Source organism: Salvelinus alpinus, chromosome 24 (assembly GCF_045679555.1).
Source record: "Salvelinus alpinus chromosome 24, SLU_Salpinus.1, whole genome shotgun sequence".
Classification (NCBI taxonomy): domain Eukaryota; kingdom Metazoa; phylum Chordata; class Actinopteri; order Salmoniformes; family Salmonidae; genus Salvelinus; species Salvelinus alpinus.
This window is the reverse complement of record NC_092109.1, coordinates 45,278,526-45,421,025: the sequence shown is the minus strand read 5'-3', so window position 1 is coordinate 45,421,025 and position 142,500 is coordinate 45,278,526. Positions and strand designations below refer to the sequence as shown.

Here is a 142,500-nt window from a genome sequence, read left to right as displayed (position 1 = left end):
TTGTCTGGTATGTCATCAGATCAGATTATTATCTGGTATGTCATCAGATCAGATTATTGTCTGGTATGTCATCAGATCAGATTATTGTCTGGTATGTCATCAAATCAGATTATTGTCTGGTATGTCATCAGATCAGATTATTGTCTGGTATGTCATCAGATTATTGTCTGGTATGTCATCAGACCAGATTGTGTTTCTCACTCTTTTCTCGTTCACTCTTTCTTCCTCAAATCCATTTCTCTTCACAACACTGACAGTCTGTCTCTCCTCTAAAGTCAGCCAGTATCCCCGCTGAGAGACTCTGGGTCAGCCAGTATCCCCTCTGAGAGACTCCTTCTATCTCTCTCTCCTTCTCTCTCTCTCTGTCTCTCTCGCTCTCTCCCCTTCTCTCCTTCTCTCTCTCTCTCTCTCTCTCCCTTTCTCTCCTTCTCTCTCACTTCTCTCTCTCGCTCTCTCTCCTTCTCGCTCTCTTTCCTTCTCTCTCCTTCTCTCTCTCTCTCTTCTCTCTCTCTCTCTCTCTCCTTCTCTCTCTCTCCGCTCTCTGTCCATCTCTCTCTCTCTCTCTCAATTTCAATTTAAAAAGCTTGATTGGCATGGGAAACATATGTTAACATTGCCAAACCAAGTGAAGTAGATAATAAACAAAAGTGAAATGAACAATACAAAACTAACAGTAAACATTACACTTATAGAAGTTACAGAAGAACAGAGACAATTAAAACGTCATGTTATTATTATATACAGTGTTGTAATGATGTGAAAAAGTGCAAATGGGAAAATAAATCAACAAAAATATAGGTTGTATTTACAATGGTGTTTGTTCTTCACTGGTTGCCCTTTCCTTGTGGCAACAGGTCACACATCTTCCTGCTGTGATGCACACTGTGGTATTTCACCCAGTAGATATGGGAGTTTATCAAAATTGGATTTGTTTTCTAATTCTTTGTGTGTCTGTGTAATCTGAGGGAAATATGTCTCTCTAATATGGTCACACATTGGGCAGGAGGTTAGGAAGTGCAGCTTAGTTTCCACCTCATTTTGTGGGCAGTGTGCACATAGCCTGTCTTCTCTTGAGAGCCAGGTCTGCCTTCGGCAACCTTTCTCAATAGCAAGGCTATAATCACTGAGTCTGAACATAGTCAAAGATTTCCTTAATTTTTGGTCAGTCACAGTGGTCAGGTATTCTGCCACTGTGTACTCTCTGTTAAGGGTCAAATAACATTCTAGTTTGCTCAGATTTTTGTTAATTCTTTCCAATGTGTCAAGTAATTATCTTTTTGTTTTCTCATGATTTGGTTGGAACTAATTGTGTTTGTCACGTTCCTGACCTGTTTTCCTTGTTTTTGTATGTGTTTAGTTGGTCAGGGCGTGAGTTGGGGTGGGCATTCTATGTATTGTGTTTCTATGTTGGGTTTAATGTGTTGCCTGATATGGTTCTCAATTAGAGGCAGGTGTTTGACGTTTCCTCTGATTGAGAACCATATTAAGGTAGGCTGTTCTCACTGTTTGTTTGTGGGTGATTGTTGCTGTTGCTGTGTCTGTGCACCACACGGTACTGTCTCGTTCGTTCACGTCGTTTATTTGTTTTGTATTTTGTCAGTGTTCTGTTTGGTTGGATCTTCATTAAATTTCATTATGTATTCATCACCCGCTGCGCCTTGGTCCGCTCAATCACCTATAGACGATCGTTACAGTGTTGCTGTCTTGGGGCTCTGTGGGGTCTGTTTGTGTTTGTGAACAGAGCCCCAGGACCAGCTTGCTTAGGGGACTCTTCTCCAGGTTAATTTCTCTATAGGTGATGGCTTTGTTATGGAAGGTTTGGGAATCGCCTAATTCTGCTCTGCATGCATTATTTGGTGTTTTACGTTATACACTGCGAATATTTTTGCAGAATTCTGCATGCAGAGTCTCAATTTGGTGTTTGTCCCATTTTGTGAATTATTGGTTGTTGAGCGGACCCCAGACCTCACAACCATAAAGGGCATTCTATAACTGATTCAAGGATTTTTTTTGCCAGATCTTAATTGGTATGTTGAATTTTATGTTCCTTTTGATGGCATAAAGCTGGTTCTAAATTCGGGTAAAACAAAATGCATGGTATTTTCAAGTGCCACGCATGTTACTAATCATGTCATTGCAAGTTAAAGTGTACAAATATTTGGGTGTGTGTGTTGATGACAAGCTGAGCTTCACTGTGCATATAGAGAACTTGATAAGGAAGCTCAAGCTGAGAATAGGTTTTTATTATCGGCATAAGGCTTGTTTTTCTTTTGAGGCCAGGAAGGAGCTGGTACGATGTACATTACTGTCGGTTTTAGATTGTAGTGATGTTATATATATATGCAGACCTCAACCACTACCCTGAGAGCACTTGATTCAGTCTATCATGCAGCCCTCAGGTTCATTACAAATCAAAAACACATCATTGTGATCTCTACATCGATGTTGGCTGGTTGTCATTGACCTTGTGTAGGTTTAAACACTGGTATAAACAGATTTATAAGGCCATATTGGGAAAAATGCCATTTATCTCTGTTCTTTTTTAATCAGGTCAGTAAATAAATATCAATTACGGACCCATTCTCATTTGCTTCTAACAGAACCAAAAATTAGAACAGGTCATGGTAGAAATAGTTTTAGTTACTCAGCTCCGTGGTCCTGGAATTCTTTCCTGAACATTTTAAAATGTGATGATCTAGTTTCATTGGTGGAGTTTAAACACTTGATCGATGTATATATCATAGAAGAGTGTAATTGTCTTTAGGAGGGCTGTTTTTTAGTCAAGACTTTCGTGTTTTTTCACATAATATGTCATTGTTGTACTGTATGTGTGTCTATAGTTTTGTTTAACCTCTCTGGGGTAGGGGGCAGTATTTTGACATCCGGATGAAAAGTGTGCCCAAAGTAAACTGCCTGTTACTCAGGTCCAGAAGCTAGAAAATGCATATAATTGGTAGATTTGGATAGAAAACACTCTAAAGTTTCTAAAACTGTTAAAATAATGTCTGTGAAAATAACAGAACTGATTTGGCAGGCAAAACCCCGAGGACAAACTATCCAGGGGAGAAATAAAATTGAGGTCATAGGATTTTCCAATGGATTTCTATGGGATACCCTTATTATTAGGAAACTGGTTGCAGTTCCTATGGCTTCCACTAGATGTCAACCGTCTTTAGAAATTGTTTGATGTTTTTCTTTTGAGAAATGAAGAAGTAGTTCTATTCATTGTAAGTGTCACTCCAGGTGGACTCTACTGTTTTGCGTGAACTGGAACGCGCTTCACGTTGTTTTTATCCGGTATTAGAAACAGTTTATTTCGTCTTAAATTTGATCAATTATTTACGTTTTAGGCTACCTGAGGTTGGATTAGGAACGTTGTTTGAAATGTTTGGACCAAGTTTATAGGTAACTTATTAGATACTTTGTAGGCATGTTGGGCGAGTTGAAACCGGTGTATTTCTGAATCAAACGCGCCAAATAAATGGACATTTTTGGGACATAAAGAAGGACATTATCAAACAAAAGGACCATTTGTGATGTTTCTGGGACATTTTGGAGTGCCAACAGAAGAAGATCTTCAAAGGTAAGGCATGAATTATATCGCTATTTCTGACTATTGTGGCGCACCTGCCTGGTTGAAATATGTTTTGCAGGCTTTTGTATGCGGGGCGCTGTCCTCAGATAATCGCATGGTGTGCTTTTGCAGTAAAGCCTTTTTGAAATCTGACACAGCGGATGGATTAAGAAGAAGTTAAGCTTTATTTTGTATAACACATACAGTGGGGAGAACAAGTATTTGATACACTGCCGATTTTGCAGGTTTTCCTACTTACAAAGCATGTAGAGGTCTGTAATTTTTATCATAGGTACACTTCAACTGTGAGAGACGGAATCTAAAACAAAAATCCAGAAAATCACATTGTATGATTTTTAAATAATTAATTTGCATTTTATTGCATGACATAAGTATTTGATCACCTACCAACCAGTAAGAATTCCGGCTCTCACAGACCTGTTAGTTTTTCTTTAAGAAGCCCTCCTGTTCTCCACTCATTACCTGTATTAACTGCACCTGTTTGAACTCGTTACCTGTATGAAAGACACCTGTCCACACACTCAATCAAACAGATTCCAACCTCTCCACAATGGCCAAGACCAGAGAGCTGTGTAAGGACATCAGGGATAAAATTGTAGACCTGCACAAGGCTGGGATGGGCTACAGGACAATAGGCAAGCAGCTTGGTGAGAAGGAAACAACTGTTGGCGCAATTATTAGAAAATGGAAGAAGTTCAAGATGACGGTCAATCACCCTCGGTCTGGGGCTCCATGCAAGATTTCACCTCGTGGGGCATCAATGATCATGAGGAAGGTGAGGGATCAGCCCAGAACTACACGGCAGGACCTGGTCAATGACCTGAAGAGAGCTGGGACCACAGTCTCAAAGAAAACCATTAGTAACACACTACGCCGTCATGGATTAAAATCCTGCAGCGCACGCAAGGTCCCCCTGCTTAAGCCAGTGCATGTCCAGGCCTGTCTGAAGTTTGCCAATGACCATCTGGATGATCCAGAGGAGGAATGGGAGAAGGTCATGTGGTCTGATGAGACAAAAATATAGCTTTTTGGTCTAACTCCACTCGCCGTGTTTGGAGGAAGAAGAAGTATGAGTACAACCCCAAGAACACCATCCCAACCGTGAAGCATGGAGGTGGAAACATCATTCTTTGGGGATGCTTTTCTGCAAAGGGGACAGGACGACTGCACCGTATTGAGGGGAGGATGGATGGGGCCATGTATCGCGAGATCTTGGCCAACAACCTCCTTCCCTCAGTAAGAGCATTGAAGATGGGTCGTGGCTGGGTCTTCCAGCATGACAACGACACGAAGCACACAGCCATGGCAACTAAGGAGTGGCTCCGTAAGAAGCATCTCAAGGTCCTGGAGTGGCCTAGCCAGTCTCCAGACCTGAACCCAATAGAAAATCTTTGGAAGGAGCTGAAAGTCCGTATTGCCCAGCGACAGCCCCGAAACCTGAAGGATCTGGAGAAGATCTGTAGGGAGGAGTGGGCCAAAATCCCTGCTGCAGTGTGTGCAAAACTAGTCAAGAACTACAGGAAACGTATGATCTCTGTAATTGCAAACAAAGGTTTCTGTACCAAATATTAAGTTCTGCTTTTCTGATGTATCAAATACTTATGTCATGCAATAAAATGCAAATGAATTACTTAAAAATCATACAATGTGATTTTCTGGATTTTTGTTTTAGATTCCGTCTCTCATAGTTGAAGTGTACCTATGATAAAAATTACAGACCTCTACATGCTTTGTAAGTAGGAAAGCCTGCAAAATCGGCAGTGTATCAAATACTTGTTCTCCCCACTGTATATCTTCAAGAATGTTAAATATTTAAATTTTGTATTTTTTTTATTTTTTTTTGCTGAAAGGTGTATAACATCAAGCACACAGCCATGCAATCTCCATAGACAAAGATTGGCAGTAGAATGGCCTTACTGAAGAGCTCAATGACTTTCAACGTGGCACCGTTATAGGATGCTACCATTCCAACAAGTCAGTTCGTCAAGTTTCTGCCCCGCTAGAGCAGCCTTGGTCGACTGTAAGTCAAAGTGAAGTGGAAACGTCTAGGAGGCGCAACACCGGCTCAGCCACAAAGTGCCGCACAAACTCACAGAACGGGACCGGCGAGTGCTGAAGAGCGTAGTGCGTAAAAATGATCTGTTCTCGGTTGTATATATACCAATACCAAGTTCCAAACTGCCACTGGAGGCAACGTCAGCACAAGAACTGTTCGTCGGGAGTCTTCATGAAATGGCAGAGCAGCCGTACACAAGCCTAAGATCACCATGTGCCAAGCGTCAGCTGGAGTGGTTTAAATCCCTATAACTAAAACAGATTTTTTTGCCAGATCCTAATTGGGATGCCGAGTTTAATGTTCTTTTTTTTTCTTTTGATGGCATGTCCCTTTATCTCTCTTCTCCCTCTCCTCCCCCTCCTCTACCCCCTTCCCTCTTCTTCCTTTTCCCCCTCACCTCCCCCTCCCCCTCTCCTCCCCCCCACCTCACCTCCCCCTCCCCATCTCCTCCACTCCCCCTCTCCCACTCTCTCCCTCCTCCACTCCCCCCCTCCTCCACCCCCTCTCCCTCCCACTCCTTCCTCCACCCCCCCCCCTCCACTCCCCCCCTACTCCACTCTCCCTACTCCACTCTCCCTCCTCCACTCCGCCCCTACTCCACTCTCCCTCCTCCACTCCCCCCCTCCTCCACTCTCCCTCCTCCACTCCCCCCCTCCACTCTCCCTCCTCCACTCTCCCTCCTCCACTCTCCCTCCTCCACTCTCCCCCCTCCTCCACTCTCCCTCCTCCACTCCCCCCCTCCTCCACTCTCCCTCCTCCACTCCCCCCCTCCTCCACTCTCCCTCCTCCACTCCCCCCCTCCTCCACTCTCCCTCCTCCACTCCCCCCCTCCTTCACTCTCCCTCCTCCACTCCCCCCCTCCTCCACTCTCCCTCCTCCACTCCCCCCCTCCTCCACTCTCCCTCCTCCACTCCCCCCCTCCTCCACTCTCCCTCCTCCACTCTCTCCCTCCTCCAATCCCCCCCCCTCCACTCCCCCCCTCCTCCACTCCCCCCCTCCTCCACTCCCCCCCTCCTCCACTCTCCCTCCTCCACTCTCCCTCCTCCACTCCCCCCCTCCTCCACTCTCCCTCCTCCACTCTCCCTCCTCCACTCTCCCTCCCCACTCTCCCTCCTCCACTCCCCATCTCCTCCACTCCCCCTCTCCTCCACTCCCCCTCTCCCACTCTCTCCCTCCTCCACTCTCCCTCTCCCCCCTCCTCCACTCCCCATCTCCTCCACTCCCCCTCTCCTCCACTCTCCCTCCTCCACTCTCCCTCCTCCACTCTCCCTCCTCCACTCTCCCTCCTCCACTCTCCCTCCTCCACTCCCACCTACTCCACTCTCCCTCCTCCACTCCCCCCCTCCTCCACTCCCCCTCCTCCACTCCCCCCCTCCTCCACTCTCCCTCCTCCACTCCCCCCCTCCTCCACTCTCCCTCCTCCACTCCCCCCCTCCTCCACTCTCCCTCCTCCACTCTCCCTCCTCCACTCCCCCCCTCCTCCACTCTCCCTCCTCCACTCCCCCCCTCCTCCACTCTCCCTCCTCCACTCTCCCTCCTCCACTCCCCCCCTCCTCCACTGGACATAGACTAGGTACTAGTACTTCCTGTATATAGCCATGTTATTACCTGGTACTTCCTGTATATAGCCATGTTATTACCTGGTACTTCCTGTATATAGCCATGTTATTACCTGGTACTTCCTGTATATAGCCATGTTATTACCTGGTACTTCCTGTATATAGCCATGTTATTACCTGGTACTTCCTGTATATAGCCATGTTATTACCTGGTACTTCCTGTATATAGCCATGTTATTACCTGGTACTTCCTGTATATAGCCATGTTATTACCTGGTACTTCCTGTATATAGCCATGTTATTACCTGGTACTTCCTGTATATAGCCATGTTATTACCTGGTACTTCCTGTATATAGCCATGTTATTACCTGGTACTTCCTGTATATAGCCATGTTATTACCTGGCACTTCCTGTATATAGCCATGTTATTACCTGGTACTTCCTGTATATAGCCATGTTATTACCTGGTACTTCCTGTATATAGCCATGTTATTACCTAGTACTTCCTGTATATAGCCATGTTATTACCTGGTACTTCCTGTATATAGCCATGTTATTACCTGGTACTTCCTGTATATAGCCAGGTTATTACCTAGTACTTCCTGTATATAGCCATGTTATTACCTGGTACTTCCTGTATATAGCCATGTTATTACCTGGTACTTCCTGTATATAGCCATGTTATTACCTAGTACTTCCTGTATATAGCCATGTTATTACCTGGTACTTCCTGTATATAGCCATGTTATTACCTGGTACTTCCTGTATGTAGCCATGTTATTACCTGGTACTTCCTGTATGTAGCCATGTTATTACCTGGTACTCCCTGTATATAGCCATGTTATTACCTGGTACTCCCTGTATATAGCCATGTTATTACCTGGTACTCCCTGTATGTAGCCATGTTATTACCTGGTACTCCCTGTATGTAGCCATGTTATTACCTGGTACTTCCTGTATATAGCCATGTTATTACCTGGTACTTCCTGTATATAGCCATGTTATTACCTGGTACTTCCTGTATATAGCCATGTTATTACCTGGTACTTCCTGTATATAGCCATGTTATTACCTGGTACTTCCTGTATGTAGCCATGTTATTACCTGGTACTTCCTGTATATAGAAATGTTATTACCTGGTACTCCCTGTATGTAGCCATGTTATTACCTGGTACTTCCTGTATGTAGCCATGTTATTACCTGGTACTTCCTGTATATAGCCATGTTATTACCTGGTACTCCCTGTATATAGCCATGTTATTACCTGGTACTTCCTGTATGTAGCTATGTTATTACCTGGTACTCCCTGTATATAGTCATGTTATTACCTGGTACTCCCTGTATATAGCCATGTTATTACCTGGTACTTCCTGTATATTGCTATGTTATTACCTGGTACTTCCTGTATATAGCCATGTTATTACCTGGTACTTCCTGTATATAGCCATGTTATTACCTGGTACTTCCTGTATATAGCCATGTTATTACCTGGTACTTCCTGTATATAGCCATGTTATTACCTGGTACTTCCTGTATATAGCCATGTTATTACCTGGTACTTCCTGTATATAGCCATGTTATTACCTGGTACTTCCTGTATATAGCCATGTTATTACCTGGTACTTCCTGTATATAGCCATGTTATTACCTGGTACTTCCTGTATATAGCCATGTTATTACCTGGTACTTCCTGTATATAGCCATGTTATTACCTGGTACTTCCTGTATATAGCCATGTTATTACCTGGTACTTCCTGTATATAGCCATGTTATTACCTGGTACTTCCTGTATATAGCCATGTTATTACCTGGTACTTCCTGTATATAGCCATGTTATTACCTGGTACTTCCTGTATATAGCCATGTTATTACCTGGTACTTCCTGTATATAGCCATGTTATTACCTGGTACTTCCTGTATATAGCCATGTTATTACCTGGTACTTCCTGTATATAGCCATGTTATTACCTGGTACTTCCTGTATATAGCCATGTTATTACCTAGTACTTCCTGTATATAGCCATGTTATTACCTGGTACTTCCTGTATATAGCCATGTTATTACCTGGTACTTCCTGTATATAGCCATGTTATTACCTGGTACTTCCTGTATATAGCCATGTTATTACCTGGTACTTCCTGTATATAGCCATGTTATTACCTGGTACTTCCTGTATATAGCCATGTTATTACCTGGTACTTCCTGTATATAGCCATGTTATTACCTGGTACTTCCTGTATATAGCCATGTTATTACCTGGTACTTCCTGTATATAGCCATGTTATTACCTAGTACTTCCTGTATATAGCCATGTTATTACCTGGTACTTCCTGTATGTAGCCATGTTATTACCTGGTACTCCCTGTATGTAGCCATGTTATTACCTGGTACTTCCTGTATGTAGCCATGTTATTACCTGGTACTTCCTGTATGTAGCCATGTTATTACCTGGTACTCCTGTATATAGTCATGTTATTACCTGGTACTTCCTGTATATAGCCATGTTATTACCTGGTACTTCCTGTATATAGCCATGTTATTACCTGGTACTTCCGGTATATAGCCATGTTATTACCTGGTAGTCCCTGTATATAGCCATGTTATTACCTGGAACTTCCTGTATATAGCCATGTTATTACCTGGTACTTCCGGTATATAGCCATGTTATTTCCTGCTACTTCCGGTATATAGCCATGTTATTACCTGGTACTTCCTGTATATAGCCATGTTATTACCTGGTACTTCCTGTATATAGCCATGTTATTACCTGGTACTTCCTGTATATAGCCATGTTATTACCTGGTACTTCCTGTATATAGCCATGTTATTACCTGGTACTTCCTGTATATAACCATGTTATTACCTGGTACTTCCTGTATATAGCCATGTTATTACCTGGTACTTCCTGTATATAGCCATGTTATTACCTGGTACTTCCTGTATATAGCCATGTTATTACCTGGTACTTCCTGTATATAGCCATGTTATTACCTGGTACTTCCTGTATATAGCCATGTTATTACCTGGTACTTCCTGTATATAGCCATGTTATTACCTGGTACTTCCTGTATATAGCCATGTTATTACCTGGTACTTCCTGTATATAGCCATGTTATTACCTGGTACTCCCTGTATATAGCCATGTTATTACCTGGTACTTCCTGTATATAGCCATGTTATTACCTGGTACTTCCTGTATATAGCCATGTTATTACCTGGTACTTCCTGTATATAGCCATGTTATTACCTAGTACTTCCTGTATATAGCCATGTTATTACCTGGTACTTCCTGTATGTAGCCATGTTATTACCTGGTACTCCCTGTATGTAGCCATGTTATTACCTGGTACTCCCTGTATGTAGCCATGTTATTACCTGGTACTTCCTGTATATAGCCATGTTATTACCTGGTACTTCCTGTATGTAGCCATGTTATTACCTGGTACTCCTGTATATAGTCATGTTATTACCTGGTACTTCCTGTATATAGCCATGTTATTACCTGGTACTTCCTGTATATAGCCATGTTATTACCTGGTACTTCCGGTATATAGCCATGTTATTACCTGGTAGTCCCTGTATATAGCCATGTTATTACCTGGAACTTCCTGTATATAGCCATGTTATTACCTGGTACTTCCGGTATATAGCCATGTTATTTCCTGCTACTTCCGGTATATAGCCATGTTATTACCTGGTACTTCCTGTATATAGCCATGTTATTACCTGGTACTTCCTGTATATAGCCATGTTATTACCTGGTACTTCCTGTATATAGCCATGTTATTACCTGGTACTTCCTGTATATAACCATGTTATTACCTGGTACTTCCTGTATATAGCCATGTTATTACCTGGTACTTCCTGTATATAGCCATGTTATTACCTGGTACTCCTGTATATAGCCATGTTATTACCTGCTACTTCCTGTATATAGCCATGTTATTACCTGGTACTCCTGTATATAATCATGTTATTACCTGGTACTTCCTGTATATAGCCATGTTATTACCTGGTACTCCTGTATATAGCCATGTTATTACCTGGTACTTCCTGTATATAGCCATGTTATTACCTGGTACTTCCTGTATATAGTCATGTTATTACCTGGTACTTCCGGTATATAGCCATGTTATTACCTGCTACTTCCTGTATATAGCCATGTTATTACCTGCTACTTCCCGTATATAGCCATGTTATTACCTGGTACTTCCCGTATATAGCCATGTTATTACCTGCTACTTCCCGTATATAGCCATGTTATTACCTGCTACTTCCCGTATATAGCCATGTTATTACCCGGTAGTCCCTGTATATAGTCATGTTATTACCCGGTACTCCCTGTATATAGACATGTTATTACCCGGTACTCCCTGTATATAGCCATGTTATTACCTGGTTCTCCCTGTATATAGCCATGTTATTACCTGGTACTCCCTGTATATAGCCATGTTATTACCTCATACCCCTGGACATTGACTAGATACTGGTTGTCTTGACTACACATGAGGATCCAAGGGCTCAGATCAGCTTGACAATGGTTGACAATGGCCAGACCTTCTTTCACCCACTGGGCCACTTTTTGACACCTCACACCTGGTCGTACGTTTAAGCAGGAGAGAACTAGCATTGCCTTTGTCTCCAGAAGACTTTTGCCGGCAAAAAAATTTGAACGTCCAAAAGTGAACACTGGAACAATATTCCTAACATTCGAATGTGATGAGAGATTGTCTACGGAAAACGAATGTCTATTTTGCTATGTCATTAAAAATGGTATAAAAATGTTATGACGAAAATATTGATAACTTGAAGAGTATATACACTGTACATGTCAGGTTTTCATCCTTTACGTTGCGTAGGAAATATCAAAGAAGATGATAATATTTTTTGTTAAGATAGGAATGTGATTTACATTTTCTAACGAGATCATAGTTTTGATGATACTTTGCCCCAGTAAGTAGCCACGCCTGAGGGAGCTCAGAGAGCGTGTCAGCATGAAGGAACGCCCCCTTTTTACCAGAGTGTATAAAGGATGAGTTGAGAATGAACATAGCAGACGAGAAGGACTCAAGCTGCAGCTTAGGTCTCCATTGGTTATGATCCTGAAAATCAACACGAGGTGAAGACGACAAAGTAGCCTAAGTAGCCTAAGTTTCTAATCAATAATCTATACCGTGTGTGTGTGTGTGTATCCTGTGTTATCATTTAGTTAGTAAATAAATAGTTCTGAAGAAGGTAATTCGCTAAACAAATTCTTCTGTTGGGCCCCAAATTCCTTAGATACATAACAGTCATCAGATTAATGAAAGTCACATCACGACATGTATATAGATATGTTATTACCTCGGAGGGAGGGAGAAAAAGAGAGAAAAAGAGACAGAGAGAGAGAGACAGCGAGAGAGAGAGAAAGAGGGAGAGAGAGAGAGAGAGACAGACAGAGAGAGAGAGAGAGAGAGAAGAGAGAGCGAGAGAGAGAGAGAGAGAGACAGAGAGAGACAGCGAGAGAGAGAGACAGCGAGAGAGAGAGAGAGAAAGGGAGAGAGAGAGAGACAGAGAGAGAGAGAGAGAGAGGGAGAGAGAGAGAGAGAGACAGACAGAGAGAGAGAGAGAGAGAGAAGGACAGAGAGCGAGAGAGAGAGAGAGAGAGAGAGAGAGAGAGAGACAGCGAGAGAGAGAGACAGAGAGAGAGAGAGAGAGAAAGGGAGAGAGAGAGAGACAGAGAGAGAGAGAGAGAGAGAGAGACAGAGAGAGAGACAGAGAGAGAGACAGAGAGACAGAGAGAGAGACAGAGAGACAGAGAGAGAGAAAGGGAGAAAATGACAATCATATAGTCATGGAACCAGAAGCCGTCTTTAACAAGATTACCCAGGGAGCGAAATGAGTCCCTTTTATAGTAAGTTAATGACAGGAGGGCAGGACGATCAATCCTATTGACTTTTTCAGAGTGATCTTCAGGGGTGACTAAACCAATGAAACTAAATTACACACACTCGTGTGTGTGCATGCAAAACGAACCCTTCCATTATAAAACATCAGCTGAAACTAGAAAACTGTAACGCTCGTCTTTCTCCTCATCTGAAGAGGAGCAAGGATCGGACCAATATGCAGCGTAGTTTAAAGACATAATCACGTTTATTTAAACGAAGACGGAAAAAACACTTGAACAAACTACAAAATAACAAACGACGTGAACAGACCTGAACTTGAGAACAAAACACATGAACGCGCGAACAGGACGGAACACACGAACGAACGAAACGAAACAGTCCCGTGTGGTACAAACACTGACACAGGAACAATCACCCACAAACAAACAGTGAGAACAGCCTACCTAAATATGGTTCTCAATCAGAGGAAACGTAAAACACCTGCCACTAATTGAGAACCATATCAGGCTAGTTGACAACCCTAAACCAAACATAGAAACACATAACATAGAATGCCCACCCCAACTCACGCCCTGACCATACTAAACAAAGACAAAATAAAGGAAATAAGGTCAGGAACGTGACAAAAACGAACCCTTCCATTATAAAACATGGATCAGCTGAAACTACAAAACCTGTCTTGTTTCACAGCGCCTCAGAACGGAACTTGAATGGAAGCCCAAGACAGGAGCGGACGAAACAACCGTTGGTTTTAATTGGCTGATCTCTCTGTCCATCACCATCTAGCCTAACCCTTACAACCTCCCCTTACATTGTGGACTTCAAAACACGAGCAGCGCAGGTGATTTAAACAAGGAAGTGAGTTCGGAAAATCTGAACGTACGCAGCTTAGAAATAGTTTTCAGATAGTTTTCTGCCTGAACTCAGAATCAATTGTGCTTCCCAAAAATAATAACAACAAACCTGACTGATACGAGCGTTTCTGTATCTCACAGGTAGAAACGGGGCAGATACATTTCCTGGTTGAAAGAAAACTACAATATCCAGAATTCACAGTGATTTCAGTACGCAGTACTACCCCGTGGAGATGTATTCAACTGATGTGAGAAATATAAAAATGTCAACCCCTCTTTGTCCCCATCAATACACACTCAAACAACATCCTATATCAGCCCCTCTTTGTCCCCATCAATACACACTCAAACAACATCCTATATCAACCCCTCTTTGTCCACATCAATACACACTCAAACAACATCCTATATCAGCCCCTCTTTGTCCCCATCAATACCTATTCTTCTCTAATTTAGACTTCAAGCCTTGCATGAACCATCAACTAAGCCTCCTTAACACAGAGAACTACAGTAGAAGTTGTAGTCTACTTGTTAACACACCATCTATGTCATCAAGTCACAGACCATGTTGAGGCCTAACTCCAGTATATTTATTTACTCATCATGGAGTAATGTGATTTCCACTAGTTCTTGGTGCTGAGGTGACAAATGGGGGACAAAGAGGGGTTGAAAATAGCTGTGCAGCAACGCCCCCCCCCCCCATCCAACCTAACAGAGCTTGAGAGGATCTGCAGAGAAGAACGGCAGAAACACCCCAAATAGTGTCTAGCAGTGAAGTTTCTCTTTAACCAGGTATTTCTACACTCCCCCTGCAGTCACGCACTGAGCTCACAGGCTCACACACACACACACACACACACACACACACACACACACACACACACACACACACACACACACACACACACACACACACACACACACACACACACACACACATAAATATACACAAGACTCACACCAGGGTCCCACCAAGAAGGCAATATGAAAGACCCCGTCACATTGGTGCCTCTTTCTGCAAAATAAATACACTCCCTAAGGACACCCTGCATCTGCACAGGCACACACACACACACACACACACACACACACACACACACACACACACACACACACACACACACACACACACACACACACACACACACACACACACACACACACACACACACACACACACACACACACACACACACACACACACACACACACACACACAGACACACCACACACACACACACACCTCTCACCGGTGCATATCTAAACAGGCACACTAATTAATCCTACCATCAGTACACAGGACAGGCTCTCTCTCTCCTTTCCTCCCCCTCTCTCATTTATTTTTCTTTCTCCTCTCTCTCTCGTTCTCTCTCTCTCTGTCTCTCTCTCTCTCTCTTCCCTCTCTCTGTCTCTCTTTCTGTCTCTCTTTCTGTGTTCTCTCCAAGGAATTCATGTAAGATTACTAAAATCATAACCCTGCCAAACCCCCTACACCCACAACTCATGCCCCTCCCCCATCTCTCTCTCTCTCTCTCTCTCTCTCTCTCTCTCTCTCTCTCTCTCTCTCTCTCTCTCTCTCTCTCTCTCTCTCTCCCCCATCCCTCTCTCCCTCCCCCTCTATCTCTCCCTCTATCTCTCCCTCTTCCTCTCTCCCTCTCCAACTCCCCCTCTATCTCTCCCTCTTCCTCTCTCCCTCTCCAACTCCCCCTCTCTCCCTCTGATTAACCCCTCTGTCTCTATCCCCACTACCTCTCTCTCTCTCGTTCCCTCTCTCCGTATCCCTCTTCCTCCTCTCCCTCTATGACCCACTCCCTCGTTCCCCTCTCTCCCTCTCCCTGTCTCCCATGGCCTCTCTCTCTCCGTCCCTCTCTCCGTATCCCCCTTCCTCCTCTCCCTCTACGACCCACTCCCTCGTTCCCTCTCTCTCCATATCCCCCTTCCTCCTCTCCCTCTACGACCCACTCCCTCGTTCCCTCTCTCTCCATATCCCCCTTCCTCCTCTCCCTCTACGACCCACTCCCTCGTTCCCTCTCTCTCCGTATCCCCCTTCCTCCTCTCCCTCTACAACCCACTCCCTCGTTCCCTCTCTCTCCATATCCCCCTTCCTCCTCTCCCTCTACAACCCACTCCCTCGTTCCCTCTCTCTCCGTATCCCCCTTCCTCCTCTCCCTCTACAACCCACTCCCTCGTTCCCTCTCTCTCCATATCCCCCTTCCTCCTCTCCCTCTACGACCCACTCCCTCGTTCCCTCTCTCCCCCTCTCCCCCTCTCCCATGGCCTCTCTCTCACCTTGCTTTGTTTGCAGAGCGACGCTGCTTTCCTCTGGTTATCTCTGTAAAGCACCCTATTCCCTATTTGGTGCATTACCCCATAGGGCTCTGGTCTAAAGTAGTGCACTATATAGGGAATAGGGTGCCTTATGGCCCTGGTCTAAAGTAGTGCACTATATAGGGAATAGGGTGCCTTATGGCCCTGGTCTAAAGTAGTGCACTATATAGGGAATAGGGTGCCTTATGGCCCTGGTCTAAAGTAGTGCACTATATAGGGAATAGGGTGCCTTATGGCCCTGGTCTAAAGTAGTGCACTATATAGGGAATAGGGTTCTATACGAGTTACATAGGGTGAAACTCAACACAGGAGACAGACAGAGATGACTGAACCTCAGCCCTGCTCTGCGGGAAACACACAGACAGAACTATCCTGAACCTCAGCCCTGCTCTGCGGGAAACACACAGACAGAACTATCCTGAACCTCAGCCCTGCTCTACGGGAAACACACAGACAGAACTATCCTGAACCTCAGCCCTGCTCTACGGGAAACACACAGACAGAGATGACTATCCTGAACCTCAGCCCTGCTCTACGGGAAACACACAGACAGAACTATCCTGAACCTCAGCCCTGCTCTACGGGAAACACACAGACAGAACTATCCTGAACCTCAGCCCTGCTCTACGGGAAACACACAGACAGAGATGACTATCCTGAACCTCAGCCCTGCTCTACGGGAAACACACAGACAGAACTATCCTGAACCTCAGCCCTGCTCTACGGGAAACACACAGACAGAGATGACTATCCTGAACCTCAGCCCTGCTCTACGGGAAACACACAGACAGAACTATCCTGAACCTCAGCCCTGCTCTACGGGAAACACACAGACAGAGATGACTATCCTGAACCTCAGCCCTGCTCTACGGGAAACACACAGACAGAACTATCCTGAACCTCAGCCCTGCTCTACGGGAAACACACAGACAGAGATGACTATCCTGAACCTCAGCCCTGCTCTACGGGGAAACACACAGACAGAACTATCCTGAACCTCAGCCCTGCTCTACGGGAAACACACAGACAGAGATGACTATCCTGAACCTCAGCCCTGCTCTACGGGGAAACACACAGACAGAACTATCCTGAACCTCAGCCCTGCTCTACGGGAAACACACAGACAGAACTATCCTGAACCTCAGCCCTGCTCTACGGGAAACACACAGACAGAACTATCCTGAACCTCAGCCCTGCTCTACGGGGAAACACACAGACAGAACTATCCTGAACCTCAGCCCTGCTCTACGGGAAACACACAGACAGAACTATCCTGAACCTCAGCCCTGCTCTACGGGGAAACACACAGACAGAACTATCCTGAACCTCAGCCCTGCTCTACGGGAAACACACAGACAGAGATGACTATCCTGAACCTCAGCCCTGCTCTACGGGAAACACACAGACAGAACTATCCTGAACCTCAGCCCTGCTCTACGGGAAACACACAGACAGAACTATCCTGAACCTCAGCCCTGCTCTACGGGAAACACACAGACAGAACTATCCTGAACCTCAGCCCTGCTCTACGGGAAACACACAGACAGAGATGACTGAACCTCAGCCCTGCTCTACGGGAAACACACAGACAGAACTATCCTGAACCTCAGCCCTGCTCTACGGGAAACACACAGACAGAACTATCCTGAACCTCAGCCCTGCTCTACGGGAAACACACAGACAGAACTATCCTGAACCTCAGCCCTGCTCTACGGGAAACACACAGACAGAACTATCCTGAACCTCAGCCCTGCTCTACGGGAAACACACAGACAGAGATGACTATCCTGAACCTCAGCCCTGCTCTACGGGAAACACACAGACAGAGATGACTATCCTGAACCTCAGCCCTGCTCTACGGGGAAACACACAGACAGAGATGACTATCCTGAACCTCAGCCCTGCTCTACGGGAAACACACAGACAGAGATGACTGAACCTCAGCCCTGCTCTACGGGAAACACACAGACAGAGATGACTATCCTGAACCTCAGCCCTGCTCTACGGGGAAACACACAGACAGAGATGACTATCCTGAACCTCAGCCCTGCTCTACGGGAAACACACAGACAGAGATGACTGAACCTCAGCCCTGCTCTACGGGAAACACACAGACAGAGCTGACTATCCTGAACCTCAGCCCTGCTCTACGGGAAACACACAGACAGAGATGACTATCCTGAACCTCAGCCCTGCTCTACGGGAAACACACAGACAGAACTATCCTGAACCTCAGCCCTGCTCTACGGGGAAACACACAGACAGAACTATCCTGAACCTCAGCCCTGCTCTACGGGAAACACACAGACAGAACTATCCTGAACCTCAGCCCTGCTCTACGGGAAACACACAGACAGAACTATCCTGAACCTCAGCCCTGCTCTACGGGAAACACACAGACAGAACTATCCTGAACCTCAGCCCTGCTCTACGGGAAACACACAGACAGAACTATCCTGAACCTCAGCCCTGCTCTACGGGAAACACACAGACAGAGATGACTGAACCTCAGCCCTGCTCTACGGGAAACACACAGACAAGAACTATCCTGAACCTCAGCCCTGCTCTACGGGAAACACACAGACAGAACTATCCTGAACCTCAGCCCTGCTCTACGGGAAACACACAGACAGAACTATCCTGAACCTCAGCCCTGCTCTACGGGAAACACACAGACAGAACTATCCTGAACCTCAGCCCTGCTCTACGGGAAACACACAGACAGAACTATCCTGAACCTCAGCCCTGCTCTACGGGAAACACACAGACAGAACTATCCTGAACCTCAGCCCTGCTCTACGGGAAACACACAGACAGAACTATCCTGAACCTCAGCCCTGCTCTACGGGAAACACACAGACAGAACTATCCTGAACCTCAGCCCTGCTCTACGGGAAACACACAGACAGAGATGACTATCCTGAACCTCAGCCCTGCTCTACGGGAAACACACAGACAGAACTATCCTGAACCTCAGCCCTGCTCTACGGGAAACACACAGACAGAGATGACTATCCTGAACCTCAGCCCTGCTCTACGGGAAACACACAGACAGAACTATCCTGAACCTCAGCCCTGCTCTACGGGGAAACACACAGACAGAACTATCCTGAACCTCAGCCCTGCTCTACGGGAAACACACAGACAGAACTATCCTGAACCTCAGCCCTGCTCTACGGGAAACACACAGACAGAGATGACTATCCTGAACCTCAGCCCTGCTCTACGGGAAACACACAGACAGAACTATCCTGAACCTCAGCCCTGCTCTACGGGGAAACACACAGACAGAACTATCCTGAACCTCAGCCCTGCTCTACGGGAAACACACAGACAGAACTGTCCTGAACCTCAGCCCTGCTCTACGGGGAAACACACAGACAGAGATGACTATCCTGAACCTCAGCCCTGCTCTACGGGAAACACACAGACAGAACTATCCTGAACCTCAGCCCTGCTCTACGGGGAAACACACAGACAGAGATGACTATCCTGAACCTCAGCCCTGCTCTACGGGAAACACACAGACAGAGCTATCCTGAACCTCAGCCCTGCTCTACGGGGAAACACACAGACAGAGATGACTATCCTGAACCTCAGCCCTGCTCTGCGGGAAACACACAGACAGAGATGACTATCCTGAACCTCAGCCCTGCTCTACGGGAAACACACAGACAGGGCTATCCTGAACCTCAGCCCTGCTCTATGGGAAACACACAGACAGAGCTATCCTGAACCTCAGCCCTGCTCTATGGGAAACACACAGACAGAGCTGACTATCCTGAACCTCAGCCCTGCTCTACGGGAAACACACAGACAAGGCTATCCTGAACCTCAGCCCTGCTCTATGGGAAACACACAGACAAAGCTATCCTGAACCTCAGCCCTGCTCTATGGGAAACACACAGACAGAGCTATCCTGAACCTCAGCCCTGCTCTACGGGAAACACACAGACAGAGCTGACTATCCTGAACCTCAGCCCTGCTCTACGGGAAACACACAGACAGAGCTGACTATCCTGAACCTCAGCCCTGCTCTACGGGAAACACACAGACAGAGCTGACTATCCTGAACCTCAGCCCTGCTCTACGGGGAAACACACAGACAGAGCTGACTATCCTGAACCTCAGCCCTGCTCTACGGGAAACACACAGACAGAGCTATCCTGAACCTCAGCCCTGCTCTACGGGAAACACACAGACAGAGCTATCCTGAACCTCAGCCCTGCTCTACGGGAAACACACAGACAGAGCTGACTATCCTGAACCTCAGCCCTGCTCTACGGGAAACACACAGACAGAGCTGACTATCCTGAACCTCAGCCCTGCTCTACGGGAAACACACAGACAGAGCTGACTATCCTGAACCTCAGCCCTGCTCTACGGGAAACACACAGACAGAGCTATCCTGAACCTCAGCCCTGCTCTACGGGAAACACACAGACAGAGCTGACTATCCTGAACCTCAGCCCTGCTCTACGGGAAACACACAGCTATCTCCTCTTTTTCATCTATCTGTCATTTCATCATTTTTTTCATCCAAATACCCTCCTCTCTTTCTTATCTCCCTCCCTCCCTCCTGCATACTACTTCATCTGCATGCCCCCTCCCCATACGCTTCCTCTCTCTCTCTCTCTCTCTCTCTCTCTCTCTCTCTCTCTCTCTCTCTCTCTCTCTCTCTCTCTCTCTCTCTCTCTCTCTCTCTCTCTCTCTCTCTCTCTCTCTCTCTCTCTCTCTCTCTCTCTCAGACACACACATGCTCCCTCTTTGTCCCCTCTCCCCACGTGTCTGTCGTGTAAATGAAATAGTAAACCCTGTCACTGCTGGGACGGGGGTGGAGGAGGCTCAACCGATTACATATAATACAGTACTCACACCAACATTCATATCTCTTTCTTTCTTCCTCCCTATCTCCATCCTTCCTCTCCCTCTTTTTCATTTTCTTCCCACCATCTCCCTCTCTCCTCTCCCTCTCTCCTCTCCTAACCCCCCCCTCTCTCCTCTCCCTTTCTCCTCTCCTAACCCCTCCCCTCCCCTTCTCTCCTCTCCCTCTCTCCTCTCCTAACCCTTCCCCCTCTCTCCTCTCCCTCTCTCCTCTCCTAACCCCTCCCCCTCTCTCCTCTCCCTCTCTCCTCTCCTAACCCCTCTCCCTCTATCCTCTCCTCACCCCTCCCCCTCTCTCCTCTCCTAATTCCCACCATTTCTAACTCTTCTCCTAATCTCTAACTATACCCTAGCCATTCCATCACAGACACACACACATACACACAGAATACACACCTCTCAGTCTTTAAGAAATCCATTAAATCATTACTGTATCACATGATTGCACTACCTCTAGTATAGTGGTTACCATGGACTACTGCGGAGAGGGAGGAGCCTAAGAGGTTCTACTTCAGCGCCCCAGGAGATGTGAAGGGTGTCATGAGGAGTCACAGAGACAAAGAAACAATGAACACACGCACGTATTCACACACACACACACACACACACACACACACACACACACACACACACACACACACACACACACACACACACACACACACACACACACACACACACACACACACACACACACACACACACACACACACACACACACTGTCTTTACACCTCCCTCTCTCTCTCTCTCTCGCAGTACTCTCTCTCTTGTAGTACTCTCTCTCTCTTGCAGTACTCTCTCTCTCTTGCAGTACTCTCTCTCCCTTGCAGTACTCTCTCTCTTGCAGTACTTTCTCTTGCAGTACTCTCTCTCTCTTGCAGTACTCTCTCTCCCTTGCAGTACTCTCTCTTTTGCAGTACTTTCTCTTGCAGTACTCTCTCTCTCCCTTGCAGTATTCTCTCTCTCTTGCAGTACTCTCTCTCTTTCTCTTGCAGTACTCTCTCTCTCTCTCTTGCAGTACTCTCTCTCCCTTGCAGTACTCTCTTTCTCTCTCTCTTGCAGTACTCTCTCTCTCTTGCAGTACTCTCTCTCCCTTGCAGTACTCTCTCTCTTGCAGTACTTTCTCTTGCAGTACTCTCTCTCTCTCTTGCAGTACTCTCTCTCCCTTGCAGTACTCTCTCTCTCTCTCTTGCAGTACTCTCTCTCTTTCTCTTGCAGTACTCTCTCCCTTGCAGTACTTTCTCTTGCAGTACTCTCTCTCTCTCCCTTGCAGTACTCTCTCTCTCTTGCAGTACTCTCTCTCTCTTGCAGTACTCTCTCTCTCTCTCTTGCAGTACTCTCTCTCTCTCTCTTGCAGTACTCTCTTTCTCTTGCAGTACTCTCTCTCTCTCTTGCAGTACTCTCTCTCTCTCTTGCAGTACTCTCTCTCTCTCGCAGTACTCTCTCTCTTTCAGTACTCTCTCTCTCTTTCGCAGTACTCTCTCTCTGTGTGTGTGTGTGTGTGTGTGTGTGTGTGTGTGTGTGTGTGTGTGTGTGTGTGTACTCTCTCTCTCTTGCAGTACTCTCTCTCTCGTGCAGTACTCTCTCTCTCTTTCGCAGTACTCTCTCTCTCTTGCAGTACTCTCTCTCTCTCTCTTGCAGTACTCTCTCTCTCTCTCTTGCAGTACTCTCTCTCTCTCTTGCAGTACTCTCTCTCTCTTTCGAAGTAGTCTCTCTCTCTTGCAGTACTCTCTCTCTTTCTCTTGCAGTACTCTCTCTCTCTTGCAGTACTCTCTCTCTCTTGCAGTACTCTCTCTCTCTCTTGCAGTACTCTCTCTCTCTCTCGCAGTACTCTCTCTCTCTTGCAGTACTTTCTTACTCTCTCATTTTTTAAAAGTTTTTATTTATTTAACTAGGCAAGTCAGTTAAGAACAAATTCTTATTTACAATGACGGTCTACCCCGGCCAAACCCGGACGATGTTGGACCAATTGTGCGCCCAGGACATTTAAGAAATTTACCGGACCCACCTGACCACACCCCCACCCCATATGCATTGGTTGCATGACCTGATTAGGGCTTCCACCCACAGCGCTCAGAATGACAGAAATCACATTTTAGTTTATAATAATTCATCTTAACAGAACATTTTAGTTCAACTTAATCTTATTGGCACCAGTGGAGAACATGCGGCATATCCCTGGTCAGTGTGCATATTCACTGTCTTTATTATTGTCGGGTCAGGGACATGTCCCTGGTCAGTGTGCATATTCACTGTCTTTATTATTGTCGGGTCAGGGACATGTCCCTGGTCAGTGTGCATATTCACTGTCTTTATTATTGTCGGGTCAGGGACATGTCCCTGGTCAGTGTGCATATTCACTGTCTTTATTATTGTCGGGTCAGGGACATGTCCCTGGTCAGTGTGCATATTCACTGTCTTTATTATTGTCGGGTCAGGGACATATCCCTGGTCAGTGTGCATATTCACTGTCTTTATTATTGTCGGGTCAGGCCCATATCCCTGGTCAGTGTGCATATTCACTGTCTTTATTATTGTCGGGTCAGGGACATGTCCCTGGTCAGTGTGCATATTCACTGTCTTTATTATTGACGGGTCAGGGACATGTCCCTGGTCAGTGTGCATATTCACTGTCTTTATTATTGTCGGGTCAGGGACATGTCCCTGGTCAGTGTGCATATTCACTGTCTTTATTATTGTCAGGTCAGGGACATGTCCCTGGTCAGTGTGCATATTCACTGTCTTTATTATTGTCGGGTCAGGGACATGTCACTGGTCAGTGTGCATATTCACTGTCTTTATTATTGACGGGTCAGGGACATGTCCCTGGTCAGTGTGCATATTCACTGTCTTTATTATTGTCGGGTCAGGCCCATATCCCTGGTCAGTATGCATATTCACTGTCTTTATTATTGTCGGGTCAGGGACATGTCACTGGTCAGTGTGCATATTCACTGTCTTCATTATTGTCGGGTCAGGGACATGTCCCTGGTCAGTGTGCATATTCACTGTCTTTATTATTGTCGGGTCAGGGACATGTCCCTGGTCAGTGTGCATATTCACTGTCTTTATTATTGTCGGATCAGGGACATGTCCCTGGTCAGTGTGCATATTCACTGTCTTTATTATTGTCGGGTCAGGGACATGTCCCTGGTCAGTGTGCATATTCACTGTCTTCATTATTGTCGGGTCAGGGACATGTCCACGTGCAATCTTTGGAAGATAAAATTGATGACCTACGCGGAAGATTAAACTACCATCGGGACATTCAAAACTGTAGCATCTTATGCTTCACGGAGTCGTGGCTGAACGACGACAGTATCAACATACAGATGGATGGATATACCGGCAGGATAGGACAGGGGCGGTGCACTATATCTAAGGAAGGCTTGAGGTTTTGCTTGCCTGAGGTAGAGTATCTCATGATAAGCTGAAGACCACACAATCTACCTAGAGAGTTTTCATCTGTATTTTTCATAGCTGTCTACATACCACCACAGACCGATGCTGGAACTAAGACTGGGCTGTATTCCGCCATAAGCAAACAAGAAAACGCTTACCCAGAGGCGGTGCTCCTAGTAGCCGGGGACTTTAATGCAGAGAAACTTAAATCTGTTTTACCAAATTTATATCAGCATGTTAAATGTACAACCAGAGGGGAAAGAAACTCTAGACCACCTTTACTCCACACACAGAGATGCGTACAAAGCTCTCCCTCGCCCTCCATTTGGCAAATCTGACCATAATTCTATCCTCCTGATTCCTGCTTACAAGCAAAAATTTAAGCAGGAAGAAAAAGTGACTCGGTCAATAAAAAAAGTGGTAAGATGAAGCAGATGCTAAGCTACAGGACTGTTTTGCTAGCACAGACTGGAATATGTTCCGGGATTCTTCCTATGGAATTGAGGAGTACACCACATCAGTCATTGGCTTCATCAATAAGTGCATCGATGAGTGAGTGTACGTACACACCCCAATCAGAAGCCATGGATTACAGGCAACATCCGCACTGAGCTAAAGGCTAGAGCTGCCGCTTTCAGGGAGCGGAAGCTTATAAGAATCTCGCTATGCCCTCCGACGAACCATCAAACAGGCAAAGTGTCAATACAGGACTAAGTTCAGATCGTACTACGCCGGTTCCGACGCTTGTCGGATGTGGCAGGGCCTGCAAACCGTTACAGACTACAAAGGGAAGCACAGCCGAGAGCTGCCCAGTGACACGAGACTACCAGACGAGCTAAACTACTTCTATGCTCGCTTCGAGGCAAATAACACTGAAACATGCATGAGAGCACCAGCTGTTCCGGACGACTGTGTGATCATGCTCTCCACAGCCGATGTGAGTAAGACCATTATAAACAGGTCAACATTCACAAGGCCGCAGAGCCAGACGGATTACCAGGACGTGTACTCCGAGCATGCGCTGACGAACTGGCAAGTGTCTTCACTGACATTTTCGTCACTCTCCCTGTCGGAGTCTGTAATACCAACATGTTTCAAGCAGACCACCATAGTCCCTGTGCCCAAGAACACCAAGGTAACCTGCCTAAATGACTACTGACCCATAGCACTCACATCAGTAGCCATGAATTGCTTTGAAAGGCTGGTCATGACTCACATCAACACCATTATCCCAGAAACCATAGACCCACTCCAAGTTTGCATACCGCCCCAACAGATCCACAGATGATGCTCTATTGCACTCCACACTGCCCTTTCCCACCTGGACAAAAGGAACACCTATGGGAGAATGCTATTCATTGACTACAGCTCAGCGTTCAACACCATTGTGCCCTCAAAGCTCATCAATAAGCTGAGGACCCTGGGACTAAACATCTCCCTCTGCAACTGGATCCTGGACTTCTTGATGGGCCACCCCCAGGTGGTAAGGGTAGGTAACAACACATCCACCACGCTGATCCACAACACGGGGGCCCCTCAGGAGTGCGTGCTCAGTCCCCTCCTGTTCTACCTGTTCACTCATGACTACACGGCCAGGCACGACTCCAGCACCATCATTATGGCCAATGACACAACAGTGGTCGGTCTGATCACCGACAATGACGAGACAGGCTATAGGGAGGAGGTCAGAGACCTGGTCGGGTGGTGCCAGGACAACAACCTCTCCCTCAACGTGATCAAGACAAAGGAAATGATTGTGGACTACAGGAAAAAGAGGACAGAGCACGCCCCCATTCTCATCGACAGGGCTGTAGTGGAGCAGGTTTAGAGCTTCAAGTTCCTTGGTGTCCACATCACCAACAAACTACCATGGTCCAAACACACCAAGAGAGTCATGAAGAAGGTACGACAAAACCTATTCCCCCTCAGGAGACTGAAAAGATTTGGCATGGGTCCTCAGATCCTCAGAAGGTTTTACAGCTCAACCATCAAGAGCATCCTGACTAGTTGTATTACTGCCTGGTACGGCAACTGCTCAGACTCCGACCACAAGGCACTACAGAGGGTAGTGCGAATGGCCCAGTACATCACTGGGGTCAAGCTTCCTGCCATCCAGGACCTCTATACCAGGCGGTGTCAGAGGAAGGCTCTAAGAATTGTCAAAGACTCCAGCCACCCTAGTCATAGACTGTTCTCTCTGCTACCACACGACAAGCGGTACCGGAGTACCAAGTCTAGGTCCAAGAGGCTTCTAAACAGCTTCTACCCCCCCAAGCCATAAGCCTCCTGAACAGCTAATCAAATGGCCACCCATCTATTTGCATTGCTCCCCCCCTCTTTACACCGCTGCTACTCTCTGTTGTTATCATCTATGCTTAGACACTTTAATAACTCTACCTACATGTACGTATTACCTCAACTAACCCGGTGCCCCCGCACATTGAATCTGTACCGATACACCCCTATATATAGACTCGCTATTGTTATTTTACTGCTGTTTTTAAATGACTTTTTACTTATATAAGCACGGTAAGACATGCATCATAACATGAAGAAAAACATTCAGGTTTCAAACTATTTATTATTTGTTTTTACCTCATTGCAAAGTGGTATGTGATGAAGCCTGCCTAGTTGTCTATATTCACTTGAATGGCGACTGGGAAGCTCTCTCTGTCTCTCTGTCTCTCTCTCTCTCTGTCTCTCTGTCTCTCTGTCTCTCTCTCTCTCTGTCTCTCTCTCTGTCTCTCTCTCTCTCTGTGTCTCTCTGTCTCTCTCTCTCTCTGTCTCTCTCTCTCTCTCTCTCTCTCTCTCTGTCTCTCTGTCTCTCTCTCTCTGTCTCTCTGTCTCTCTGTCTCTCTGTCTCTCTCTCTCTCTGTCTCTGTCTCTCTCTGTCTCTGTCTCTCTCTCTCTGTCTCTCTCTGTCTCTGTCTCTGTCTCTGTCTCTCGCTCTCTCTCTCTCTCTCTCTCTCTCTGTCTCTCTGTCTCTCTCTCTCTCTTCCTCTCTCTCTCTCTCTCTCTCTCTGTCAGAGGAGTGGATCAGGGTCGAGTCAGGTCTAACCCCTGATAATCTACCTCTGATCATTAACACATTCATTCTATCGCTCCATGTATCTTTCTATATCCTTTCCTCTCCTCCGGGTTTGGCCAGGGTGTAGGCCGTCATTGTAAATAAGAATTTGTTCTTAACTGACTTGCCTAGTTAAAAAAAGGTTAAATAAATACAATTAAAATAAATTAAATTAGGCTATATATATACCTAATATTAATATATATACAGTGGGCAAAAAAGTATTTACTACTTATTTTCCACCATAATTTGCAAATAAATTCATTAAAAATCCTACAATGTGATTTTCTGGATTTTTTTTTCTCCTTTTGTCTGTCATAGTTGAAGTGTACCTATGATGAAAATTACAGGCCTCTCTCATCTTTTTAAGTGGGAGAACTTGCACAATTGGTGGCTGACTAAATACTTTTTTGCCCCACTGTATAGGCTACATGAGCACCGAAGTAGTTTACACACACACACACACACACACACACACACACACACACACACACACACACACACACACACACACACACACACACACACACACACACACACACACACACACACACACACACACACACACACACACACACACACACACACACACACACACACACACACACACACACACACACCGCTATTCCCCCTCTCTCTAGGTCATGTGCAGGTTGAGGCAGTAGTATGTCTGAGGCTCTCTACTCTCTAAACCCCGGGAGGGTGTCTTTCTCACTAAGTTGTAGTTCAAAGCTACATTTAAACCAAAGTATAACTTTCCATATTATTATGGAGACACACTTAACTGAGAGCTTTAAGTGGGGAATCACCAGAGGAAATCTCACTTCATATTCAGAACTCCTGAAGACTGAATACGCTCACACACACACACACACACACACACACACACACACACACACACACACACACACACACACACACACACACACACACACACACGCTCTCACACACACACACACACACACACACACACACACACACACACACACGCTCTCACACACACACACACACACACACACACACACACACACACACACACACACACACACACACACACACACACACGCTCTCACACACACACACACACACACACACACACACACACACACGCTCACACTACAAATGCTCACACACAAAACACACACACACACACTACACACACACACACACACACACACACACACACACATACCACACACGCTCACACTACATACAGTATGCTCACACACACACACACACACACACACACACACACACACACACACACACACACACACACACACACACACACACACACACACACACACACACACACACACTACATATGCTCACACACACACACACACACACACACACACACACACACACACACACACACACACACACACACACACACACACACACACACACGCTCACACTGCATATGCTCACACACACACACACACACACGCTCACACTACATTATTACCTGGTACTCCCTGTATATAGCCATGTTATTACCTGGTACTTCCTGTATATAGCCATGTTATTACCTGGTACTCCCTGTATATAGCCATGTTATTACCTGGTACTTCCTGTATATAGCCATGTTATTACCTGGTACTTCCAGTATATAACCATGTTATTACCTGGTACTCCCTGTATATAGCCATGTTATTACCTGGTACTCCCTGTATATAGCCATGTTATTACCTAGTACTTCCTGTATATAGCCATGTTATAACCTGGTAGTTCCTGTATATAGTCATGTTATTACCTGGTACTCCCTGTATATAGCCATGTTATTACCTAGTACTTCCTGTATATAGCCATGTTATTACCTGGTAGTTCCTGTATATAGTCATGTTATTACCTGGTACTCCCTGTATATAGCCATGTTATTACCTAGTACTTCCTGTATATAGCCATGTTATTACCTGGTAGTTCCTGTATATAGCCATGTTATTACCTGGTACTCCCTGTATATAGCCATGTTATTACCTGGTACTCCCTGTATATAACCATGTTATTACCTGGTACTCCCTGTATATAACCATGTTATTACCTGGTACTCCCTGTATATAGCCATGTTATTACCTGGTACTCCCTGTATATAACCATGTTAATACCTGGTACTCCCTGTATATAGCCATGTTATTACCTGGTACTTCCAGTATATAACCATGTTATTACCTGGTACTCCCTGTATATAACCATGTTATTACCTGGTACTCCCTGTATATAACCATGTTATTACCTAGTACTTCCTGTATATAGCCATGTTATTACCTGGTACTTCCTGTATATAGCCATGTTATTACCTGGTACTCCCTGTATATAGCCATGTTATTACCTAGTACTTCCTGTATATAGCCATGTTATTACCTGGTAGTTCCTGTATATAGCCATGTTATTACCTGGTACTCCCTGTATATAACCATGTTATTACCTGGTACTCCCTGTATATAGCCATGTTATTACCTAGTACTTCCTGTATATAGCCATGTTATTACCTAGTACTTCCTGTATATAGTCATGTTATTACCTGGTACTTCCTGTATATAGCCATGTTATTACCTGGTACTTCCAGTATATAACCATGTTATTACCTGGTACTCCCTGTATATAGCCATGTTATTACCTGGTACTCCCTGTATATAGCCATGTTATTACCTAGTACTTCCTGTATATAGCCATGTTATAACCTGGTAGTTCCTGTATATAGTCATGTTATTACCTGGTACTCCCTGTATATAGCCATGTTATTACCTAGTACTTCCTGTATATAGCCATGTTATTACCTAGTACTTCCTGTATATAGCCATGTTATTACCTGGTAGTTCCTGTATATAGTCATGTTATTACCTGGTACTCCCTGTATATAGCCATGTTATTACCTAGTACTTCCTGTATATAGCCATGTTATTACCTGGTAGTTCCTGTATATAGCCATGTTATTACCTGGTACTCCCTGTATATAGCCATGTTATTACCTGGTACTCCCTGTATATAACCATGTTATTACCTGGTACTCCCTGTATATAACCATGTTATTACCTGGTACTCCCTGTATATAGCCATGTTATTACCTGGTACTCCCTGTATATAACCATGTTATTACCTGGTACTCCCTGTATATAGCCATGTTATTACCTGGTACTTCCAGTATATAACCATGTTATTACCTGGTACTCCCTGTATATAACCATGTTATTACCTGGTACTCCCTGTATATAACCATGTTATTACCTAGTACTTCCTGTATATAGCCATGTTATTACCTGGTACTTCTTGTATATAGCCATGTTATTACCTGGTACTCCCTGTATATAGCCATGTTATTACCTAGTACTTCCTGTATATAGCCATGTTATTACCTGGTAGTTCCTGTATATAGCCATGTTATTACCTGGTACTCCCTGTATATAACCATGTTATTACCTGGTACTCCCTGTATATAGCCATGTTATTACCTAGTACTCCCTGTATATAGCCATGTTATTACCTAGTACTTCCTGTATATAGCCATGTTATTACCTAGTACTTCCTGTATATAGTCATGTTATTACCTGGTACTTCCTGTATATAGCCATGTTATTACCTGGTACTTCCTGTATATAGCCATGTTATTACCTGGTACTCCTGCACATTGACTATTGTGTTACTATTTTCAATTTTTATTTGCAGGCATGAACACACACACACACACACACACACACACACACACACACACACACACACACACACACACACACACACACACACACACACACACACACACACACACACACACACACACACTTTAGGCCTATATAAAATGTCATAATTTATCTGTGTCAATCTGATGATTTTAATTTAAACATCTTCATGCCAGAGAGGTAAGCTGAGATATAGAGCCTCGTAGCCTATAGCCCAGAGACCTTCTTAAAGTAGCCGAATACCGCTAGTAAACACAAAACGCATTATTTTAAACAAAACGCATTATTTAAAACAATTACTAATATCTCTGATTAGCCTGAGAAAGGCTGCCGTCATGCCATTATTAGAGCTCAAAACTAGCCTACATGTTGTTATGTGGACTAACTAGTCTCTTTCCTGCGCGGTATCACCATGCTGTTCTCTACGCACCTGCCCGGTAGGAAGCATGTGGATCTCACCGCTAGACAACAACCATCAAGTCACATTGTCACAATAACACACAAAGACATTTTCAGCTAATTAGGCGACTCAATAATAATGACTGTATAGTAAAAAAGACTATTACCGTTTTGCTTTAGTTGGCTTCAGGAGACTGCCGTCTTGCCCGTTCCTGGGCAGGGTAACCGATTCTGTCGCTGTTGAACAATACCTTTATCCGTGTGGATGGAGAGAAATGCGATGCAGAGAAGAGAACAGGAGAGTGGGACGGAAGCTGCGGAGAGAGAGTGGAGGTGAGAGAGACGGGGGGCGGGGGGTTAGAGAGAGATGGGGGGGGGGGGCTAGAGAGAGACGGGGGACGGGGGGCTAGAGAGACGGGGGTGGGGGGGCTAGAGAGAGACGGGGGGTGGGGGGGCTAGAGAGAGACGGGGGGGTGGGGGGGTAGAGAGAGACGGGGGGGGGGGGGCTAGAGAGAGACGGGGGTGGGGGTAGAGAGAGACGGGGGGGGGGGCTAGAGAGAGACGGGGGGGTGGGGGGGCTAGAGAGAGACGGGGGGGTGGGGGGGCTAGAGAGAGACGGGAGGGGGGGGGCTAGAGAGAGACGGGGGGGTGGGGGGGCTAGAGAGAGACAGGGGGGTGGGGGGGCTAGAGAGAGACGGGGGGATGTGGGGGGGCTAGAGAGAGACGGGGGGGGTGGGGGGGCTAGAGAGAGACGGGAGGGGGGGCTAGAGAGAGACGGGGGGTGGGGGGGCTAGAGAGAGACGGGGGGGTGGGGGGGCTAGAGAGAGACGAGGGGGGGGGGCTAGAGAGAGACGGGGGGTGGGGGGGCTAGAGAGAGACGGGGGGGTGGGGGGGCTAGAGAGAGACGGGGGTGGGGGGGCTAGAGAGAGACGTGGGTGGGGGGGCTAGAGAGAGACGGGGGGGTGGGGGGGCTAGAGAGAGACGGGGGGGTGGGGGGGCTAGAGAGAGACGGGGGGGGGGGGCTAGAGAGAGACGGGGGGGTGGGAGCTGGGGGGGCTAGAGAGAGACGGGGGTGAGTGGGGGGGCTAGAGAGAGACGGGGGGGTGGGGGGGCTAGAGAGAGAGACGGGGGGGTGGGGGGGCTAGAGAGAGATGCTACCGTTCTAGTTGGGGGGGTAGAGAGAGATGCTACCGTTCTAGTTGGGGGGCTAGAGAGAGATGCTACCGTTCTAGTTGGGGGGGCTAGAGAGAGATGCTACCGTTCTAGTTGGGGGGGGGGGGGGCTAGAGAGAGATGCTACCGTTCTAGTTGGGGGGGGGCTAGAGAGAGATGCTACCATTCTAGTTGGGGGGCTAGAGAGAGATGCTACCGTTCTAGTTGGGGGCTAGAGAGAGATGCTACCGTTCTAGTTGGGGGGGGGGGGCTAGAGAGAGATGCTACCGTTCTAGTTGGGGGGGGGGCTAGACAGAGATGCTACCGTTCTAGTTGGGGGGGGGCTAGAGAGAGATGCTACCGTTCTAGTTGGGGGGGGGGGGGCTAGACAGAGATGCTACCGTTCTAGTTGGGCTGAGGGGGGGGGGGGCTAGAGAGAGATGCTACCGTTCTAGTTGGGGGGGGGGCTAGAGAGAGATGCTACCGTTCTAGTTGGGGGGGGGGGGGGGCTGGCTAGAGAGAGATGCTACCGTTCTAGTTGGGGGGGCTAGAGAGAGATGCTACCGTTCTAGTTGGGGGGGCTAGAGAGAGATGCTACCGTTCTAGTTGGGGGCTAGAGAGATGCTACCGTTCTAGTTGGGGGGGGCTAGAGAGATGCTACCGTTCTAGTTGGGGGGGGGCTAGAGAGAGATGCTACCGTTCTAGTTGGGGGGGCTAGAGAGAGATGCTACCGTTCTAGTTGGGGGGGGGGGGACTAGAGAGAGATGCTACCGTTCTAGTTGGGGGGGGATAGAGAGAGATGCTACCGTTCTAGTTGGGGGGGCTAGAGAGAGATGCTACCGTTCTAGTTGGGGGGGGGGGGCTAGAGAGAGATGCTACCGTTCTAGTTGGGGGGGGGGGGGGGCTAGAGAGAGATGCTACCGTTCTAGTTGGGGGGGGGGGGGGGCTAGAGAGAGATGCTACCGTTCTAGTTGGGGGGGGGGGGGGGGGCTAGAGAGAGATGCTACCGTTCTAGTTGGGGGGGGGGGGGGGGGCTAGAGAGAGATGCTACCGTTCTAGTTGGGGGGGGGGAGCTAGAGAGAGATGCTACCGTTCTAGTTGGGGGGGCTAGAGAGAGATGATACCGTTCTAGTTGGGGGGGGCTAGAGAGAGATGCTACCGTTCTAGTTGGGGGGGGGGGGGGGGCTAGAGAGAGATGCTACCGTTCTAGTTGGGGGGGATAGAGAGAGATGCTACCGTTCTAGTTGGGGGGGGCTAGAGAGAGATGCTACCGTTCTAGTTGGGGGGGCTAGAGAGAGATGCTACCGTTCTAGTTGGGGGGTGGCTAGAGAGAGATGCTACCGTTCTAGTTGGGGGGGGGGGGGGGGCTAGAGAGAGATGCTACCGTTCTAGTTGGGGGGGGGCTAGAGAGAGATGCTACCGTTCTAGTTGGGGGGGGGGGCTAGAGAGAGATGCTACCGTTCTAGTTTGGGGGGGGGCGTCCTCTGCTGGTGTAACAGCCTAACAGCCCTGCTACTTTCAAAGCTGGTTTCCTGGACCCAGACTGAGCACAGTTCTAGATTTTCTTAAACGCATTAGAAGCTCAGGAGAGATACAGTAAATCTAGCATTATTCCCTACTCCCAGGCATTGTTCAGTAGCCTAGTAGATGTAATAACTATACACAATTCCCTTTGAATATCTAATTTAAGTGTTGTGACGTACTGCGAGGCCTGGTGACAAATGGAGTCTACATCACGGGAGCAGGTGGCTCCCTCTGCTGGACGTGCCGGGTCACGATGGGTCTTCCGGCAAAGACTAATTGGGTCTGAATGCTCACCAGCCGTATGGGGCCCCATAAAGCGGCCAGGAGGGAAGCACACGGTCGGGTTAGAGATAGTTAGAGGTTGGAGATAGTTAGAGGTTGGAGATAGTTAGAGGCTGGAGATAGTTAGAGATTAGAGATAGTTAGAGGTTGGAGATAGTTAGAGGTTGGAGATAGTTAGAGGTTGGAGATAGTTAGAGGTTGGAGATAGTTAGAGGTTGGAGATAGTTAGAGGTTGGAGATAGTTAGAGATTGGAGATAGTTAGAGGTTGGAGATAGTTAGAGATTAGAGATAGTTAGAGGTTGGAGATAGTTAGAGATTAGAGATAGTTAGAGGTTGGAGATAGTTAGAGGTTAAAGATAGTTAGAGGTTGGAGATAGTTAGAGGTTAAAGATAGTTAGAGGTTGGAGATAGTTAGAGGTTGGCGATAGTTAGAGGTTGGCGATAGTTAGAGGTTGGCGATAGTTAGAGGTTGGAGATAGTTAGAGGATGGAGATAGTTAGAGATTAGAGATAGTTAGAGGATGGAGATAGTTAGAGGTTGGAGATAGTTAGAGGTTGGAGATAGTTAGAGGATGGAGATAGTTGGAGGTTGGAGATAGTTAGAGGTTGGAGATAGTTAGAGGATGGAGATAGTTAGAGGTAGTTAGAGGTTGGAGATAGTTAGAGGTTGGAGATAGTTAGAGGTTGGAGATAGTTAGAGGTGGTTACTGGATAGACATCCTCACGGTCTGTTAGAACCGAGGGGCTTGGCGTTCTACCCCGGAGGAGACAGCATTTCCGGAAGACGGTAACATGGAAGACGGTAACCCGGAAGACGGTAACCCGGAAGACGGTAACCCGGAAGACGGTAACCCGGAAGACGGTAACCCGGAAGAAGTCTCCTGGAAGAGACCTGTTTCTTTTCTTCTTTATTGTTTTTAAATAAACACCCTTGGAACTGAGGTATCACACTTGTGTCTGATCTGTGTGAACGTCTAGATCAAACCCACCTGGTCTGCCGCAGTGTGTGAAAGCCTGGCCTATACTCTTCCAGTGGCAGCAGAGATGGCACGTAATGATGGATGAAATGAATGGAGAGTCAATGGAGATTTCCCTTAAACAATATGATATAACAGATGTGTTTATGTTAGCAGTCGGACACTGTTACAATGTTTTATTTGGTCAGAGTCGTAAAGAGGAAAAACATAATGTTAGATACAGTACACGCTCTGCAGTGATCGGGCCGGCCAATCACGTGACTTCAAATGTGGATGTGGAGAGATGGCGTGAGGTGATTCCGAGTTTGAATCCAAGATGAAAGTCCTGAATGTGTCAAAACGTAACAAACAGGAAGGATACGTGCATGTCAGATTATGAATCGCTTCTTGTTGGGATGTATTTGTTGAGAAGGGATGAATATTTGGGAGACCAGTTTTGACATGTCAAAAATAGTGAGGTATGCACGTGGAAAAGTGGAGTGTGTCAGAGTGACCAGGAGTGTGTCAGAGTGACCAGGAGTGTGTCAGAGTGATCAGGAGTGTGTCAGAGTGATCAGGAGTGTGTCAGAGTGACCAGGAGTGTGTCAGAGTGACCAGGAGTGTGTCAGAGTGACCAGGAGTGTGTCAGAGTGATCAGGAGTGTGTCAGAGTGACCAGGAGTGTGTCAGAGTGATCAGGAGTGTGTCAGAGTGATCAGGAGTGTGTCAGAGTGACCAGGAGTGTGTCAGAGTGATCAGGAGTGTGTCAGAGTGACCAGGAGTGTGTCAGAGTGATCAGGAGTGTGTCAGAGTGACCAGGAGTGTGTCAGAGTGATCAGGAGTGTGTCAGAGTGACCAGGAGTGTGTCAGAGTGATCAGGAGTGTGTCAGAGTGACCGGGAGTGTGTCAGAGTGATCAGGAGTGTGTCAGAGTGATCAGGATTGTGTCAGAGTGACCAGGAGTGTGTCAGAGTGACCAGGAGTGTGTCAGAGTGACCAGGAGTCTGTCAGAGTGATCAGGAGTGTGTCAGAGTGATCAGGAGTGTGTCAGAGTGATCAGGAGTGTGTCAGAGTGATCAGGAGTGTGTCAGAGTGACCAGGAGTGTGTCAGAGTGATCAGGAGTGTGTCAGAGTGACCAGGAGTGTGTCAGAGTGATCAGGAGTGTGTCAGAGTGACCCTGAGTGTGTCAGAGTGACCCTGAGTGTGTCAGAGTGATCAGGAGTGTGTCAGAGTGACCAGGAGTGTGTCAGAGTGACCAGGACTTTATTCTGATTCATTGTATTTCTGAAGAACAGAGGAAGAGTGCAGTGGGTCTCAAAATAATCAGTTTTGAACTTCAGAGCAAAGGAGTCATCTCAGGGGTGACGGCAGATGGTCAGGTTGAATACCTGTTTGTTGTAAAAGTCACCTACCTGCATGTAAATGTCTTCATCCTCCTGAGGTTGGTGTTGCGCCTTCTTCTTCTTCACTGTCTGTGTGGATGGACCATTTCAGATTGTCTGTGATGTGTGTACGCCGAGGAACTTTGAGCTTTTTTTACCTTCTCCACTGCGGCCCTGTCGATGAGGATGGGGGCGTGTTCCCTCTGTCGATGAGGATGGGGGCGTGTTCCCTCTGTCGATGAGGATGGGGGCGTGTTCCCTCTGTCGATGAGGATGGGGGCGTGTTCCCTCTGCTGTCTCCTGAAGTCCACGATCAGCTCCTTCATTTTTGTTGAGGGAGAGGTTATGAGTTGAAGACGTTCGTGACCACGCGGTCATGACAACAGGGAGTACAGGAGGATCAGTCGAGTGGAGATGTTGTTTCCTACTTTCACCACCTGGGGGGCGGCCCGTCAGGAAGTCCAGGACCCAGTTGCACAGGGCGGGGTCGAGACCCAGGGTCTCGAGCTTAATGATGAGTTTGGAGGGTACTATGGTGTTAAATGCTGAGCTGTAGTCGATGTACAGCATTCTTACACAGGTATTCCTCTTGTCCAGATGGGATAGGGCAGTGTGCAGTGCAATGGCAATTGCATCATCTGTGGATCCATTAAGACTGTAGGCAAATTGAAGTGGGTCAAGGGTGTCAGGTAAAGTGGAGGTGATGTGAATTCAGCTTGGCCCCTAAAGCTTAGTCCCTGTCACTAGCAGGCCTCCATCCAGTACCCAGCCCTGAACGTAGTCCCTGTCACTAGCAGACCTCCATCCAGTATCCAGCCCTGAACGTAGTCCCTGTCACTAGCAGACCTCCATCCAGTACCCAGCCCTGAACGTAGTCCCTGTCACTAGCAGGCCTCCATCCAGTACCCAGCCCTGAACGTAGTCCCTGTCACTAGCCGGCCTCCATCCAGTACCCAGCCCTGAACGTAGTCCCTGTCACTAGCAGACCTCCATCCAGTACCCAGCCCGGACTTGAACCCAATCAAACATCTCTGGAGAGAACTGAAAATAGCTATGCAGCAACACTCCCCATCCAACCTGACAGAGCTTGAGAGGATCAGCAGAGAAGAACGGGAGAAACTCCCCAAATACAGATGTGCCATGCTTGTAGCATCATACCCAAGAAGACTTGAGGATGTAATTGCTGCCAAAGGTGCGTCAACAAAGTACGGAGTAAAGGGTCTGAATACTTATGTAAATGTGATATTTCTAAAAACATGTTTTTGCTTTGTCAGTATGGGGTATTGTGAGTAGATTGATGAGGGGGAGATTTGTTTTTAAATCGAGTTTAGAAAGAAGGCTGTAACGTAACACAATGTGGGAAAAAGTGTCCGATAACTTCCCGAATGCACTTTATTTAAATGGATAAAAGGTGAGCCACTTTATTATAACCTGAGTTGAACTCAGAGTCGACAAAAGTTACCTCACTATCTCCTTGTAGCTATCAGCTCTGGTCTACCTGAATACACACTGAAGAAGGCGAAAGTAAAACGTAAAAATGTCATTCTCCTAATGAAATAATATAATACTTTATTTTATTTTATTAAGTAGTAAGCTCTACGTGACATCTATCTCTCTTTTTAACAAATGTGGTCATTTTTCAGGTGCTCATAGTTACAATTTCAATAGTGTTCAGTGTTATAGGGAAGAAAGAAAAAAAGATTCAAGCTGCTGTTCTAATATGATTATCAGGGGTTATAAGCTGACATATGGAATTGTTTTAAGATGGCCCTACTAAGATAGCATATGGAATTGTTTTAAGATGGCCCTACTAAGATAGCATATGGAATTGTTTTAAGATGGCCCTACTAAGATAGCATATGGAATTGTTTTAAGATGGCCCTACTAAGATAGCATATGGAATTGTTTTAAGATGGCCCTACTAAGATAGCATATGGAATTGTTTTAAGATGGCCCTACTAAGATAGCATATGGAATTGTTTTAAGATGGCCCTACTAAGATAGCATATGGAATTGTTTTAAGATGGTCATACCATGGATCATTTAGCTATTTAATTTTGGAATTTTAGGACCCCTTTAGGTATATAAAAATATATATATATATTTATATGTACATATATATATATGTACAGTAGCAGCCAAAAGTTTGAGATTCTTGAAAGTAGCCAACCTTTGCCTTGATGACAGCTTTGCACACTCTTGGCATTCTCTCAACCAGTTTCATGAGGTAGTCACCTGGAATGCATTTCAATTAACAGGTGTGCCTTGTTAAAAGTTCATTTGTGGAATTTCTTTCCTTCTTAATGCCTTTGAGCCAACCAGTTGTGTTGTGACAAGGTAGGGGTGGTATACAGAAGATAGCCCTATTTGGTAAAAGACCAAGTCCATATTATGGCAAGAACAGCTCAAATAAGCAAAGAGGAACAACAGTACATCATTACTTTAAGACATGAAGGTCAGTCAATCCATAAAATGTCAAGAACTTTGAAAGTTTCTTCAAGTGCAGTCGCAAAAACCAATTAGCGCTATGATGAAACGGGCTCTCATGAGGACCGCCACAGGAAAGGAAGACCCAGAGTTACCTCTGCTGCAGAGGATAAGTTCATTAGAGTTACCAGCCTCAGAAATTGCAGCCCAAATAAATGCTTCACGGAGTTCAAGTAACAGACACATCTCAACATCAACTGTTCAGAGGAGACTGCGTGAATCAGGCCTTCATGGTCGATTGCTGCAAAGAAACCACTACTAAAGGACACCAATATGAAGAAGAGACTTGCTTGGGTCAAGAAACACGAGCAATGGACATTACACCGGTGGAAATCTGTCCTTTGGTCTGAGTTCAAATTTGAGATTTTTTGTTCCAACCGCCGTGTCTTTGTGAAACGCAGAGTAGGTGAATGGATGATCTCTGCATGTGTGGTTCCCACCGTGAAGCATGGAGGAGGAGGTGTGATGGTGTGGGGGTTCTTTGCTGGTGAAATTGTCTGTGATTTATTTAGAATTCAAGGCACACTTAACCAGAATAGCTACCACAGCATTCTGCAATGATACGCCATCCCATCTGGTTTGCACTTAGAGGGATTATCATTTATTTTTGAACAGGACAATGACCCAACAAACCTCCAGGCTGTGTAAGGGCTATTTGACCAAGAAGGTGAGGGATGGAGTGCTGCATCAGATGACCTGGCCTCCACAATCACCCGACCTCAACCCAATTGAGATGGTTTTGGTAATGTTTTCATCAAAGATAATGGTAATGTAAACTAGTTTTTTTCATGTCAGACATCATCTAATTTGGGCCTCCTGAGTGGCGCAGTGGTCTAAGGCAGTGGTCTAAGGTTTCCCAGACACAGACTAAGCTAGTCCTGAACTAAAAAGCAAGATAAATGGAAAATCACCAGTCAAAACTCCTGATCTAAGAGCTTGGTCATTTCTTTAATCCGGTCTATTTAATCAATCATTTTGTGAGTAAAAACAGTGTCCTCAGTGTCCTCAATGTCCTCGGTGTCCCTGGTGTCCTCAATGTCCTCAATGTCCTCAATGTCCTCAGTGTCCTCAGTGTCCTCGGTGTCCTCGGTGTCCTCAATGTCCTCAATGTCCTCAATGTCCTCGGTGTCCTCAATGTCCTCAGTGTCCTCAATATCCTCGGTATCCTCAATGTCCTCAGTGTCCTCAGTGTCCTCAATGTCCTCAGTGTCCTCGGTGTCCTCAATGTCCTGTGTCCTCAATGTCCTCGGTGTCCTCGGTGTCCTCAATGTCCTCAATGTCCTCTGTGTCCTCTGTGTCCTCTGTGTCCTCTGTGTCCTCTGTGTCCTCAATGTCCTCAATGTCCTCAGTGTCCTCAGTGTCCTCAATATCCTCAATATCCTCAGTGTCCTCGGTGTCCTCAGTGTCCTCGGTGTCCTCAATGTCCTCGGTGTCCTCAATGTCCTCAATGTCCTCGGTGTCCTCAACGTCCTCGGTGTCCTCAATGTCCTCGGTGTCCTCAATGTCCTCGGTGTCCTCGGTGTCCTCAATGTCCTCGGTGTCCTCGGTGGGCATCTGTCTTGTGATGGTCTAAGGGTGGCAGGCGGTCAGATGATGTTAAAACATCTGAAAGACGACAGGGAACGACAGGTTTAACAATTCTGGTTCGAGTCTATAGCTTCACACGTATGCGATGGTGCCTTGAGAGCAGGCCAGCAGTGGAGAATACCCTCTCTGCTGCTTGCAAAGCCACTGGGGATGCTAAACATCCTTCGGGCCACTCTTGCCAGAGATGCAGAGTTATTATAGTTTTTTCTATAGATAGGCCTGAATGATTTTAGGGTACATAACCCTATCAAAATGGAAAGCTTCTTGAAAGAGGAAATATGTCAGGCCTATTGGGCCAAAATCAATGATAGCCTACTGTATAGATCAGGGGTAGTGAACAGTTTCTATATGAAAATATTTAGCGGACGCCATGACAGTAGCTAAAGCAAAGAAATAGCACAGAAGTAGCCTACAAATGCATGCTGGGCCGGGCGTGCTGGTGAAGTGAGAGCTACTGGAGCGAAGTGGGGCGAGAAGGATAAAGCTGTACTGGATCTGTACTGGATCTGTACTGGATCTGTACTGGATCTGTACTGGATCTGTACTGGATCTGTACTGGAGTGGGGCGAGAAGGATAAAGCTCCAGCCTTTGGGAAATCCACTCTGCTCTCTAGAGCGCACAGTCCCACTGCCACTCTCTCATTTAGCTGTTTGCGCCTTGCGGATTGTGGTTGTTGTTGGATGGCTGTTCACAAATGTAGGATTAACGGTGTATTTTAATCCAATAGGCTAATGTTTGAATTGAGGAAGTTTAATGTGACATGTAGCCTATTTGAAATGATGAGTGCTTATTTAGTCACCTTTCTTTGAATGTTTTTTTTTCTTTCTTAATAAAATTGTTTTTATTCAAATCATATGGGTTGGGTTTCAATACTTCACACCCAAATGTTAGCTCCAGGTAGTCTGAAAAATAGATGGGTGTTGGTTCAATTGTGATTTTAATGAATGGATTGAATTTTTTTAGGGGCATTATTATTTTTTTCCTTTGAGCAAGGAGCATTTTTAGCAGAGTGGTTGGAAAGGACTGGAGCTTGTGAGCGATGAACGGACGAGCAGGAATTTCGACCCTCACATATTCTGAATCGCACTATCAGTAGACATAGCTTGGATTGTGGCCTACAAAAACATATTCCTGATATTTTTCTGCTCCCTCAAACACAAATTTTTAAAACCTTTATTTAACTAGGCAAGTCAGTTAAGAAGAAATTCTTATGCAAAAGGCCTCCTGCGGGGACTGGAGCTGGCATTAAAAATATAAATATAGGACAAAACACACATCACGACAAGAGAGACACCACAACACTACATAATGAGAGACCAAAGACCAGTGGTCTAAAGTACTTTAGTAAAAATATTTTAAAGTACTGCTTAAGTAGTTTTTTGGAGTATCTGTACTTTACTATTTATAATTTGGGCAACTTTTACTTTTACTCCACTACATTCCTAAAGAAAATTATTAACTTTTTACTCCATACATTTTCTATGACACCCAGAAGTACTCGTTACATTTTGAATGCTTAACAGAACAGGAAAATGGTCCAATTCACACACTTATCAAGAGAACATCCCTGGTCATCCCTACTGCATCTGATCTGGAGGACTCACTAACCAGAGAACATCCCTGGTCATCCCTACTGCCTCTGATCTGGAGGACTCACTAAACAGAGAACATCCCTGGTCATCCCTACTGCCTCTGATCTAGAGGACTCACTAAACAGAGAACATCCCTGGTCATCCCTACTGCCTCTGATCTAGAGGACTCACTAAACAGAGAACATCCCTGGTCATCCCTACTGCCTCTGATCTGGAGGACTCACTAAACAGAGAACATCCCTGGTCATCCCTACTGCCTCTGATCTGGAGGACTCACCAAAGTGGAGTGTCAGAGTGTCTGAGTGTCAGAGTGTCAGAGTGTCTGAATGTGCCCCTGGCTAACCATACATTTTATAAACAAGAAAATGGTGCTGTGTGCTTAGTAATCTAGTTTTTCCAAAAGTATCTGTAATCTGAATACACTATTTTTGCTGTAACATAACGGATTACAGTTCGTTTTTCGTTGTTGTAATCAACCCTGGTAATGATGATGATAAAGATTACAATAAATATCACTGCTGAGCTTTGAGATGGATAGGAACAGTAGCAATGGTGACCCTGTTTTGCACGTTATTTTGGCATTAATACGTGTCACATCAGTTTGTAAACAATGTAAAGAAAAGAAAAAATATATATATATAGTTGAGTTAATAAAGCCGCATACAAACATGGTCTCTTTTTTTGTTTTCTAGAGTAAAGCAGCTCCAAAATGCAGGTGTTTCAAGCTAGCTCAGTGCTTTCTGTGGTGGTGGGGCAGGCCAGCAGAAAATCTGGATCGTTGCGCCGTGATTGGCTCAGTGTTCTGTCAATCATGGGGAAACTACATCACCAGTCCTTAGTAAAGGTAGACATCAACAACAATTCTAGCCCTCTGGGCCCTGCCATAGAGTTACATTAGTAGTGCCCTTCCAAGAAGGCTCAAGGTCATTGGCCACAGATAAAATGATGTCAAATCACGTTATATCTACAGTAGCTTTGATTGGACTGATCATGTCAACATCATACTTTCAAAATCTTAGCTAGCGGTCATCATGATGAATCAAGTTGACAATTTACTGGCTAATCTTTTTTAATCATTGTCATATGAAGAAAAATAATGAAGATAAATTACAGATAAAACGTATCAATGCTCATCGGCCATTGGACATAAACATTTCACAACGAGTTGGAAATCGCAAATTCAACAATGAGTGGTTCGGAAGGAATCGGTGGTTAACTGCAAGCATTGGGAAGTCAGGAATAAACGAGTTCAGACTGGGAAAATACGTTTTGAATGGTCATCCAACTAGGAATTGTAAATCTTTCTCTTTCGCTTTCTTTGGTGACAAAATTTTCCTGCGGAGGACCGCCGCGCCACCTTCCTGTTCAAGTGAGCACTTGAATGCTACTGAGCCAGATGTCTGTGTGTCAGGGGAGAAGCTCCAGCTGGTATCTGATGCTACTGAGCCAGATGTCTGTGTGTCAGGGGAGAAGCTCCAGCTGGTATCTGATGCTACTGAGCCAGATGTCTGTGTGTCAGGGGAGAAGCTCCAGCTGGTATCTGATGCTACTGAGCCAGATGTCTGTGTGTCAGGGGAGAAGCTCCAGCTGGTATCTGATGCTACTGAGCCAGATGTCTGTGTGTCAGGGGAGAAGCTCCAGGTGGTATCTGATGCTACTGAGACAGATGTCTGTGTGTCAGGGGAGAAGCTCCAGCTGGTATCTGATGCTACTGAGCCAGATGTCTGTGTGTCAGGGGAGAAGCTCCAGGTGGTATCTGATGCTACTGAGACAGATGTCTGTGTATCAGAGGAGAAGCTCCAGGTGGTATCTGATGCTACTGAGCCAGATGTCTGTGTGTCAGGGGAGAAGCTCCAGCTGGTATCTGATGCTACTGAGCCAGATGTCTGTGTGTCAGGGAGAAGCTCCAGCTGGTATCTGATGCTACTGAGCCAGATGTCTGTGTGTCAGGGGAAAAGCTCCAGCTGGTATCTGATGCTACTGAGCCAGATGTCTGTGTGTCAGGGGAGAAGCTCCAGCTGGTATCTGATGCTACTGAGCCAGATGTCTGTGTGTCAGGGGAGAAGCTCCAGCTGGTATCTGATGCTACTGAGCCAGATGTCTGTGTGTCAGGGAGAAGCTCCAGCTGGTATCTGATGCTACTGAGCCAGATGTCTGTGTATCAGGGAGAAGCTCCAGGTGGTATCTGATGCTACTGAGCCAGATGTCTGTGTGTCAGAGGAGAAGCTCCAGCTGGTATCTGATGCTACTGAGCCAGATGTCTGTGTGTCAGGGGAGAAGCTCCAGGTGGTATCTGATGTTACTGAGCCAGATGTCTGTGTGTCAGGGAGAAGCTCCAGGTGGTATCTGATGCTACTGAGCCAGATGTCTGTGTGTCAGGGGAGAAGCTCCAGCTGGTATCTGATGCTACTGAGCCAGATGTCTGTGTGTCAGGGGAGAAGCTCCAGGTGGTATCTGATGCTACTGAGCCAGATGTCTGTGTGTCAGGGGAGAAGCTCCAGCTGGTATCTGATGCTACTGAGCCAGATGTCTGTGTGTCAGGGGAGAAGCTCCAGGTGGTATCTGATGCTACTGAGCCAGATGTCTGTGTGTCAGGGAGAAGCTCCAGGTGGTATCTGATGCTACTGAGCCAGATGTCTGTGTGTCAGGGAGAAGCTCCAGGTGGTATCTGATGCTACTGAGCCAGATGTCTGTGTGTCAGGGGAGAAGCTCCAGATGGTATCTGATGCTACTGAGCCAGATGTCTGTGTGTCAGGGGAGAAGCTCCAGCTGGTATCTGATGCTACTGAGCCAGATGTCTGTGTGTTAGGGGAGAAGCTTCAGGTGGTATCTGATGCTACTAAGCCAGATGTCTGTGTGTCAGGGGAGAAGCTCCAGCTGGTATCTGATGCTACTGAGCCAGATGTCTGTGTGTCAGGGAGAAGCTCCAGCTGGTATCTGATGCTACTGAGCCAGATGTCTGTGTGTCAGGGGAGAAGCTCCAGGTGGTATCTGATGCTACTGAGCCAGATGTCTGTGTGTCAGGGAGAAGCTCCAGCTGGTATCTGATGCTACTGAGCCAGATGTCTGTGTGTCAGGGGAGAAGCTCCAGGTGGTATCTGATGCTACTGAGCCAGATGTCTGTGTGTCAGAGGAGAAGCTCCAGCTGGTATCTGATGCTACTGAGCCAGATGTCTGTGTGTCAGGGGAGAAGCTCCAGCTGGTATCTGATGCTACTGAGAGAGATGTCTGTGTGTCAGGGGAGAAGCTCCAGGTGGTATCTGATGCTACTGAGCCAGATGTCTGTGTGTCAGAGGAGAAGCTCCAGCTGGTATCTGATGCTACTGAGCCAGATGTCTGTGTGTCAGGGGAGAAGCTCCAGGTGGTATCTGATGCTACTGAGCCAGATGTCTGTGTGTCAGGGGAGAAGCTCCAGGTGGTATCTGATGCTACTGAGCCAGATGTCTGTGTGTCAGGGAGAAGCTCCAGGTGGTATCTGATGCTACTGAGCCAGATGTCTGTGTGTCAGGGGAGAAGCTCCAGGTGGTATCTGATGCTACTGAGCCAGATGTCTGTGTGTCAGGGGAGAAGCTCCAGGTGGTATCTGATGCTACTGAGCCAGATGTCTGTGTGTCAGAGGAGAAGCTCCAGCTGGTATCTGATGTTACTGAGCCAGATGTCTGTGTGTCAGGGGAGAAGCTCCAGCTGGTATCTGATGCTACTGAGCCAGATGTCTGTGTGTCAGGGGAGAAGCTCCAGGTGGTATCTGATGCTACTGAGCCAGATGTCTGTGTGTTAGGGGAGAAGCTCCAGGTGGTATCTGATGCTACTGAGCCAGATGTCTGTGTGTCAGGGGAGAAGCTCCAGCTGGTATCTGATGCTACTGAGCCAGATGTCTGTGTGTCAGGGAGAAGCTCCAGCTGGTGTCTGATGCTACTGAGCCAGATGTCTGTGTGTCAGGGGAGAAGCTCCAGGTGGTATCTGATGCTACTGAGACAGATGTCTGTGTGTCAGGGGAGAAGCTCCAGGTGGTATCTGATGCTACTGAGCCAGATGTCTGTGTGTCAGGGAGAAGCTCCAGGTGGTATCTGATGCTACTGAGCCAGATGTCTGTGTGCCAGGGGAGAAGCTCCAGCTGGTATCTGATGTTACTGAGCCAGATGTCTGTGTGTCAGGGGAGAAGCTCCAGGTGGTATCTGATGCTACTGAGCCAGATGTCTGTGTGTCAGGGGAGAAGCTCCAGGTGGTATCTGATGCTACTGAGCCAGATGTATGTGTGTCAGGGGAGAAGCTCCAGGTGGTATCTGATGCTACTGAGCCAGATGTCTGTGTGTTAGGGGAGAAGCTCCAGCTGGTATCTGATGCTACTGAGCCAGATGTCTGTGTGTCAGGGGAGAAGCTCCAGGTGGTATCTGATGCTACTGAGCCAGATGTCTGTGTCAGGGGAGAAGCTCCAGGTGGTATCTGATGCTACTGAGCCAGATGTCTGTGTGTCAGGGGAGATGCTCCAGGTGGTATCTGATGCTACTGAGCCAGATGTCTGTGTGTCAGGGAGAAGCTCCAGGTGGTGTCTGATGCTACTGAGCCAGATGTCTGTGTGTCAGGGGAGAAGCTCCAGCTGGTATCTGATGCTACTGAGCCAGATGTCTGTGTGTCAGGGAGAAGCTCCAGGTGGTATCTGATGCTACTGAGCCAGATGTCTGTGTGTCAGGGGAGAAGCTCCAGGTGGTATCTGATGCTACTGAGCCAGATGTCTGTGTGTCAGGGGAGAAGCTCCAGCTGGTATCTGATGCTACTGAGCCAGATGTCTGTGTGTCAGGGAGAAGCTCCAGCTGGTATCTGATGCTACTGAGACAGATGTCTGTGTATCAGAGGAGAAGCTCCAGGTGGTATCTGATGCTACTGAGCCAGATGTCTGTGTGTCAGGGGAGAAGCTCCAGGTGGTATCTGATGCTACTGAGCCAGATGTCTGTGTGTCAGGGAGAAGCTCCAGCTGGTATCTGATGCTACTGAGACATATGTCTGTGTATCAGAGGAGAAGCTCCAGGTGGTATCTGATGCTACTGAGCCAGATGTCTGTGTGTCAGGGGAGAAGCTCCAGCTGGTATCTGATGCTACTGAGCCAGATGTCTGTGTGTCAGGGGAGAAGCTCCAGGTGGTATCTGATGCTACTGAGCCAGATGTCTGTGTGTCAGGGGAGAAGCTCCAGCTGGTATCTGATGCTACTGAGCCAGATGTCTGTGTGTCAGGGAGAAGCTCCAGGTGGTATCTGATGCTACTGAGCCAGATGTCTGTGTGTCAGGGGAGAAGCTCCAGGTGGTATCTGATTTTAAGTACCTTGGCATCATACTTGATTCCAACCTCTCTTTTAAAAAGCAGGTGAAAAAGGTAATTCAAATAACCAAATTGAACCTAGCTCATTTCCGATTTATACGAAATTGTTTGACTACAGAGGTAGTAAAACTGTACTTCAAATCTATGATAATCCCCCACTTAACATATTGCTTGACTAGTTGGGCCCAAGCTTGCTTTACAACATTAAGATCCATTCAGTCTGTCTACAAACAGGCTCTCAAAGTGCTTGATAGGAAGCCCAATAGCCATCATCACTGTTACATCCTCAGAAAGCATGAGCTCCTGAGTTGGGAAAATCTTGTGCAATACACTGACGCATGTCTTGTATTCAAGATCCTAAATGGCCTGGCTCCCCCTCCACTCAGTATTTTTGTTAAACAGAAAACCCAAACATATGGCAGCAGATCCACAAGGTCTGCCATGAGAGGTGACTGTATAGTTCCCTTAAGGAAAAGCACCTTTAGTAAATCCGCTTTCTCTGTGAGAGCTTCCCATGTCTGGAATACACTGCCATCAGACACACATAACTGCACCACCTATCACACTTTCACAAAACACATGAAGACATGGCTAAAGGTCAATCAGATTTGTGAACATAATCCCTAGCTGTGTATTGCCGCTTTCCATGTTGTCTGTTGTCTGTAGCTTGTGAGGTGTGGAAACACTTTGTTGCATTTATGGGTTTTGTCTTGTTGCTTTTTGTGCTATGTTGCTCTGTCTGCATGCTATGTCTTGCTTGTCCCATCAATCAATCAATCAAATTAATTTATAAAGCCCTTCTTACATCAGCTGATGTCACAAAGTGCTGTACAGAAACGCAGCCTAAAACCCCCAAACAGCAAGCAAAGCAGGTGTAGAAGCACAGTGGCTAAGAAAAACTCCCTAGAAAGGTCAGAACCTAGGAATAAACCTAGAGAGGTACCAGGCTATGAGGGGTGGCCAGTCCTCTTCTGGCTGTGCCGGGTGGAGATTATAACAGAACATGGCCAAGATGTTCAAATGTTCATAGATGACCAGCAGGGTCAAATAATAATAATCACAGTGGTTGTTGAGGGTGCAACAGGTCAGCACCTCAGGAGTAAATGTCAGTTGGCTTTTCATAGCCGATCATTCAGAGTATCTCTACCGCTCCTGCTGTCTCTAGAGAGTTGAAAACAACAGGTCAGGGTTCCATAGCCGCAGGCAGAACAGTTGAAACTGGAGCAGCAGCACAGCCAGGTGGACTGGGGACAGCAAGGAGTCATCAGGCCAGGTAGTCCTGAGGCATGGTTCTATGTTGCTCTGCGTGTGCTCACTGCTCATTGATTGTCTGTATTGTAATTGTTTTTAAAAACCTGCCCAGGGACTGCGGTTGAAAATTAGCCGGTTGGCTAAAACCGGCACTTTTACTGAAACGTTGATTAATGTGCACTGTCCCTGTAAAAATAAACTCAAACTCTCTACTATTATTCTGACATTTCACATTCTTAAAATAAAGTGGTGATCCTAACTGACCTAAGACAGGGAATTGTTACTACGATTAAATGTCAGGAATTGTGAAAAAACTGAGTTTAAATGTATTTGGCAAAGGTGTATGTAAACTTCCGACTTCAACTGTATATGCCCCCTTTATTTATCCTACCGTTCTGACTTGGTGTACAGGGAAAATACTGTAAGAGCAGCCCATGTTCTGCATTCTGTCGCTGTACATTCCAAAAGTGCTGAACACATAGTTATATTGACTACGTCCGTCTTAGCTCGCTCATTAATGTCTTAATCGAAATGACGGATTGCCTCTTATCCGCTCATCATTCCCTTATGCCATAGTTTGTACATCTCAATTGTCAGTAGAAACCACATCTGATTAAGCAAGTCAGCCATATTAGCTATGCTTTTTTTAAGGCAGTAAATGAGGCTGAATGAACTGTTTCGCTGCCAGACAAGGTTCCGCTGATAGCCAGGTGTAGAAGTTGTAAGGTGTTGGGACTCTGCTGTTGGGACAGCTTTATGTAGGCCCTAACAGTTTGTGGGCACCGTTTGTCAACATTATAGTGCAACTAATGTATTGTTTAGTGTTGTGTAGTGGCTTTGCTAAAATCGCCACTGCTTAAATGAAGTAGTTGTAAAATGTGGCGCAGCATCTCACTACAGACACCCTAGTTCGAATCCAGGCTGGCGCAGCGTTGTCTGGGTGTGGCTGGTGTAGGCCGTCATTGTAAATAAGAATTTGTTCTTAACTGACCTGCCTAGTTAAACAAAGGTTAAGTAAAACAATGTAAATCCCCCACGGAAAAAGTAATTGTGGAAAAACGATTGGAACCATTTACGGGTGGGCCGCGTTCAAAACAACTGGGAACTCGGGAAATCTCAACTTCCGGACGTCCTAAATAACTGGATACTCGAGAAAAAAACGAGCTCCGATTGGGAAAAATCGATTTGAAGGGTCATCTAACTCGAATTCCAACTTGGGAACTCGGACTTATTTCTAGAGCTCCGACCTGAAGATCACTGACGTCAGGATTTTACCTGTATTTTCCCGACTTCCCAGTTGTTATGAATGCGGCATCAATAGAGCTCGCCAGCTTGTAGTCCTAAAACACGGAAATGAGTTACCTCTGGGTCGTTCAGCCATCCCCACGGGAAACATTTATGTGGAAAGAATTGGGTCTTGGAATAAATGGCGAAAGAAAGATCTGAGGAGATCTTTATATGTTTTGTTCTATGAGATAGTAGCATTCTGTTAACATTACATTCATGAAATATTAATCATTTGCTTTTATTTTATAATATAATTCACAAAAAGTGACGTTAGCTGATGGAAGATGTATTCAATTCAAATGGCTTTATTGGTATGGGACACAAAGATAATCTTACTGAACAAAACGTATAAGATATCCCAAACCTGTGTTTACCACAGACCTTATTGTCGGCGTTTATTTTAAAACAACCTTAATTTCCCCAATAGGCATTGTCCAACGAACCATGATGCAGTTAGTGCCTACAAAAAGACGCCATTGCTATTTCTCGTTTGTCTGAAATATTTGATAGAATAAATATAAAAAAATACGGGTACTTCCGTTGGCTGAAACGAAATGGCTGCCTTCCACTGCAGAGCATATTTTGCGCGCTTCGTAGCATTTTATTGATATGCTGTCGTGTGTTTACAGATATAGTCTAATTTGTTTCGGATAAGGAGCAAACATGTTTAAAAAAGCAAAGAGATCAAATTTAAGACGGAGAAATGAGTCGGACGAGGACGAGAAAGAGGAAAGTCAGCCAGCCCAGCCGCCATGCGGGCCTTTCGCCGAGGATAACCCGATGCTCGATGCCCCCAGCACAGACACCTTCTCCGGGGTTAGCATGGACGTGCACCACGGCAACGGGTTTCAGTCAAAGGCCATAAAGAAGGAAAAGAAAACCCGGGATGCAGGGGGAGCCCCGAAAGCCAGTTTGCTGAGCTTTGACGACGATGAAGGTAAAGTTAACGTTGGCTAGTTAGTTAGCTCGAACTGATTACCGGTAAGGTGAGCTAGCTAATCTAGCTAGCTAGTTAACTTTGGCTAACTTTAGCTAGCTAACTAACCCGTTAGCTAACTATTTCAGCGGATATTTAACTACCTAACGTTAATAAGTGGCCTCTTGATTCAATACTGTGCTTCCGAGCTGACGTATTGAAGTGTTGACAATTTGACATTGTCGAAACATTGTCAAAGTTTCTACATAGTGCGGGTTGGCCAAGTTAACTAATGTCAGTCAGCTAACGTTACAGTAACTAGAAGATTCAAGGTTGTAAACAACATAGTTAGCGAAGTTAAAACTAGTTAACAGCCATTGGTTGCATCCAATCTTCTCAGAATGGTTGTTTGTTTGCTTCATCGTTTACGCGGACGTTATCTAACCTCTCTCTCTCTCGTGTAGACGAGGCGGAGGTATTCAGAGTAAAGAAATCTAACCACAGCAAGAAGATCGTCAAGCAGCTGAAGAAAGAATACAAGGAAGATCTGGAGAAGGTGTGCTATGTTAAACAAGAGTCCAACACCGGTAAGACATCACACCTGTACTTTTGTGTATGTGCGCGTCCATCGTATGTGGTTGCTCATCGTGTGTGTTAGGGATATAACATTCACCTGTACACACCAGTCTGTTCAAATCTAGCATGCATCTGTCAGGAAATCCACTCAAAACAATTTTGTTGTTGCTCAAATTATTTTCTTTAACTTCTGAAAATACCAGCGTTTTATTAGTTGTATATAGGCGATACACATGGTAAGAATATATTTATTAACTAGGCAAGTCAGTTAAGAACAAATTCTTATTTCTTATTTACAATGACGGCCTACCGGGGAACAACTGCCTTGTTCAGGGGCAGAACGACAGATTTTTGTCCTTGGGGATTCGATCCAGCAACATTTCGGTTACTGGCCCAACGCTCTAACCACTAGTTTACCTGCCGCCCCTCCACTCTAACCACTAGTTTACCTGCCGCCCCTCCACTCTAACCACTAGGCTACCTGCCGCCCCTCCACTCTAACCACTAGTTTACCTGCCGCCCCTCCACTCTAACCACTAGGCTACCTGCCGCCCCTCCACTCTAACCACTAGGCTACCTGCCGCCCCTCCACTCTAACCACTAGGCTACCTGCCGCCCCTCCACTCTAACCACTAGGCTACCTGCCGCCCCTCCACTCTAACCACTAGGCTACCTGCCTCCCCTCCACTCTAACCACTAGTCTACCTGCCGCCCGTCCACTCTAACCACTAGGCTACCTGCCGCCCCTCCACTCTAACCACTAGGCTACCTGCCGCCCCTCCACTCTAACCACTAGGCTACCTGCCGCCCCTCCACTCTAACCACTAGGCTACCTGCCGCCCCAGGTTCCTTCTGGACAATTCAACATTAAGAAAAGATAAGAATACAAACATAAAGTAAATGGCAGTAGAAAAAAAACATTTTAGCCTAAGTATAATACAGTAAGGCACAATTCATGGTCCGGTATTTACACGTGTATTAGGGAAGGGAGAGATGGGGGCAACTGTATGAATTGAACAGTATACTACGAGTCTGCTAACAGCAGTTGTGATGTTTGTGTGTACCTATTACCGCCACAACGACGGTCACGAGTCATAAAGGCAGTCAAATTCCATGTGACCGTTTAGTCACGGTGATTAGGCTTCTCCAAGATCTGATGCTGCTGCCGGTCATTTGGCTCCCAAGTGGCGCAGCGTTCTAAGGCACTGCATCTCAGTGTAAGAGGCGCCACTACAGTCCCTGGTTCGAATCTAGGCCTGAATCACAGCCCGGCCGTGATTGGGAGTCCCATACCATGGCGCATAATTGGCCTAGCGTCGTCCAGGTTTAGCCGGGGTAGGCCGTCATCGTAAATAAGAATTTGTTCTTAACGGACTTGCCTAGTAAAATAAAAAATTGAAGAATTAGTAGCCTACCAAACTTGCTAACTGCCTGGTACTCGGCGCTCTTATTGTTCCTCAAATCACTCTGACATCAATGCAAATGAGTTTGAAAATCTAGTCAAACACTTCATGAGAGCTCATGTTGCGCAACATTTCTAAAGGCTATGCAATTGTGTGAGAAAACAGAGTGATGGCCTCTACTAAAAAGAGGATCGCATCAGCTTTCTATAGGCTAGGCATACTATTTATTTCTCCACTTTCCTAATATTAAGCACATTGCTTGTATTTACAACAGGAGTATAGGCTACCTGGCTGGCATGAAAATAAACCACAGGTAAAAGCGTCCCCTATTTAAGGGCATAGATGACATGTATTTTTCCCGTTGCCCCTGTTTCGATACAGGTGCGTGATAATGGTCCATTCTAATTCAAAACAAATGCCACATACATTATTTAGTACATGACGAAATCGAGAATAGTCCCGATGGGTAACAATATTAGCGTTTCACTTGTGAATGATGCTCAGCATAAGAAACGATGCCGTTTTTAGCGACTAGTTCGAATCATAGTCGCACACCTCATGTAGCCTAGCCCATAGGCCTATATGTTTTAATAAGGTCAGTATCACACCTCATGTAGCCTAGCCCATAGTCCTATATGTTTTAATAAGGTTAGTATCACACCTCATGTAGCCTAGCCCATAGGCCTATATGTTTTAATAAGGTTAGTATCACACCTCATGTAGCCTAGCCCATAGTCCTATATTTTTTAATAAGGTTAGTATCACACCTCATGTAGCCTAGCCCATAGGCCTATATGTTTTAATAAGGTCAGTATCACACCTCATGTAGCCTAGCCCATAGTCCTATATGTTTTAATAAGGTTAGTATCACACCTCATGTAGCCTAGCCCATAGTCCTATATGTTTTAATAAGGTTAGTATCACACCTCATGTAGCCTAGTCCTATATGTTTTAATAAGGTTAGTATCACACCTCATGTAGCCTAGTCCATAGTCCTATATGTTTTAATAAGGTTAGTATCACACCTCATGTAGCCTAGCCCATAGTCCTATATGTTTTAATAAGGTTAGTATCACACCTCATGTAGCCTAGTCCATAGTCCTATATGTTTTAATAAGGTTAGTATCACACCTCATGTAGCCTAGTCCTATATGTTTTAATAAGGTTAGTATCACACCTCATGTAGCCTAGCCCATAGTCCTATATGTTTTAATAAGGTTAGTATCACACCTCATGTAGCCTAGCCCACAGTCCTATATGTTTTAATAAGGTTAGTATCACACCTCATGTAGCCTAGCCCATAGTCCTATATGTTTTAATAAGGTTAGTATCACACCTCATGTAGCCTAGCCCATAGGCCTATATGTTTTAATAAGGTTAGTATCACACCTCATGTAGCCTAGCCCATAGTCCTATATGTATTAATAAGGTTAGTATCACACCTCATGTAGCCAAATCATTTCTAAAAATGAAGCACATTAATCCCCTTTACAAGGGTTGTAGAGCCTAACCGGCATATATAAGCAATGTGTGAGTTTCAAGTTTGGGGAAGATAATTCCCCATAAAAATTCCCATTTATAATAAAAGCATTACATGCATAATCACATTTGCGGTCACTTTTGATAATGGTGTTTTAACGCTAATCAAACATTCGTGCTTGTATCCTACTATCATGTACACATCGCTGCGCTTATAATGTGAATAAATAGCCTAACAGTTTATCAACATTTTAAGCTAAACGTTCTGATCTGTTGTCAGTCACATTGCATAAAAAAGTTTTATAGTGGTTGTATTAATTTGGGATCTATCGCATCCCACAACTGTCCCAGACTATGTTTGGAATATTTATTTATCGTGCAGAATAGGTCGACTTTTGAACTATGGGGGGATAGGAACTGTTTGTACTATTGACATAGGCTAGTGAGTTTGTTGTTCGTTAGGCCTGATCATCTTGTTGGATGAGAGGCTAGTGAGTTTGCTGTTCGTTAGGCCTGATCACCTTGTTGGATGAGAGGCTAGTGAGTTTGTTGTTCGTTAGGCCTGATCATCTTGTTGGATGATAGGCTAGTGAGTTTGTTGTTCGTTAGGCCTGATCACCTTGTTGGATGAGAGGCTAGTGAGTTTGTTGTTCGTTAGGCCTGATCATCTTGTTGGATGAGAGGCTAGTGAGTTTGTTGTTCGTTAGGCCTGATCATCTTGTTGGATGAGAGGCTAGTGAGTTTGTTGTTCGTTAGGCCTGATCATCTTGTTGGATGAGAGGCTAGTGAGTTTGTTGTTCGTTAGGCCTGATCACCTTGTTGTTCGTTAGGCCTGATCATCTTGTTGGATGAAAGGCTAGTGAGTTTGTTGTTCGTTAGGCCTGATCATCTTGTTGGATGAAAGGCTAGTGAGTTTGTTGTTCGTTAGGCCTGATCATCTTGTTGGATGAAAGGCTAGTGAGTTTGTTGTTCGTTAGGCCTGATCATCTTGTTGGATGAAAGGCTAGTGAGTTTGTTGTTCGTTAGGCCTGATCATCTTGTTGGATGATAGGCTAGTGAGTTTGTTGTTCGTTAGGCCTGATCACCTTGTTGGATGAGAGGCTAGTGAGTTTGTTGTTCGTTAGGCCTGATCATCTTGTTGGATGAGAGGCTAGTGAGTTTGTTGTTCGTTAGGCCTGATCATCTTGTTGGATGAGAGGCTAGTGAGTTTGTTGTTCGTTAGGCCTGATCATCTTGTTGGATGAGAGGCTAGTGAGTTTGTTGTTCGTTAGGCCTGATCACCTTGTTGTTCGTTAGGCCTGATCATCTTGTTGGATGAAAGGCTAGTGAGTTTGTTGTTCGTTAGGCCTGATCATCTTGTTGGATGAAAGGCTAGTGAGTTTGTTGTTCGTTAGGCCTGATCATCTTGTTGGATGAAAGGCTAGTGAGTTTGTTGTTCGTTAGGCCTGATCATCTTGTTGGATGAAAGGCTAGTGAGTTTGTTGTTCGTTAGGCCTGATCATCTTGTTGGATGAAAGGCTAGTGAGTTTGTTGTTCGTTAGGCCTGATCACCTTGTTGGATGACGAAAAGTAAAAAGGCATGGATTTTTTTTTGGGTGCATTACGGCCACAAAGGGGATACAGCCGTGAAATTCGAGGCATTATCAAGTGCTTGTCAAATTGTGAATGAGAGACTGATGAAGTGTGTACAGCCTGCGCATAAAAACAAAGCAGAGCTCATGCCTTTCAGCTACTTTTTTCAAATCATCATTAGTCTCTCATCATGCAGCCTTAGAATGCATTAAAAATCAAAACATATAGCCCAACGTTTGTAGAACAACTAAAATTACATTAATGACTCTAAATTAAGCATTTAGGAAGACCTGTTTCTTTGTTAACCACTCAACACAGAATAGCCGTCTGTCCTCCCTCAAATCGCTTGGAGAAAATATCCTGTCTATTTTATTTAGCTTTGTTCAATTGTATTCTTCATACTATAAAATAATGCCACGGAATTATAAGCAAATCTGTGTGTTAACATGCACTGTGTATTAACGTGTGTGTGTTTGTATTAACATGCTTTGTGTACCCCCCTCCCTCTCCAGACGTGTGGTCCCAGCCCCTGGCCTCCATTAAAGAGGAGCCAGCCAGCAGGGCAGGCAGTGAGCAGGGAGAGGAGGAGATGGAAGTGGACAGTACTGATGAACAGGAGCCTAAGACACACAGCCAGAGCCTCACCTCCAAGACTCCCACTACAACTGCAGCAGGAGCCTTCTCAAACACCAGCACATTGTCCACGCTCAGCAACCTACGTCCAGGTAATGGTGGAAATGGTGGTTTCCTGAATGACACTCTATTCGCTTTGGCCTCTGGTCAACAGGTGACTGCAGTACGTCAACAGTTGTAATAGTCTGAGGCAAGACGAGCCTTTTCCAAACACCTGCACCCTACTACCAGGTGATGGTGGAGAGTCCCAAATTAAATCATGTTCCCTGTATAAAGGGAAAGGGGGATACCTAGTCAGTTGTACAACTGAATGGCTTCGACTGAAATGTGTCTATCGCGTTTACCCCTCTGAATCAGAGAGGTGCGTGGTGGGGGGGGGGGGGGGGGCTGCCTTAATCAACATCCACGGCGCCCAGGGAACAGTGGGTTAACTGCCTTGTTCCGGAGCAGCTGACCTTGTCACCTCGGAGATTCGATTTCGGTTACTGGCCCAACGCTCTAACCACCAAGCTACCTGGCGATAGTGGTGCACTATCAGGCTACATTAACGCGTTCAGGTAGAGAAGTGTTTCTCAGCCTTAGTAGAGACTGACACGTTGAGTTATGGTCAATTTTTCCTTGACGGACTGCTTACTTTCAACTGTCCGACTGTGGGGAGAACCGACGGTATAATGTCTTATCTCATCGCTGACTTTTAAAGATGAAGTGAAAGGCTCAAATCAACCAACGACGTTGTTTAACATGTCGATGTTAGGTCGCCTTGTAGTGCTGAGCGATTAGAGCTTTTTGAGGTCGGTTTTGGTTCGAATTAATTAACAGAAATTCTCACCGTTTTTCCATAAGCCATGTGGCAAGTGTTTCTTAAAAAAATAAAATATAATCCCCCTCCCCACGAATTGGTAGTTACAGTCTTGTCTCATCGCTGCCTCTCCCGTACGGTCTCGAGAGAGGCGAAGGTCGAGAGCCATGCGTCCTCCAAAAACCCAACCAAGCCGCACTGCTTCTTGACACAACGCCCACTTAACCCGGAAGCCAGCCGCACCAATGTGTCGTACACCTGGCGACCGTGTCAGCGTGCACTGCGCCCCGTCCGCCACAGGAGTCGCTACTGCGCGATGGGACAAGGACATCCCTGCCTGGCCAAACCCTCGCCTAACCCAGACGACTGGGCCAATTGTGGCACGTGTTTCTTACGTTGCCGATGGCTGTCTTAGAGTGATGGAATGTTCCATCCCGCAGTATTTAAAAAAATATCAGTCGACCAATCGACTAAATGCAGTCAGCCCTACCGTGTTGAACTTTACAGTAGTTTTGACATTGTACTTTGTTAGCCAACAAGCATTCAATATGGTTTATAGAGAGGGAATTCAGATGTGCCAAACCAAGGAAGCTGGGCTAGACACAGCCAGGCTTGGCTAGACACAGCTGGCGAGGAAAAACGACATAGTACACACACAATTTACATTTGTTTCGCTTAAGTTTTCATGTACTCAATAACAATCTGAAGTTCATTGTTTCCATCGCATTTTCAATTCTACCGATTTTTAGTTTTGTCACAAACTGTTGCGTTAAATAGGAAATATGCCAACTTCTGGTCTTGTCACGGCCACGTGCGCTCTCTAGCCAACAGCTCACAGATACAGTGTGGGTAGGTAGGGTTAGCAGTCAGTAGTTACTGGGACCAGGTTAGAACTAGGTAGGGTTAATAGTTACTGGGACCACTAGTCTACATACCCGCATTTTGGTGGGTGTTTAATGTCCCACCCTGGTAAACCCCAACTGCCATTATGTCAACTCCTTGACATGTCTTAACATGTTTGGCCCGACAATAAGTGACAAGCAGGTGACATGATGGCACAAACAGATCTGAGACCATGCTAGAACCCTTCACCTTTTAATCTTACTGACCTCTGACCTGTCCAGGTGAGATCCCGGACGCGGCCTTCATCCACGCGGCAAGGAAGCGTCGTCAGATGGCGAGGGAGCTAGGCGGCGACGCCCCCCTGGTGGAGACGGACACGCCCAAGAAGCGTCTGGTCCGAGAGGAGGAAGAGGAGGGAGACGGGAGCGACGATGAAGACGAAGATGAGAAGAGGATCAGCTTCAGTGGAGTCAAGAACAAGAGCCAGAGGACCAGGATAGCAGAAGAGATAGGTTAGTTACATTTACACTGACTATACCAAACATTACTACTACCAATATACTACTTATACTACTACTACCAATATACTACTTATACTACTACTACCAATATATTACTTATAGTACTACTACCAATATACTACAGAGGAGATAGGTTAGTTACATTTACACTGACTATACCAAACATTAGGGCACCTAACCCTAACCAATATCGAGTTGCACCTTCCCTTTTGTCCTCAGAACAGCCTCAATTCGTCAGGTTGTGGACTCTACAAGGGGTCAAAAGCGTTCCACACGGACTACTACACTACTACTACTACACTACCAATATACTACTACCAATCTACTACTTATACTAATACTACCAATATACTACTACTACAAATATACTACTACTACTACCAATATACTACTACTACTACTACCAATATACTACTACTACTACTACCAATATACTACTACTACTACTACCAATATACTACTACTACTACTACCAATATACTACTACTACTACCAATATACTACTACTACTACTACCAATATACTACTACTACTACCAATATACTACTACTACTACCAATATACTACTACTACTACTACCAATATACTACTACTACTACTACCAATATACTACTACTACTACCAATATACTACTACTACTACCAATATACTACTACTACCAATATACTACTACTTCCAATATACTACTTATACTACTACTACTACCAATATGCTACTTATACTACTACTACTACCGATATACTACTTATACTACTACTACTACCAATATACTACTTATACTACTACTACCAATATACTACTTATACTACTACTACCAATATACTACTTATACTACTACTACCGATATACTACTTATACTACTACCAATATACTACTTATACTACTACTACTACCAATATACTACTTATACTACTACTACCAATATACTACTACTACTACTACCAATATACTACTACTACTACTACCAATATACTACTACTACTACTACCAATATACTACTACTACTACTACCAATATACTACTACCACTACCAATATACTACTACCACTACCAATATACTACTACCACTACCAATATACTACTACCACTACCAATATACTACTACCACTACCAATATACTACTACCACTACCAATATACTACTACCACTACCAATATACTACTACCACTACCAATATACTACTACTACCAATATACTACTACTACCAATATACTACTACTACCAATATACTACTACTACCAATATACTACTACTACACTACCAATATACTACTACTACTACTACTACCAATATACTACTACTACTACTACCAATATACTACTACTACTACTACCAATATACTACTACTACTACTACCAATATACTACTACCAATATACTACTACTACTACTACCAATATACTACTACTACTACTACCAATATACTACTACTACTACTACTACTACCAATATACTACTACTACTACTACTACTACCAATATACTACTACTACTACTACTACTACTACCACTACTACTACTACCAATATACTACTACTACTACTACTACCAATATACTACTACTACTACTACTACCAATATACTACTACTACTACTACTACTACTACTACTACTACTACTACTACTACTACTACTACTACCAATATACTACTACTACTACTACTACTACTACTACTACCAATATACTACTACTACTACTACTACTACTACTACTACTACTACCAATATACTACTACTACTACTACTACCAATATACTACTACTACTACTACTACCAATATACTACTACTACTACTACTACCAATATACTACTACTACTACTACTACCAATCTACTACTACTACTACTACTACTACTACTACTACTACTACTACTACTACTACTACTACTACTACTACTACTACCAATATACTACTACTACTACTACTACCAATATACTACTACTACTACTACTACCAATATACTACTACTACTACTACTACTACCAATATACTACTACTACTACCAATCTACTACTACTACTACCAATCTACTACTACTACTACCAATCTACTACTACTACTACCAATCTACTACTACTACTACCAATCTACTACTACTACTACCAATCTACTACTACTACTACCAATCTACTACTACTACTACCAATCTACTACTACTACTACCAATCTACTACTACTACTACCAATCTACTACTACTACTACCAATCTACTACTACTACTACCAATCTACTACTACTACTACTACTACCAATATACTACTACTACTACTACTACCAATATACTACTACTACTACTACTACCAATATACTACTACTACTACTATCAATATACTACTACTACCAATATACTACTACTACCAATATACTACTACTACCAATATACTACTACTACACTACCAATATACTACTACTACTACTACTACCAATATACTACTACTACACTACCAATATACTACTACTACTACTACTACCAATATACTACTACTACCAATATACTACTACTACTACTACTACCAATATACTACTACTACTACTACTACTACTACTACTACTACTACTACTACTACTACTACCAATATACTACTACTACTACTACTACCAATATACTACTACTACTACTACTACCAATATACTACTACTACTACTACTACTACTACCAATATACTACTACTACTACTACTACTACTACCAATATACTACTACTACTACTACTACTACTACCAATATACTACTACTACTACTACTACTACCAATATACTACTACTACTACTACTACTACCAATATACTACTTACTACTACTACTACTACCAATATACTACTACTACTACTACTACTACCAATATACTACTACTACTACTACTACTACCAATATACTACTACTACTACTACTACTACCAATATACTACTACTACTACTACCAATATACTACTACTACTACTACTACCAATATACTACTACTACTACTACTACCAATATACTACTACTACTACTACTACCAATATACTACTACTACTACTACTACTACCAATCTACTACTACTACTACTACTACTACCAATCTACTACTACTACTACCAATCTACTACTACTACTACCAATCTACTACTACTACTACCAATCTACTACTACTACTACCAATCTACTACTACTACTACCAATCTACTACTACTACTACCAATCTACTACTACTACCAATATACTACTACTACCAATATACTACTACTACCAATATACTACTACTACCAATATACTACTACTACCAATATACTACTACTACCAATATACTACTACTACCAATATACTACTACTACACTACCAATATACTACTACTACTACTACCAATATACTACTACTACTACCAATATACTACTACTACCAATATACTACTACTACCAATATACTACTACTACTACCAATCTACTACTACTACTACCAATCTACTACTACTACTACCAATCTACTACTACTATCAATATACTACTACTACCAATATACTACTACTACCAATATACTACTACTACTACTACCAATATACTACTACTACCAATATACTACTACTACCAATATACTACTACTACCAATATACTACTACTACCAATATACTACTACTACACTACCAATATACTACTACTACTACTACCAATATACTACTACTACTACTACCAATATACTACTACTACACTACCAATATACTACTACTACACTACCAATATACTACTACTACTACTACCAATATACTACTACTACCAATATACTACTACTACCAATATACTACTACTACTACTACTACCAATATACTACTACTACTACTACTACCAATATACTACTACTACTACTACTACCAATATACTACTACTACTACTACTACCAATATACTACTACTACTACTACTACCAATATACTACTACTACTACTACTACCAATATACTACTACTACTACTACTACCAATATACTACTACTACTACTACCAATCTACTACTACTACTACTACCAATCTACTACTACTACTACCAATCTACTACTACTACTACCAATCTACTACTACTACCAATCTACTACTACTACTACTACCAATCTACTACTACTACTACTACCAATCTACTACTACTACTACCAATCTACTACTACTACTACCAATCTACTACTACTACTACCAATATACTACTACTACTACCAATATACTACTACTACTACCAATATACTACTACTACACTACCAATATACTACTACTACTACTACCAATATACTACTACTACTACTACTACTACTACCAATATACTACTACTACTACACTACCAATATACTACTACTACTACACTACCAATATACTACTACTACCAATATACTACTACTACTACTACCAATATACTACTACTACCAATATACTACTACTACTACTACCGATATACTACTACTACTACCGATATACTACTACTACTACTATCAATATACTACGACTACTACTATCAATATACTACTACTACCAATATACTACTACTACTACTACCGATATACTACTACTACTACCAATATACTACTACTACTACTATCAATATACTACTACTACTACTATCAATATACTACTACTACCAATATACTACTACTACTACTATCAATATACTACTACTACCAATATACTACTACTACCAATATACTACTACTACCAATATACTACTACTACCAATATACTACTACTACTACCAATATACTACTACTACTACCAATATACTACTACTACCAATATACTACTACTACACTACCAATATACTACTACTACCAATATACTACTACTACTACTACCAATATACTACTACTACTACTACTACCAATATACTACTACTACCAATATACTACTACTACCAATATACTACTACTACCAATATACTACTACTACCAATATACTACTACTACTACTACCAATATACTACTACTACCACTACCAATATACTACTACTACTACTACCAATATACTACTACTACCACTACCAATATACTACTACTACCACTACCAATATACTACTACTACCACTACCAATATACTACTACTACCACTACCAATATACTACTACTACCACTACCAATATACTACTACTACCACTACCAATATACTACTACTACCACTACCAATATACTACTACTACCACTACCAATATACTACTACTACCACTACCAATATACTACTACTACCACTACCAATATACTACTACTACCACTACCAATATACTACTACTACCACTACCAATATACTACTACCACTACCAATATACTACTACCACTACCAATATACTACTACCACTACCAATATACTACTACCACTACCAATATACTACTACCAATATACTACTACTACTACTACCAATATACTACTACTACCAATATACTACTACTACACTACCAATATACTACTACCACTACCAATATACTACTACCACTACTACCAATATACTACTACTACTACTACCAATATACTACTACTACTACTACCAATATACTACTACTACTACTACCAATATACTACTACTACCAATATACTACTACTACTACTACCAATATACTACTACTACTACTACTACTACTACTACTACTACTACCAATATACTACTACTACTACTACTACTACTACTACTACTACTACTACTACCAATATACTACTACTACTACTACTACTACTACCAATATACTACTACTACTACTACTACTACTACCAATATACTACTACTACTACTACTACCAATATACTACTACTACTACTACTACCAATATACTACTACTACTACTACTACTACCAATATACTACTACTACTACTACTACTACCAATATACTACTACTACTACTACTACTACTACTACTACCAATATACTACTACTACTACTACTACTACTACTACCAATATACTACTACTACTACTACCAATATACTACTACTACTACTACCAATATACTACTACTACTACTACTACCAATATACTACTACTACTACTACTACCAATATACTACTACTACTACTACTACCAATATACTACTACTACTACTACGACTACTACTACTACTACCAATATACTACTACGACTACTACTACTACTACCAATATACTACTACGACTACTACTACTACTACCAATATACTACTACTACTACTACTACTACTACCAATATACTACTACTACTACTACCAATATACTACTACTACTACTACTACTACTACCAATATACTACTACTACTACTACTACTACCAATATACTACTACTACTACTACTACTACTACCAATATACTACTACTACTACTACCAATATACTACTACTACTACTACTACTACCAATATACTACTACTACTACTACTACCAATATACTACTACTACTACTACTACCAATATACTACTACTACTACTACTACCAATATACTACTACTACTACTACTACCAATATACTACTACGACTACTACTACCAATATACTACTACGACTACTACTACTACTACCAATATACTACTACGACTACTACTACTACTACCAATATACTACTACGACTACTACTACTACTACCAATATACTACTACGACTACTACCAATATACTACTACTACTACTACTACTACTACCAATATACTACTACTACTACTACTACTACCAATATACTACTACTACTACTACTACTACTACTACCAATATACTACTACTACTACTACTACTACTACCAATATACTACTACTACTACCAATATACTACTACTACTACTACTACTACCAATATACTACTACTACTACTACTACTACTACTACTACTACTACTACTACTACTACTACTACTACTACTACTACCAATATACTACTACTACTACTACTACTACTACTACTACTACTACTACTACTACTACTACTACTACCAATATACTACTACTACTACTACTACTACTACTACTACTACTACTACTACTACTACTACTACCAATATACTACTACTACTACTACTACCAATATACTACTACTACTACTACTACTACTACCACTACTACTACTACTACTACTACTACTACTACTACTACTACTACTACTACCAATATACTACTACTACTACTACTACCAATATACTACTACTACTACTACTACCAATATACTACTACTACTACTACTACCAATATACTACTACTACTACTACTACTACCAATATACTACTACTACTACTACTACTACCAATATACTACTACTACTACTACTACTACCAATATACTACTACTACCAATATACTACTACTACTACTACTACCAATATACTACTACTACTACTACTACCAATATACTACTACTACTACTACTACTACCAATATACTACTACTACTACTACTACTACTACTACTACTACTACTACCAATATACTACTACTACTACTACTACTACTACTACTACTACTACTACTACTACTACTACTACTACTACTACTACTACTACTACTACTACTACTACTACTACCAATATACTACTACTACTACCAATATACTACTACTACTACCAATATACTACTACCACCAATATACTACTACCCTACCAATATACTACTACCACCAATATACTACTACCACCAATATACTACTACTACCAATATACTACTACCCTACCAATATACTACTACTACCAATATACTACTACTACCAATATACTACTACCCTACCAATCTACTACTACTACCAATATACTACTACTACCAATATACTACTACTACTACTACTACTACTACTACTACTACTACTACTACTACTACTACCAATATACTACTACTACTACTACTACTACTACTACTACTACCAATATACTACTACTACTACTACTACTACCAATATACTACTACTACCAATATACTACTACCACCAATATACTACTACCACCAATATACTACTACCACCAATATACTACTACTACCAATATACTACTACCCTACCAATATACTACTACTACCAATATACTACTACCACCAATATACTACTACCCTACCAATATACTACTACTACCAATATACTACTACTACCAATATACTACTACCCTACCAATCTACTACTACTACCAATATACTACTACTACTACTACTACCAATATACTACTACTACACTACCAATATACTACTACTACCAATATACTACTACTACTACTACCAATATACTACTACTACTACTACTACTACTACTACTACTACTACTACCAATATACGACTACTACTACTACTACTACTACCAATATACGACTACTACTACTACTACTACTACCAATATACGACTACTACTACTACTACCACTACCAATATACGACTACTACTACTACCACTACCAATATACTACTACTACTACCACTACCAATACCAATATACTACTACTACTACCACTACCAATATACTACTACTAGTACTACTACTACTACTACCAATATACTACTACTACTACTACTACTACTACTACTACTACTACTACTACTACTACTACTACTACTACTACCAATATACTACTACTACTACTACTACTACCAATATACTACTACTACTACTACTACTACCAATATACTACTACCCTACCAATATACTACTACCACCAATATACTACTACCACCAATATACTACTACTACCAATATACTACTACCCTACCAATATACTACTACTACCAATATACTACTACCCTACCAATATACTACTACTACCAATATACTACTACCCTACCAATCTACTACTACTACCAATATACTACTACTACCAATATACTACTACTACCAATATACTACTACTACACTACCAATATACTACTACTACCAATATACTACTACTACTACTACTACCAATATACTACTACCACTACCTATATGCTTGAAAATCTATGGCAAGACTTGAAAATGGCTGCTTAGCAATGATCAACAATCAACTTGTCAGAGCTTGAATTTTTTAAAGAATAATGTGCAAATGTTGTACAATCCAGGTGTGCAAAACTCTTAGACTGACCCAGAACGACTCGCAGCTCTTAGACTGACCCAGAACGACTCGCAGCTCTTAGAGACTGACCCAGAAAGACTCGCAGCTCTTAGAGACTGACCCAGAAAGACTCGCAGCTCTTAGAGACTGACCCAGAAAGAGACTCGCAGCTCTTAGACTGACCCAGAAAGACTCGCAGCTCTTAGAGACTGACCCAGAAAGACTCGCAGCTCTTAGAGACTGACCCAGAAAGACTCACAGCTCTTAGAGACTGACCCAGAAAGACTCGCAGCTCTTAGAGACTGACGCAGAAAGACTCACAGCTCTTAGAGACTGACGCAGAAAGACTCACAGCTCTTAGAGACTGACGCAGAAAGACTCACAGCTCTTAGAGACTGACGCAGAAAGACTCACAGCTCTTAGAGACTGACGCAGAAAGACTCACAGCTCTTAGAGACTGACCCAGAAAGACTCACAGCTCTTAGAGACTGACCCAGAAAGACTCACAGCTCTTAGAGACTGACCCAGAAAGACTCACAGCTCTTAGAGACTGACCCAGAAAGACTCGCAGCTCTTAGAGACTGACGCAGAAAGACTCGCAGCTCTTAGAGACTGACCCAGAAAGACTCGCAGCTCTTAGAGACTGACGCAGAAAGACTCGCAGCTCTTAGACTGACCCAGAAAGAGACTCGCAGCTCTTAGACTGACCCAGAAAGAGACTCGCAGCTCTTAGACTGACCCAGAAAGAGACTCGCAGCTCTTAGACTGACCCAGAAAGAGACTCGCAGCTCTTAGACTGACCCAGAAAGAGACTCGCAGCTCTTAGAGACTGACCCAGAAAGAGACTCGCAGCTCTTAGAGACTGACCCAGAAAGACTCACAGCTCTTAGAGACTGACCCAGAAAGACTCACAGCTCTTAGAGACTGACCCAGAAAGACTCACAGCTCTTAGAGACTGACCCAGAAAGACTCACAGCTCTTAGAGACTGACCCAGAAAGACTCACAGCTCTTAGAGACTGACCCAGAAAGACTCACAGCTCTTAGAGACTGACCCAGAAAGACTCACAGCTCTTAGAGACTGACCCAGAAAGACTCACAGCTCTTAGAGACTGACCCAGAAAGACTCACAGCTCTTAGAGACTGACCCAGAAAGACTCACAGCTCTTAGAGACTGACCCAGAAAGACTCACAGCTCTTAGAGACTGACCCAGAAAGACTCAGATGTAATGGCTGCCAAAGTGGTTCTAACATGTATTGACTCGGAGGTGTGAATACTTATGTAAATGAGATGTCATTTTCAATATATTTTCTAACATTTCTAAAAACATGTTTTCGCTTTGTCTTTATGGGGTATTGTGTGTAGATGGGAGAGTGTGTATTTTATTTGATCAATTTAGATTTTTTATCTGTATCACAACGTGGAATAAGTGTAGGGGTAGGAATACTTTCTGAAGGCTCTGTAACCATTCCCCACTCTGTCTCTCTCTCTCCCCACTCTGTCTCTCTCTCTCCCCACCCTGTCTCTCTCTCTCCCCACCCTGTCTCTCTCTCTCCCCACTCTGTCTCTCTCTCTCCCCACTCTGTCTCTCTCTCTCTCCCCACCCTGTCTCTCTCTCTCCCCACCCTGTCTCTCTCTCTCCCCACCCTGTCCTCCACTAGGTATAGAGGGTAGTGATGACGAGGCGTTGGACACAGGAGGTCAGGATGAGGAGGTATCACGCTGGGAACAGGAGCAGATACGCAAAGGGATCAGCATCCCCCAGGTAACACACACCAGCATCCCCCAGGTAACACACACCAGCATCCCCCAGGTAACACACACACCAGCATCCCCCAGGTAAACACACACCAGCATCCCCCAGGTAACACACACACCAGCATCCCCCAGGTAACACACACACCAGCATCCCGCAGGTAACACACACCAGCATCCCCCAGGTAACACACACCAGCATCCCCCAGGTAACACACACACCAGCATCCCCCAGGTAACACGCACACCAGCATCCCCCAGGTAACGCGCACACGAGCATCCCCCCTAGGTAACGCGCACACCAGCATCCCCCAGGTAACGCGCACACCAGCATCCCCCAGGTAACGCGCACACGAGCATCCCCCCTAGGTAACGCGCACACGAGCATCCCCCCTAGGTAACGCGCACACCAGCATCCCCGCTAGGTAACGCGCACACCAGCATCCCCCTAGGTAACGCGCGCACCAGCATCCCCCCTAGGTAACGCGCACACCAGCATCCCCCCTGGGTAATGCGCGCACCAGCATCCCCCCTGGGTAACGCGCGCACCAGCATCCCCCCTAGGTAACGCGCACACCAGCATCCCCCCAGGTAACGCGCACACCAGCATCCCCCCTAGGTAACGCGCACACCTGCATCCCCCCCAGGTAACGCGCACACCAGCATCCCCCCTAGGTAACGCGCACACCAGCATCCCCCCCAGGTAGCGCGCACACCAGCATCCCCCCCTAGGTAACATGCACGCGCACACCAGCATCCCCCCTAGGTAACGCGCACACCAGCATCCCCCCCAGGTAACGCGCACACCAGCATCCCCCCCTAGGTAACATGCACGCGCACACCAGCATCCCCCCTAGGTAACGCGCACACCTGCATCCCCCCTAGGTAACGCGCACACCAGCATCCCCCCCCCAGGTAACGCGCACACCAGCATCCCCCCTAGGTAACGCGCACACCTGCATCCCCCCCAGGTAACGCGCACACCAGCATCCCCCCTAGGTAACGCGCACACCAGCATCCCCCCCCAGGTAACGCGCACACCAGCATCCCCCCCTAGGTAACATGCACGCGCACACCAGCATCCCCCCTAGGTAACGCGCACACCAGCATCCCCCCCAGGTAACGCGCACACCAGCATCCCCCCCTAGGTAACATGCACGCGCACACCAGCATCCCCCCTAGGTAACGCGCACACCAGCATCCCCCCCAGGTAACGCGCACACCAGCATCCCCCCCAGGTAACGCGCACACCAGCATCCCCCCCAGGTAACGCGCACACCAGCATCCCCCCCTAGGTAACGCGCACACCAGCATCCCCCCCAGGTAACGCGCACACCAGCATCCCCCCCCAGGTAACGCGCACACCAGCATCCCCCCCTAGGTAACGCGCACACCAGCATCCCCCCCAGGTAACGCGCACACCAGCATCCCCCCCAGGTAACGCGCACACCAGCATCCCCCCCAGGTAACGCGCACACCAGCATCCCCCCCCAGGTAACGCGCACACCAGCATCCCCCCCAGGTAACGCGCACACCAGCATCCCCCCCAGGTAACGCGCACACCAGCATCCCCCCCAGGTAACGCGCACACCAGCATCCCCCCCAGGTAACGCGCACACCAGCATCCCCCCTAGGTAACGCGCACACCAGCATCCCCCCCCAGGTAACGCGCACACCAGCATCCCCCAGGTAACACGCACCGTACATATGATGTTGTTGTGTAGGTCCAGTCCTGCCAGCCAGAGGACAACGTGTACTACCAGAGCAGCAGCTACAACCCCCAGCAGCCCTACAGCTCTACCTACGGCCTGCCCTACTCCTACAGCAGCAAGCCTGAGGGTTGCACACTGGTCTACAGTGCCCCTGGTGGTGACCTCTCACCCGTCACTACTGACCTGGTCAAGACACGCCTCAGAGACAGGTACCTGACTGATCCAGTACACTACTAACCCTAATGGTGACCTGTCGCTACTGACCTGGTCAAGACACGCCTCAGAGACAGGTACCTGACCCATCCAGTACACTACTAACCCTAATGGTGACCTGTCACTACTGACCTGGTCAAGACACGCCTCAGAGACAGGTAGCTGACCCATCCAGTACACTACTAACCCTAATGGTGACCTCTCACCTGTCACTACTGACCTGGTGAAGACACGCCTCAGAGACAGGTACCTGACCCATCCAGTATACTACTAACCCTAATGGTGACCTCTCACCTGTCACTACTGACCTGGTCAAGACACGCCTCAGAGACAGGTACCTGACCGATCCAGTACACTACTAACCCTAATGGTGACCTCTCACCTGTCACTACTGACCTGGTGAAGACACGCCTCAGAGACAGGTACCTGACCCATCCAGTACACTACTAACCCTAATGGTGACCTCTCACCTGTCACTACTGACCTGGTGAAGACACGCCTCAGAGACAGGTACCTGACCCATCCAGTACACTACTAACCCTAATGGTGACCTCTCACCTGTCACTACTGACCTGGTGAAGACACGCCTCAGAGACAGGTAGCTGACCCATCCAGTACACTACTAACCCTAATGGTGACCTCTCACCTGTCACTACTGACCTGGTCAAGACACGCCTCAGAGACAGGTACCTGACCCATCCAGTACACTACTAACCCTAATGGTGTCCTCTCACCTGTTACTACTGACCTGGGGAAGACACGCCTCAGAGACAGGTACCTGACCCATCCAGTACACTACTAACCCTAATGGTGACCTGTTACTACTGACCTGGGGAAGACACGCCTCAGAGACAGGTACCTGACCCATCCAGTACACTACTAACCCTAATGGTGACCTCTCACCCGTCACTACTGACCTGGTCAAGACACGCCTCAGAGACAGGTACCTGACCCATCCAGTACACTTCTAACCCTAATGTTGACCTCTCACCCGTCACTACTGACCTGGTCAAGACACGCCTCAGAGACAGGTACCTGACCCATCCAGTACACTACTAACCCTAATGGTGACCTCTCACCCGTCACTACTGACCTGGTCAAGACACGCCTCAGAGACAGGTACCTGACCCATCCAGTACACTACTAACCCTAATGGTGACCTCTCACCTGTCACTACTGACCTGGGGAAGACACGCCTCAGAGACAGGTACCTGACCCATCCAGTACACTACTAACCCTAATGGTGACCTCTCACCTGTCACTACTGACCTGGTCAAGACACGCCTCAGAGACAGGTACCTGACCCATCCAGTACACTACTAACCCTAATGGTGACCTCTCACCTGTCACTACTGACCTGGGGAAGACACGCCTCAGAGACAGGTACCTGACCCATCCAGTGCACTACTAACCCTAATGGTGACCTCTCACCTGTCACTACTGACCTGGTCAAGACACGCCTCAGAGACAGGTACCTGACCCATCCAGTACACTACTAACCCTAATGGTGACCTGTCACTACTGACCTGGGGAAGACACGCCTCAGAGACAGGTACCTGACCCATCCAGTACACTACTAACCCTAATGGTGACCTCTCACCTGTCACTACTGACCTGGGGAAGACACGCCTCAGAGACAGGTACCTGACCCATCCAGTACACTACTAACCCTAATGGTGACCTCTCACCCGTCACTACTGACCTGGGGAAGACACGCCTCAGAGACAGGTACCTGACCCATCCAGTACACTACTAACCCTAATGGTGACCTGTTACTACTGACCTGGGGAAGACACGCCTCAGAGACAGGTAGCTGACCCATCCAGTACACTACTAACCCTAATGGTGACCTCTCACCTGTCACTACTGACCTGGTCAAGACACGCCTCAGAGACAGGTACCTGACCCATCCAGTACACTACTAACCCTAATGGTGACCTCTCACCCGTCACTACTGACCTGGGGAAGACATGGTGTATTTGAAAAGTTTTCAGACCCCTTGACTTCCCACATTTTGTTACGTTACAGCCTTATTCTAAAATGGATTCAGTCGTTTTTTCCCCTCATCAATCTACACACAATACCCCATAATGACAAAGTAAAAACTGTGTTCTATAAATAAAAAACGGGGGGGGAAAGCATTTACGTAAGTATTCAGACCCTTTACTCAGTACCTTGTTGAAGCACCTTTGGCAGCGATTACAGCCTGGAGTCTTCTTGGGTATGATGCTACAAGCTTGGCACACCTGTATTTGGGGAGTTTCTCCCATTCTTCTCTGCACATCCTCTCAAGCTCTGTCAGGTTGATGTGGAGTGTTGCTGCACAGTTCTTTTCAGGTCTCTCCAGAGATGTTCAATTGGGTTCAAGTCCGGGCTCTGGCTGGGCCACTCAAGGACATTGAGAGACTTGTTCCCTCGATCCTGACTAGTCTCCCAGTCCCTGCCACTGAAAGACATCCCCACAGCATGATGCCACCACCATCATGCTTCACCGTAGGGATGGTGCCAGGTTTCCTCCGGATGTGACACTTGGCATTCAGGCCAAAGAGTTCAATCTTGGTTTCATCAGACCAGATAATCTTGTTTCTCATGGTCTGAGAGTCTTTAGGTGCCTTTTGGCAAACTCCAAGCGGGCTGTCATGTGCCTTTTGCTGAGGAGTGGCTTCCGTCTGGCCACTCTACCATAAAGGCCTAATTGGTGGAATGTTGCAGAGATGGTTGTCCTTCTGGAATGTTCTCCTATCTCCACAGAATAACTCTGGAGGTCTGTCAGTGTGACCATCGGGTTCTTGGTCACTTCCCTGACCAAGGCCCTTCTCCCCCGATTGCTTAGTTTGGCCGGGCGGCCAGCTCTAGGAAGAGTCTTGGTGGTTCTTCCATTTAAGAATGATGGAGGCCACTGTGTTCTTGGGGACCTTCAATGCTGCAGAAATGTTTTGGTACCCTTCCCCAGATCTGTGCCTCGACACAATCCTGTCTTGGAGATCTACGGACAATTCCTTCGACCTCATGACTTGGTTTTTGCTCTGACATGCACTGTCAACTGTGGGACCTTATATAGACAGGTGTGTGCCTTTCCAAATCATGTCCAATCAATTTAATTTACCACAGGTAGACTCTAATCAAGGATGATCAATGGATACAGGATGTACCTGAGTTCAATATCCAGTCTCATAGCAAAGGGTCTGAATACTAATGTAAATAAGGTGTTTCTGTTATTTATATTTGAAACCTGTTTTTGCTTTATGGGGTTTTGTGTTTTAGATTGATGAAGAAAAATATATATTTAATCCATTTTAGAATAAGTCTGTAATGTAACAAAATGTGGAAAAGGTTAAGGGGTCTGAATACTTTCCGAAAGCACCGTATGCTCAGACAGGTACCGGCCAGATCCAGTACTCTACCCCAGCGGTTCTCTACGGGTGGGTCGCGACCCAAATTAGGTTTTGAATGGGTCTCGAGTGTCTGAGTTTAAGTAAAATAAAAAATATTATTATATAAAAAAAAAAAAATCCAGTCTGAAGTTAAACGACTTAAACCAAGTAGAAATGAAAATTGTCATCTAAAAAAAATTAAAAATGACCTCTGAACTATTTTTCTTCAATCACAGTTATTAGCAGCGCTATTTAGCGTATTTGGTGGATTAGCATTCATCGAAAGCTTAGCATTCGTCTTCATCGAAAGCGTTCGTCTTCATCGAAAGCGTTCGTCTTCATCGAAAGCGTTCGTCTTCATCGAAAGCTTAGCATTCGTCTTCATCGAAAGCGTTCGTCTTCATCGAAAGCTTAGTGTTCGTCAAGAATATGAGCAAAATTGTATTATTGACAATGGAAAGGTGGGACTGTTCCCTCTTTCATATAATTGGTACATTTACTAAGAATATAACGTTAGTCATTTCTCCGTAGTTTGTTTTTGTGGCTTTTTATTTATTTCTTACAATTGAGACGTGAATATTGGATTCACAACTGAGACAACCTGGTTCAATTTGGGTCCCGCGGGTCGACCAGTTGAGGAATCACTGGTCTACCCTGGTGTGGTCGTTACCTTCCCATTCCGCTACGCTGTTACTGGAATCCTAGCCAGCTAGAAGCGGTGTTGTCTGGGCTGCTGGAAACAAATGGTTTTCCAGGTGTAGATCTCACCTGTTTCCCCCCCACTCTCACCTGGTTTACCTCCACTCCTTTATGATCTACCGTTCTACATGACCCATCGGTTAGTCCTGTATTCTGTCTCAGACCTAGCTCCATTCTACATGACCCATCGGTTAGTCCTGTATTCTGTCTCAGACCTAGCTCCATTCTACATGACCCATCGGTTAGTCCTGTATTCTGTCTCAGACCTAGCTCCATTCTACATGACCCATCGGTTAGTCCTGTATTCTGTCTCAGACCTAGCTCCATTCTACATGACCCATCGGTTAGTCCTGTATTCTGTCTCAGACCTAGCTCCATTCTACATGACCCATCGGTTAGTCCTGTATTCTGCCTCAGACCTAGCTCCATTCTACATGACCCATCGGTTAGTCCTGTATTCTGTCTCAGACCTAGCTCCATTCTACATGACCCATCGGTTAGTCCTGTATTCTGCCTCAGACCTAGCTCCATTCTACATGACCCATCGGTTAGTCCTGTATTCTGCCTCAGACCGAGCTCCATTCTACATGACCCATCGGTTAGTCCTGTATTCTGCCTCAGACCTAGCTCCATTCTACATGACCCATCGGTTAGTCCTGTATTCTGCCTCAGACCTAGCTCCATTCTACATGACCCATCGGTTAGTCCTGTATTCTGCCTCAGACCTAGCTCCATTCTACATGACCCATCGGTTAGTCCTGTATTCTGCCTCAGACCTAGCTCCATTCTACATGACCCATCGGTTAGTCCTGTATTCTGCCTCAGACCTAGCTCCATTCTACATGACCCATCGGTTAGTCCTGTATTCTGCCTCAGACCTAGCTCCATTCTACATGACCCATCGGTTAGTCCTGTATTCTGTCTCAGACCGAGCTCCAGTCTACATGACCCATCGGTTAGTCCTGTATTCTGCCTCAGACCTAGCTCCAGTCTACATGACCCATCGGTTAGTCCTGTATTCTGCCTCAGACCTAGCTCCATTCTACATGACCCATCGGTTAGTCCTGTATTCTGCCTCAGACCTAGCTCCATTCTACATGACCCATCGGTTAGTCCTGTATTCTGTCTCAGACCTAGCTCCATTCTACATGACCCATCGGTTAGTCCTGTATTCTGTCTCAGACCTAGCTCCATTCTACATGACCCATTGGTTAGTCCTGTATTCTGTCTCAGACCTAGCTCCATTCTACATGACCCATTGGTTAGTCCTGTATTCTGTCTCAGACCTAGCTCCATTCTACATGACCCATCGGTTAGTCCTGTATTCTGCCTCAGACCGAGCTCCATTCTACATGACCCATTGGTTAGTCCTGTATTCTGTCTCAGACCTAGCTCCAGTCTACATGACCCATCGGTTAGTCCTGTATTCTGCCTCAGACCTAGCTCCAGTCTACATGACCCATCGGTTAGTCCTGTATTCTGCCTCAGACCTAGCTCCAGTCTACATGACCCATTGGTTAGTCCTGTATTCTGCCTCAGACCTAGCTCCAGTCTACATGACCCATCGGTTTGTCCTGTATTCTGCCTCAGACCTAGCTCCAGTCTACATGACCCATCGGTTTGTCCTGTATTCTGCCTCAGACCTAGCTCCATTCTACATGACCCATCGGTTAGTCGTGTATTCTGTCTCAGATCTAGTCCTGATAAAAGCTGGTTTATAGTTAGTCCGATCACAGCTCTGTTGACCATTTTAAAATACCACATCAGTTTTTAGACCTACTGTAAACCAAGCTTCGTGGGTTAACTTTACAGCACTCACCCTCTCTCTCCTGTCTGTAGGCTCAGATCCACTCAACTCACCTGGTCTGTCTCGTGTGTCTTTTTTCTCTAGGCTGAGCCAGATGCGTGTGGGCCATGATGCTAATGCTAAGCGCTACGATCAGATCCAGGAAGAACTCGAAGCAGCTCAGAACGCCATTCGCCGGCTCGAGGGTTCATCCAATGACGACGCAGAACAGTATAAATTCTTGCAAGAGATGCGAGGGTATGTTCGAGACTTGCTTGAGTGTTTCGGTGAAAAGGTAAGGGAGAAATTCTCTGCCTCTCTTCTTCGTTTTATGTTTTTTTCTCTCTTTCTCTCGTTGTGCGTTAATATACTTTAAAAAAATTAAAATAGTAACATAACAAATTTGATATGTACTTTTGATGTAAAAAAAATAAAAAAATAGTTAAGTTCATTTCTGCTTTAAATAAGAGATGCCTTTTTTATTTTATTTTTAGTTTAGAGCAATTTATTTGTTGCAGTATACTTCATCTTTAACTGAATGGCTCTGATACTCATTAATAGTGAGTGTCTGTATTACACCTATTAACCTCTACAATATTGATCATAAACTGCAACGTTTTATTTCATCTTAACATCCGACTGGTGTTCGTTCTACAGCCGGTGTTTTCTAGGTGTGACTACAGAGAGTCTGCTCGCTAAACTGACAATCAGCTTCTCTCTCCTAACACTCACTTCCTCCTTCAGCTCTTCCTTAGTGGAATGATGCATGATGGTCAATGGAGTCTCTTTGGTGTGGGGGGGGGGGGAGGCTGAGGGCATTGTGATTTCAAAACTCGCTTGACTGCGCAGTTCAAACTAAATGCTCCTGACTTGTTTAGTGAAGGAAAGCTGAAATGTGTTGGACATGGTCCCATTTTTATAGATGTAGAATGAACAGACTAAACACCTCGATTTGAAAAAGAACTACAACATTTAAATTTTGACTGATATTCCCGTCTATATTCACACCTCTCATCACAATTGGACGTGTCACCTGTCAGTCAAGCCTCTCTCTCTCTCTGGCCCTTGCACCAAATGAGGTCTCCCGGTGACCCGGCGGCCGGTCAGCCTGAGCAGGGCGTGTTCTGTGTGGAGGTCGGAGGTGACGTTTGGGCGTATATGTTTCAGGTTCCCACCGTGGCGGAGCTGGAGGGCAACATGCACCAGTTACTAAGGCAACGGGCCTGTCGGCTGGTCCAGCGGCGCCAGGATGATATTAAAGATGAATCGGCGGAGTTTGCAAGCCTTTCAAGTCAGTCCATCTTGAAGGTTTTTATTATTTACTTGAACGGCCTCGTTGGTTCTCTCTCTGTGTGTGTGTGGTGGTGGTCTGTGTGTACGTGCGAAGCCCCCCCTCACCCACTCTTATTTTCCTTAAGTGTTAACCCCCAAACCCTTCTCATGTCTCCCTGTCTCTCTGTCTCCCTTTCTCTGTGTCTCCCTTTCTCTGTGTCTCCCTTTCTCTGTGTCTCCCTTTCTCTGTGTCTCCCTTTCTCTGTGTCTCCCTTTCTCTGTGTCTCCCTTTCTCTGTGTCTCCCTTTCTCTGTGTCTCCCTTTCTCTGTGTCTCCCTTTCTCTGTGTCTCCCTTTCTCTGTGTCTCCCTTTCTCTGTGTCTCCCTTTCTCTGTGTCTCCCTTTCTCTGTGTCTCCCTTTCTCTGTGTCTCCCTTTCTCTGTGTCTCCCTTTCTCTGTGTCTCCCTTTCTCTGTGTCTCCCTTTCTCTGTGTCTCCCTTTCTCTGTGTCTCCCTTTCTCTGTGTCTCCCTTTCTCTGTGTCTCCCTTTCTCTGTGTCTCCCTTTCTCTGTGTCTCCCTTTCTCTGTGTCTCCCTTTCTCTGTGTCTCCCTTTCTCTGTGTCTCCCTGTCTCTGTGTCTCCCTGTCTCTGTGTCTCCCTGTCTCTCTGTCTCTGTGTCTCCCTGTCTCTGTGTCTCCCTGTCTCTGTGTCTCCCTGTCTCTGTGTCTCCCTGTCTCTGTGTCTCCCCGCGTGTTTCTCTGTGTCTCCCCGCGTGTTTCTCTGTGTCTCCCCGCGTGTGTCTCTGTCTCCCCGCGTGTGTCTCTGTCTCCCCGCGTGTGTCTCTGTCTCCCCGCGTGTGTCTCTGTCTCCCCGCGTGTGTCTCTGTCTCCCCGCGTGTGTCTCTGTCTCCCCGCGTGTGTCTCTGTCTCCCCGCGTGTGTCTCTGTCTCCCCGCGTGTGTCTCTGTCTCCCCGCGTGTGTCTCTGTCTCCCCGCGTGTGTCTCTGTCTCCCCGCGTGTGTCTCCGTCTGTGAGTGGTGTGAGCCTTGTTGTCTAGTGAGCTTGGTGAGAGAGGGAGACGTGAGCTTGTTCTGAATCCTGACTGCACAGTGTGATGTGTAAAGGGCGAAGCTGTTTCAGCTCCTCCGTCTGTTGTGGCTGAGATGACTGTTACAGACAGAACCACAGACGGTCTGTCTGTAGTTGTCTGTAGACCTGTAGTCTTTTTTTTTAATGTCACTGACCAAAAATACTATGACCGCAATGTCAGCGATTCAGACAGGTTCTAAAGTGAATGCTAATTAATATGCTGCTGCTGCTGACCACAGACGGGCAGGTAAGTGTGTTATGTGGATTCAAGATAGTTTTGTGTCTCAGTGATAATCCAAGCAGAACAGCAATGCATTACGACAGGAGACCAGGACAGTTAATCAAACAGAGAATGTTTCAACATTACGACAGTAGACCAGGACAGTTAATCAAACAGGATGTTTCTACATTACGACAGTAGACCAGGACAGTTAATCAAACAGAGAATGTTTCTACATTACGACAGTAGACCAGGACAGTTAATCAAACAGAGAATGTTTCAACATTACGACAGTAGACCAGGACAGTTAATCAAACAGAGAATGTCTCTACATTACGACTATAGACCAGGACAGTTAATCAAACAGGATGTTTCTACATTACGACAGTAGACCAGGACAGTTAATCAAACAGAGAATGTTTCTACATTACGACAGTAGACCAGGACAGTTAATCAAACAGAGAATGTTTCTACATTACGACAGTAGACCAGGACAGTTAATCAAACAGAGAATGTTTCTACATTACGACAGTAGACCAGGACAGTTAATCAAACAGAGAATGTTTCTACATTACGACAGTAGACCAGGACAGTTAATCAAACAGAGAATGTCTCTACATTACGACAGTAGACCAGGACAGTTAATCAAACAGAGAATGTTTCTACCTTACGACAGTAGACCAGGACAGTTAATCAAACAGAGAATGTTTCTACATTACGACAGTAGACCAGGACAGTTAATCAAACAGAGAATGTTTCTACATTACGACAGGAGACCAGGACAGTTAATCAAACAGGATGTTTCAACATTACGACAGTAGACCAGGACAGTTAATCAAACAGAGAATGTTTCTACCTTACGACAGTAGACCAGGACAGTTAATCAAACAGAGAATGTTTCTACATTACGACAGTAGACCAGGACAGTTAATCAAACAGAGAATGTTTCTACATTACGACAGTAGACCAGGACAGTTAATCAAACAGGATGTTTCTACATTACGACAGTAGACCAGGACAGTTAATCAAACAGAGAATGTTTCTACATTACGACAGGAGACCAGGACAGTTAATCAAACAGAGAATGTTTCAACATTACGACAGTAGACCAGGACAGTTAATCAAACAGAGAATGTTTCTACATTACGACAGTAGACCAGGACAGTTAATCAAACAGAGAATGTTTCTACATTACGACAGTAGACCAGGACAGTTAATCAAACAGAGAATGTTTCTACATTACGACAGTAGACCAGGACAGTTAATCAAACAGAGAATGTTTCTACATTACGACAGTAGACCAGGACAGTTAATCAAACAGAGAATGTTTCTACATTACGACAGTAGACCAGGACAGTTAATCAAACAGAGAATGTTTCTACATTACGACAGTAGACCAGGACAGTTAATCAAACAGGATGTTTCTACATTACGACAGTAGACCAGGACAGTTAATCAAACAGAGAATGTTTCTACATTACGACAGTAGACCAGGACAGTTAATCAAACAGAGAATGTTTCTACATTACGACAGGAGACCAGGACAGTTAATCAAACAGGATGTTTCTACATTACGACAGTAGACCAGGACAGTTAATCAAACAGGATGTTTCTACATTACGACAGGAGACCAGGACAGTTAATCAAACAGAGAATGTTTCTACATTACGACAGGAGACCAGGACAGTTAATCAAACAGGATGTTTCTACATTACGACAGTAGACCAGGACAGTTAATCAAACAGAGAATGTTTCTACATTACGACAGTAGACCAGGACAGTTAATCAAACAGAGAATGTTTCTACATTACGACAGTAGACCAGGACAGTTAATCAAACAGAGAATGTTTCAACATTACGACAGTAGACCAGGACAGTTAATCAAACAGAGAATGTTTCTACATTACGACAGTAGACCAGGACAGTTAATCAAACAGAGAATGTTTCTACATTACGACAGTAGACCAGGACAGTTAATCAAACAGAGAATGTCTCTACATTACGACAGTAGACCAGGACAGTTAATCAAACAGAGAATGTTTCTACCTTACGACAGTAGACCAGGACAGTTAATCAAACAGAGAATGTTTCTACATTACGACAGTAGACCAGGACAGTTAATCAAACAGAGAATGTTTCTACATTACGACAGTAGACCAGGACAGTTAATCAAACAGGATGTTTCTACATTACGACAGTAGACCAGGACAGTTAATCAAACAGAGAATGTTTCTACATTACGACAGGAGACCAGGACAGTTAATCAAACAGAGAATGTTTCTACATTACGACAGTAGACCAGGACAGTTAATCAAACAGAGAATGTTTCTACATTACGACAGTAGACCAGGACAGTTAATCAAACAGAGAATGTTTCTACCTTACGACAGTAGACCAGGACAGTTAATCAAACAGAATGTTTCTACCTTACGACAGTAGACCAGGACAGTTAATCAAACAGAATGTTTCTACATTACGACAGTAGACCAGGACAGTTAATCAAACAGAGAATGTTTCTACATTACGACAGTAGACCAGGACAGTTAATCAAACAGAGAATGTTTCTACATTACGACAGTAGACCAGGACAGTTAATCAAACTGAGAATGTTTCTACATTACGACAGGATACCAGGACAGTTAATCAAACAGAGAATGTTTCTACATTACGACAGTAGACCAGGACAGTTAATCAAACAGAGAATGTTTCTACATTACGACAGGAGACCAGGACAGTTAATCAAACAGAGAATGTTTCTACATTACGACAGTAGACCAGGACAGTTAATCAAACAGAGAATGTTTCTACATTACGACAGGAGACCAGGACAGTTAATCAAACAGAGAATGTTTCTACATTACGACAGTAGACCAGGACAGTTAATCAAACAGAGAATGTTTCTACATTACGACAGGAGACCAGGACAGTTAATCAAACAGAGAATGTTTCTACATTACGACAGTAGACCAGGACAGTTCATCAAACAGAGAATGTTTCTACATTACGACAGTAGACCAGGACAGTTAATCAAACAGAGAATGTTTCTACATTACGACAGTAGACCAGGACAGTTAATCAAACAGAGAATGTTTCTACATTACGACAGTAGACCAGGACAGTTAATCAAACAGGATGTTTCTACATTACGACAGTAGACCAGGACAGTTAATCAAACAGAGAATGTTTCTACATTACGACAGTAGACCAGGACAGTTAATCAAACAGAGAATGTTTCTACATTACGACAGTAGACCAGGACAGTTAATCAAACAGAGAATGTTTCTACATTACGACAGTAGACCAGGACAGTTAATCAAACAGGATGTTTCTACATTACGACAGTAGACCAGGACAGTTAATCAAACAGAGAATGTTTCTACATTACGACAGGAGACCAGGACAGTTAATCAAACAGAGAATGTTTCTACATTACGACAGTAGACCAGGACAGTTAATCAAACAGAGAATGTTTCTACATTACGACAGTAGACCAGGACAGTTAATCAAACAGAGAATGTTTCTACCTTACGACAGTAGACCAGGACAGTTAATCAAACAGAATGTTTCTACCTTACGACAGTAGACCAGGACAGTTAATCAAACAGAATGTTTCTACATTACGACAGTAGACCAGGACAGTTAATCAAACAGAGAATGTTTCTACATTACGACAGTAGACCAGGACAGTTAATCAAACAGAGAATGTTTCTACATTACGACAGTAGACCAGGACAGTTAATCAAACAGAGAATGTTTCTACATTACGACAGTAGACCAGGACAGTTAATCAAACTGAGAATGTTTCTACATTACGACAGGATACCAGGACAGTTAATCAAACAGAGAATGTTTCTACATTACGACAGTAGACCAGGACAGTTAATCAAACAGAGAATGTTTCTACATTACGACAGGAGACCAGGACAGTTAATCAAACAGAGAATGTTTCTACATTACGACAGTAGACCAGGACAGTTAATCAAACAGAGAATGTTTCTACATTACGACAGGAGACCAGGACAGTTCATCAAACAGAGAATGTTTCTACATTACGACAGTAGACCAGGACAGTTCATCAAACAGAGAATGTTTCTACATTACGACAGTAGACCAGGACAGTTAATCAAACAGAGAATGTTTCTACATTACGACAGTAGACCAGGACAGTTAATCAAACAGAGAATGTTTCTACATTACGACAGTAGACCAGGACAGTTAATCAAACAGGATGTTTCTACATTACGACAGTAGACCAGGACAGTTAATCAAACAGAGAATGTTTCTACATTACGACAGTAGACCAGGACAGTTAATCAAACAGAGAATGTTTCAACATTACGACAGTAGACCAGGACAGTTAATCAAACAGAGAATGTTTCTACCTTACGACAGTAGACCAGGACAGTTAATCAAACAGAGAATGTTTCTACATTACGACAGGAGACCAGGACAGTTAATCAAACAGAGAATGTTTCTACATTACGACAGTAGACCAGGACAGTTAATCAAACAGGATGTTTCTACATTACGACAGTAGACCAGGACAGTTAATCAAACAGGATGTTTCTACATTACGACAGTAGACCAGGACAGTTAATCAAACAGAGAATGTTTCTACATTACGACAGTAGACCAGGACAGTTAATCAAACAGAGAATGTTTCTACATTACGACAGGAGACCAGGACAGTTAATCAAACAGAGAATGTTTCTACATTACGACAGGAGACCAGGACAGTTAATCAAACTGAGAATGTTTCTACATTACGACAGTAGACCAGGACAGTTAATCAAACAGAGAATGTTTCTACATTACGACAGTAGACCAGGACAGTTAATCAAACAGAGAATGTTTCTACATTACGACAGGAGACCAGGACAGTTAATCAAACAGAGAATGTTTCTACATTACGACAGTAGACCAGGACAGTTAATCAAACAGAGAATGTTTCAACATTACGACAGTAGACCAGGACAGTTAATCAAACAGAGAATGTTTCTACATTACGACAGTAGACCAGGACAGTTAATCAAACAGAGAATGTTTCTACATTACGACAGTAGACCAGGACAGTTAATCAAACAGAGAATGTTTCTACATTACGACAGTAGACCAGGACAGTTAATCAAACAGAGAATGTTTCAACATTACGACAGGAGACCAGGACAGTTAATCAAACAGAGAAGGGGTGTCTCATATTTATAAATAAAGTACTTTTTCTGATCCTGGTTTCAAATGCAGAAATGGCTTTTTCATGAAAAATGTGTTGCATATTTATTTAGTCAGTGCAAATTGTGTGTTGTCTAGTTCAGTCAGGTGAATGATTTGGAGGTGGGGCGTAGTCTAGAATTTGGGCCAGGTGGAGGGGGGGCGTAGTCTAGAATTTGAGCCAGGTGGAGGTGGGGCGTAGTCTAGAATTTGAGCTAGGTGGGGCGTAGTCTAGAATTTGGGCCAGGTTGAGGTGGGGCGTAGTCTAGAATTTGAGCCAGGTGGAGGTGGGGCGTAGTCTAGAATTTGAGCTAGGTGGGGCGTAGTCTAGAACTTGGGCCAGGTGGGCGTAGTCTAGAATTTGGGCCAGGTTGAGGTGGGGCGTACTCTAGAATTTGGGCCAGGTGGAGGTGGGGCGTAGTCTAGAATTTGGGCCAGGTGGAGGTGGGGCGTAGTCTAGATTTTGAGCCAGGTGGAGGTGGGGCGTAGTCTAGAATTTGGGCCAGGTGGAGGTGGGGCGTAGTCTAGAATTTGGGCCAGGTGGAGGTGGGGCGTAGTCTAGATTTTGAGCCAGGTGGAGGTGGGGCGTAGTCTAGAATTTGAGCCAGGTGGAGTTGGGGCGTAGTCTAGAATTTGAGCCAGGTGGAGGTGGGGCGTAGTCTAGAATTTGAGCCAGGTGGAGTTGGGGCGTAGTCTAGAATTTGAGCCAGGTGGAGGTGGGGGGGGGATCTCTGTCCCGTCCTCAGGTCTCTAACCTTTGACCTGTCTCTTCCAGGTAAGGCTGTGATGGCTCCTAACCTCATGTCTCTTGACTCGTTTGGGAGAGACAGGACAGTCTATCAGGAGCACGCCAGACAGAGAAGGATCGCTGAACGAGAAGCCAGACGGTACGATGCTACGTTAAATATCAATATTCAGTTAGTTTAAATGTTTATTTTTTTTATTTCACCTTTATTTAACCAGGTAGGCTAGTTGAGAACTAGTTCTCATTTACAACTGCGACCTGGCCAAGATAAAGCAAAGCAGTGCGACACAAACAACAACACAGTTACACATGGAATAAACAAGCGTACAGTCAATAACACAATAGAAAAAAAGAAAGTCTATATACAGTGTGTGCAAATGGCGTGAGGAGGTAAGGCAATAAATAGGCCATAGAAAGCCCTCACCAACATAGTTTCGCTACTATCAGGAGAACGCCAGACAGGAGGATCACAGAGCGAGAGGCACGAGGGTACCACCCTTAGCTGACGCCTTAAACCCAAACGGCACCCTATTCCCTATATAGTGCACTACTTTAGACCAGAGCTCTATAGAACCCTATTCCCTATATAGTGTACTACTTTAGACCAGGGTCTATAGGTGTCTAGCTGGAGCTCAGATTAAACAGCTGAATCCACCTTCACTCATAGTTTTAAATGGATATTTCACTTTTTTTCTCTCCAGAGTTTGTCAGTTTTTATTCCAGGACACAGGACACTCCCAAGGTCTGAAAACATGTGAAATATCTCTTTAAACAGAGCTCTGCTGTCCCCTAGTGTTAAGTTGAAGTTATCACAATGTACTCATCGTATCAAACATACTGTGAATACAAACCCCTCTACCATAGTCTTGACTCCTTGGGGTGAGTCTCAATATACAACCCCACCTCTACCATAGTCTTGACTCCTTGGGGTGAGTCTCAATATACAACCCTTTACCATAGTCTTGACTCCTTGGGGTGAGTCTCAATATACAACCCCACCTCTACCATAGTCTTGACTCCTTGGGGTGAGTCTCAATATACAACCCTTTACCATAGTCTTGACTCCTTGGGGTGAGTCTCAATATACAACCCCACCTCTACCATAGTCTTGACTCCTTGGGGTGAGTCTCAATATACAACCCCACCTCTACCATAGTCTTGACTCCTTGGGGTGAGTCTCAATATACAACCCTTTACCATAGTCTTGACTCCTTGGGGTGAGTCTCAATATACAACCCCACCTCTACCATAGTCTTGACTCCTTGGGGTGAGTCTCAATATACAACCCCACCTCTACCATAGTCTTGACTCCTTGGGGTGAGTCTCAATATACAACCCCACCTCTACCATAGTCTTGACTCCTTGGGGTGAGTCTCAATATACAACCTCTTTACCATAGTCTTGACTCCTTGGGGTGAGTCTCAATATACAACTCTTTACCATAGTCTTGACCCCTTGGGGTGAGTCTCAATATACAACCCTTTACCATAGTCTTGACCCCTTGGGGTGAGTCTCAATACACAACCCCTTACCATAGTCTTGTCCCCTTGGGGTGAGTCTCAATAGTCTGAAGCTCAAGCTCCTCCGTCTCCTTTATCTGCGCTGTTGTGAAAGAGCTGGATTGGTGAAAGTAAATAGCTGTTAGGCATCAATCACTGAAGGAGAGGGAAGTCACGGCATTATTGAGATGCACCCATTCCTGTTAGCAGTTCTTAATGACCCAAATGGGTGTTATCAATACAACAATGTCAATACAAAAAGAAGTTGAACCATTGGTTGCAGGGGGATTTATCCTTGAAAAGTTAAGTATTGCTTTCTAAAGCTGAAGGTATCTCCAGGTCCCCTACACGCTGCCCTGTCCCCCTACACGCTGCCCTGTCCCCCTACACGCTGCCCTGTCCCCCTACACGCTGCCCTGTCCCCCTACACGCTGCCCTGTCCCCCTACACGCTGCCCTGTCCCCCTACACGCTGCCCTGTCCCCCTACACGCTGCCCTGTCCCCCTACACGCTGCCCTGTCCCCCTACACGCGGCCCTGTCCCCCTACACGCGGCCCTGTCCCCCCTACACGCGGCCCTGTCCCCCCTACACGCTGCCCTGTCCCCCTACACGCTGTCCTGTCCCCCTACACGCTGTCCTGTCCCCCTACACGCTGTCCTGTCCCCCTACACGGGGCCCTGTCCCCCTACACGGGGCCCTGTCCCCCCTACACGGGGCCCTGTCCCCCCTACACGGGGCCCTGTCCCCCCTACACGGGGCCCTGTCCCCCCTACACGGGGCCCTGTCCCCCTACACGCGGCCCTGTCCCCCCTACACGCGGCCCTGTCCCCCCTACACGCTGCCCTGTCCCCCTACACGCTGCCCTGTCCCCCTACACGCTGCCCTGTCCCCCTACACGCTGCCCTGTCCCCCTACACGCTGCCCTGTCCCCCTACACGCGGCCCTGTCCCCCCTACACGCTGCCCTGTCCCCCTACACGCGGCCCTGTCCCCCCTACACGCGGCCCTGTCCCCCTACACGCTGCCCTGTCCCCCTACACGCGGCCCTGTCCCCCTACACGCGGCCCTGTCCCCCCTACACGCCGCCCTGTCCCCCCTACACGCGGCCCTGTCCCCCCTACACGCCGCCCTGTCCCCCCTACACGCTGCCCTGTCCCCCTACACGCTGCCCTGTCCCCCTACACGCTGCCCTGTCCCCCTACACGCTGCCCTGTCCCCCTACACGCTGCCCTGTCCCCCCTACACGCTGCCCTGTCCCCCTACACGCTGCCCTGTCCCCCTACACGCTGCCCTGTCCCCCTACACGCTGCCCTGTCCCCCTACACGCTGCCCTGTCCCCCTACACGCTGCCCTGTCCCCCTACACGCTGCCCTGCCCCCCTACACGCGGCCCTGTCCCCCCTACACGCGGCCCTGTCCCCCTACACGCTGCCCTGTCCCCCTACACGCTGCCCTGTCCCCCTACACGCTGCCCTGTCCCCCTACACGCTGCCCTGTCCCCCTACACGCGGCCCTGTCCCCCTACACGCTGCCCTGTCCCCCTACACGCGGCCCTGTCCCCCTACACGCGGCCCTGTCCCCCTACACGCGGCCCTGTCCCCCTACACGCGGCCCTGTCCCCCTACACGCGGCCCTGTCCCCCTACACGCGGCCCTGTCCCCCTACACGCGGCCCTGTCCCCCTACACGCGGCCCTGTCCCCCTACACGCGGCCCTGTCCCCCCTACACGCGGCCCTGTCCCCCCTACACGCGGCCCTGTCCCCCCTACACGCGGCCCTGTCCCCCCTACACGCGGCCCTGTCCCCCCTACACGCTGCCCTGTCCCCCCTACACGCTGCCCTGTCCCCCTACACGCTGCCCTGTCCCCCTACACGCTGCCCTGTCCCCCTACACGCTGCCCTGTCCCCCTACACGCTGCCCTGCCCCCCTACACGCTGCCCTGCCCCCCTACACGCGGCCCTGCCCCCCTACACGCGGCCCTGCCCCCCTACACGCGGCCCTGCCCCCCTACACGCGGCCCTGTCCCCCCTACACGCGGCCCTGTCCCCCCTACACGCTGCCCTGTCCCCCTACACGCTGTCCTGTCCCCCCTACACGCTGCCCTGTCCCCCTACACGCGGTCCTGTCCCCCTACACGGGGCCCTGCCCCCCTACACGCGGTCCTGTCCCCCCTACACGGGGCCCTGTCCCCCTACACGCGGCCCTGTCCCCCCTACACGCTGCCCTGTCCCCCTACACGCTGCCCTGTCCCCCTACACGCTGCCCTGTCCCCCTACACGCTGCCTTGTCCCCCTACACGCTGCCCTGTCCCCCTACACGCTGCCCTGTCCCCCTACACGCGGCCCTGTCCCCCCTACACGCGGCCCTGTCCCCCTACACGCGGCCCTGTCCCCCTACACGCGGCCCTGTCCCCCTACACGCGGCCCTGTCCCCCTACACGCGGCCCTGTCCCCCTACACGCGGCCCTGTCCCCCCTACACGCTGCCCTGTCCCCCTACACGCTGTCCTGTCCCCCCTACACGCTGCCCTGTCCCCCTACACGCGGTCCTGTCCCCCTACACGGGGCCCTGCCCCCCTACACGCGGTCCTGTCCCCCCTACACGGGGCCCTGTCCCCCTACACGCGGCCCTGTCCCCCCTACACGCTGCCCTGTCCCCCTACACGCTGCCCTGTCCCCCTACACGCTGCCCTGTCCCCCTACACGCTGCCTTGTCCCCCTACACGCTGCCCTGTCCCCCTACACGCTGCCCTGTCCCCCTACACGCGGCCCTGTCCCCCCTACACGCGGCCCTGTCCCCCTACACGCGGCCCTGTCCCCCTACACGCGGCCCTGTCCCCCTACACGCGGCCCTGTCCCCCTACACGCGGCCCTGTCCCCCTACACGCGGCCCTGTCCCCCCTACACGCGGCCCTGTCCCCCCTACACGCGGCCCTGTCCCCCCTACACGCTGCCCTGTCCCCCTACACGCTGCCCTGTCCCCCTACACGCTGCCCTGTCCCCCTACACGCTGCCCTGTCCCCCTACACGCTGCCCTGTCCCCCTACACGCTGCCCTGTCCCCCTACACGCTGCCCTGTCCCCCTACACGCTGTCCTGTCCCCCTACACGCTGCCCTGTCCCCCTACACGCTGCCCTGTCCCCCTACACGCTGTCCTGTCCCCCTACACGCTGCCCTGTCCCCCTACACGCTGCCCTGTCCCCCTACACGCTGCCATGTCCCCCTACACGCTGCCCTGTCCCCCTACACGCGGCCCTGTCCCCCTACACGCGGCCCTGTCCCCCTACACGCTGCCCTGTCCCCCTACACGCGGTCCTGTCCCCCTACACGGGGCCCTGCCCCCCTACACGCGGTCCTGTCCCCCTACACGCTGTCCTGTCCCCCTACACGCGGTCCTGTCCCCCCTACACGCGGCCCTGTCCCCCCTACACGGGGCCCGGTCCCCCCCACACGCGGCCCTGTCCCCCCTACACGCGGCCCTGTCCCCCCTACACGGGGCCCTGTCCCCCTACACGGGGCCCTGTCCCCCTACACGCGGCCCTGTCCCCCTACACGCGGCCCTGTCCCCCTACACGCGGCCCTGTCCCCCTACACGCTGCCCTGTCCCCCCTACACGCTGTCCTGTCCCCCCTACACGCTGTCCTGTCCCCCCTACACGGGGCCCTGTCCCCCTACACGGGGCCCTGTCCCCCTACACGCTGCCCTGTCCCCCCTACACGCTGCCCTGTCCCCCCTACACGCTGCCCTGTCCCCCTACACGCTGTCCTGTCCCCCCTACACGCTGCCCTGTCCCCCCTACACGGGGCCCTGTCCCCCTACACGCTGCCCTGTCCCCCCTACACGCTGTCCTGTCCCCCCTACACGGGGCCCTGTCCCCCTACACGCGGCCCTGTCCCCCTACACGCTGTCCTGTCCCCCCTACACGGGGCCCTGTCCCCCTACACGCTGCCCTGTCCCCCCTACACGCTGTCCTGTCCCCCCTACACGGGGCCCTGTCCCCCTACACGCTGCCCTGTCCCCCCTACACGCTGCCCTGTCCCCCCTACACGCTGCCCTGTCCCCCCTACACGCAGCCCAGCCCCCCACAGCGCTGCCCTGTCCCCCTACACGCTGCCCTGTCCCCCCTACACGCTGCCCCGTCCCCCTACACGGGGCCCCGTCCCCCTACACGCAGCCCTGTCCCCCCTACACGCAGCCCCCTACACGCAGCCCAGCCCCCCACAGCGCAGCCCGTCCCCCCACATCTTGACAACAAAATATGTAAAGCGTTTGACCAGATGCTTTTCAACTTTATCTGGAAAAATCGTACACATTATATTAGGAAATCTGTCGTTATGAACACATGAATATAGTGGTCTCAATTTTTGGGATTTTCCTGCTTTGAATAATACTTTTAAGATAAACATTCTTTAAAGAATCCAACTTCAATTTGAAATTTCATCCCTCATTATATCTTCTCCCGTTTTGGTGACTTCAATTTGATCTTACTTTGTAGCTATAACATTGATAAGATTCCTGCTAAATAGCGTGGTCGTTAATATATAAACATAATTTTCCCCCACATGGGTATTTCATTTAGATCAATAAGGACATTTTGTATAGAAACAAGTCTTTTATTTTCTATAGAACTGGTTCAATAATCATATCCTGCTGGTGAGTCAACTGTTTAATACAGGGAAGACTGTTAGTCAATTATGAGGATTTTATCTCGTTACTATATCCCTGTTACACCTAGAGAGTTCGTCTTTGATGCTATTCCATCTGGAGCTCTCATGTATAGAGGTGGAACCAGACCTCACCTTCTGGACCTGCCTTCACCTTCTGGACCTGCCTTCACCTTCTGGACCTGCCTTCACTTAATCCTGTTGACTCTCCAATAGGGGAAAATCTGTTTCTCCTTGCTCCCTCAGAACAACAGATCTATACGTGCTTTATTTCAAAGGGAGATTGTATCCATTCCTTATGTCACAAGTTACTGGAATAGATTGGTCACCAATATCTGTTGGGGGAAAAGTCTGGTTATTACCACACATATCTCCTTGTTAACAAGGTGAAAGAGGTCTCTTTCAGAATGATCCATAAGTATTACCCTGCGATTCATTACCTGAAGAAACTTTAAAAAAAGACATTAACATTGATTGTACTTTTTCAGTTGAGCATCCAGAAACAGCATTTTTATTTTGGCTTTGTCTACATGTAAAACAATTATGGAAAGATATTTACAGTTTTATAATTGTTAATATTCTTGATGCCTTTTGTTTGTTATGGGAGAATGTGCTACTCGGTTTTCTTAACCATAATACAGATAAAGGAATAACAATTTTACCTCATAAATCTAATTGTGCTAATTTCATATTCATAAATGTAAATTCACTAATATAAAAAAAAACACTCTTCCGTGTTTTCTATTAAATAAAACATTTAAAAAACAATGTCTTGTGTGATTGGCTGACGTTGTTTGTGGGCGGGTCTAGAACGCGGCGGCGGCAGGCGCGGGAGCAGAACGGGAAGAGGGCAGAGCATCTAGAGGGGCTTTCCTCCGACGATGAGGAGACGTCGACTGACCTCACATCGTACTGTCTGGAGAGAGGTACCTTCTGGCCCTTCTACCGCTCACCTTCTGACCCTTTGACCCTTCTACCTCTCGCCCTTTGACCCTTCTACCTCTCGCCCTTTGACCCTTCTACCTCTCGCCCTTTGACCCTTCTACCTCTTGCCCTTTGACCCTTCTACCTCTCGCCCTTTGACCCTTCTACCTCTCACCTTCTGACCCTTTGACCCTTCTACCTCTCGCCCTTTGACCCTTCTACCTCTCGCCCTTTGACCCTTCTACCTCTTGCCCTTTGACCCTTCTACCTCTCACCTTCTGACCCTTCTCCCTCTCACCTTCTGACCCTTCTACCTCTCACCTTCTGACCCTTCTACCTCTCACCTTCTGACCCTTCTACCTCTCACCTTCTGACCCTTCTACCTCTCACCTTCTGACCCTTCTACCTCTCACCTTCTGACCCTTCTACCTCTCACCTTCTGACCCTTCTACCTCTCACCTTCTGACCCTTCTACCTCTCACCTTCTGGCCCTTCTACCTCTCACCTTCTGACCCTTTGACCCTTCTACCTCTCGCCCTTTGACCCTTCTACCTCTCGCCCTTTGACCCTTCTACCTCTCACCTTCTGGCCCTTCTACCTCTCACCTTCTGGCCCTTATGTTTACATCCAGGTCGTATAGTGTGAAATGTTTATCTTGTTTACTTCCAGGTCGTATAGTGTGTGAGAGTAAGAAGGTGTTTGAGGATGTGCTGGAGGACTTCCATTCTCTGGACAGTATCAAGAGTCGTTTTGAGGTGTGGAGACATCTCTACTTCACCTGCTACAGAGACGCTTACATAGGACTGTGTCTGCCCAAATTATTCAACCCCTTAGTACGACTACAGCTCATCACGTGGAACCCTCTACAGGTACGTGATACGGTAGTGTGTGTGTGTGTGTGTGTGTGGGGATGGCTTTTACTGGCCACAATTTTTTAATTTGACCCAAGTAAACAAAACAAAATGTCTCTTCTCTCCCTCTAGGAGAAGTGTGCTAACTTCGAGTACATGTTGTGGTTTGAGTCGCTGTTGTTTTACGGCTGTGAGGAGCAGAGTGGGATGAAGAAGGGAGACGTGGACATCAACTTACTGCCAGCTATAGTGGAGAGAGTTATACTGCCAAAACTAGCAGGTAATACATCAACCTGTCTGTTATAGTGGAGAGTTATACTGCCAAAACTAGCAGGTAATACATCAACCTGTCTGTTATAGTGGAGAGTTATACTGCCAAAACTAGCAGGTAACACATCAACCTGTCTGTTATAGTGGAGAGAGTTATACTGCCAAAACTAGCAGGTAATACATCAACCTGTCTGTTATAGTGGAGAGAGTTATACTGCCAAAACTAGCAGGTAATACATCAACCTGTCTGTTATAGTGGAGAGAGTTATACTGCCAAAACTAGCAGGTAATACATCAACCTGTCTGTTATAGTGGAGAGAGTTATACTGCCAAAACTAGCAGGTAATACATCAACCTGTCTGTTATAGTGGAGAGAGTTATACTGCCCAAACTAGCAGGTAATACACCAACCTGTCTGTTATAGTGGAGAGAGTTATACTGCCAAAACTAGCAGGAAATACATCAACCTGTCTGTTATAGTGGAGAGAGTTATACTGCCAAAACTAGCAGGTAATACATCAACCTGTCTGTTATAGTGGAGAGAGTTATACTGCCAAAACTAGCAAGTAACACATCAACCTGTCTGTTATAGTGGAGAGAGTTATACTGCCAAAACTAGCAGGTAACACATCAACCTGTCTGTTATAGTGGAGAGAGTTATACTGCCAAAACTAGCAGGTAATACATCAACCTGTCTGTTATAGTGGAGAGAGTTATACTGCCCAAACTAGCAGGTAACACATCAACCTGTCTGTTATAGTGGAGAGAGTTATACTGCCAAAACTAGCAGGTAAAACATCAACCTGTCTGTTATAGTGGAGAGAGTTATACTGCCAAAACTAGCAGGTAACACATCAACCTGTCTGTTATAGTGGAGAGAGTTATACTGCCAAAACTAGCAGGTAATACATCAACCTGTCTGTTATAGTGGAGAGAGTTATACTGCCAAAACTAGCAGGTAATACATCAACCTGTTATAGTGGAGAGAGTTATACTGCCAAAACTAGCAGGTAAAACATCAACCTGTCTGTTATAGTGGAGAGAGTTATACTGCCAAAACTAGCAGGTAAAACATCAACCTGTCTGTTATAGTGGAGAGAGTTATACTGCCAAAACTAGCAGGTAACACATCAACCTGTCTGTTATAGTGGAGAGAGTTATACTGCCAAAACTAGCAGGTAATACATCAACCTGTCTGTTATAGTGGAGAGAGTTATACTGCCAAAACTAGCAGGTAAAACATCAACCTGTCTGTTATAGTGGAGAGAGTTATACTGCCAAAACTAGCAGGTAATACATCAACCTGTCTGTTATAGTGGAGAGAGTTATACTGCCAAAACTAGCAGGTAACACATCAACCTGTTATAGTGGAGAGAGTTATACTGCCAAAACTAGCAGGTAATACATCAACCTGTTATAGTGGAGAGAGTTATACTGCCAAAACTAGCAGGTAATACATCAACCTGTCTGTTATAGTGGAGAGAGTTATACTGCCCAAACTAGCAGGTAATACATCAACCTGTCTGTTATAGTGGAGAGAGTTATACTGCCAAAACTAGCAGGTAATACATCAACCGGTCTGTTATAGTGGAGAGAGTTATACTGCCAAAACTAGCAGGTAACACATCAACCTGTCTGTTATAGTGGAGAGAGTTATACTGCCAAAACTAGCAGGTAACACATCAACCTGTCTGTTATAGTGGAGAGAGTTATACTGCCAAAACTAGCAGGTAATACATCAACCTGTTATAGTGGAGAGAGTTATACTGCCAAAACTAGCAGGTAATACATCAACCTGTCTGTTATAGTGGAGAGAGTTATACTGCCAAAACTAGCAGGTAATACATCAACCTGTCTGTTATAGTGGAGAGAGTTATACTGCCAAAACTAGCAGGTAATACATCAACCTGTCTGTTATAGTGGAGAGAGTTATACTGCCAAAAACTACCAGGTAACACATCAACCTGTCTGTTATAGTGGAGAGAGTTATACTGCCAAAACTAGCAGGTAATACATCAACCTGTCTGTTATAGTGGAGAGAGTTATACTGCCAAAACTAGCAGGTAATACATCAACCTGTCTGTTATAGTGGAGAGAGTTATACTGCCAAAACTAGCAGGTAATACATCAACCTGTCTGTTATAGTGGAGAGAGTTATACTGCCAAAACTAGCAGGTAATACATCAACCGGTCTGTTATAGTGGAGAGAGTTATACTGCCAAAACTAGCAGGTAATACATCAACCTGTCTGTTATAGTGGAGAGAGTTATACTGCCAAAACTAGCAGGTAATACATCAACCTGTCTGTTATAGTGGAGAGAGTTATACTGCCAAAACTAGCAGGTAATACATCAACCTGTCTGTTATAGTGGAGAGAGTTATACTGCCAAAACTAGCAGGTAATACATCAACCTGTCTGTTATAGTGGAGAGAGTTATACTGTCAAAACTAGCAGGTAATACATCAACCTGTCTGTTATAGTGGAGAGAGTTATACTGCCAAAACTAGCAGGTAATACATCAACCTGTCTGTTATAGTGGAGAGAGTTATACTGCCAAAACTAGCAGGTAATACATCAACCTGTCTGTTATAGTGGAGAGAGTTATACTGCCAAAACTAGCAGGTAATACATCAACCTGTCTGTTATAGTGGAGAGAGTTATACTGTCAAAACTAGCAGGTAATACATCAACCTGTCTGTTATAGTGGAGAGCGTTATACTGCCAAAACTAGCAGGTAATACATCAACCTGTCTGTTATAGTGGAGAGAGTTATACTGCCAAAACTAGCAGGTAACACATCAACCTGTCTGTTATAGTGGAGAGAGTTATACTGTCAAAACTAGCAGGTAATACATCAACCTGTCTGTTATAGTGGAGAGCGTTATACTGCCAAAACTAGCAGGTAATACATCAACCTGTCTGTTATAGTGGAGAGAGTTATACTGCCCAAACTAGCAGGTAACACATCAACCTGTCTGTTATAGTGGAGAGAGTTATACTGCCAAAACTAGCAGGTAATACATCAACCTGTCTGTTATAGTGGAGAGAGTTATACTGCCAAAACTAGCAGGTAATACATCAACCTGTCTGTTATAGTGGAGAGAGTTATACTGCCAAAACTAGCAGGTAATACATCAACCTGTCTGTTATAGTGGAGAGAGTTATACTGTCAAAACTAGCAGGTAATACATCAACCTGTCTGTTATAGTGGAGAGAGTTATACTGCCAAAACTAGCAGGTAATACATCAACCTGTCTGTTATAGTGGAGAGAGTTATACTGCCCAAACTAGCAGGTAATACATCAACCTGTCTGTTATAGTGGAGAGAGTTATACTGCCAAAACTAGCAGGTAATACATCAACCTGTCTGTTATAGTGGAGAGAGTTATACTGCCAAAACTAGCAGGTAATACATCAACCGGTCTGTTATAGTGGAGAGAGTTATACTGCCAAAACTAGCAGGTAATACATCAACCTGTCTGTTATAGTGGAGAGAGTTATACTGCCCAAACTAGCAGGTAATACATCAACCTGTCTGTTATAGTGGAGAGAGTTATACTGCCCAAACTAGCAGGTAACACATCAACCTGTCTGTTATAGTGGAGAGAGTTATACTGTCAAAACTAGCAGGTAATACATCAACCTGTCTGTTATAGTGGAGAGAGTTATACTGCCAAAACTAGCAGGTAACACATCAACCTGTCTGTTATAGTGGAGAGAGTTATACTGCCAAAACTAGCAGGTAACACATCAACCTGTCTGTTATAGTGGAGAGAGTTATACTGCCAAAACTAGCAGGTAATACATCAACCTGTTATAGTGGAGAGAGTTATACTGCCAAAACTAGCAGGTAATACATCAACCTGTCTGTTATAGTGGAGAGAGTTATACTGCCAAAACTAGCAGGTAATACATCAACCTGTCTGTTATAGTGGAGAGAGTTATACTGCCAAAACTAGCAGGTAATACATCAACCTGTCTGTTATAGTGGAGAGAGTTATACTGCCAAAACTAGCAGGTAACACATCAACCTGTCTGTTATAGTGGAGAGAGTTATACTGCCAAAACTAGCAGGTAATACATCAACCTGTCTGTTATAGTGGAGAGAGTTATACTGCCAAAACTAGCAGGTAATACATCAACCTGTCTGTTATAGTGGAGAGAGTTATACTGCCAAAACTAGCAGGTAATACATCAACCTGTCTGTTATAGTGGAGAGAGTTATACTGCCAAAACTAGCAGGTAATACATCAACCGGTCTGTTATAGTGGAGAGAGTTATACTGCCAAAACTAGCAGGTAATACATCAACCTGTCTGTTATAGTGGAGAGAGTTATACTGCCAAAACTAGCAGGTAATACATCAACCTGTCTGTTATAGTGGAGAGAGTTATACTGCCAAAACTAGCAGGTAATACATCAACCTGTCTGTTATAGTGGAGAGAGTTATACTGCCAAAACTAGCAGGTAATACATCAACCTGTCTGTTATAGTGGAGAGAGTTATACTGCCAAAACTAGCAGGTAATACATCAACCTGTCTGTTATAGTGGAGAGAGTTATACTGTCAAAACTAGCAGGTAATACATCAACCTGTCTGTTATAGTGGAGAGAGTTATACTGCCAAAACTAGCAGGTAATACATCAACCTGTCTGTTATAGTGGAGAGAGTTATACTGCCAAAACTAGCAGGTAATACATCAACCTGTCTGTTGTAGTGGAGAGAGTTATACTGCCAAAACTAGCAGGTAATACATCAACCTGTCTGTTATAGTGGAGAGAGTTATACTGTCAAAACTAGCAGGTAATACATCAACCTGTCTGTTATAGTGGAGAGAGTTATACTGTCAAAACTAGCAGGTAATACATCAACCTGTCTGTTATAGTGGAGAGCGTTATACTGCCAAAACTAGCAGGTAATACATCAACCTGTCTGTTATAGTGGAGAGAGTTATACTGCCAAAACTAGCAGGTAACACATCAACCTGTCTGTTATAGTGGAGAGAGTTATACTGTCAAAACTAGCAGGTAATACATCAACCTGTCTGTTATAGTGGAGAGCGTTATACTGCCAAAACTAGCAGGTAATACATCAACCTGTCTGTTATAGTGGAGAGAGTTATACTGCCAAAACTAGCAGGTAACACATCAACCTGTCTGTTATAGTGGAGAGAGTTATACTGCCAAAACTAGCAGGTAATACATCAACCTGTCTGTTATAGTGGAGAGAGTTATACTGCCCAAACTAGCAGGTAACACATCAACCTGTCTGTTATAGTGGAGAGAGTTATACTGCCAAAACTAGCAGGTAATACATCAACCTGTCTGTTATAGTGGAGAGAGTTATACTGCCAAAACTAGCAGGTAATACATCAACCTGTCTGTTATAGTGGAGAGAGTTATACTGCCAAAACTAGCAGGTAATACATCAACCTGTCTGTTATAGTGGAGAGAGTTATACTGCCAAAACTAGCAGGTAATACATCAACCTGTTATAGTGGAGAGAGTTATACTGCCCAAACTAGCAGGTAACACATCAACCTGTCTGTTATAGTGGAGAGAGTTATACTGCCAAAACTAGCAGGTAATACATCAACCTGTCTGTTATAGTGGAGAGAGTTATACTGCCAAAACTAGCAGGTAATACATCAACCTGTCTGTTATAGTGGAGAGAGTTATACTGCCAAAACTAGCAGGTAATACATCAACCTGTCTGTTATAGTGGAGAGAGTTATACTGCCAAAACTAGCAGGTAATACATCAACCTGTCTGTTATAGTGGAGAGAGTTATACTGCCAAAACTAGCAGGTAACACATCAACCTGTCTGTTATAGTGGAGAGAGTTATACTGCCAAAACTAGCAGGTAATACATCAACCTGTCTGTTATAGTGGAGAGAGTTATACTGCCAAAACTAGCAGGTAATACATCAACCTGTCTGTTATAGTGGAGAGAGTTATACTGCCAAAACTAGCAGGTAATACATCAACCTGTCTGTTATAGTGGAGAGAGTTATACTGCCAAAACTAGCAGGTAATACATCAACCTGTCTGTTATAGTGGAGAGAGTTATACTGTCAAAACTAGCAGGTAATACATCAACCTGTCTGTTATAGTGGAGAGAGTTATACTGCCAAAACTAGCAGGTAATACATCAACCTGTTATAGTGGAGAGAGTTATACTGCCAAAACTAGCAGGTAATACATCAACCTGTCTGTTATAGTGGAGAGAGTTATACTGCCAAAACTAGCAGGTAATACATCAACCTGTTATAGTGGAGAGAGTTATACTGCCCAAACTAGCAGGTAACACATCAACCTGTCTGTTATAGTGGAGAGAGTTATACTGCCAAAACTAGCAGGTAATACATCAACCTGTCTGTTATAGTGGAGAGAGTTATACTGCCAAAACTAGCAGGTAATACATCAACCTGTCTGTTATAGTGGAGAGAGTTATACTGCCAAAACTAGCAGGTAATACATCAACCTGTTATAGTGGAGAGAGTTATACTGCCCAAACTAGCAGGTAACACATCAACCTGTCTGTTATAGTGGAGAGAGTTATACTGCCAAAACTAGCAGGTAATACATCAACCTGTCTGTTATAGTGGAGAGAGTTATACTGCCAAAACTAGCAGGTAATACATCAACCTGTCTGTTATAGTGGAGAGAGTTATACTGCCAAAACTAGCAGGTAATACATCAACCTGTCTGTTATAGTGGAGAGAGTTATACTGCCAAAACTAGCAGGTAATACATCAACCTGTCTGTTATAGTGGAGAGAGTTATACTGCCAAAACTAGCAGGTAACACATCAACCTGTCTGTTATAGTGGAGAGAGTTATACTGCCAAAACTAGCAGGTAATACATCAACCTGTCTGTTATAGTGGAGAGAGTTATACTGCCAAAACTAGCAGGTAATACATCAACCTGTCTGTTATAGTGGAGAGAGTTATACTGCCAAAACTAGCAGGTAATACATCAACCTGTCTGTTATAGTGGAGAGAGTTATACTGCCAAAACTAGCAGGTAATACATCAACCTGTCTGTTATAGTGGAGAGAGTTATACTGTCAAAACTAGCAGGTAATACATCAACCTGTCTGTTATAGTGGAGAGAGTTATACTGCCAAAACTAGCAGGTAATACATCAACCTGTTATAGTGGAGAGAGTTATACTGCCAAAACTAGCAGGTAATACATCAACCTGTCTGTTATAGTGGAGAGAGTTATACTGCCAAAACTAGCAGGTAATACATCAACCTGTTATAGTGGAGAGAGTTATACTGCCCAAACTAGCAGGTAACACATCAACCTGTCTGTTATAGTGGAGAGAGTTATACTGCCAAAACTAGCAGGTAATACATCAACCTGTCTGTTATAGTGGAGAGGTCTGGGAAACCATCCCTTTGACAGCAGGAATGTCTTACTGTCTCTGTCTCTGCAGTGCTCGCTGAGCAGGTGTGGGATCCTCTGTCCAGCAGTCAGACAACCAGACTAGTGAGCTTCGTGACCAGACTCCTCAGAGGATACCCTACTGTTCTGAATGGAGACAACAGGAACACACAGGTTAGTACACACACACACACACACACACACACACACACACACACACACACACACACACTACTGTTCTGAATGGAGACAACAGGAACACACAGGTTAGTACACACACACACACACACACACACACACACACACACACACACTACTGTTCTGAATGGAGACAACAGGAACACACAGGTTAGTACACACACACACACACACACACACACACACACACACACTACTGTTCTGAATGGAGACAACAGGAACACACAGGTTAGTACACACACACACACACACACACACACTACTGTTCTGAATGGAGACAACAGGAACACACAGGTTAGTACACACACACACACACACACACACACACACACACACACACACACACTACTGTTCTGAATGGAGACAACAGGAACACACAGGTTAGTACACACACACACACACACACACACACACACACACACACTACTGTTCTGAATGGAGACAACAGGAACACACAGGTTAGTACACACACACACACACACACACACACACACACACACACACACTACTGTTCTGAATGGAGACAACAGGAACACACAGGTTAGTACACACACACACACACACACACACACACACACACACACTACTGTTCTGAATGGAGACAACAGGAACACACAGGTTAGTACACACACACACACACACACACACACACACACACACACACACTACTGTTCTGAATGGAGACAACAGGAACACACAGGTTAGTACACACACACACACACACACACACACACACACTACTGTTCTGAATGGAGACAACAGGAACACACAGGTTAGTACACACACACACACACACACACACACACACACACACACACACTACTGTTCTGAATGGAGACAACAGGAACACACAGGTTAGTACACACACACACACACACACACACACACACACACACCCCCTCGGCTGTATTGAAGTGGAACCGTTTTTTTGTAACCATTTGATGTTTTTAATGTTTGTTCGGTTCTGACAGAGTAAAACTCACGGTTGACTAGTAGAGCTCAAACTAAGTTTATTCACCCACTGGGTCAAACAAAGACATGTTTACACAAGGACATACATTTATACCCTCCTGTTAGGCGCAGTCAACTCATTACACATCTAGACAGCCGTCTCTGTTGCTAGGCAGGAACTTAGGTGGTGTTTAACAGACCCGTTCCTTGTCACCTGACCTGACCTCGTCCCGTATTCCCCCCTCCCTACTCCACGGTTGTCCGTCCTTATCGGTGACTGAACCCAGACTGTTGCCCTTTGACCCTCTCCATAGGATCCATGAGATTTAAACCGTGACACGTTCTGACAGAATGTTAACTTTCTCACTCAGTAACTTTCTGTCGGCCTGGTTCTCATCCACCCTCCCTTGACCCCAACAAATACATGTAAAGTCATCAATAGGTTCTAGTATGGTAACATGAATAAGTATATTCCAAGCTAGATTCTAACGTGATCATGGTCTCCCCCTCACCCCCTCTCTCTCACCCCTCCCCCTGTCTCTCTCATCTCACCTCTCTCTCCCGCACCCCTCCCCCTGCCTCTCTCACCTCCATCTCACCTTTCTCCCTCTCTCTCCTCTCTCCCTCACCTCTCTCCCTCTTTCCCCTCCCTCCCTCACCTCTCCTCCCTCACCTCTTTCCCTCCCCTCCCTCTCCCCCCCCCCTCCTCCAGGAGTTTCTGAAGACCATCGTATTGAGGACCAGAAGGACTCTAGATGATGACGTGTTCTTACCTCTTTACCCCAAGAAGTGAGTCAAACACACAGTTCTCTACTTTTGTCCCCTAATCCAGAGTTTCTAAAATAATGTGACACGGTGAGAAAGAGAAATACACTTATTCAATGTCTGAGAAGCCATTGGATTGGTTAGAGGGAAGTGTCTCTGTTTTGTTGTCTTCCAGTGTGTTGGAGAATAAGAACGGTGGTCCATACCTCTTCTTCCAGAGACAGTTCTGGTCCTGTGTCAAGGTAAGGACTGACTGGTTACTAGAACCACAGCAAAGGGCTGTAATGGGACATCGTTTAATAACTTCTTGACGCTACGGATCCCGTTACCGGGATCATTTTCCTGAACGACCGCTAGAATTGCAGGGCGCCAAATGCATAAATATTACAAAAAATATTTATAATCATGGAATCACAAGTGAAATATACAATTCTGGCCCCTAGCGTCAAGAAGTTAACTAGTCGCACATTGCGACCCTTTGAGTTAGATTTTTTTGTTTTATTAGTTGCATCGGTACGAGCTGTACTTTCTACATGGTCACCTCACTTTAAAAAAACGTCCTATTTTCTAGGAGGTTAAAAGTATGATTTGGTCAAACCGTAAAATACATTATCCTCCTAATTCCTCTAATGAAAGCGTCTCCCTGCCTATGTCTGTTTCGCTGGGGCCTGCTGCCTTCTGTATACCACCCCATACCTTGTCACAACACAACTGATTGGCTCAAATGTATTAACTTCTCTGGGATATGTGGGACGCTATAACGTCCCACTTGGCCAAAAGCCAGTAAAAATGCAGAGCGTCAAATTCAAATATATTACTATTAAAAATCAAACTTTCATGAAATCACACATGAAAGATACCAAATTAAAGCTACACTGGTTGTGAATCCAGCCAACATGTCTGATTTCAAAAAGGATTTACGACGAAAGCAAACAATTATGTTAGGTCAGTACATAGCCACAGAAAAACACAGCCATTTTTCCAGCCAAAGAGAGCAACAAAAAGCAGAAATAGAGATCAAATGAATCACTAATCTTTGATGATCTTCATCAGATGACACTCATAGGACTTCATGTTACACAATACATGTATGTTTTGTTCGGTAAAGTTCATATTTATATCCAAAAATCTGAGTTTAGGTGGGACGCTACTGTCTCACTTGGCCGAAAGCCAGAGAAAATGCAGAAATCAAACTTTCATTAAATCACACAGGAAAGATACCAAATTAAAGCTACACTTGTTGTGAATCCAGCCACCATGTCAGAATTCAAAAAGGCTTTTCGGCGAAAGCAAACGATGCTATTATCTGAGGATAGCAACATAGTAAACAGAGAGAGAAGCATATTTCAACCCTGCAGGCGCGACACAATATTTTGATTTGTTTAACACTTTTTATGGTTACTACATGATTCCATATGTGTTCCGGCGCCGAAAAGAGATGGCTGCCTCGCTTCGTGTTCCTTGGAAAATATGCAGTATTTTGTTTTTTTACGTGTTATTTCTTACATCGGTACCCCGGGTAATCTTAGGTTTCATTACATACAGTCGGGAGGAACTACTGAATATACGATTAACGTCAACTCATCATCGTTCCTACCAGGAATATGACTTTCCCGAAACGGATCCAGTGTTTTGCCTTCCACACAATACAATGGATCTGATCCCAGCCGGCGACCCTGTGCGACGCCGAAAAAGGGGAAAACGTGGCGGTCTCGTGGTCAGGCTTCGGAGACGGGCACATCGCGCTCCACTCCCTAGCATACTACTCGCCAATGTCCAGTCTCTTGACAATAAGGTTGATGAAATCCGAGCACGGGTAGCATTCCAGAGAGACATCAGGGATTGCAACGTGCTCTGCTTCACGGAAACATGGCTAACTCAAGGGACGCTAACGGAGTCGGTGCAGCCAGCTGGTTTCTTCATGCATCGCGCCGACAGAAACAAACATCTTTCCGGTAAGAAGAGGGGCGGGGGGGTATGCCTTATGATTAACGAGACGTGGTGTGATCATCATAACAACACACAAGAACTCAAGTCGTTCTGTTCACCTGATCTAGAACTCCTCACAATCAAATGTCGACCGCATTATCTACCAAGGGAATTCTCGTCAATCATAATCACAGCCGTATACATTCCCCCCCAAGCAGACACATCGATGGCCCTGAACGAACTTTATCTGACTCTTTGTAAACTGGAAACCACACACCCTGAGGCTGCATTCATCGTAGCTGGGGATTTTAACAAGGCTAATCTAAAAACAAAACTCCCTAAATTCTATCAGCATATCGATTGTGCTACCAGGGCTGGAAAAACACTAGACCATTGTTATACTAATTTCCGCGACGCTTATAAGGCCCTCCCCCGCCCCCCTTTCGGAAAAGCTGACCACGACTCCATTTTGTTGATTCCAGCCTACAAACAAAAACTCAAACAACAAGCTCCCGCGCTCAGGTCTGTTCAACGCTGGTCCGACCAATCTGAATCCACGCTTCAAGACTGCTTCGATCACGCAGATTGGAATATGTTCCGCATCGCGTCCAACAACAATATTGACGAATATGCTGATTCGGTGAGCGAGTTCATTAGGAAGTACATTGACGATGTCGTACCCACAGCAACGATAAAAACATTCCCAAACCAGAACCGTGGATTGACGGCAGCATTCGCGTGAAACTGAAAGCGCGAACCACTGCTTTTAACCAGGGCAAGGTGACCGGAAGCATGACCGAATACAAACAGTGTAGCTATTCTCTCCGCAAGGCAATCAAACAGGCCAAGTCTCAGTACAGAGACAAAATCGAGTCGAAATTCAACAGCTCAGACACAAGAGGTATGTGGCAGGGTCTACAGTCAATCACGGATTACAAAAAGAAAACCAGCCCCGTCGAGGACCAGGATGTCTTGCTCCCAGACAGGCTAAACAACTTTTTTGCCCGCTTTGAGGACAATACAGTGCCACTGACACGGCCCCCTACCAAACCCTGCGGGCTCTCCTTCACTGCAGCCGAGGTGAGTAAAACATTTAAACGTGTTAACCCTCGCAAGGCTGCAGGCCCAGACGGCATTCCCAGCCGCGTCCTCAGAGCATGCGCAGACCAGCTGGCTGGTGTGTTTACGGACATATTCAATCAATCCTTATCCCAGTCTGCTGTTCCCACATGCTTCAAGAGGGCCACCATTGTTCCTGTTCCCAAGAAAGCTAAGGTAACTGAGCTAAACGACTACCGCCCCGTAGCACTCACTTCCGTCATCATGAAGTGCTTTGAGAGACTAGTCAAGGACCATATCACCTCCACCCTACCGGACACCCTAGACCCACTCCAATTTGCTTACCGACCCAATAGGTCCACAGACGACGCAATCGCAACCACACTGCACACTGCCCTAACCCATCTGGACAAGAGGAATACCCATGTGAGAATGCTGTTCATCGATTACAGCTCAGCATTTAACACCATAGTACCCTCCAAACTCGTCATCAAGCTCGAGACCCTGGGTCTCGACCCCGCCCTGTGCAACTGGGTCCTGGACTTCCTGACGGGCCGCCCCCAGGTGGTGAGGGTAGGTCACAACATCTCCACCCCGCTGATCCTCAACACTGGGGCCCCACAAGGGTGCGTTCTGAGCCCTCTCCTGTACTCCATGTTCACCCACGACTGCGTGGCCATGCACGCCTCCAACTCAATCATCAAGTTTGCGGATGACACTACAGTGGTAGGCTTGATCACCAACAACGACGAGACGGCCTACAGGGAGGAGGTGAGGGCCCTCGGAGTGTGGTGTCAGGAAAATAACCTCATACTCAACGTCAACAAAACAAAGGAGATGATTGTGGACTTCAGGAAACAGCAGAGGGAGCACCCCCCTATCCACATCGACGGGTCAGTAGTGGAGAAGGTGGAAAGTTTTAAGTTCCTCGGTGTACACATCACGGACAAACTGAACTGGTCCACCCACACAGACAGCGTTGTGAAGAAGGCGCAGCAGCGCCTCTTCAACCTCAGGAGGCTGAAGAAATTCGGCTTGTCACCAAAAGCACTCACAAACTTCTACAGATGCACAATCGAGAGCATCCTGTCGGGCTGTATCACCGCCTGGTACGGCAACTGCTCCGCCCACAACCGTAAGGCTCTCCAGAGGGTAGTGAGGTCTGCAGAACGCATCACCAGGGGCAAACTACCTGCCCTCCAGGACACCTACACCACCCGATGTCACAGGAAGGCCATAAAGATCATCAAGGACAACAACCACCCAAGCCACTGCCTGTTCACCCCGCTATCATCCAGAAGGCGAGGTCAGTACAGGTGCATCAAAGCAGGGACCGAGAGACTGAAAAACAGCTTCTATCTCAAGGCCATCAGACTGTTAAACAGCCACCACTAACATTTAGCGGCCGCTGCCAACATACTGACTCAACTCCAGCCACTTTAAAAATGGGAATTGATGGAAATTATGTAAAAATGTACCACTAGCCACTTTAAGCAATGCCACTTAATACAATGTTTACATACCCTACATTACCCATCTCATATGTATATATACTGTACTCTATATCATCTACTGCATCTTGCCATCTTCATGCAATACATGTACCACTAGCCACTTTAAACTATGCCACTTTATGTTTACATACCCTACAGTACTCATCTCATATGTATATACCGTACTCTATACCATCTACTGCATCTGCCATGCCGTTCTGTACCACCACTCATCCATATATCTTTATGTACATATTCTTTATCCCTTTACACTTGTGTGTGTGTGTAAGGTAGTAGTGTGGAATTGTTAGGTTAGATTACTGTTGGTTATTACTGCATTGTCGGAACTAGAAGCACAAGCATTTCACTACACTCGCATTAACATCTGCTAACCATGTGTATGTGACTAATAAATTTGATTTGATTTATTTCATAGTGTTGATGTCTTCACTATTATTCTACAATGTAGAAAATAGTAAAAATAAAGAAAAACCCTTGAATGAGTAGATGTGTCCAAACTTTTGACCGGTACTGTATTTAAGTGCAACATGCAACAATTTCAAAGATTTTACTGAGTTACAGTTCATAGAAGGAAATCAGTCAACTGAAATAAATTAGGCCCTAATCTATGGATTTCACATGACTGGGTAGAGACACAGCCATGGGTGGGCTTTGGAGGGCATAGGCCCACCCACATGGGGAGTCGGGCCCCGCCCCTGGGGAGTCGGGCCCCGCCCCTGGGGAGTCGGGCCCCGCCCCTGGGGAGTCGGGCCCCGCCCCTGGGGAGCCGGGCCCAGCCAATCAGAATTTGTTTTTTTCCCCACAAAAGGGCTTTATTACAGACCCTATACTGACAGCTGTCTGGGTTCAGGGCAAAAAGGTTTCTTCGCCCTTCTGACAGTTGTTGAGTCTCGTCTCCTTTTGTGTGTCTCTAAAACTAAGAGCGTTGTATTTGGTCCAAATCATTCCTTAAGTTCTAGACCTCAGCTGAATCTGGTAATGAATAGTGTGGCTGTTGAACAAGCGGAGGAGACTAAATTACTTGTCGTTACTTTTGTAAACTGTCATGGTCAAAACATATAGATTCAATGGTTGTAAAGATGGTCTGACCGTAATAAAGAGATGCTCTACTTTTTTGAATTAGTCTGCTTTTGCAACCGCTAATGGGGATCCTAATAAAATTACAAATATAGCCTCAAAACATAAAATACACATATATATATATATATATATTTATATATATATATTGCGTGACGGCATGAAGAAAGAACTATATAGGATGACCAAATTATAGGCTGATGCCAGGAACTGGAAAACTTACTGGTACCAGTACCACCAGGGGGAAATGTTAGTTGGGGGCCCTGATAGTGGTCAGGCTGTAATTCACAGAAATATCAGCTTATCTTGGTTTTTATACATACTGTATTATAGATATGGACTATTTCTCCCTCCCTCCCCCTCTAGTTGCTAGGTAACAGATATTAACTATCTCCTAGTTGCTAGGTAAGATATTGACTCTCCCTTCTAGTTGCTAGGTAAAAGATATTGACTCTCCCCTCTAGTTGCTAGGTAACAGCTATTGACTCTCCCCTCTAGTTGCTAGGTAACAGATATTGACTCTCCCCTCTAGTTGCTAGGTAACAGATATTGACTCTCCCCTCTAGTTGCTAGGTAACATCCTCCAGTGGAGTGGTGTATTGTCTGCTTCCACGGTGAGAGAGTTGGCTCTGGACTCCACCCTGAACAGATACATCCTGTCAGCCCTACAGAACGCTGAGGCTGGGGCAGACAGCGTACTGAAGAGTCAGAGGGTACGCACACACACACACACACACACACACACACACCGTTCCTGAGGAATCCTACCTCTACCATGTCCATGTTTTAAGATTGACTTTAGTTCAACATGTTTCTGTTGGGCTGTCTGTGTTTCTGTTGGGCTGTCTGTGTTTCTGTTGGGCTGTGTGTGTGTGTCTGTGTGTGTGTGTGTCTGTGTGTGTGTGTGTCTCTGTGTGTGTGTGTCTCTGTGTGTGTGTCTCTGTGTGTGTGTGTGTGTGTGTCTCTGTGTGTGTGTCTCTGTGTGTGTGTCTCTGTGTGTGTGTGTCTCTGTGTGTGTGTCTCTGTGTGTGTGTGTGTGTGTGTCTAGGTGGTGGAGTGTTTCCCAGCCCAGTGGTTTGTAGGGTTGAAAGGTCAGCAGACGCTGCCTCAGCTGGAGCCCTTCTGTCGTTACCTCACCCACCTGGCCTCCGCTCTGCTGAGAGGTTCTCTGGGGGGGTCCGACGTCGACAAGAGGAACGCCAAGTACGTTATTACCTGTTATAAAGGCTTTTAAAGAGGTTATAGACACATTATGGATGCTGTCTCCCTGCACCACTGCAGGGAGTTTCTAGATGTTTAATAGACTAGTTATAAACGTCTCTCTCGTTCTCTAGGGAGCAAATCAAGGAGGTGGTGAAGCTGTTAGCTCGTCTCAACGCTCTGGATCACCTCATCACCGTGGCAACGGAACACGGCATCAAGGACATCGCACCTCTACTGGACTCCAAGTGACGTCACCGCTGTGTGTGTGTGTGAGGTCATCTGAACCCTGTGTTGTTGGGTCAAACTGCAAGGTTTATCATAATGGACGTTAGTGTGTGTGTGTGAGAGCTGGAGGAGTGTGTGTGTGTGAGAGCTGGAGGAGTGTGTGTGTGTGTGTGTGAGCTGGAGGAGTGTGTGTGTGTGAGAGCTGGAGGAGTGTGTGTATATATTGTGAATATTGTACATGTGTGAAAATGTGTCGGGAGGACTAGGAGACTAAGAGCAGGTCTGTTGGATCAGGAGGACTACAGATCATCACACACTTCCTCATCTGGAACTGCTCTACGGAGGAATTCTGGGAGATGTAGTTTCTCTCCACAGTCCTCAGACTGGGACTATTGCTACTTTCTACGGCAGAACTGATTTAAACATGAACCGCCATCTTCCCTCGCCACCTGGGCTGAAACCTAACATGGTGTTTTGTCTCATAGCATGATCCCCCCCTCCCCTCTCTCTCTCCCGTCCTCCTCATGACGATCGGAGAAATCCGCACCAAGAAGAAGACTTTATTGTCCGATGTAGACGAATGTCCAACGGAAACTTGTCTTTTTTTTATTTAAACTGTCAGATGTCCTCTCACCTGCTCTCTCTCTCGTGTTTCACCCTGTGCCATGACTTCTCTGCTTAGCTGATCCTAGATCAGCTTATTGGTTGTCGCCCTAATTTAAAAGGGTTGAATGTAACTGATCATAGATCAGTATCTAGACTCTACTTCATTCCGTTGACGTAGTGTCTCTCACACAAACCGTTCTCCATCACGACCCTCTGATTGGATGAGGATGTAGAGGGGGGGGGGGGGGGGAGGGGGCTTTATATTTTAATTTAGCAGATTTTTGTGTTAATGTTTTGATTTGAATTGAATAAAAAGTAGCTGTGGAATAAGATTTGTTTCTGGAGCTGTGTGTACCAGACGTGTCTGAGAGGACGAATGCTGAGCGAGGGACAAGTCCCCTCCAGATATTGGGTGTTTTATTCACTACGATCTATAAGGGAAAACTGATCCTAGAGCAGCTTGATTTACATACAGCCTTCTGGGTTTTCATTGGTGCATTTGAGATGTCCTACTGTTCCGTGTCTGTTGGGTCTGTCTAGTTCGCAGGCTTCATTTACACAGGCAGCACAATTCTGATCTTTTATTAAATCTTTATTGGCCTTTTGACCAATTAGATCCGCTCTGAGAAAGAGCATGTAGCCTAGTGGTTAGAGTGGAGCGGCGGCAGGTAGCCTAGTGGTTAGAGTGGAGCGGCGGCAGGTAGCCTAGTGGTTAGAGCGGAGGGGCGGCAGGTAGCCTAGTGGTTAGAGCGGAGGGGCGGCAGGTAGCCTAGTGGTTAGAGTGGAGGGGGGGGGGCAGGTAGCCTAGTGGTTAGAGTGGAGGGGAGGCAGGTAGCCTAGTGGTTAGAGTGGAGGGGTGGCGGGTAGCCTAGTGGTTAGAGTGGAGGGGTGGCGGGTAGCCTAGTGGTTGGGGTGGAGGGGCGGCAGGTAGCCTAGTGGTTAGAGTGGAGGGGCGGCAGGGTAGCCTAGTGGTTAGAGTGGAGGGGCGGCAGGTAGCCTAGTGGTTGGGGTGGAGGGGCGGCAGGTAGCCTAGTGGTTAGAGTGGAGGGCCAGCAGGTAGCCTAGTGGTTAGAGTGGAGGGGCGGCAGGTAGCCTAGTGGTTAGAGTGGAGGGGTGGCGGGTAGCCTAGTGGTTAGAGTGGAGGGGTGGCGGGTAGCCTAGTGGTTAGAGTGGAGGGGTGGCAGGTAGCCTAGTGGTTAGAGTGGAGGGGTGGCAGGTAGCCTAGTGGTTAGAGTGGAGGGGTGGCAGGTAGCCTAGTGGTTGGGGTGGAGGGGCGGCAGGTAGACTAGTGGTTAGAGTGGGGGGGCGGCAGGTAGCCTAGTGGTTAGAGTGGAGGGGTGGCAGGTAGCCTAGTGGTTAGAGTGGAGGGGTGGCAGGTAGCCTAGTGGTTAGAGTGGAGGGGTGGCGGGTAGCCTAGTGCCTCAATACATCTGATAATAAACACCAAGCTCTAGTTCCTCAACGGCACAGCTAGGAGAACTTAGAAAAGTACCTCATAGTCGAAGGCTCTTTTTTTGTGTCATAAAAGGGCATTGAAATGACTTAGGAACTGAACACTTTGGAGAGGTGTGTGGCCACTTGGAAAGAACATATCACATTTACATAACTATTCAGACTCTACTCAGTGCTTTGTTAAAGCACTTTTGGCAGCAATTACAGCCTCTAGTCTTCTTTGGTATGACGCTACAAGCTTGGCACACCTGTATTTGGGGAGTTTCTCCCATTCGTCTCTGCAGATCCTCTCAAGCTCTGTCAAGTTGGATGGGGAGCGTCGCTGCACAGCTATTTTCAGGTCTCTCCAGAGATGTTCGATCAGGTTCAAGTTCGGGCTCTGGCTGAGCCACTCAAGGACATTGAGACTTGTCCCAAAGCCTCTCCTGAGTTGTCTTGGCTGTGTGCTTAGGGTCGTTGTCCTGTTGGAAGGTGAACCTTCACCCCAGTCTGAGGTCCTGAGTGCTCTGGAGCAGGTTTTCATCAAAGATCTCTGTACTTTGCCCAGTCCCTGCTGCTGAAAAACATACCCACAGCATAATGCTGCCACCACCATGCTTCACCGTAGGGACGGTGCCAGGTTTCCTCCGCGTGTGATGCTTGGCATTCAGGCCAAAGAGTTGAATCTTGGTTTCATTGGACCAGAGAATCTTGTTTCTCATAGTCTGAGAGTCTTTAAGGTGCCTTTCCAAGCGGGCTGTCATGAGCCTTTTACTGAGGAGTGGCTTCCATTTGGCCACTCTACGATAAAGGCCTGCAGTGCTGCAGAGATGGTTATCCTTCTGGCAGGTTCTCCCATCTTCACAGAGGAACTCTAGAGCTCTGTCAGAGTGACCATCTGGTTCTTGGTCATCTCCCCTGATTGCTCAGTTTGGCCAGATGGCCAGCTCTTGGAAGAGTCTTGGTGGTTCCAAACTTCTTCACTGTGTTCTTGGGGACCTTCAATGCTGCAGACATTTTTTGGTACCGTTGTCCAGATGTGTGCCTCGACACAATCCTGTCTCGGACCTCTACGGATAATTCCTTCGACTTCATGACTTGGTTTTTGCTCTGACATGCACTGTCAACTGTGGGACCTTATATAGACAGGTGTGTGCCTTTACAAATCATGTCCAATCAATTGAATTTACCACAAATGGACTCCAAGTTGTAGAAACATCTCAAGGATGATCAATGGATACAGGATGTACCTGAGCTCAATTCCGAGTCTCATAGCAAAGGGTCTGAATACTTATGTAAATAAGTTATTTTCAGTTTATTTTATTTTATACATATGCACACATTTCTAAAAACCAGTTTTCACTTCATCATTACGGGGTATTGTTTGTAGTTATTTTAGAATAAAGCTGTAAAGTAACAAAATGTGGGGAAAGTCAAGGGGTCTGAATACTTTCCGAAGGCACTGCATATACAAAAGTATGTGGACACCCTTTCAAATGAGTGGATTCGGCTATTTCAGCCACACCCGTTGCTGACAGGTGTATAAAATCGAGCACACAGCCATGTAATCTCCATAGAAAAACAATTGGCAGTAGAATGGGTCTTACTGAAGAGCTCAGTGACTTTCACCGTGTCATGGGATGCCACATTTCCAACAAGTCAATTTGTCAAATTTCTACCCTGCTAGAGCTGCCCCGGTTAACTATAAGTGGAAACGTCTAGGAGTAACAACGGCTCAGCCGGGGAAGTGGTAGGCCACACAAGCTCACAGAACAGGGCCGCTGAAGCGCGTAGCGTGTAAAAATCATCTCAAGTGGCGCAGCGTTCTAAGACACTGCAGTGCTTGAGACGTCACTACAGATCCGGGTTCGATCCCGGGCTGTGTCGCAGCCGGCCGCGACCGGGAGACCCATGAGGCGACGCACAATTGGCCCAGCGTCAAACGGGTTAGGGGAGGGTTTATCAGGCAGGGATGTCCTTGTCCCATCGCGCTCTAGTGCCTCCTGTGGCGGGACGGGCGCATGCACGCTGACCCAGTCGCCAGTTGTACAGTGTTTCCTCCGACACATTGGTGCGACTGGCTTTTGGGTTAAGCAAGCAGTGTGTCAAGAAGCAGCGCGGATTGGCAGGGTCGTGTTTCGGAGGCCTCTCCCGAGTCCGTACAGGAGTTGCAGCGATTGGACAAGACTATAACTACCAATTTGGATATCACAAAATTGGGGAGGAAAAGGGGTAAATTCATCTGTCCTCGGTTGCAACTACCGAGCTTCATGAAATGGGTTTCCATGACCGATCACAATGTCAAGCATCGGCTGAAGTGGTGTAAAGCTCGCTGCCATTGGATTGGAGCAGTGGAAATGCGTTCTCTGGAGTGATGAATCCCGCTTCACCATCTGGCAGTCCGACAGACTAATCTGGGTTTGGCGGATGCCAGGAGAACCCTACCTGCCACTACACATCCAAGTATATTTGATCAAATTATGAGTGACAAGCATTGTAATTTTGAATTCCGTAAAGTGAGTGTGGAAGAGGTAAAATTATAAGCCACCGGGTTCTGACAACTTGGAAGGAAAATTATTGAGGATAATAGCGGATGATATTGCCACTCCTATTTGCCACATCTTCAATTTAAGCCTAGTAGAGAGCGTGTGCCCTCAGGCCTGGAGGGAAGCTAAAGTCATTCCGCTACCCAAGAATAGTAAAGCCCCCTTTACTGGCTCAAATAGCCGACCAATCAGCCTGTTACCAACCATTAGCAAAGTTTTGGAAAATGGTGTTTGATCAGATACAATACTACAGTAAATTGACAAGACTTTCAGCACACTTATACATTTACATTTAAGTCATTTAGCAGACGCTCTTATCCAGAGCGACTTATAGGGAAGGACATTCAACAAGCACAGCACTTACACAAATGACTGATGATTGGCTGAGAGAAATTGATGATAAAAAGATTGTGGTGGCTGTTTTGTTAGACGTCAGTGTGGCTTTTGACACTATCGATCATCATATGCTGCTGGAAAAACGTATGTGTTATGGCTTCACACCCCCTGCTATAATGTGGATAAAGAGTTACCTGTCTAACAGAACACAGAGGGTGTACTTTAATGGAAGCCTCTCCAACATAATCCAGGTAGAATCAGGAATTCCCCAGGGCAGCTGTTTAGGCCCCTTACTTTTTTCAATCTTTACTAACAACATGCTTTGAGTAAAGCCAGTGTGTCTATGTATGCGGATGACTCAACACTATACACATCAACTACCACATCGACTGAAATGACTGCAACACCTAACAAAGAGCTACGGTTAGTTTCAGAATGGATGGCAGGGAATAAGTTAAATATTTCAAAAACGAAGTGTTGTATTTGGGGTAAATCATTCACTAAACACAAAACCTCAACTACATTTTGTAATGAATAATGTGGAAATTGAGCAAGTTGAGGTGACTAAACTGCTTGGACTAACCCTGGATTGTAAACTGTCATGGTCAAAACATGTTGATACAACAGTAGCTAAGATGGGGGAGAAGTCTGTCCATAATAAAGTGCTGTTCTGCCTTCTTAACAACACTATCAACAAGGCAGGTCCTACGGGGCCTAGTTTCTACCTTCTTAACAGCACTATCAACAAGGCAGGTCCTACAGGCCCTGGTCTCTACCTTCTTAACAGCACTATCAACAAGGCAGATCCTACAGGCCCTAGTTTCTACCTTCTTAACAACACTATCAACAAGGCAGGTCCTACAGCCCTAGTTTCTACCTTCTTAACAACACTATCAAAAAGGCTACAGGCCCTAGTTTTGTCACACCTGGAATACTGTTCAGTCATGTGGTCAGGTGCCACAAAAAAAGGACTTATGAAAATTGCAATTGGCTCAGAACAGGGCAGCACGGCTGGCCCTTGGATTTACACCTGAAAGAAAACACTAATATGGCAATCTCTCCTGGCTCAAAGTAGAGCAGAGATTGACTTCATCACTTCTTGTATTTGTGAGAGGTGTACATTAAAAGCACCGAGCTGTCTGGTTGAACTACTGGCACACAGCTCGGACACCCCACAAGACATGCCACCAGAGGTCTCTTCACAGTCCCCAAGTCCAGAACAGACTATGGGAGGTGCACAGTACTACATAGAGCCATGACTACATGGAACTCTATTCCACATCAGGTAACTGATGCAGCAGCAGAATCAGATTTAAAAAACAGATACAAATACACCTTATGGAACAGTGGGGACTGTGAAGCTACACAAAGACACATGCATACACACACACGATAACATACACACTATACACACATGTTCACATGTATTTTGTGTTGTAGATATGTGGTAGTAGAGTAGAGGCCTGAGGGGACACACTCAGTGTTTTGTGATATCTGTTATGTATGTATTGTAATGTTTTTAAAAAAATTGTATAACTGCCTTAATTTTGCCGGACCCCAGGAAGAGTAGCTAATGGGGATCCATAATACATGCAAATACCCTCCCAAATGCATAGTGCCAACTGTAAAGTTTGGTGGACGAGAAATAATGGTCTGGGGATGTTTTCATGGTTCAGGCCCCTTAGTTCCAGTGAAGGGAAATCTTTACGCTACAACATACAATGACATTCTAGATGATTCTGTGCTTCCAACTTTGTGGCAACAGTTTGGGGAAGGCCCTTTCCTGTTTCAGCATGACAATGCCCTCGGGCACAAAGAGAGGTCCATACAGAAATGGTTTGTTGAGATTGGTGTGGAAGAACCTCTACTGGCCTGCACAGAGCCCTGACCTCAACCCCATCGAACACCTTTGGGATGAATTGGAACGCTGACTACAAGCCAGGCCTAATTACCCAACATCAGTGCCCGACCTCACTAATGCTCTTGTGTTTGAATGGAAGCAAGTCCCCACAGCAATGTTCCAACATCTAGTGGAAAGCCTTCCCAGAAGAGTGGAGGCTGTTATAGCAGCAAAGGGGGGAACCAACTCCATATTAATGCCCAAGATTTTGGAATTACATGTTGGACGAGTTTCAATCACTCGGACCAGAGTTCTGAGATGAGGGTTTTATCTATAGCAGCAAGGGACATTTTCAATTTTCACATTCTCCAACTGTGATAATCCGACCTCACTAATGATGTTCCAACATCTAGTGGAAAGCCTTCCCAGAAGAGTGGAGGCTGTTATAGCAGCAATGTTCCAACATCTAGTGGAAAGCCTTCCCAGAAGAGTGGAGGCTGTTATAGCAGCAATGTTCCAACATCTAGCGGAAAGCCTTCCCAGAAGAGTGGAGGCTGTTATAGCAGCAATGTTCCAACATCTAGTGGAAAGCCTTCCCAGAAGAGTGGAGGCTGTTAGAGCAGCAATGTTCCAACATCTAGTGGAAAGCCTTCCCAGAAGAGTGGAGGCTGTTATAGCAGCAATGTTCCAACATCTAGTGGAAAGCCTTCCCAGAAGAGTGGAGGCTGTTATAGCAGCAATGTTCCAACATCTAGTGGAAAGCCTTCCCAGAAGAGTGGAGGCTGTTATAGCAGCAATGTTCCAACATCTAGTGGAAAGCCTTCCCAGAAGAGTGGAGGCTGTTAGAGCAGCAATGTTCCAACATCTAGTGGAAAGCCTTCCCAGAAGAGTGGAGGCTGTTATAACAGCAATGTTCCAACATCTAGTGGAAAGCCTTCCCAGAAGAGTGGAGGCTGTTATAGCAGCAATGTTCCAACATCTAGTGGAAAGCCTTCCCAGAAGAGTGGAGGCTGTTATAGCAGCAATGTTCCAACATCTAGTGGAAAGCCTTCCCAGAAGAGTGGAGGCTGTTATAGCAGCAATGTTCCAACATCTAGTGGAAAGCCTTCCCAGAAGAGTGGAGGCTGTTATAGCAGCAATGTTCCAACATCTAGTGGAAAGCCTTCCCAGAAGAGTGGAGGCTGTTAGAGCAGCAATGTTCCAACATCTAGTGGAAAGCCTTCCCAGAAGAGTGGAGGCTGTTATAGCAGCAATGTTCCAACATCTAGTGGAAAGCCTTCCCAGAAGAGTGGAGGCTGTTATAACAGCAATGTTCCAACATCTAGTGGAAAGCCTTCCCAGAAGAGTGGAGGCTTTTATAGCAGCAATGTTCCAACATCTAGTGGAAAGCCTTCCCAGAAGAGTGGAGGCTGTTATGGCAGCAATGTTCCAACATCTAGTGGAAAGCCTTCCCAGAAGAGTGGAGGCTGTTATAGCAGCAATGTTCCAACATCTAGTGGAAAGCCTTCCCAGAAGAGTGGAGGCTGTTATAGCAGCAATGTTCCAACATCTAGTGGAAAGCCTTCCCAGAAGAGTGGAGGCTGTTATAGCAGCAATGTTCCAACATCTAGTGGAAAGCCTTCCCAGAAGAGTGGAGGCTGTTAGAGCAGCAATGTTCCAACATCTAGTAGAAAGCCTTCCCAGAAGAGTGGAGGCTGTTATAGCAGCAATGTTCCAACATCTAGTAGAAAGCCTTCCCAGAAGAGTGGAGGCTGTTATAGCAGCAATGTTCCAACATCTAGTAGAAAGCCTTCCCAGAAGAGTGGAGGCTGTTAGAGCAGCAATGTTCCAACATCTAGTAGAAAGCCTTCCCAGAAGAGTGGAGGCTGTTAGAGCAGCAATGTTCCTACATCTAGTAGAAAGCCTTCCCAGAAGAGTGGAGGCTGTTAGAGCAGCAATGTTCCTACATCTAGTAGAAAGCCTTCCCAGAAGAGTGGAGGCTGTTAGAGCAGCAATGTTCCTACATCTAGTAGAAAGCCTTCCCAGAAGAGTGGAGGCTGTTAGAGCAGCAATGTTCCAACATCTAGTAGAAAGCCTTCCCAGAAGAGTGGAGGCTGTTAGAGCAGCAATGTTCCAACATCTAGTAGAAAGCCTTCCCAGAAGAGTGGAGGCTGTTAGAGCAGCAATGTTCCAACATCTAGTAGAAAGCCTTCCCAGAAGAGTGGAGGCTGTTAGAGCAGCAATGTTCCAACATCTAGTGGAAAGCCTTCCCAGAAGAGTGGAGGCTGTTAGAGCAGCAATGTTCCAACATCTAGTAGAAAGCCTTCCCAGAAGAGTGGAGGCTGTTATAGCAGCAATGTTCCAACATCTAGTGGAAAGCCTTCCCAGAAGAGTGGAGGCTGTTATAGCAGCAATGTTCCAACATCTAGTAGAAAGCCTTCCCAGAAGAGTGGAGGCTGTTATAGCAGCAATGTTCCAACATCTAGTAGAAAGCCTTCCCAGAAGAGTGGAGGCTGTTATAGCAGCAATGTTCCAACATCTAGTAGAAAGCCTTCCCAGAAGAGTGGAGGCTGTTATAGCAGCAATGTTCCAACATCTAGTAGAACGCCTTCCCAGAAGAGTGGAGGCTGTTATAGCAGCAATGTTCCAACATCTAGTGGAAAGCTTTCCCAGAAGAGTGGAGGCTGTTATAGCAGCAATGTTCCAACATCTAGTGGAAATCCTTCCCAGAAGATTGGAGGCTGTTAGAGCAGCAATGTTCCAACATCTAGTGGAAATCCTTCCCAGAAGATTGGAGGCTGTTAGAGCAGCAATGTTCCAACATCTAGTGGAAATCCTTCCCAGAAGAGTGGAGGCTGTTAGAGCAGCAATGTTCCAACATCTAGTGGAAATCCTTCCCAGAAGAGTGGAGGCTGTTAGAGCAGCAATGTTCCAACATCTAGTGGAAATCCTTCCCAGAAGAGTGGAGGCTGTTAGAGCAGCAATGTTCCAACATCTAGTGGAAATCCTTCCCAGAAGAGTGGAGGCTGTTAGAGCAGCAAAGGGGAACCAACTCCATATTAATGTCCATGATTTTGGAATGAGATGTTTGACGAGCAGGTGTCCACATACACTTGTAAATTTTTCAAGGTATTGTTAAATAAATGTTAATAAATGTGACCCTAATTCAGAGTGGAAGAGGTAACATTTCCCCATGCTCCACCAACCAGGGCCTGTCCCCATGCTCCACCAACCAGGGCCTGTCTTCATGCTACACCAACCAGGGCCTGTCTTCATGCTGCACCAACCAGGGCCTGTCCCCATGTTCCACCAACCAGGGCCTGTCTTCATGCTCCACCAACCAGGGCCTGTCCCCATGCTCCACCAACCAGGGCCTGTCTTCATGCTCCACCAACCAGGGCCTGTCCCCATGCTCCACCAACCAGGGCCTGTCCCTATGCTCCACCAACCAGGGCCTGTCCCCATGCTCCACCAACCAGGGCCTGTCCCCATGCTCCACCAACCAGGGCCTGTCTTCATGCTGCACCAACCAGGGCCTGTCTTCATGCTGCACCAACCAGGGCCTGTCCCCATGTTCCACCAACCAGGGCCTGTCTTCATGCTCCACCAACCAGGGCCTGTCCCCATGCTCCACCAACCAGGGCCTGTCTTCATGCTCCACCAACCAGGGCCTGTCCCCATGCTCCACCAACCAGGGCCTGTCCCTATGCTCCACCAACCAGGGCCTGTCCCTATGCTCCACCAACCAGGGCCTGTCCCTATGCTCCACCAACCAGGGCCTGTCCCTATGCTCCACCAACCAGGGCCTGTCTTCATGCTCCACCAACCAGGGCCTGTCCCCATGCTCCACCAACCAGGGCCTGTCTTCATGCTGCACCAACCAGGGCCTGTCCCCATGCTCCACCAACCAGGGCCTGTCCCCATGCTCCACCAACCAGGGCCTGTCTTCATGCTGCACCAACCAGGGCCTGTCTTCATGCTCCACCAACCAGGGCCTGTCCCCATGCTCCACCAACCAGGGCCTGTCCCCATGCTCCACCAACCAGGGCCTGTCGTCATGCTCCACCAACCAGGGCCTGTCCCCATGCTCCACCAACCAGGGCCTGTCTTCATGTTCCACCAACCAGGGCCTGTCTTCATGCTCCACCAACCAGGGCCTGTCCCCATGCTGCACCAACCAGGGCCTGTCCCCATGCTCCACCAACCAGGGCCTGTCCCCATGCTACACCAACCAGGGCCTGTCTTCATGCTCCACCAACCAGGGCCTGTCCCCATGCTCCACCAACCAGGGCCTGTCCCCATGCTGCACCAACCAGGGCCTGTCTTCATGCTCCACCAACCAGGGCCTGTCTTCATGCTGCACCAACCAGGGCCTGTCTTCATGCTGCACCAACCAGGGCCTGTCTTCATGCTCCACCAACCAGGGCCTGTCTTCATGCTCCACCAACCAGGGCCTGTCTTCATGCTCCACCAACCAGGGCCTGTCTTCATGCTGCACCAACCAGGGCCTGTCTTCATGCTCCACCAACCAGGGCCTGTCCCCATGCTCCACCAACCAGGGCCTGTCTTCATGCTCCACCAACCAGGGCCTGTCCCCATGCTCCACCAACCAGGGCCTGTCTTCATGCTCCACCAACCAGGGCCTGTCCCCATGCTCCACCAACCAGGGCCTGTCTTCATGCTCCACCAACCAGGGCCTGTCTTCATGCTGCACCAACCAGGGCCTGTCCCCATGCTCCACCAACCAGGGCCTGTCCCCATGCTCCACCAACCAGGGCCTGTCCCCATGCTCCACCAACCAGGGCCTGTCCCCATGCTCCACCAACCAGGGCCTGCTCGCCACCAACCAGGGCCTGTCTTCATGCTCCACCAACCAGGGCCTGTCCCCATGCTACACCAACCAGGGCCTGTCCCCATGCTCCACCAACCAGGGCCTGTCTTCATGCTCCACCAACCAGGGCCTGTCCCCATGCTCCACCAACCAGGGCCTGTCTTCATGCTCCACCAACCAGGGCCTGTCTCCATGCTCCACCAACCAGGGCCTGTCCCTATGCTCCACCAACCAGGGCCTGTCCCCATGCTCCACCAACCAGGGCCTGTCCCCATGCTCCACCAACCAGGGCCTGTCTTCATGCTGCACCAACCAGGGCCTGTCTCCATGCTGCACCAACCAGGGCCTGTCCCCATGTTCCACCAACCAGGGCCTGTCTTCATGCTCCACCAACCAGGGCCTGTCCCCATGCTCCACCAACCAGGGCCTGTCTTCATGCTCCACCAACCAGGGCCTGTCTCCATGCTCCACCAACCAGGGCCTGTCCCTCATGCTCCACCAACCAGGGCCTGTCTCCTATGCTCCACCAACCAGGGCCTGTCTCCTCATGCTCGCACCAACCAGGGCCTGTCCCCATGCTCCACCAACCAGGGCCTGTCTTCATGCTCCACCAACCAGGGCCTGTCCCCATGCTCCACCAACCAGGGCCTGTCTTCATGCTCCACCAACCAGGGCCTGTCCCCATGCTCCACCAACCAGGGCCTGTCCCCATGCTCCACCAACCAGGGCCTGTCTTCATGCTCCACCAACCAGGGCCTGTCTTCATGCTCCACCAACCAGGGCCTGTCCCCATGCTCCACCAACCAGGGCCTGTCCCCATGCTCCACCAACCAGGGCCTGTCCCCATGCTCCACCAACCAGGGCCTGTCCCCATGCTCCACCAACCAGGGCCTGTCTTCATGCTCCACCAACCAGGGCCTGTCTTCATGCTGCACCAACCAGGGCCTGTCTTCATGCTCCACCAACCAGGGCCTGTCTTCATGCTCCACCAACCAGGGCCTGTCTTCATGCTCCACCAACCAGGGCCTGTCTTCATGCTGCACCAACCAGGGCCTGTCCCCATGCTCCACCAACCAGGGCCTGTCCCCATGCTCCACCAACCAGGGCCTGTCTTCATGCTCCACCAACCAGGGCCTGTCTTCATGCTCCACCAACCAGGGCCTGTCTTCATGCTGCACCAACCAGGGCCTGTATTCATGCTCCACCAACCAGGGCCTGTCCCCATGCTCCACCAACCAGGGCCTGTCTTCATGCTCCACCAACCAGGGCCTGTCCCCATGCTCCACCAACCAGGGCCTGTCTTCATGCTCCACCAACCAGGGCCTGTCTTCATGCTCCACCAACCAGGGCCTGTCCCCATGCTGCACCAACCAGGGCCTGTCCCCATGCTCCACCAACCAGGGCCTGTCCCCATGCTACACCAACCAGGGCCTGTCTTCATGCTCCACCAACCAGGGCCTGTCCCCATGCTCCACCAACCAGGGCCTGTCCCCATGCTGCACCAACCAGGGCCTGTCTTCATGCTCCACCAACCAGGGCCTGTCTTCATGCTGCACCAACCAGGGCCTGTCTTCATGCTGCACCAACCAGGGCCTGTCTTCATGCTCCACCAACCAGGGCCTGTCTTCATGCTCCACCAACCAGGGCCTGTCTTCATGCTCCACCAACCAGGGCCTGTCTTCATGCTCCACCAACCAGGGCCTGTCTTCATGCTGCACCAACCAGGGCCTGTCTTCATGCTCCACCAACCAGGGCCTGTCCCCATGCTCCACCAACCAGGGCCTGTCTTCATGCTCCACCAACCAGGGCCTGTCCCCATGCTCCACCAACCAGGGCCTGTCTTCATGCTCCACCAACCAGGGCCTGTCCCCATGCTCCACCAACCAGGGCCTGTCTTCATGCTCCACCAACCAGGGCCTGTCTTCATGCTGCACCAACCAGGGCCTGTCCCCATGCTCCACCAACCAGGGCCTGTCCCCATGCTCCACCAACCAGGGCCTGTCCCCATGCTCCACCAACCAGGGCCTGTCCCCATGCTCCACCAACCAGGGCCTGTCTTCATGCTCCACCAACCAGGCCTGTCCCCATGCTCCACCAACCAGGGCCTGTCTTCATGCTCCACCAACCAGGGCCTGTCTTCATGCTCCACCAACCAGGGCCTGTCTTCATGCTCCACCAACCAGGGCCTGTCTTCATGCTGCACCAACCAGGGCCTGTCTTCATGCTCCACCAACCAGGGCCTGTCTTCATGCTGCACCAACCAGGGCCTGTCTTCATGCTCCACCAACCAGGGCCTGTCCCCATGCTCCACCAACCAGGGCCTGTCTTCATGCTCCACCAACCAGGGCCTGTCCCCATGCTCCACCAACCAGGGCCTGTCCTCATGCTCCACCAACCAGGGCCTGTCCCCATGCTCCACCAACCAGGGCCTGTCTTCATGCTCCACCAACCAGGGCCTGTCCTCATGCTGCACCAACCAGGGCCTGTCCCCATGCTCCACCAACCAGGGCCTGTCCCCATGCTCCACCAACCAGGGCCTGTCCCCATGCTCCACCAACCAGGGCCTGTCCCCATGCTCCACCAACCAGGGCCTGTCTTCATGCTCCACCAACCAGGGCCTGTCCCCATGCTCCACCAACCAGGGCCTGTCTTCATGCTCCACCAACCAGGGCCTGTCTTCATGCTCCACCAACCAGGGCCTGTCTTCATGCTCCACCAACCAGGGCCTGTCTTCATGCTGCACCAACCAGGGCCTGTCTTCATGCTCCACCAACCAGGGCCTGTCCCCATGCTCCACCAACCAGGGCCTGTCCCCATGCCTGCCACCAACCAGGGCCTGTCTTCATGCTGCACCAACCAGGGCCTGTCTTCATGCTGCACCAACCAGGGCCTGTCTTCATGCTGCACCAACCAGGGCCTGTCTTCATGCTGCACCAACCAGGGCCTGTCCCCATGCTCCACCAACCAGGGCCTGTCCCCATGCTCCACCAACCAGGGCCTGTCTTCATGCTCCACCAACCAGGGCCTGTCCCCATGCTCCACCAACCAGGGCCTTTCCCCATGCTCCACCAACCAGGGCCTGTCTTCATGCTCCACCAACCAGGGCCTGTCCCCATGCTCCACCAACCAGGGCCTGTCCCCATGCTCCACCAACCAGGGCCTGTCTTCATGCTGCACCAACCAGGGCCTGTCTTCATGCTCCACCAACCAGGGCCTGTCTTCATGCTCCACCAACCAGGGCCTGTCCCCATGCTCCACCAACCAGGGCCTGTCCCCATGCTCCACCAACCAGGGCCTGTCTTCATGATCCACCAATCAGGGCCTGTCTTCATGCTGCACCAACCAGGGCCTGTCTTCATGCTCCACCAACCAGGGCCTGTCTTGGTGCACATCCTAATCTTCAGTATAAACAGAATATTTCCTACTTTATTAAAGTTGCTCCCTAGTCCTCTGTTTGTTTATCTTGTGCTATTTCCGTGTGTGTGTGTGTGTGTGTGTGTGTGTGTGTGTGTGTGTGTGTGTGTGGCCCCTCTGTAAAGGTTAATTCTATATCCTGTCTGCCATAAGTGCTGTAGTCATGTACAGTAGCAGTTGCTGTAAATAAACCTAGCTTTTCAGGATGTTGACTCCATAGAGTTTGTCCCGATGCCTCAGTCATAATAGTAACCAATTCTATGATAGTAACACTGCAGGGTTTATTAAATAAACTGGAGTGCACAGAATGACATATTATAAATAATTTAACAGGATCTCTGTGCTGGAGTGTTCAGAATGACATATTATAAATAATTTAACAGGATCTCTGTGCTGGAGTGTTCAGAATGACATATTATAAATCATTTAACAGGATCTATGTGCTGGAATGTTCAGAATGTCTGTCTGTGACAGAACATGCTAATGATTGACAGTTCTTGGCTCTTACGTCATATGGTGATATGAAGCAAGTCACTACTACACCAGTCATGTGCCCATTGACCCCCGTTACAGTCATGACATCACATGACTAAGGCACCACACCACTGGTTGGACTCGTTAGCCCACCCTCAGGAAGTATGCTCTGTTCTCTTTATCATGCAAGTCACTAGTAAACAGATTCAACCTTGTCCTTTTTCAGCAGTCTACCTTGTGTTTAGTCAGGTAAGTTATTCAATAATAATTCAACAAATATAAATATTTGTATTATATATTTTTCAATAATAACCTGGTTATTGAAATATACACTCAGGTTTACCAACGGTTGACAATGAACCTTTTCAGTTTCATTTACAGCAGAACCAAGTTGCGCTCATCAGTCAAATATTTTCATGGATAAGGTCGACTTATTGCCTTAGAAGATCACCTGTCATGTGATGTAAATCGTTGCCAATCCCATTCAATGAGGGTGTGTATGTATGCTTCACTACACAGGTCTGAACCCAAAGATGTACTTACCGCTCAACTACTGTGATATCCGTTGGAACAACTGTTTGGACAAATGTACTGAAGGTAACGCTTTAAACTTTAAAACCTCTTGAGCTAACAAAAAAAAATGAATGGGCAGGCTAGAGGCTGTTTTAAACCTCTTAAATTAAACACAAACTAAAAGTATAACTGGTTGCTGTTCATTATACTATTGTAGTGAACAATAAGCGATACCAGACCTCCGGCGTAACAGGCTACGCATCGCGTCAATGGATGTAGCCCACTTGGTGGTACTTGTAACGTGGCTCATAGCGATGATCGTGGATATATACAGTATTACATGACCGTGTGGTAACAGTTCCTGGAAAATATGTATTGCCTCAGAGAAGGTATTGTAAGGTCAACAGCTGTACACGGAGTTCCGTGTGAGGTCGAGGGAATTGGAAGATACCGTTTTAATAAGCTGTTCCGGGAGAATCCCAAAATATCTATTTCTTTGTAGGAATTGACATCAGCCCCCCCACAGATCTATAAAAAGGTAAAATACAATAACATGTTCAATAAATGTGCGTGTGTTTGTCATATAATTATGGACACAAGTTGTACCAAACAAAGCGTGTGGGGCAGGTCAGTGTTATGACGGTGTCGACAGAGCGCACCGACGCTACAGTGGAATTCATGGGACTAGTGCCTCAACATTTTACATTTTAATTGAACAATTACTCATAACTTCATAATACATTTGAACAGTATAAGACAAATAATCCTTAATATAAGGTCATGGAAACCCTCTGTTTGAAATAATTTTTGTAAAGGAATGGGTGAAAGCCTTGTTTATTCACAAAATGATTATTATGATGAATTTGACACTGCGCTGTGCCATTTCAGTAAATCTCACACAGACATGGACCAGTCCACTATTCTACAGCTCCCAAGCGTTCTGTGTGTATAAGTGTTCACTAGTCTATTCTTCATGGCCTCCTCTATCCTTTCTTATATCCACTCAAATATAGACTGTCAGCTTTTAGGTGAACGTCAGGATGGCTGTAAACAGTTGGTACAGTACAGAGTATTTACACGTGTTAACAGTGTATGCATAGAGCTCGAATTATATTTACAGGCAGTGAGGCAAATTTGATATGTATTTAAATAGATTTTTAAATAACTGATGTAAATTCACTTTGTGTGAATAATAATAATTCTTAAATATTGATTTTTTAAATAATCGGAGGAATTTGTAACGGTTTAGGTGTTGTACCTAGCCCCCACCCCCCACTCCAGTCACATTCCTGTTACCTTCAACTTTCTCCGATATGGCTTGAGAGATATCAAGTGACAATTTCCTTAATGGAACTTCCTGACTGGTTTGGTTATCAGGTTGTACTCGAAGAGAGAGGGCCAGGATGTCATTTTGTGGCTAAGGTTAATCAAGTATGTACCCTATGACCTATGACCTTACACTTACAACACAAAGAAAACAGCATCGTGCCAGAAGTGACGTTCAGATAGCTGACTTTAAATAAGTGTTCTTTCTGTTCTGGAATTTGTACTTTTACTTGTCCCACAGTAAAACAGCACTACCTCTAAAATGAGTCTCTCAGAGGTGAATGAGGAGGGCGCTGAAGCAACCAGGCGTATCTTTGAGGACCCCGACACCGTAAAAGGAGCTGAAAGGTGAGTGAAAAAAAAAAAAAAGACAAGAGTGTGCTTGTGTACAGTTGATACTTTTCAAAAATGCTTTGCCGCAACCAACAAGATACATTGTTAATGTTTTTAATGCTATTCTTTAATAACTTGAGATTTCATCCATAATTATATAGTCATTAAATGAACGTCTCTGTTGTGCCATGTCTATGTATCCAACTTACAACTTAAGAGACAGGTAAGAACATGAATGAGTTAATTGATCCTCCTGAGACTTTCCCACTGAACTAGTTCCTCTATTGATAGTCTAGATATTGAATCACAGACTCTGTATTCTACAGCCCTGTGGGCCTGAATGTTCTGGTCTGGGTTTATCTAACAGGGTTCATCAGAAGAGACCAGTCTCCCCTGTACCCAGCTGTCTGTCCATGAAGAGTGACTGGTCAATGGATGTACCTCTATTTTTCGGGTCGGAGAGACCAGTCTCCCCTGTACCCAGCTGTCTGTCCATGAAGAGTGACCGGTCTAAGGATGTACCTCTATTTTTCGGGCCGGAGAGACCAGTCTCCCCTGTACCCAGCTGTCTGTCCATGAAGAGTGACCGGTCTAAGGATGTACCTCTATTTTTCGGGTCGGAGAGACCAGTCTCCCCTGTACCCAGCTGTCTGTCCATGAAGAGTGACCGGTCTAAGGATGTACCTCTATTTTTCGGGTCGGAGAGACCAGTCTCCCCTGTACCCAGCTGTCTGTCCATGAAGAGTGACCGGTCTAAGGATGTACCTCTATTTTTCGGGTCGGAGAGACCAGTCTCCCCTGTACCCAGCTGTCTGTCCATGAAGAGTGACCAGTCAATGGATGCACCAGTAATAACAGAACCAAAGTAAGCTGAATATGTGTTTCCGGGTGGCTCAGGTAACCTAGCGGTTAGAGAGGCAAGCTAGCAACTGGACGATTGCTAGTTCGAATCCCGGGTCTGACAGTAAAAATCTAGCCTAAAGTGAGCTGGAAACAGGAAGGTTGCTGGTATCAAATTGTAGATGCTACATTGCTTTCCGTTGTGTCCTTTAGCATGGTACTTTACAACTTTCCAGAGGCGCCCAGTGTAGAAATGATTAAACTTGATAAAGACTGCATAAAATATATCATGCAAATACTGAGCTATATTGTACACAAAAAAAACGTTCGAAAATTATATCATTTTATACTAATAAAAGTCATATTATATTTTTTTTTTTTAAGTTAATAATATTTTTTCTCTCAAAAAGATAAGGGTCAAAATTATTGCCACCACGGATTTCAATACTACGGCACCTTATAATAATAAGGGGAAGGTGTAATGTCCCTGAACCTTTTTCTAAAATGTTTTATCACATCCTTCTTTTTGAGGCTAAACCCACCACTAACCGGTTCCAATCCAAGTTCTGTTTATTAAACTCCACAGCACCGGTTCCAATCCAAGTCCTGTTTAGTAAACTCCACAGCACCGGTTACAATCCAAGTCCTGTTTATTAAACTCCACAGCACCGGTTCCAATCCAAGTTCTGTTTAGTAAACTCCACTGACCGGTTACAATCCAAGTCCTGTTTAGTAAACTCCACAGCACCGGTTACAATCCAAGTTCTGTTTAGTAAACTCCACTGACCGGTTACAATCCAAGTCCTGTTTAGTAAACTCCACAGCACCGGTTACAATCCAAGTCCTGTTTATTAAACTCCACAGCACCGGTTCCAATCCAAGTTCTGTTTAGTAAACTCCACTGACCGGTTACAATCCAAGTCCTGTTTAGTAAACTCCACAGCACCGGTTACAATCCAAGTTCTGTTTAGTAAACTCCACTGACCGGTTACAATCCAAGTCCTGTTTAGTAAACTCCACAGCACCGGTTACAATCCAAGTTCTGTTTAGTAAACTCCACAGCACCGGTTCCAATCCAAGTCCTGTTTAGTAAACTCCACAGCACCGGTTACAATCCAAGTTCTGTTTAGTAAACTCCACAGCACCGGTTACAATCCAAGTCCTGTTTAGTAAACTCCACTGACCGGTTCCAATCCAAGTCCTGTTTAGTAAACTCCACTGACCGGTTCCAATCCAAGTTCTGTTTAGTAAACTCCACAGCACCGGTTCCAATCCAAGTCCTGTTTAGTAAACTCCACTGACCGGTTACAATCCAAGTCCTGTTTATTAAACTCCACAGCACCGGTTACAATCCAAGTCCTGTTTATTAAACTCCACAGCACCGGTTCCAATCCAAGTCCTGTTTAGTAAACTCCACAGCACCGGTTCCAATCCAAGTCCTGTTTAGTAAACTCCACAGCACCGGTTACAATCCAAGTCCTGTTTAGTAAACTCCACAGCACCGGTTCCAATCCAAGTCCTGTTTAGTAAACTCCACAGCACCGGTTCCAATCCAAGTCCTGTTTATTAAACTCCATAGCACCGGTTACAATCCAAGTCCTGTTTATTAAACTCCACAGCACCGGTTACAATCCAAGTCCTGTTTATTAAACTCCACAGCACCGGTTACAATCCAAGTTCTGTTTAGTAAACTCCACAGCACCGGTTCCAATCCAAGTCCTGTTTAGTAAACTCCACAGCACCGGTTACAATCCAAGTTCTGTTTAGTAAACTCCACAGCACCGGTTACAATCCAAGTCCTGTTTAGTAAACTCCACTGACCGGTTCCAATCCAAGTCCTGTTTAGTAAACTCCACTGACCGGTTCCAATCCAAGTTCTGTTTAGTAAACTCCACAGCACCGGTTCCAATCCAAGTCCTGTTTAGTAAACTCCACTGACCGGTTACAATCCAAGTCCTGTTTATTAAACTCCACAGCACCGGTTACAATCCAAGTCCTGTTTATTAAACTCCACAGCACCGGTTCCAATCCAAGTCCTGTTTAGTAAACTCCACAGCACCGGTTCCAATCCAAGTCCTGTTTAGTAAACTCCACAGCACCGGTTACAATCCAAGTCCTGTTTAGTAAACTCCACAGCACCGGTTCCAATCCAAGTCCTGTTTAGTAAACTCCACAGCACCGGTTCCAATCCAAGTCCTGTTTATTAAACTCCATAGCACCGGTTACAATCCAAGTCCTGTTTATTAAACTCCACAGCACCGGTTACAATCCAAGTCCTGTTTATTAAACTCCACAGCACCGGTTACAATCCAAGTCCTGTTTATTAAACTCCACAGCACCGGTTACAATCCAAGTTCTGTTTAGTAAACTCCACAGCACCGGTTCCAATCCAAGTCCTGTTTAGTAAACTCCACAGCACCGGTTACAATCCAAGTTCTGTTTAGTAAACTCCACAGCACCGGTTACAATCCAAGTCCTGTTTAGTAAACTCCACTGACCGGTTCCAATCCAAGTCCTGTTTAGTAAACTCCACTGACCGGTTCCAATCCAAGTTCTGTTTAGTAAACTCCACAGCACCGGTTCCAATCCAAGTCCTGTTTAGTAAACTCCACTGACCGGTTACAATCCAAGTCCTGTTTATTAAACTCCACAGCACCGGTTACAATCCAAGTCCTGTTTATTAAACTCCACAGCACCGGTTCCAATCCAAGTCCTGTTTAGTAAACTCCACAGCACCGGTTCCAATCCAAGTCCTGTTTAGTAAACTCCACAGCACCGGTTACAATCCAAGTCCTGTTTAGTAAACTCCACAGCACCGGTTCCAATCCAAGTCCTGTTTAGTAAACTCCACAGCACCGGTTCCAATCCAAGTCCTGTTTATTAAACTCCATAGCACCGGTTACAATCCAAGTCCTGTTTATTAAACTCCACAGCACCGGTTACAATCCAAGTCCTGTTTATTAAACTCCACAGCACCGGTTACAATCCAAGTACTGTTCAGTAAACACCAGGGGCCTCATTTATAACTATTGCATAAATGTTACACTATTTCCGAAAATAATACGTACGTAAAAAAAATATATAGATATTTATAAACTTGCCGTACGTCATGCGTACACATGTTTGGTGTTATAAATCAGACCTGTCGTAAAACTGCGCTCGTGTGAACGAGCATTATAACTCCGCCTAATAAAAAAAATGCACCTTTTATGGTGACAATAACACCCTTAATTTGCTGTAGGATTAGGATCTATCGGCATTACCCCGTGGCTGTTTCTATAAAGAACAACAATCTGATCACATTTCTATAGAGCTGTGAGTAGAATGTGTCGGTGTATTTACTTTCTCAAGCGAAACATGCATGCTGCTTATAATCAATCAATAAATATATCACTGAAATGTTATTTGTCACATGCTTGGTAAACAACATGTGTAGACTAACTGTGAAGTGCTTATTTATCCGCCCTTCCAAACAATGATAACACAAGGAATAAATACACAATGACGATAACGGGAACTGTAAGAAAAGGCCTAAGGAATGATCAAAGATTTAGACCTATTTTTTTTTTTTAAATATACATTTTAGTTTTTATTTCTATTTTATGTCTATCTTTTCAATTATATTTAAATGGTATTCTGATTGTTTCATAATTTTCAATGATATTCTGATTTAATGCCTTCAGTTTCTGTTGGAAAGGAAAGGGTTAACGAAAAAAAAAAAAAGATCCAATCATGATTTTTCAATTCTATCTCTCTGGGGAGATAAATCTAGCTATCTAGCTTAGCCATTGGCTAGCACTTCAGAAGCGAGACAGAAGTCCTCTGCCATTTAACTGTATTAGAACAGCATTTTGACAGTGAAAGTGACAGTGGAATCAACCAATCACATGTTGACTTGCAATGGGTGGGATCGTTTTTTGTTTTTAGGCGTCTACATTGGGGGGGGGGAAATTGAGGTGAACATTTTTTATTTCGGCCTAAAGACAGGTCACTACTGAGAACCTGAGCCGATGGGGCGAGCACTAGTTGTCCCATGGTCAAGTTCGTTTGTGTTGTAGGCTAGTGTGCAGGTGTTATTGAGGGGCTCCCTGGCCTGCGAGCAAATGTAGGCCTATAAATGTGCCCATTTGGAGATAGGACAATCAGAAATACTAACTCCCCACCACTAATGAGCTTTTGGAAGTAGCTCATGCTAGTACATTTTGATTTGGAAATGCTAAACGGTTGTGTTTCTATTGTCACGATTGGGGCCTATTGGCTTTTTAAGTCAGAGTGAATAGGATGCTTTATTATGTTGGTGTGTGTGTGTGTGTGTGTGACTGGCTGTGCGATACACCGCCTTCAGAAACTATTCACACCCATTGACTTTTTTCACATTTTGTTGTTAGACTGAATTTGAAAATGGATAACAATTTAGATACCCACAATACTCCATAATGTCAAAGTGGAATTATGTTTTTTAGAAATCTGTAAAAAAAAAAGTAATTCAAAATGAAAAGCTGAAATGTCTTGAGTCAATAAGTATTCAACCCCTTTGTTATGACAATCCTAAAGGTGGTTAACAAATCATATGGTAAGTTGCATAGACTCACTCTGTGTGTAATAATAGTGTATAATACGTACCCCACACATACAGATCATTGTAAGGCCCCTCAGTCGAGCAGAGAATTTCAAACAAAGATTCAACCACAAAGACCAGGGAGGTTTTCCAACGCCTCGCAAAGAAGGGCACCTATTGGTATATGGGGGAAAAAAACGGGGGAAAAAACGGCATTGAATATCCCTTTGAGCATGTTGAAGTTATTAATTCATCTTTGGATGGTGTATCAATACACCCAGTCACTACAACGATTCCTAACTCAGTTGCCGTAGAGGAAGGAAACCGCTCAGGGATTTTACCATGAGGACAATGGTGACTTTAAAACAGTTACAGAGTTACATGGCTGTGATAGTAGAAAACTGAGGATGGATCAACAACATTGTAGTTACTCCACAATACTAACCTCAATGACAGAGTGAAAAGAAGGAAACCTGTACAGAATAAAAAATATTCCAAAACATGCATCCTGTTTGCAACAAGGCACTAAAGTAATACTGCAAAAAAATGTGACAAAAGAAATTAACTTTATGTCCTGAATACAAAGTGTAATGTTTGGGGCAAATCCAACACTACACATCACTGAGTACCACTCTTCATATTTTAAAGCATAGTGGTGGCTGCATCATGTTATGGGTATGCTTGTAAAGGACTGGGGAGTTTTTCAGGATAAAACATTTACTGAATGGAGATAAGCAAAATCCTTGAGGAAAACAGGGGTTAAGGGCTTGTAAGTAAGCATTTCATGGTAAAGTCTACACTTGTTCTATTTGGCACAAATAAAGTTTGATTTAACTTGAAATGAGATATTTCTGCATTCTATTTTAAATAAATTTGCTTACATTTCTAAAAACATGTTTTCACTTTGTCGTTGTGGGGTATTGTGGGTAAATGGAGGAGAAAAATAAATACATTTAATAAATGTAGAATTCAGTCAGAAAATGTGGAATAAGTCGAATACATTCTGTGTGTGTTAACTTCTTCTTAATAGGGGGCGCCATTTCCACTTTGGGAAAAAATAGTGCCCAAATTAAACGGCCTCGTACTCTGTTCTAGATCATATGATATGCATAGTATTATTACTATTGGATAGAAAACACTCTGAAGTTTCTAAAACTGTTTGAATTATATCTGTGAGTAAAACAGAACTCATTTGGCAGGCAAACTTCCAAACAGGAAGTGAAAATTCTGAAATGGGTCTCTGTGAAAGGGCTGCTCCTATTCAATTGCCTTGTATTTATGGATATGTATGCACTTCATACGCCTTCCACTAGATGTTAAATCTTCATTGTTAAAAAGGCCATTTCGGAAGGCTGAAACATCAAGCTTTTAACAGGTTGAGCCCATTTAGTCATTTGGTTGTTGAATGATTTTTTGGTTTATCGGCCAAGATTTTTTTAGTCGCAAGTAGATGTTGGTGTTTTATGGCACGCTAGACACCTGTCTGATGCCCGCCTGTACTAATCCATTTAGGAGGCAGCAGGGACAGTCCAAGAAGGGGGGTGTGGCTAACGTGCACAAGGCAGAATACCCTTTCAAACGCATTCAATATATTATTACTTTTACCGTTCTCGTTCTCGTTGTCGGAGTGGACACGTTGTTTGCTCACAACCTATGCTACACTTGTGAGAAACAAATTTAGATTCATTTCATTCCAGTTTACGAGTTTTGTCAATTTTTTTTGTTGTCTTTTGTTCGGAGTGCTCCTGTCAATGTTGAGTAAGGACGTGCACCTGATTAGGCATATAGGAGTTAGGACTAGGCTCCCTGGCCTGCGCGCAAATGTAGGCCTATAAATGTGCCCATTTGGGGGATGTCTGATAGTATTTCTGATTGTCCTAACTCCCCACCACTAATGAGTTGTGGAGCTTCTCAAAGTAATATTTTCTACACCTCAAGCAGCAAGTAAACTAAGTCTGTTTTTAGAATCTATTGAGAATGACAATAATTCCTCAATGTATTTGAAACATACTTCCAGCTCTCTCCCAACCACTCATCATGAAAGGGCAAAAAGTAATGCTCTGATCCAGTGGAAACGTCATAAAATACCTGATTACTTCTTATCCCTTTTGCACAAATAGTCTACAGTTGTGTCTTTCCCGAGCTCACTGGTGGGAACTCTGAGGGCCCAGAATATTTTACACAATGTTGCAAGTTTGCTAAACGCTTCGGGCTGGACACAGTGATATCAACAGAGAGGTATATTGTCTGGGTGATTTCAATATTGGCTGGCTTTTCATCAAGCTGCCCTCTCAAGACAAAGCTTCAAACTGTAACCAGTGCCTGCAACCTGGTTCAGGTTATCGGTCAAACCTACCAGGGTAGTTACAAACAGTACAGGAATGAAATCATCAACATGTATTGATCACATCTTTACTAGTGCTGCAGATATTTGTTTTTCCAAATCCATTGGATGTAGTGATCACAATATAGTAGCCATATCTAGGAAAAACCAAAGTTCCAAAGGCTGGGCCTAATATAGTGGGGATTATGAAAACACAGAGAGACGAAGTGGACATTATTTTATCATTTTTATTGGTCAAATATCTGGGGAAGAATGGCTTCCATGAATACACGCCACTGGTCTTAACAGCCAATATGTTTTATTAGGACAAGTAAACTCATGAATTTACATAAATTGTAAAAAGAAAAATGTATCCTACACTATGATTTCTTCCGTCAATAAAAAGTGTGTTGAAAACGAATTTCTATTGTAGATTTTGACGGTGTAAACGAGGGAATTAAAGACTTTATTTAATTTCTACAGGTATAATCTTCAAATAGATAAATCACCGTTAGTCTGCTCAAGAAGAACGATTAAACATTACATTTTCCCGCTTAACGATAGATCAGCTGGCGATTCATTTATTGGTCATCAGCGGTTGGCCCATGGATGTCTCCCTATAACAAGGAAACAAGACTTGTAACCTGTCTAATTCTGTTCACAGAGTCCAATATGAGAAACTACAGGTTGAAGCTGTCTTATTCTATCCACAGAGTCCAATGTGAGAAACTACAGGTTGAAGCTGTCTTATTCTGTCCACAGAGTCCAATGTGAGAAACTACAGGTTGAAGCTGTCTTATTCTGTCCACAGAGTCCAATGTGAGAAACTACAGGTTGAAGCTGTCTTATTCTATCCACAGAGTCCAATGTGAGAAACTACAGGTTGAAGCTGTCTTATTCTGTCCACAGAGTCCAATGTGAGAAACTACAGGTTGAAGCTGTCTTATTCTGTCCACAGAGTCCAATGTGAGAAACTACAGGTTGAAGCTGTCTTATTCTATCCACAGAGTCCAATGTGAGAAACTACAGGTTGAAGCTGTCTTATTCTGTCCACAGAGTCCAATGTGAGAAACTACAGGTTGAAGCTGTCTTATTCTGTCCACAGAGTCCAATATGAGAAACTACAGGTTGAAGCTGTCTTATTCTGTCCACAGAGTCCAATGTGAGAAACTAAAGGTTGAGTCTGTCTTATTCTGTCCACAGAGTCCAATGTGAGAAACTAAAGGTTGAAGCTGTCTTATTCTGTCCACAGAGTCCAATGTGAGAAACTAAAGGTTGAGTCTGTCTTATTCTGTCTACAGAGTCCAATGTGAGAAACTAAAGGTTGAAGCTGTCTTATTCTGTCCACAGAGTCCAATGTGAGAAACTAAAGGTTGAAGCTGCCTTATTCTGTCCACAGAGTCCAATGTGAGAAACTAAAGGTTGAAGCTGTCTTATTCTGTCCACAGAGTCCAATGTGAGAAACTACAGGTTGAAGCTGTCTTATTCTGTCCACAGAGTCCAATGTGAGAAATTACAGGTTGAAGCTGTCTTATTCTGTCCACAGAGTCCAATGTGAGAAACTACAGGTTGAAGCTACCCAGAATCAACGAACGGATGTGAACTCAATATTCAAGGTAGGCTGGCTTATCACAGTTTTTTATTCATATAAATGAACTCTACAAATAACACACCAGCGTACATTTCGTTTTGATGAACTCATCCTCATTGTTCTGGGTTTGTTTTCATATAAATACTGTGTTTGCTTCTACACCTGCATTGAACCTGTCTAATTGACCTGATCTATCTGTTTGGGGTTTTAGGCCTGGTTTCTGTACAGCACTTTGAGATATCAGCTGATGTAAGAAGGGCTTTATAAATACATTTGATTTTATTTGATTTATTCGTTGTCCATTTCAGGTGCTTGAAGACCGCGTCATTGTTTTGGTAAAACGTGAGTTGAAGAGGTTCAAGAGGATACTGAATGAAGTTCAGAGGGACTATGAGGAAGTGGTAGATGCTGAAGATGAGAAGCAGGAGAGCAGTGCCAGAGATGGGGCTCTGAAGATCACACTACACGTTCTGAGGAACATGAACCAGAAGGAGCTCGCTGACACACTGGAGAACAGTAAGACCGACCATATTCATGTCTACAAATGATTAACATACCGAGACCTTTACATATTTCCTGCTATTCACAAACAATTTACATGTCCACAGAAAAACTAGTAGAATAAGTTATAATATATTCTTCAATTGAAACTTTGACTTTGTTGTGACACGTTAAACATGGATGATCTGCATTGTCAGGTCTTCTAGGAGAACTTGTTGCGTGTCAACAGAAACTCAAATACAATCTGAACAGGAACTTTAAGAATGTGTTTGAGGGAATAGCCAAGCAAGGAAACCCAACTCTTCTCAGTAAGATCTACACAGAGCTTTACATCACAGAGGGTGGAAGTGGAGAAGTCAATAATGAACACGAGGTGAGACAGATCGAGGCGGCGTCCAAGAGACCAGCAACACAAGAGACGCCAATCAAATGCCACGACATCTTTAAACCTTTACCTGGACAAGACAAAGAAATCAGGACTGTGCTGACAAAGGGTGTCGCTGGCATTGGAAAAACAATCTCTGTGCAGAAGTTAATTCTGGACTGGGCTGAAGGAAAAGGAAATCATGAAATCCAATTGATATTTCCACTTCCTTTTCGAGATCTGAATATGATGAAGGGGAATAAATACAGCTTGATGGAACTTCTTCATCACTTTTTCATCGAAACCAAAGAATCAGGAATCTCCGACTTTGACAAGTACAAGGTTCTGTTTGTGTTTGATGGTCTGGATGAGTGTCGACTTCCTCTTGAATTCAAGAACAATGAGCGCTGTTGCGATGTCACAAAGTCAACGTCAGTGGACGTGCTGCTGACGAACCTCATCAAGGGGAATCTTCTTCCCTCTGCTCTCCTCTGGATAACCTCCCGACCTGCAGCAGCCAATCAGATCCCTCCTGAGTGTGTTGACCAGGTGACAGAGATACGAGGGTTCAATGACCAACAGAAGGAGGAGTACTTTAAGAAGAGATACCACGATGAGAAGAACATGGCCAGCAGAATCATCTCACACATAAAGACATCAAGGAGCCTCTACATCATGTGCCACATCCCAGTGTTCTGTTGGATCTCTGCCACTGTCCTAGAGACGTTGTTGGGTGACGCACAGAGCGGAGAGATGCCCAAGACTCTGACTCAAATGTACAAACACTTCCTGATCTTTACCATACTGCACAAAAAACGCAAATTTCCAAAGGGACCAGAGAAAGCTGAGTCAGATTCACAGATGAAAACAGATGAGGAGATCATCTTGAAACTGGGAGAACTGGCTTTCAGACAGCTAGAAAAAGGGAATCTAATATTCTACGAGGAAGACCTGAGAGAGTGTGGCATCGATGTCACAGAAGCGTCCGTCTACTCAGGAGTGTGTACACAGATTTTCAGAGAGGAGAATGGGCTGTACCAGGAGAAGCTGTATTGCTTTGTTCATCTGAGCATCCAGGAGTTTCTGGGTGCTGTGTATGTGTTTGTCACATTCAACAACGACAGTTTAAATCTAATGGCAGAACCTGATACCACCACCAGAAACCACCAGATGTCTGGTGACATATCGAAAGACAAACCTACAGCCATCCTCCACAAGAGTGCAGTGGACAAGGCCTTACAGAGTGAGAACGGACACCTGGACCTGTTTCTCCGCTTCCTTCTGGGTCTCTCGCTGGACTCCAATCAGACTTTTCTACGAGGCCTACTGACACAGACAGGAAGCAAGTCACAGACCAATGAGATAACGATCAATTACATCAAGGAGAAGATCAGGGAGAATCCTTCTCCAGAGAGGTGCATCAATCTGTTCCACTGTCTGAATGAACTGAATGACCATTCTCTAGTGGAGGAGATCCAAAGCTACCTGAGATCAGGAAGTCTCTCTCGAGCTAACCTGTCACCTGCACATTGGTCAGCTCTGGTCTTTGTGTTGCTGACTTCAGAAGAGGAGCTGGATGTGTTTGACCTGAAGAAATACTCCAGATCAGAGGAAGGTCTTCTGAGGCTGCTGCCAGTGGTCAAAGCCTCCAGGACAGTCCTGTAAGTGTCGATTTAAATTAATAATATTCTGTTTTGAAGTAGATGAAGCTTCCATGAAGGAAATGTAATTACTACAATCTAAAGTTGACTGCAATATTGCCACGGTGATGAGGTTACACCCAGACTTGATAATAACAACAAACATCCCATTATTGAACATGATTCTGATTTATTCCTCTTTTAAGAAGAATGATGTCTGAACTGAGGTTTGCCATTATCTAGGCTAAATGGATGTAACCTCACAGAGAGATGCTGTGAAGCGTTAGCCTCTGTTCTCAGCTCAAACCCCTCCCAGCTGAGAGAACTGGACCTGAGTGAAAACGACCTGCTGGATTCAGGAGTGAAGCTGCTCTCTGTTGGACTGGAGAGTCCAAACTGTAAACTGGAGACACTGAGGTTAGTATTTTCCTCTTTGTGTAGTGATCTTGGAGTAAAAAAGGGTCTTACATAACAGGTAATACTTCGAAAGGGGCGGCAGGTAGACTAGTGGTTAGAGTGGAGGGGCGGCAGGTAGCCTAGTGGTTAGAGTGGAGGGGCGGCAGGTAGACTAGTGGTTAGAGTGGAGGGGCGGCAGGTAGCCTAGTGGTTAGATTGGAGGGGCGGCAGGTAGCCTAGTGGTTAGATTGGAGGGGCGGCAGGTAGACTAGTGGTTAGATTGGAGGGGCGGCAGGTAGCCTAGTGGTTAGATTGGAGGGGCGGCAGGTAGCCTAGTGGTTAGATTGGAGGGGCGGCAGGTAGCCTAGTGGTTAGAGTGGAGGGGCGGCAGGTAGACTAGTGGTTAGAGTGGAGGGGCGGCAGGTAGCCTAGTGGTTAGATTGGAGGGGCGGCAGGTAGCCTAGTGGTTAGATTGGAGGGGCGGCAGGTAGCCTAGTGGTTAGAGTGGAGGGGCGGCAGGTAGCCTAGGGGTTAGAGCGGAGGGGCGGCAAGTAGCCTAGGGGTTAGAGCGGAGGGGCGGCAAGTAGCCTAGTGGTTAGAGTGGAGGGGCGGCAGGTAGCCTAGTGGTTAGAGTGGAGGGGCGGCAGGTAGCCTAGTGGTTAGAGCGGAGGGGCGACAGGTAGCCTAGTGGTTAGAGTGGAGGGGCGGCAGGTAGCCTAGTGGTTAGAGTGGAGGGGCGGCAGGTAGCCTAGTGGTTAGAGCGGAGGGGCGGCAGGTAGCCTAGTGGTTAGAGCGGAGGGGCGACAGGTAGCCTAGTGGTTAGAGTGGAGGGGCGGCAGGTAGCCTAGTGGTTAGAGTGGAGGGGAGGCAGGTAGCCTAGTGGTTAGAGTGGAGGGGCGGCAGGTAGCCTAGTGGTTAGAGCGGAGGGGCGGCAGGTAGCCTAGTGGTTAGAGCGGAGGGGCGACAGGTAGCCTAGTGGTTAGAGTGGAGGGGCGGCAGGTAGCCTAGTGGTTAGAGTGGAGGGGCGGCAGGTAGCCTAGTGGTTAGAGTGGAGGGGCGGCAGGTAGCCTAGTGGTTAGAGTGGAGGGGCGGCAGGTAGCCTAGTGGTTAGAGTGGAGGGGCGGCAGGTAGCCTAGTGGTTAGAGTGGAGGGGCGGCAGGTAGCCTAGTGGTTAGAGTGGAGGGGCGGCAGGTAGCCTAGTGGTTAGAGTGGAGGGGCGGCAGGTAGCCTAGTGGTTAGAGTGGAGGGGCGGCAGGTAGCCTAGGGGTTAGAGCGGAGGGGCGGCAAGTAGCCTAGTGGTTAGAGTGGAGGGGCGGCAGGTAGCCTAGTGGTTAGAGCGGAGGGGCGGCAGGTAGCCTAGTGGTTAGAGCGGAGGGGCGACAGGTAGCCTAGTGGTTAGAGTGGAGGGGCGGCAGGTAGCCTAGTGGTTAGAGTGGAGGGGAGGCAGGTAGCCTAGTGGTTAGAGTGGAGGGGCGGCAGGTAGCCTAGTGGTTAGAGTGGAGGGGCGGCAGGTAGCCTAGTGGTTAGAGTGGAGGGGCGGCAGGTAGCCTAGGGGTTAGAGTGGAGGGGCGGCAGGTAGCCTAGTGGTTAGAGTGGAGGGGCGGCAGGTAGCCTAGTGGTTAGAGTGGAGGGGCGGCAGGTAGCCTAGTGGTTAGAGTGGAGGGGCGGCAGGTAGCCTAGTGGTTAGATTGGAGGGGCGGCAGGTAGACTAGTGGTTAGAGTTGAGGGGACGGCAGGTAGACCTAGTGGTTAGAGTGGAGGGGCGGCAGGTAGACTAGTGGTTAGAGTGGAGGGGCGGCAGGTAGACTAGTGGTTAGAGTGGAGGGGCGGCAGGTAGACTAGTGGTTAGAGTGGAGGGGCGGCAG

General features: G+C 45.9%; 3 protein-coding genes across 5 annotated transcripts in view; 2 read left to right on the top strand and 1 right to left on the bottom strand.

The window, feature by feature from the left end:
* Positions 1-32,007, bottom strand: part of mtus2a (microtubule associated tumor suppressor candidate 2a) — a 154,210-nt gene extending 122,203 nt beyond the window's left edge. Inside the window, exon 1 of the mRNA XM_071364997.1 lies at positions 31,879-32,007. The gene's annotated coding sequence lies outside the window, so the exon portion shown is untranslated. The remainder of the gene's footprint in view (positions 1-31,878) is intronic.
* Positions 32,008-51,045: 19,038 nt separating this feature from the next.
* Positions 51,046-111,731, top strand: paxbp1 (PAX3 and PAX7 binding protein 1). 2 transcript variants are annotated; one of them, XM_071365001.1, is made up of 18 exons: positions 51,046-51,460; positions 51,904-52,026; positions 56,982-57,194; positions 59,026-59,256; positions 69,868-69,971; positions 71,686-71,882; positions 77,851-78,040; positions 78,913-79,036; positions 86,306-86,417; positions 93,246-93,361; positions 94,029-94,228; positions 94,343-94,490; positions 101,925-102,046; positions 103,734-103,810; positions 103,962-104,028; positions 109,932-110,078; positions 110,414-110,568; positions 110,700-111,731. In XM_071365001.1, the coding sequence occupies exons 1-18, from the start codon at positions 51,187-51,189 to the stop codon at positions 110,815-110,817; spliced, it is 2,718 nt and encodes a 905-aa protein (XP_071221102.1). In that variant the 5' UTR covers positions 51,046-51,186; the 3' UTR covers positions 110,818-111,731. The 2 variants fall into 2 exon arrangements, with proteins under 2 accessions (XP_071221102.1, XP_071221103.1); XM_071365002.1 differs by lacking the exons at positions 109,932-110,078; positions 110,414-110,568; positions 110,700-111,731 and adding an exon at positions 109,732-109,918.
* A 14,254-nt stretch (positions 111,732-125,985) lies between these two features.
* The window catches only part of LOC139552880 (NLR family CARD domain-containing protein 3-like), a 27,664-nt gene continuing 11,149 nt past the window's right edge, over positions 125,986-142,500 (top strand). The window contains exons 1-8 of one of the 2 annotated variants that reach the window (XM_071364999.1): positions 125,986-126,499; positions 126,770-126,847; positions 128,331-128,437; positions 128,790-129,287; positions 137,690-137,759; positions 138,043-138,250; positions 138,433-140,260; positions 140,483-140,656. In XM_071364999.1, coding sequence (XP_071221100.1) covers positions 128,352-128,437; positions 128,790-129,287; positions 137,690-137,759; positions 138,043-138,250; positions 138,433-140,260; positions 140,483-140,656 — 2,864 coding nt within the window. In that variant the 5' untranslated portion in view covers positions 125,986-126,499; positions 126,770-126,847; positions 128,331-128,351. The remainder of the gene's footprint in view (positions 126,500-126,769; positions 126,848-128,330; positions 128,438-128,789; positions 129,288-137,689; positions 137,760-138,042; positions 138,251-138,432; positions 140,261-140,482; positions 140,657-142,500) is intronic. The other variant, XM_071364998.1, reaches the window with a different exon arrangement.

Excerpts from the sequence above, each read along its gene's own strand:
- paxbp1 (XM_071365001.1), top strand. The coding sequence starts at position 51,187 with ATGTTTAAAAAAGCAAAGAGATCAAATTTAAGACGGAGAAATGAGTCG. Across the intron at positions 69,972-71,685 it reads AAGGGATCAGCATCCCCCAG|GTCCAGTCCTGCCAGCCAGA; the intron begins GTAACACACACC and ends GTTGTTGTGTAG. Across the intron at positions 79,037-86,305 it reads GGAGTTTGCAAGCCTTTCAA|GTAAGGCTGTGATGGCTCCT; the intron begins GTCAGTCCATCT and ends TGTCTCTTCCAG.